Source organism: Amblyomma americanum, chromosome 6 (genome assembly GCF_052857255.1).
Source record: "Amblyomma americanum isolate KBUSLIRL-KWMA chromosome 6, ASM5285725v1, whole genome shotgun sequence".
NCBI classification, from domain to species: Eukaryota; Metazoa; Arthropoda; class Arachnida; order Ixodida; family Ixodidae; genus Amblyomma; species Amblyomma americanum.
Genome location: NC_135502.1, coordinates 110,961,986 through 111,106,164, shown reverse-complemented (window position 1 = coordinate 111,106,164; position 144,179 = coordinate 110,961,986). Strand labels below are relative to the sequence as shown.

The following is a 144,179-nucleotide window of genomic DNA, read 5'->3' as shown; positions in this document are numbered from 1 at the left end:
TGTTGTGTGGAAGTATGTTGAGTCTCCCCAAACGCGCGAATATAGTGCTGAGACTTCGCAGGCCTCGATCTAAATTGCAGGCCGTGAAACATAGCGCGAGCGCTATTCATAATTTGCTGCGACGAACCGCCCCGTAGCCGCTTGTTTGAAAAGCGCGCTCAATTTAATGTGCGTACTTTGCGTTCGAATGGCGAAGCTGGCCTTCAATATCGACGCACATAATTTTGCGCTGATCGTTGCAACGCTGTCAGCCTAATGGATACGGTTCAATGTGGGCGTGAGATTTGTTTTCTATTTCCTCAGGTCTGCGCCTCAGTGCCTGAGGCTTTGCACAGCGGCTACAACGTGTTGATTGAGCTGGTGGGGTTAGCGGTTCTGTACATGTGCATTTTTTTTCTCCACTGTTGATGAACTTGATGATGACCCCACTGTTGACGAACTTATCAGCTTACGGGCCATAGCGCCTAGGGCAGCTCTGAAAGGTAGAACAGCTGTAGTTTCATGTGTGCATGTGTGGTGTATTGCTCTTCAGGAAGGTGTCGCGAATTGCCACGTCTCAGGAGGAAGCAGTTGTGTGCGGTCAGGTGGTAACAGGCCTGAATTCACTTGTGAATTTTGCAGATACACATTTCCGTGTTTTGACTGGAGCACTACTATGAACTACTATGAACTACTATGAAAAAAAAAATCACGTTTGGCCCAAACTACTAGGTGCACTTCTCCAATTAAGCTAATCATTGCGTGTGGCATTTATAGTGAAAAGAGGATGTTTGAAATTTCTCTACTGTTGACATATTATTTAAATACGGTGTTACAACTTTCTCAACAGTGTGTACATAAATTCTCTCCCTGAATGCGATCCATAGAGATGTGTTGGCATGTAGTTAGGGATTTAGGCAGCTGCATATCTTGCTATCAACTAATGCATTATTGTCTGTTCACTGCCTCTCGAGTTGCTTCTCCTGGTCCAGTTTCATGTAAATCTCTTTTCCCGTCTCCTACATTTTCTCTCTCACGGTGGAGAGGATGGGAGAGTAACCCATCAGTTGGCACAATGGTAGCACCAGAGTGCTGGCCCATCTTCTTGGCCCAGTACAGAAGTATGTGTTTATGAACCTCATGTTGTTGAAGAAGCATTCACAATTGAGTTCTATATTACTGAAGATTGTAAAAGCTGCTGGATGCATAAAGATAAAGCAGGCCAGAAGACTAGAATGGCAACAGCAATGCAGTGTAGAAACACCAACACATTGCAAATTAAACAAAATCCAGTTTTTATTCAGCTTACTGATGCCATCATGCTTGCTTGCAAAGAACAGATTTTGTTTGAAGAGGCGCCACATAACGATTAGGACGGCCATAGCAGTCTCATGCTGAAGTCTATCTTGGTGCGACTAGGGGTAGAGCATTCTGGCGGTTGGTCACAGGCATTATTTTGAATTCTCGCTTCCTATGCTACACAGCAAATTGGCAGAAAAAAAAACTGTCTCATTAATTACTGTGCATTCGTCAATGTGGTTGGTTGCATTGAGGCATAATTCTGGAATAAATTCTTTTCACCTTTTGGAAATGGACCAAAGACAAAAGAAACACACACTATGCAGATGACTGATTTGTCGTTGCTGATCCTATCTTCACTCTTATTCTTTGTGCCCATTGTTTACTCCTTAATCTTAATTATTTATGTGTTATTTTTATTGATTGTTATTCTATGCTTAATCTTATTCTTTGCTCCAGGCCTGTGTCCTGAAGGTAGGGTGAATGCAATTCAAATATTAAACAGCCAGCTCACTAACTGCAATGATGGCACTGATGAACTGTGTGTCATTTGTAATGTTACTGTAATGTCATAACTGGCCCAGCTATGCCTACTTCAGAACAAGGGCCTCTCCCAGATCCCTCCATTTAACCCTGTTCTGAGCCACCTGCAGCGACCTTAGCCCCGTAGACTCCCCAATATAGCCTGCTTATTACCTGACTGTCGGTGCCCTCTTGTATGTCTGCATTCGCCTGTGTTACCCAAGGAACTCTCGGGTAATGTCACTGCATGATAGATTGTAATTAGAGCTTGCTCCTCTGTGAATTTTTTGGTGTGAATAACGCACTACACACTAACAAAATGACAAATGGAAGAACGGGAGACACAGGACAAGCGCGCACTAACAACTGAAGTTTATTCTGGTACGAGGGTGCAGAAATACATTCCGTCACATGCTGAAGCAATCAATTCATTGTCAACAGCGTTGTGTTCTTCCAGTTGTCGTTTTGTTAGTGTGTAGCGCGTTATTCGCACCAAATGTATAACCAACTAGCCCACATTGCTGCCTTGCCTCTGTGAATATTGAACAGATCTGGCCGCTCATGCTTTGCTATGCCGTGCTGCGAGTGAGTTGGTACAGTGCAGTAAGTATGCCTTGTAAACATGGGTGCAAAATTATATTGACAGTGAAATATGCAATGGAACCATCTTTTTTAAGTTTTCGCTTTGGACCAAAGTCATCTTTTGTGCTCCTAAAATGGTTTTGCCTTTCTATCATTGACTCAAGGCTGATCTTACAAATTATATCCTGAATAAGGAATAAGTGGGCATCATTTGTAGTGTACGGTGATTGCACTTTTATGTTTGCCCTGTACACCGTGTGTTTTCAGAATTAGAATTCCATTACTCTTTCTGCTAATGTATGGCACCATTCAGTTCGAGCTGAAACTCTTCTCCTTCCTATATCACCGTGTATGCATTGTTCTTTTGTTTTCTGATTCCAACTTGAATTTACTCTTAGCAAGATGAAAAATGGACGCATTTTTAAGCCGGCTCTCTCTATCATCCGTGGCTTTTTTCCTTCCTCCCTGTCTTTGCACTGCTTTTCCGTTTTTCAGTCATGCTGAACCAACTAGCCCAATGCTCAATGTTTGTGAGCAAGCCAAGGGATTTGCCACTGCTCCTGTAGTGTGCAGGTAGGTTGAGAGACCATGGCCCTGAGCATAAATGGGTTGCATCCACCCACCCATGCTCTAACCTGTGTATGGTGTGCATTATGTGCCCTTCTTTCTCTCTTTCCGCTCTTCACCTCCGTCGTCCCTTCCTCCTCCTGGTGTAGTTCAGGCTTGTACACAGTGTGAAGCAATCTACATTGCCTTCACTCTCTCCATAGCTTTCTCCTCACTACAAAGAGGACTGTGTTTCATTAAAAATGCCTGCACTGAGCTGAGGGGTCTCCATCACTCTGATGTTTCTAATTCCTGTTTATCTCTACATTCCTGATGTGATACCTGCGATCTTGTGATCAAGCCCAAAGCACTACAGCATTCTGGCAGATGGAACAGGCTAAGTTGTGAGCTTTGCAGGTTGTGTTAGTGCCTGAAAGAAGATGACTTCTTTGGCTTTCAGCTATGGGTTCTCCCTGTTGATTCAAATTCCTTGTCCTCTGTTTCTCTTGAATAGCTTCTTCACCTTCTGTTCTGTGTGTGACATGCATGCTGCCTTCGAGACCATCAAATGGTGCCTGAAGTGGTTTCTGAAATATTTCCACAGTCATGATGAGTTGAATAATAATAATAATAATTGGTTTTTTGGGGAAAGGAAATGGCGCAGTATCTGTCTCATATATCGTTGGACACCTGAACCGGTAAGGGAAGGGATAAAGGAAGGAGTGAAAGAAGAAAGGAAGAAGAGGTGCCGTAGTGGAAGGCTCCGGAATAATTTCGACCACCTGGGGATCTTTAACGTGCACTGACATCGCACAGCACACGGGCGCCTTAGCGATTTTCCTCCATAAAAATGCAGCCGCCGCGGTCGGGTATGCAGTCAGCTTACTTTGCTGTTCCAGGACCCGACGCTATTATGGATCCATTCATCAGATTAAGTTTGGAGATGGCCTTTGCCTGTTAAAGTTCAGACACAATGGCGTCCAGCACTAGTGGTGAGTGCTTCTCTCACCACAGTGTTTTGTTATGACTCTCTGCATCAAAGCATACTCTGAGCTGATAAGGCTTCTCTCTTATATCTTGTTTTGGTCATGTTCCTTCACCCGGCTCTCCGTGCACTTTCTAGAGCTTTTCCTTTATATCTTTCAGGTGCAGCTTGCTAATTTCGTTTCAGAATGATAATGTTTATTTATTTTATTAAGCTTTCAAGACAGTCGCAGATCTAGAGCAAGTAACATTTTTCTTCTTTGTGAAAAATCTTGAAACAGTCAAGCGTGTGAAGTTCACAGTGGCACCGGCTGCACTCCTGACAGCTTACGCTGTTTTAATGCTGTAGCATTGAAAGTCCCGTGTCGCAGAAAAGCTGGCATCAGTGTCATTGGCCATGGGCGATGGGCCACAGGAAAAATGCCTACCGTGGCAGCTGGCAGATCAATTAATAATTGTTTGCAAGAGGCTGCTTGGGAAGAGCAACGTGGGCTCACCGCCTTGGGGTCGGTGAGCTGGGGTACCTTGTCAACTTGGCTGGTGCCGGAGATCGATTCCTTCTGGTCTTCCCGAGTGGCTACCACGAGCTGGGTGTTACCCGGTGCCTGGACATTGCCGGGCCTGCGGGTGGTGTCAGCTCGGGGCTGACGGTCGCCGAATTCTGTCGTGCTGCGGGAGTTATTTTTTTTGATGGTCCATTGGGTTCTTCGGAAGGGCGCAGACCCTTCCAAACGTTGTTGTTCGGTGGTGATGAAGGGAGATGTGCAGCTTAAGGTCAAAGAGGGAATATATTTACAGGATGTACAAGGGAAAACTGCGTTACAAGTTGAGTCACACAGACAGTGAAGCTTCAACTTAGAAAGACAATTCTCACACAGAGAGACACTCTCTACAAGCCCTTACTCATCGACCCGAGGTTAGAGTCTAGGGTTGTCGAATTACGTGCCACTGCACGGAGCCTTTAGCTCAACTAGACAGGAGTGCTCTCCAATGATTTTACATGCAATTTTAAAGCTTTTGCAAACAAAGAAGTTAGGGCGGTCATATTTCGAGGCCCGCCCTAAGCTTCGATAACCAATGCAGGTAGCCACGGCCCCTGAAGGTTGGACCCAACTTCGAGCCCGGGGCGTGGCTAAAAAGGAAAAGGAACACATACCGAAAACATTCTGAAAACCCTCTCACCTGCGCGTCGCCTCTTGAAGGATGAAAAGATTTTTTTTTTTTCAGCTAATTGGCAGGACCACTAATCCACTAGCTCGCCGCAGGAATGTCAGATGGCGGAGACCCGCGACGCTTCGGTGCCATCGAGAATGCCAAAAAAAATGGGGGCCCATCACGGAATGCGACGCGGTTCACATATTTCCGTAGACGCGCAGTATGGCGATCTGCCGCCGTGGGAGTGCTGCCTAAGACCAAGCGGCACCACGTGCTCGTTGTGTGCGCCTTGCATGCTTTCTTGGGGCGCTTAACAAAGCTAGGAGTCTTCGACCCTCACAGCGGTGCTGTCAAGCGGCAAATGATTCCTGTGCCTTTGCTGCTGTTTGCGGGAGAGGGGCACGCAGGTAGGGGGGAGCTCGGAGCTTCACTGAGAGCTCTCCACGCAGACCGGAGGCTCACAGTGACCGCAAGCTAAGGGGGAAAAAAAATGTATGCGTTGATGAAGCGCGGCGTTACAATAGCCTTAAGGTTTTGTAATATGCACGTGTTGGGTGACAAGGTTTTTTCGTGTTTGCTTTCTAGCTCTTTTTGTTTTTACACTTGAAGGCACGGATCTAGGGCTACTGTACATCTTGTTGCACATGGTTGACATTATGGTCTATTTTTATGCTCATGTCTCTTCCGAAAAATAAACAGTTGCTGGTAGCACTTCGTCGTGTGTGTGTGTGTTTCGTGCCAGTTAGCGCGTTCCAAAACCTTACGATGAAATATCAACCAGCCTCCCTAGTAGGTCTTCAAGTTGGGAGACAGCCACTTTCCCCTCTCTAGGCCTGTGTACTGTGCACAATTTTTATTCTATTTATTTCATTACCATTAGGGCTCAAGGGCATTACAGAAAGGAGTGGGTTACATACGAAAGTGAAACAAAAATACAGCAGTATATAAACATATAAATCAAAATAAATGAGTGTCACAAGAAATGAAGAAAGGTTACATCAAAACAGTAAATAAGAGAGACTAGACAAATAAGATAAGCATAGAAGGCATAACAACAACAACTGGGATGCATCAGCATCCCAGATGGCTGATGCATATTCAATCTTCGGACAAATGACTGTTATGAACTTAACTTTCTTCAGGTGCGAGGGAGCCAGTCTGAGGTTATGCTTTAGCGGGCCGAGTGAGAGGTTGGCGGATGCTAAATTCAGATTAATGTGGTTAAGCCATGTTAAGTCTGAATGCAGGTGACTTCCGAGGTACTTGTAAATAGTTCCAAGTTCGAAAGAATCGTTATTTAAGAAATAAGTTGTGGGAATGCAAGAACTGCAAGTGATAGACATAAGATTAGTTTCAGAAGTATTGAGCGGCATAAGCCAAGATGTGCACCATGAGGTTACTGCATCAAGGTCAGTTTGCAAACATTGTTGATCAGTGATAGAAACAATATTACGGTATATCACATAGTCATCAGCAAAGAGCTGAACTTGAGAAGACACAGAGTTAGGTAAATCATTAACATATATTACAAAGAGGAGTGGACCAAGAACGCTCCCCTGTGGTACCCCAGAACCGACTAGAGTAAGTGGAGTTGTAGCTGTTGATGGAGGTAAAATGAAGTCTAGTGTTTCTTGGGTTTATGACAGCAGCAGGTTAGAGTGAATACAGACTTGGATGCAGAAATATCAGAAATTTCGACGATAGATCCGGGGGCATCATCATCAGCCTGACTACACCCACTGCAGGGCAAAGGCCTCTCGTATGTGTCTCCTATTAACCCTGTCCTTTGCGAGCTGCGCCCACCCTATTCCTGCAGACTTCTTAATCTCATCCGCCCACCTAACCTTCTCCGCCCCCGCTACGCTTGCCTTCTCTTGGAATCCACTCTGTCACCCTTAACGACCAGCGGTTATCTTGCCTTTGCATTATATGCCCTGCCCAAGCCCATTTCTTCCTCTTGATTTCAACTAGGATGTCATTAACACGCGCTTGTTCCCTTACCCACTCTGCCCGCTTCCAGTCTCTTAACGTTACACCTATAATTTTTCTTTACCTGGCTTGCCGTGTTGTCCTTAACTTAAGCTGAACCCTTCTCGTTAGATCCGGGGGCAATTCCAAATAATGTCCGGACCCCGTAGAGTATCTGTTACGGGTTCAGTTGGACTTATTTTTGGAAATGTGGCGGAGAGTTTGAAGGATGCTTCACTCTCGCCATCGGTTGGCCTCGTATTGCACTACCTCAGGGATCCTGTCTTTCTATCCCATCTTTCAACTCTCGGCTCGGCTTGAGCCAGTGAGCAGGCCTGTGCACTTTACTTTTCTTTCTTCCTGGCAACAACAGACAGACGCACTTGGGATGAATGAATTGTTTCATTACCTTTTCTTCCTGTACTGCAGTTTTACACCACGCTTGCATATGTGCAGTACCTGAAAATGATGCATTCTAAATCAACTTCTGACGAGTTACTGTATCCTACATGTTACTACACTACAGTGACTATTTTAGCACGGCACAAATTGTAGTGCACTATTTTTATGCACCGTGCAAAGGCAATAAGTGTTATTATTCTTTGTAAACCAGCGCAATGGCACGAAGCCAAAAAGGAGAAGAGGGGACAAGACACAGTACTGATGTGTTCCCTCACAGCTGAGACCCGCAGGACAGTGGCGTAGCCAGAAATTTTGTTAAGGGGAGGGGGGGGGGGGCTCATGTTGCAGCACGGCCTTCTCATAGAATTTGTGGAAGGCTCAAACGCAACAATAATAACTGCATTTCCATTGCAATGCCATTGTGTATTAGATAACGCTACATACTGTCTAGACAAGTGAAATATGTATTTTTTAAAATAAAAGAATGTATTCGTATGTCTTAAAATCATGGCAGACATGATTACAAAACATAAGACTGAGCAGGGGACAAGACAGCAGGGAAGGAAACAGGACGAGCTCGTCCTGTTTGCTTCTCTTCTGTGTCTTGTCCCCTGCTCAGTTTTATTTCTTGTAAGCAAGTCATACCAACTATGTATCCCCTTATTGTTCACTCGTGGCAGACATAACTGATACCAATGCTTCCATGTTTTTGCGTATTTATTAAGTAAAGAAACTATCCCACGAAGTATAAAACTATATCAGTCTGAAACCAGCAAAGCAGTGCATGCCGCTGATATGAAAAACGTAAAGGCATGAAATTAGCAAGTAGAGGACAAATATTTTAATGAATGTTTGTCGTTCAGGAACCTTTACATGTTTGTACATATGCAACGGCCAGGGAAAAATCTCGATGACGCTGTCCTTCGTGCCATTGTACTGCGCAGCAGCAGCTGTCACCGGACATGTATTGCGAGTAATTGCACCGAAATTTTAGTCGCAACAGCGAGCCATCGATAGGCCCTTGAAAGTTTGTGCTAGGATGGGGCCCCTTGCGTTACATGACCCCAGGTCCATGGGAGTTTCCACAAAATCAAACCAGAGTTAGCAACGTTCGTGCCAAAATGACTTCTCTAGTCTGAAAAAGACACTGTAGGTGGCAAAATCCAGAATGACTTCCAGAACCGGTCATTGTTTTGGTCAGCGGTGCGGGACAGTTTGAAAAAATTTCGGGAGGGGGGGGGGGGCTAAAACACCACAAGCATCCCCCCCCCCCCCCCTCCTGGCTACGCCCCTGCTGCAGGATGCAGACACCTGTAGTGGCCCAGTGGTATGAGCATTTGCCTCAAATGGAAAGTGTGGAGCTTGATCCCTAGAGCTCCCAGCTACCAACCAGTGATAAACGCATACAAGCTTTTCCTTAGCTTGGTGCCCGGATTCACTGGGTGAAAAACTTTGAATTTCTCTCAAGTTGTCTCCACCGTCTGTAGATCAAAAAGATGTTAGCTACTGCACTCTTCGACTGAGCTGCTCTTGCACCATTGAAATTTTGCTTGCAGATGCTTACTGCCCCAGCTTGTGAAAGAAGCCGTCTTGTAGAGGGCTGGTGATACAGTAAAACCTCGTTAATTCGAACTCGAGGGGGACCGGAAAATTGTTCGAATTAAGCGGAGTTTGAATTAACGAGCGGGCGCTAAAAAAAGCGGCCATCACGCCCGGCAGCACGGGCCGAAGGTAAAACAGGCATATCTGAGATCGTTATCTCTTACTACGCACTACTACACATTTGCGGCGGGCGATTGCGCGAATTAAAATCATAGAGCCCGAATGTCGAAGGAAATAAAGTTAATTTGTTTATGCGGTTGGAGCTAACATCAAAATGCATTCGCGTAAGCAGCAAGCTTAATGATTAAATATGACACTATGCTTCAAAAACATGTTTATTAACAGCAGATTGGCAAAGCATATCAAAGAGAAAAATAATCGGTGATGCGCATTTGTTTTCGTTTCCTTTGCCGTGACTCGACAAGCATCGTCTGCAACTTGCCCAACAGCTCCAACGCAGCGTCCGAATTATCATCGGCGGAGAAGTAGCGCGCAGCCAGATCGAGTGCTGACGCTGTTTCACATGCACTCGGGGGTGGCAATGGATCGTCGCCTCCGTCGGACTCGTCGTCGCTGTCAGCTGTGCTCCCCGCGCCCGAGTTGTGCGGCATCTGGTCACCGCAGGCCGCTTCAATAATCTCGGCATCGCTTAACTTCGCTGCTTTGCCAAAAGCAAGCGGCACCGTTCCGTGCCGGTCGCGTTTGCGCACACCAACACCGTCACTCTTCCCTTGCTTCTCTTCCCGCCTGAACACGTGTCGCCTTTGTAACTGACAGTCTTGTTCGGCAGCAACTTAAAATAAAGCGCGGTTTCATCTGCATTGAACACATCGCTGAGCGAGTAATCGGCAAGGTAGTCCTTTAGTTGACCTGCTGCAACGGCTTGCGCCGGAGCCACCGTGGCCGGAGCATAGGCGGCGCCCGCGGTAGGGTGGCGGTTTGGGGACGCCGTTCATGCGTTAAAAGGGGAATGGGAAGCTGGGTTTAATGCACTTAATGCGGACTGGCAGGTCGAACGAGAGGCACGGATTAAGCTGGAAGCCCAGGTCGCCGATTTGATTAAAAAGGAGGAGAATAATGCCGCCCTGTTGAAGCGAATGGTGGGCGAGATTAAAGAAGAGCGGGAAAAGCGGATCCAACTAGAAAAACAGGTTGAAGCGCTCAGGTCGCGGCCGGCTGGGCACCCCAGTTCGGAGAAGTGTCAGGCGGGGGACGAGGCTCGTCAATCGTACAGTGCTGTAGTGCAGCGAGCATCGAGTGAGAAAAATGAGAACGCAATGAAAAAGGTTAAAGCGGGCATGGAAACTCGCGACAATAGCGTACAGCCGCAGGAGAGGCAGCTAGAGCGATCCGGAGGCCAACAGATGGAATTAGGAAGCGAACGTTTGGGGCGCAGGAGAGTTCTTGTGGTCGGGGACTCGAATGTAGCGAGGGTTGAGGGAGGCGTTCTGACGGCAGTGAGGGCAGACAGGCGGGTGCAGGTGGAGGCTCAGTCGGGAAAGTGCATGGTGGATGCAATGGCCAGAGCCCGGGAGGTGGTGGTGGGCAGCATGGATGGCGAACACCTTGTGGTCATCCATGCTGGTCTCAATGATGTACTGCAGGGGAGGAGCCAGAATCTTGAGACGCAGTTGGAGGTGGGGATGCGTAGGCTTAGAGAGGCCTCTGGGAGTGTGCATGTGACCATATGCACAATCCCAGAGGTCCAGAGACAGGCTCGCGAAACGGAAAGGAGGGTCGTGGAGACTAATCGGGTAATTAGGCTATTGAGTCGACGACTAAGATACGAGGTGATGGAGGTGAACAGGGAAGTGTATGAGGTTAGGCCCCACCCTTTTGCACAGGATGGCATCCACTACGGTGGTGCCACTGGCAAGAAGGTGGGTAGTAGGATAGGTCGCCAGGCAACAGCTTTTTTGGGGGGACCCAGAGCTCTGATGGAACCAGTGTAGAGAAGGAAGAATTAAGATCAAACGGACAATGGAACCATAGGGGAAGAAAGAGACGCAAGCGCCAGGGCCAAGTTAATTCAGATATAGGTTTCATTAACATGCAAGGTGGCAGGAATAGACTGAAATGGGAGGAAATAGAAGAACAGTTAAGACAGGAGGAATTAATGGTATATGGTTTAGCGGAAACACATCTTAGAGACATGGAGCAACCACCCTGTAACCCAGACTACGCATGGGAATATTGCAATAGAACAGAGGGCAGCAGAAAGGGAGGTGGAATTGGGGCATTCATTCATAAAAGTATGAATTTTCAAAGGGTTAGACTGGGATGCAGGGAACATTTATGGCTAAAAGGAACAGTGGCAGGCAAGCTAACACTCCTTGGCTTTGTATACCTGTGGACAGGGGTCAATGCCAGAGAGGAAAACAGGAAAATGTTAGAATGTATTGCAAGCGACATTGATGAGCTAGGAGGACAGGGCGAGATAATTATATTAGGTGACATGAATGCACACATAGAAGACCTGGATGGGTACACGGATTCGACAGGAAGCATGCTGCAGGACATGTGTGACAGGCATGATTTAGTTGTATGCAACAGCACCGAGAAGTGTGAAGGGCTCATAACATGGGAGGCGGGGAGTCTGCACTCGACGATAGATTATGCACTAATGTCACAGAGGATGTATAACAGATTAGGGGTAATGAGCATAGATGAAGATGGTTCCAGAAGTCTAGGTAGTGACCACAAGCGTATCAAGTTGAGCTTCAGAGGAAAAAGCAATGTAGGACTGAAGCGAGATGAACAATCAGGGGGAAATTTTTACTCAGAAAAGCAATTGGAAGTAGCAGCCAAAAGAATCGAGAAAGTAATTTTTGAGGATAGTGAAACAGAATGGACTTATACCAAATTAACTCGATTACTGGAGCTAGAGCTAGCTAAGGTGCGAGTAAAGTTAAAAGGGAAAAGACGCAAACCCAAGAGTTGGTGGGATGAGGAGGTCAAGAGGGCAATAGAAAAGCGCAAGGAAGCATCCAGAGAACACAGATATTCCAAGAAGAGGGGGGAACCAAAACCCGAAGTAGACAGAAAATGGGATACCTTCATAAAGTGTAGAAGGGACGCATCCTATTTGATTAATGAGAAAATTAGAAGAAAGGGTGCCCAATGGATGTCAAAAGTAAATAAAAAGGATAGAAAAGCAGCCCAAAAATTCTGGAAACATCTAAATGCAATGAGTAATAAAACTAGGCTAGAACAAAGGTTTATTGTTACAGATGAGGGTATTCGACTAGAAGGGGATGAAGCAATAAAACACATAGGAACAAGGATGACGGAAAAATTTTCAGCAAAGCACGTGGTACATAGTTTATCGAAGGAGGATAGACCGGTTACAGCAATAGCTTCACTTGAGCAAGGAGAGTGGGAAAGGGCAGAGAAGAAGGTTCCTAGTGGCACATCAACCGGACCAGATGGGATCCCGATTATGTTGATAAAGAAGTTAGGACCAAAATCCAAGCAAACATTAATACAGGTAGTGAACAAAATGATAGTGGATGAGAAAGTCCCCGATGAATGGCGATTAAGTAGAATGAACATGATATATAAGGGAAAGGGGGACAAAGCAGACGTAAGTAACTATCGCCCCATAACAGTGACATCTGTGGTTTACAGGGTGGTGATGCAAATTATAAAGGATAGACTGCAGGCTTGGGTGGAGAACGAGGGGGTGTTAGGGGAACTACAGAATGGGTTCCGGAAACAAAGGAGGTTGGAGGACAATCTATTTTCATTGACACAGTGTATAGAAATTGCGGAAAAGGAACATAGGCCCTTATTGCTAGCATTTCTGGATATTAGGGGAGCCTATGACAACGTTACTCAGGAGCATTTGTGGGACATATTGGGCACATTGGATGTGGAAAATGGAGTAATTAATCTTTTAAAAGATATATATAGAGGTAACAGAGTGCTCATAAAATGGGAAAAAAATGTATCAGGGCCTGTAGAGATACAGCGGGGGCTTAGACAAGGATGTCCTCTGTCCCCTTTGTTGTTCATGTTGTACCTGCAAGGTTTGGAAGCCAAGCTAGAGGGGAGTGGACTAGGCTTCAACCTATCTTTTTTCAAGCAAGGGGAATTCATTAAACAGACATTACCGGGACTAATATACGCGGACGATATAGTGATAATGGCTGACAACAAGGAAGACCTGCAGAAGTTGTTAGACATATGCAGTACAGAGGGAGATAGATTAGGCTTCAAGTATAGTAAGGAAAAATCTGCTGTCATGATATTTAATGAAGAGGGCGGCGAGCATAGAATACAGGAGTTCGTGCTAAAAGTAGTGAATGAGTACAAGTATCTTGGGGTGTGGATAAATAACAGTGCTGAGTATCTGACAGAGCATGAAAAATATGTAATGAATAAAGCTAGTAGGAATGCAGCTGTCATGAAAAATAGGGCACTGTGGAATTACAATAGGTATGAGGTGGTAAGAGGGATCTGGAAAGGGGTGACGGTCCCTAGCCTGACCTTCGGGAATGCGGTCCTGTGTATGAGGCCAGATGTTCAAGCAAGGCTGGAAATTAGGCAACGGGGAGTAGGGAGGTTAGCTTTGGGAGCACATGGCAATACACCAAATCAGGGGGTACAGGGGGATATGGGATGGGCGTCTTTCGAGAGCAGAGAGGCTAGCAGTAAGATAGCATTTGAGGTTCGATTGAGAAGGATGGAGGAAAAGCGGTGGGCTAGGAAAGTTTTCAGATACCTGTATATAAAGAATGTTGACACGAAATGGAGAAAGCGAACTAGAAAATTGACAAGCAAATATCTGGACAGAAGTAAGGGGGCAAATCAGCAATTATCGGTTAAGAAAAAGGTTAAAGGAACAGAGAGAGCGTTGTGGAAAACAGGGATGCTGACGAAATCGGCACTGGAAACATACCGGACCTTTAAACAGGAAATTGTCAAGGAAAATATCTATGATAATTGTAGGGGAAGTTCTTTGCTGTTTGAGGCCAGGACTGGAGTTTTGCGGACTAAGACGTATAGAGTCAGGTACCAGGAGATAGACACTTTGTGCATTGCGTGCGGAGAGGAGGAGGAAACGGCTGAACACTTGATACTTTTCTGTAAAGGGCTTCACCCTACAGTGGAAGGCAGCGGGGCTGACTTACCCAAGGCATTGGGGTTTAGGGATAGTGAGGGGAAAGTGGATTTTAAGAGGTTAGAAGTAACCAAGCGAAGGTTATCTGATTGGTGGCTAAAAGCAAGACAGGAGTAAAATTTCACAAGACATGGCTAGGTGGCTTGAGCCACCGCCCGATGTAAAGGGTTCAGCCGTATCCATCCATCCATCCATCCATCCTACCCGCGTGACCGCGCGTCAGCCAAAAATAGACAAGCCAATGCTTCGACGCTCCGGCAGCGAAAACCTGCTACGGCATGCACCGGAGGGTTGGTTCGGGCAACGAAATTCACGTCTCACCTCGTGCGTGCTGACATTCGTGCTGGCTTATTTTTTTTCTCATCATTCTGCATTTTTTTTTAATTTTCAGCGCATTGTATTTGCTACGAGGTGACTTCTATATGCGAGGAGCAATGCCAGCCATCGGCGCCTAGTTCGAATTAACCGACGTGGATACCGGCATATTCGAATTATCGGGAGTTTTGACCCATTGAAATACACAGGGCTTTGCCGGGACCCGGCCGTCAGTTCGAATTAACCGGCAGTTCGAATTAAGCGATTTCGAATTAACGAGGTTTTACTGTAGTGGTGTAATGAAACTGCTTAACAATCGTGTGCAAAGGGACTTGTAGCTTTTCCAGTGAGTGTGCCGCACCTAGAAGCGATTGCTTTGTTTCAGGTGAATTTTGCATCCTTCATGTCGTAAATAATGTGGTTCTTTTAATGCCATATAGTGAACGCTGCAAATATTTCAAGAAACAGTGAGAGGTGTAGCATGTCAGGCACCATTGTCGTGCAGACTTATTTTGCCACCAGTAAAAACAGCAATTTTCTTTCGCATTTTGAAGTGTTATGTGCACCTTCAAAATAGAAATTAAAACTTCCATGGTCATCCAAATGTTTACTTGATAAATCACAGGAATTTGATGGTGCTATTTGCATCAATTATGACACATTTTACGAAATTTTACACATCCCTGCAAAATAAACCACCAGTATTTTGCGCTCAGAAGTTAACAAATTATCTTAATTAAGACGTGGATATACTATTTAGGCAGAAAAACATTTAATTTTGATGGAAACAACAAGTTGAGTGAACGGATTAAGAAAATCCTTTGAAAGGATAAGAAATTTTGCTTCCTTGTATGATGCTTAACAACTACTACAGTATAAAAACCTTCGACCACAGGTTGATTAGAGCCCTTCAAGGAGATTCCAAGGTGAAACAGCGGCAACCAGGACCCAGATGCAGGAAGAAACTACCCTTCTAGCTGCATGGCTTGAAACAGCTCCATCTGTGAACACACAGCTAAACCATCACCTTGAGCATCAAACTTTAGCTGGAAGGTCAGAAATAAAAGCATTTATTGAAAAAGCACAGCTCTGTTGGGGCTGTCAGATAAAATATGCTGCACACACAGCATGTACAGTATTTATGTGCAGGTGGGCTCCCGGCGTATTCTTTCTTCACAGTGTCTTGCACTCTACAGTGGTGTCTGCATTTGTGGTCACCCAGGGGTGACTCAGTACCTCATCAAGGGAAATTCGGTCGGCAGGCCGTGTCTTCAACAACTGTTGAAAAAAAGAAAAAGGAAGACTATGCTGAGCGCAGGCACTCGCACGTGATCAAATGAATAATACCTGTTTCATGCATGGGAAGTGCTTGCAGATCATGGAATCCCCAGAATAATTTAGAGTCCACATTTTTTTTCAAATGTGGTGCCCTCTAGGAAGCATACCAAAATTTGTCCGCTACACAACTGGTGGGAAACAAATGCATGTGGCCACTGCAGTTCCCACTACTGGCACAATCCGCTTCAGCAAGGCACCAACTGCTCATGTGATGCAGCAGGTGCGCACATTTAGCTGTTGACTGCTTTTGTGGCTAATACGAATTGCACATGCGTGGCGTAAGCTGGCAATTTGTTTTCAGCCAGTGGGTTGCCGGCATCTCTAAGAGACTTGGACATTCCGAGTTCATAATTGCATCATATCCTTCGAAGTCCCATTTCTCCAGCATAGCAAAGCATTTTATCAGTATATCGAGTGGAACTATTTTAAAACAGCAAACCGAAACCAATACTATATGGCCAAAGACTGCACTCTCCTCGACTCCATGACGACGTCACAAACATTCCTGAAAAAGAATTGTGCACAGGCTGAAACAGTGATTGAACGGTACCCCATGCACAAAATGCCTCAGATGATTTGACACAAAGTGCGAAAATTTTGTGCAGCGAGTATAAGTCAATGTGTTGGCAATGTCTGCGACATCCCAAATATAGTGTTGCCCGTGGAAATCACACGAAATGACACATTGCTGCTAAACTTTGTGGAAATGACCCATGTGGCGAGGGGAATCTACAGCAATTGTTTTATGTGAATATAGGAACCTTGAGAAGCCCTCGGAGTTGCTCTTTGAGAGGTCCAGTCGGTGCTTGTGCAAGTGACCACCACAATCTTCTTCCAATTCCAGCTTTCAATGCTGTCCAAGAACAAGTCAAATAACAAAATTTTTTTTGCGTGTGTGTGGCTCTAGTGGTCATTAATATTTCGTCCCCAATAACGCACGGCTGCGCAGTCCAACAAAACGTGTACATGGCTCACTCTTGACATCACAGGTTCAACTTAGACGCCTGCGCACGAGGTACAAGAATATGCATCACAGGATGGCAAGAAAGGGCTGCACTTATGGTTCCAAAAATAAAGAGAAGGCCTGGTGTAGCACTGCACGCATCTGAGTGCAGCGCAATGCTATTTTTCTCCTGCAGTACTTTTCCTCATTCAATGTCTTCAAATGCAAAGCTTTGTGCTGTCACAACTTGCAGCTTGTCATAAAAGCTAATAAAATTGCCATCGCCCAGATGAATGAGCCAGGAACATGTAGTCCAAAAAACAAAAAACAAAAACTTCCTTCTGGATTTCTGCTGCTACTGTGCGAATTTTAAATGTTTAAAGGAGACTAAGCTGAGACATTAGGCGTACGGAAAAAGGCGATCTCACACACACACAGCCACCCACATTTGCGCGCGCGCGCACAATTAGAAAGCACATGGGTATTAAATTACCAGACAGAAGAAATGCAAAAGGGCATAGTTCCATCAGTTAAAGCTGAGGCGGCCGTGACTGGCAAAACTTTTCTAGCTTGTTTTGTGAGCAAGCACCATGACAATTTCTAAGCCTTGCTTACCTGTAGTGCTATATGCAAAAAATACGCTTCTATTTTTGTCACTTGCCAGTTGTACAACAGCCTTCATCATCGATGTCACTGGTCTCAGATTCTCTACAATGCGCATATTAGCCGTCTGCCGAGCCACTGTCAAGCTGCCTGTTTACAAATGCAAGATGGCGATTTTTTCATTGCCTCTCATTTACTATGTTAACAGTTGAAAAAAGAAACGGGTATGTTTGGCTCCCATGATGCTGGCAGCATGGGCAAACAAGCACGAATTTACAGACAAATTTTAAAACAAGCGCGATTTTAGGTAGGCAAGCTATAAGCAAACGTCCCCAATGCCGCAACATTAGATAAACTGAGGCGCCCCTTCTAGGTTGTAGAAATCTGCAAAAGACACCAAATTCTGGTTGAGGGTATTCTTTGAAAGGATACATAACACAACAGCATACGTGGCTATTCTCTGTAACATGTGGTATTCTTTTATGACTGTGACTGCTACACAATAACTGAATTTCGTCACATCATGCTTCGGTTTCAACAGTGGAACTATGGCTGCGATGTCAAAGGTCAGTACAGGTCACATGAGGGATAAAAGCATTGATATAATATCTGCTCCATCTTTCTTTGCGATTCCCGCTCTGGAGACAGGCTGGCTTTAACGTTGCAGTGAATTAAAATGAGAGAGCGGAAATTATATCGCAATTTTTTCATGCCTCAGGTGACCTATATTGAACTCCTTCATGACAGCCATAGTTCGGCTGTTAAAACTGAAACCAAAACAAAATAAGAAAAGAAACTCAACTGTAAATTATTTTGCGGTTGTTGCCGAATGCACTGGGATGATCCATGCATACCAATGTCTTATGTGTTCTTAAAAAGAAGAAGATAGGCAACCAAAAATTTTATGTCTACACTCCTTACACACATTAACCTTCCAACTACTTACCGAGACAGCAGAGTCGATTTCGGCACTGCATTAGCCTATAAACTTCAAGTGTCCAAGTGCAGCATGTCACCAGCATGTCACCAGGACGTACTTCCCAGCTAGGTATCGTTATGTGCCAGTTCAGTTTCCCCAAGCAGATAGCGCTGCCATCACGGGAGTGCACTAGATGTCCCCTGTGCAAGTCATCACTTGGCTCAGAGGCAACCTTGCTCACCTTTCCAATGATGTCGCGGGCATCAGCGCTGACGTATGGTGGAAACTGGACCCTTGCGTTACGAATGCGCTGGTACGTCTCCTGTGTGGTCTCCGATTCGAAAGGCGGCTTGCCGACCAGGAATTCGTAGATGAGTATGCCCAGGGCCCAGTGGTCAACCTTCTCATTGTACACAGTGCCCTCGATCATCTCTGGTGGCAGGTAGTCCAGTGTGCCGCACATGGTCGCTCGCCTGCAGACCGGGTTGCAAGAACCACAATTAAAGGCCTATGAACCGCAATTAAATGCATGACAGGATGCTAAAGCAGTCTCTTTGCTTCTGCTGCCAGAGGATAAGTCTTACTGGCCGATTGGCCAGACCACACAAACAGAAGGGCATTCGGAACAGAACAAGAAAAGAGGATGGCATTGCAATTCTGTGGCAATGACAGAAGGCTATTTGCGAAATGTAGATAGAAAAACAAGGGGGTTCTGCACTGTTACTTCCTATGCTCAATATTAACGAAAATGGTGGAAAAACAGGTCGACCATCTGAAATGAGGGCAAGCATTGAAATACAAAACTGTGACATGAGCACACCATGCATATTTCCCTGTGGGAAACTTCTGTGTAGACAATGCGGTTTAGAACATTTTAAAACATTAGGAACAGTCAACTGAATTCCCTCTTCAATTCTGGGTTAAGCAGTGCACCTTCAGAACTATTTGAAACCTTGGAGACCTAATGAATAAATCTTGCACCGTGGAAAAATGCTACCAACATGGCCCGAAGCTATGGTTCAATACAACAGCCGATAATGATCAAGACACTATGCTGCCTTACACAATGGCCAACACAAAAATACTTTGAGGACACTTGCGCTCACCTTACGACTATGACTTGATAGCATTAAAATGTCCCTATGATTGCTTCACAGACATCGACACATTTGCTGCTATAACAAACTGCTTTATTACACATCATTGTCCATATTAACTGGTAATACTAATTCGTGACCCTAATTACCAATTCCGCTTGACCGCCTGTTTTCAGCAAAACTACTTCTCTGTGTCACTACCCTCTTTACCAGGTCAGGATGATCGAGTCACACCGACACAGACACCGGGGTTTTTGTCGAACGGGGCCTTTGAACCTTGCGAGTTAAAAGCTGGCCATAGGAATAGATGCCACCTGTAGCTACTGGTGGCATCAATGATTGATAATAGCCAGCAAACAAAAAAAAAATGCTAAAGAAATTTCAAATTTTTTTTTTTCAAATCAAATCAAATCAAGTTTATTTCGTATTTACAGTATATGGTTTATTGGGTATATACATCAGGAAGCCCAAAAGTCGAGACTGCAAATAGGGCCTCCTATGGCTACATGAACAGAATACATAAACCGGCGCATGCACAACAATTCGAGGCAAATAAAGCGACAAAAAGGAAAGAAGTGTACAGCAAATGAATGTTACATAGTGATTGCAAACACAAAAACGTTATTAAACATCTAAGGATTCAAACAAGTGGTGTTTTAACATTTTTTTGAATTTGTACAATGACATTGGGGTTTTCAGTGAAGGGGGCAAATTATTCCAAGTGGAGATGGTAAAGAACGATGTAGTTTGCTTTCCATAATTAGTCCGTACTTTTGGCAACAATAAATTGTTCGACAAAGCAAAACGCGTGACGTTATTATTTGTAATTATATTTTCAGGGACAAAATTAACACATATGTACTTATTGATGACTTTGAAAACAAAAACTAGGACCTGAAATTTGTGAAGATGGTCAAGGGGCATGACATGTAGTGAATGGAACAAAGGTGCAGACGGCTGGGTAAAAGAAGAGAAAGGGATGATTCTAAGTGCTTGTTTTTGCATAGAAATGAGTATAGAAAGATGAATTCTGTATGTGCTACCCCATGAAGTGATACAGTAATTAATATGGGAGTGTATGAATGCGTAATAGATTGAAAGCAACGTATCTAAGCTAAAGAACGGCCTTGTTCTGATGAGAGCCCTTATTCCGAAACGAATTTTATTAACAACGGAGGCAACATGATGATTAAACTTTAGATTCGAGTCAACTATCACACCTAGAAATGTAGCAGAATGTGTTTGCGGTATTGAAACATTGTTGATAGTTATTGATAAATGTGAAGTAATTTTTCTTTGAGGGGCGTGAAATACCACAAAACTGGTTTTAGACGGATTAATTTTAATACAGTTAGCGTGACTCCAGTTCTCTAAAGAGTGCAGCAACGAGTCAAGATTTGTGGTTAATTCAGAAGGCGTGTTACCAGTTGCCATGATGGTTGTGTCGTCAGCGTACAAGAGACATTGCGTTGTATTTAAGTAAGTCTGAAGGTCATTAATATAGGTTAGAAAAAGGAGGGAACCTAGAATTGAACCTTGGGGCACTCCTTTATTAATTAGTCTAGGAGATGACAATATACCTTCAATGCACACGCTCTGGTACCTGTCGGATAAATAACTTTTGATCAGGGTCAACGCCGGGCCTGTAATACCATAGCTTTCGAGTTTAGAAAAAAGAATGCAGTGATTAATATTATCGAAGGCTTTGGTATAGTCTATGAAGACAGCGCCGGCTATCATACCGCTGTCAAGTTGTGTTTTGATCCAGTCAGAAAAATATAATAGGGCACTTTCCGTTGAATGACCACGTCTAAAACCGAATTGAAAAGGAGACAAGATATTAAATTTGGCGTAATAGGAATGTATTTTTATTTCTAGTAGCTTTTCTACAACCTTGCTTAAGAAGGGAAGTATAGAAATAGGGCGGTAATTCTGCATTTGTGATCGGTCGCCTTTCTTAAATATTGGAACTATCTTAGCCCGTTTTAATTGAGTAGGGAAAACTCCTGTTTCAAAAATGACATTGATAACGTGACAGAGAGGCTCGCAAATTAGGTGCTTGACACTTTTAATATGGGAAGAATGTATATTGTCTAATCCAGCACCTGTGTTATTTAGGTTGCTTATTACACCTAAGACTTCCTCAGGCGTGCATGCTCTTAGAAAGAAGGACTGTGGCTGACGTGATAGAACAGGAACTTCAACGCTTTGAACTGTTTCAGACGAGGAAAAATATTCACAAAACGCATTGGCTATTGGTAAGGGGTCGCGCAGAGCTGAATCATCTTTCTCGATAGTCTTAATAGATTGTTGACTAGGTCTCGTGTTTATGAATTGATTAATCAGTTCCCACTTTCTTTTCGCATTACTACTGCTTTCGATAAGCTTGGTTTCAAAAAACTTTTTTTTTGCATTTTTAAAAGACTGGTTTATTTGTTCAGATAGAATCTTGTAGCGATGTAAAAGACGCGTATTAAATGGTTGTCGTTTTGTTTTTCTATATAAGTTCTCTTTTTTCCTCAATGATTCCAGTATATGTGGGGAAACCCAGGGACAGCGAGGTGCGCGATACCTTTTGGTCGTTATATGTCTTGTACAGGATGTAACTGCAGCTGTTATGAGACTTGAGAACATATCAATGGCCTGTTCAGCGTCTGAGCTTGAAAAAATTGCTGAGAAATCTGCCCGTGTTATTTTATTGTAAGCCTGCATATCTAGTTTCGTCTGAACATAATTAGTTTTGTAGTCATGATGGGAGCTAAAGTAAAAAAACACCGAATAGTGGTCAGTGATGTTGACCTCTGCGACTCCCACATTCGGCGAAAGCTCAACATTAGATAGAATAGTGTCCAACAAAGTATATGGATTATGCGGTACGCATCGGGTCGGTATGTTTACAAGAGACTCAAAGCCAAATCCACTAAAGCAGTTAATGAACTCTTCATAACCTGGGCATGTACCATCAAGTAAATTAATATTGAAGTCACCCAATATTAGCGCGTTCTTGTTTTCGATAGATATTTTATCAAGCGTAGCAGAGAAAGAGTCGCAAAAGTCAACAGTTGAACAGGAAGGGGAGCGATAGACAGTGCCCACGATTATTTTCTTGTTGTTGTACTGAGGCAAAAAATTTTCAATTTCCAGCCACAAGGACTCACACTTATTCACGTTATTCTTTAAATCATCCCGCCTATTGTATGAGAGGGAGGATGAAACAAACATGGCTAAAGCCTCCAATTTCTTGTAGCAGAAAGATTAAATTCCAAGAATGAAAAATAAGGAATCTGCAACATGCTGTGGGAAGCCTCCCGCATGTTAATGAATGTGACCTTTCACGCGGCAGACGTTTCCTCTGCTTCGTTTCTTCGTGCTCTGCACTCCCCAGTTCTTTGCCCATCAGTCCTTTTTCCCTTTCTTACCCCTCGCGGCTTCTTTCAATGCCTTCTCTTTATCAACAACCTGCACCACGTTCTTTCCACATTTGCAGCAACTCTCTTGACAATGTGTGCTGGGTGCTTCACCTCAATGACTCCTGTCGACAAGTTTGCTTTTCCTCACACCTCTCAAATTGGGTGGGAGCTTCTGTGGTTATGAGCAGAGTTGTGCAACTGTTTTCCCCAAACCACTGTTAATGCTGCTTGTGGAGCGCCAATCACATGATCCTGCAGACGTCGAACAAGTCCAAAATTCTAGGACATCAATTTTAATTTTGAGGCAACTGTGATATATTGTATGGTACTGTTATGGAAATGTTGACAAAATGGTCCATTCTTTTCATGCATAGTAAAATTATCTTTTAAGATTGTCCATCGCTTGCATAGAGTAGTTCAGACTGCCACAGAAAACAAATAGGGATCTTTTTTGACGATAGCCAAAACGTTAATATGTAGCAAAAAATACAAGCCTGTAGAGGGGAGATCTACTGGTATACGGCCAGCAGCGCTTTCAGGGAGGATTGGCAGCTGATAGAAGAGCCAACACCGCTGTTTGTTTGGCTGATGCGACTGCCGGCTACGCTTTTCTTGGTGGCTCTGACGGCTTGTGCTTGGCTGTTCGGTCGTGTCTTGCGATGGGATATCACAACTATACGGCAAGTTTCAAACTGCTTGTCAGCGCGGAGCGGCGAAGCCAGCGAGAATAACCGCGTGCGCACAAGTTTGCCCATAGACGACAATCGTTGTGTCGGCAAACTTGTGCGCACGTGGCTATTCTCACTGGCTTCTCAGCTCCGCGCCGTGATAAGGCGCCGACAAGCGGTTTGGTCGACGCTCGTGCGGTACTGTTAAAGAATTGTGAGGTGTGGTAATTGATCCGCGGTTGCTTTCCCGGACGAAATTGCGAAAGCAAACTTATGGAATCCGGAACTACCGAACAATTCGCTGGGCCGCAAGTGATGACGCTGTTTTAGCGTCTTACTCAGCTTCGTGCGTGCACCTTCATGCCATCCTGCAAGGGGGTGGGGGAGGGAGGGGGGGTGCGCGTGGCCTTTCATTTAGAGTGAACTTTTTTCGGGGGCCGACCAGCGTAGGGTGCGGGTCCGGGTGGTGACATATACGCAGCAACATACAATATACCTATATTGCGAGTTATGACCTTTGTGGAGTTTTTTAAGTTGCGCTTGCGAAATCAATGCCTAATTTGCGCACCCCCTTCTTAGAGCCCTAATTTCTGAATAAAAAGTGTGCAAATTATGCACTTAAATACGGTATTGATTATTACAGTGGAATCCTACTATATGAAAAAACTGAGTTCACGAACTTCCCATTGAAAAATGCACTAGTCCAGAATTTCTCGGTATGTGTTCCATTTCACTGTGACACAGATGACTTCACAGCTGCAGTCCTGGCTCTTCACATGCACAGATTGCCAGCATGTGGCACAGTCGCTGCTGGCAAGTGGTCGCAATATACGCCATGCGAAAACTCAATTTAGCATAGAGTTTCCTGTGCTACAACTGCGCATGAGAGATTTACTGGAGGCGACGACGGCAGTGAGACATTTTTTTCTGCAATACCCTAATAGCCAGCACCTTGTTACTACCCGAACATAATTTTGAAAAGCAACTCAGGTGGGTCTTCACAAACATGTTAAGTTGGTAGCCACATCACATTCCTTCGAGTGCTCTCGAAGGCCACCACAAACCATTTTTGAAACTACACAGTGGAATATTTTTAAAACAGCAAATCGAAATTGAAACACAGCCCGCGGCCAGAGACGAGAAAAGCACTCATATGCGTGCTGAATAACTGCAGTTGTGACTGGAAATGACGAGTCTTTTGATAAAATGCTTAAGACGACCTAGTACAAGCCTCAGAATTTTGTTAAATAAGAGAGGAGCACGTATGAATGTGATGAAAATGTTTGAGACGTCGAAAAAGCAGTGTTTCCCACAGATAACAACTGAACCGAGGCTATGGAAATGACAAACTTTAAAAATCGATTTTCCACGAAATGAAATGCCGCATGGCTGCCAAGCTTAACGGAAGTAATCAGGAACAAGAGAAAAACCTACAGTACAAGCTTCATTAGAATAGGGTAACCTTCGAAAACCCACGAAACCCAACTGTTTCAACACATAGCGTCTGAACTACGGTTCGAAGCTGCTACATGTCTAGGTATGGCCACACGTGTTGCATGAACAAGGCGACTACTCCAAGCTTAGCATGGCAGGTTGTCAAAGGGGTGGACAAAAAAAAAGTCTCTTAGGCCCATTTGTGAGATGACAAGCAACTTGAACTTAAGGCTTAAGGAGGTCTAACGTCCCAAAACGACTAAGGCTATAAGGGACGCCATAGTGAAGGGCTCCAGGAATTTCGATCACCTGGGGTTCTTTAACGATCACTAACATCGCACAGTACATGGGCCTCTAGAATTTCGCCTAAATCGAAATTCGACCGCTGTGGCCAGGATCGAACCCGCGTCTTTTGGGTCAGCAGCCGAGCGCCATAACCACTGAGCCACCGCGGCGGCCAGCAACTTGAACTGTAGTTTGCCTTCTAACAACTTTCGTGAGTTTAAGTTGTTGCTATAAATACTCATTTCAGAGTGAATAAATGCGTTCAGATAACCAGAATTGACTATCAATTCACAGGGCACGATCATAAAAAGTTATGGCTTTGTAATTTACCTAATGAGAGTTCCTGTAATAAGGCCAACAAGCAAGCTTTATGCAGAATAAACATGAATTGTGCAGCTGTTGGCTCCTGAAAAGGCCAAAAGAAGAGAAAACATGAATGATGTAGAAACAGCCTCCCATGTCGCAAATATTTACATGCACTGCATGCAAAGTTTTGGTCGAGTGGTCGAGACGCCTTGGGCTGCCGTGCCAAGGATTTCAGGTTTGATGCCTGCACTTGGGCAGATATCCACTTTTTCCTTTTCTGGGCTACTCTTTGTATTAAAGCGAAAGAAACACCTGATAGTAAATGGCTTACTAAAGCCTCCAGCAGCATTGGCCTGCAACAATGGTTGAATTTATTAAAGACCTGCAAAAACAATAAGTGATTGCTCATTTATGGTTTTTCTGGCAGAACCACTGATAAAGCTTTTCCTTAGACCCCTTAGAGCAAATGTAGCTGCCAATGAAATGACTATCATCTGCTTATTTTACTGCCCCGAATGCGTGCCCGAGACGAAGAAGGCGGATTCGCAAACATTCAGTGATGCAAACATTTTAAAATATAATGTTTGCAGAAATATATTTTTTTCTTACCAGTGCTTAGAGAATAAACAGACATAGTTCTTCAGCATGACATGTATATCAGTGAAGTCAATGAAGTTTAAGCCGGCCTCTTGTAAAATCTTACCAGGATTAAAATCTTAATTACTCACCATAACAACGGCGGCCACTATCTGGATGTGGTGCCACATCACAGCACCATGAATAATTGCGACTTCCCAGCAGAGCATTAAGAGTAAAATTTGAGCTCTGCATGAACTAATAATCAATTAATTCTTGAAATTATCAATACCTCTGTGCACATTTTCACCTGGTTCTACGCAAGAGATATATCAGGCGAGTGTGACGTCAACTCTGGTGAGCCCCGCTATCCAGGTTACCCAAGCGATGCTGCCAATAATTCCGAATAATTATGATGTCTAGTTTTTCTAGAAGAGAGACACTGACATAGGAAACAAGTGTGTTGTCTCACTAGTGCAGCACTGCAAACAGAGTGAAATCTTTAGGTTCACAAACTGCAGTCCGCTCCCAGAGCTGGTCATATCATTGCAAGTTTTCCGGCCCTCAATGAGTCAACCTTGCTGTATAGGGGGCTCCAATGCCTTCCCACTTGCCGACTAACCTGGTTAAGCCTGGTTAACGGCTGCTCGCATGGAGCGAAGGGTTGCAATACCATGCATAACACTGAATGGCTGGAAGCCAGTCTTTGCATTAATATGGCACAGCTGCACTTCAGGCTGTGGGTTCATGGCAGGGTGCCAGTGAGTGCTGTCCCAACAGAATCAAGTTGCTTGGCGGGCTTGGTCACAGAGGTGGTTAGCATGAGTTGCATCGCCGACTGGCTAGTAGTTGACTGTTCATCCTCACTCGGTTTTAAGTTTACGATTTAGTACAATGTCCATAGACCCTGGCACCATCAGGTTAGTACAATGTCCATAGACCCTGGCACCATCAGGCATACCATTAAGGCTATACAGACCATCTGGCTAAAACCGAGTTGACCTTTGGGCGACCTCATACACTTTTATGTCCTTTGTATAGCAGCTGATTCACTGGACCAACATTACCCAGCATGCCAGCTGCACCAAATTTATGTCATTGCATGTTGAACATGGAGTGCATTAGGCCACGTAGCAAATGGTTACAGCCCAGCAACCTGCACTGTTAAACTACTACTGTTAAACTACAGCCTGTGTTGTAACAAAACATGGCAAACTGCTGTAGTTCAACAGAGCTGTACAGTCTGTAAATTAGCTACAGTTCATGCAGCAGAGAGGCCTCCATGTCACCAGCTGAACAGTGCAACTGTCACGCCACAGCAAAAGATGTGAATGGCCCCTGAGCAGCAACTCACCTCCACCTTCAATTTAGCATCGAATCCCAATATCTTCTGGGCCACTATGGCATATATCTGCCGGAGAGACTGTGCTAAATGTATGTTGTTGCCTACCAAGCACTGCACATGTACAGCACCAAGAATGTGCATGCACATACCACATTTTTCTATTTTCGTGTGTGTAAGTCACGCTTTTTTTCTGAATTTTCCATCCGTGAGTCATATAGCTTGAAAAATCATGCACTGCCACACGCCATCTTTTGGCATGACCAGCAACTAACATGAAGAGGAAACCAGTGCCTCTCAGCCCACTACACCTCTGCCCTCGACATCTAGACATAGACACGATGGCCTCCAGTGACGGCACCAAGCGCAAGCTCAGTGCCTTGCTGGACATTGTTTCAGAGTCTGGCGTCCTAACCCTTTCGGCATCAAATTGCTCACTCATTCACTCACTGTTCTTTCTTACTGAATGTGATGGCACCTTGCGGTGGCCCACGGGTTAGGACGTTCAGCTACCGAGCCGGAGTACCTGTGTTTGAACCCAACTGCGGTGGCCGCGTTTCGATGGAGGCGAAACACAAATGGTGCCCGTGTGCTATGCGATGTCAGAGGACACACTAAAGATTCCCAGCTGGTCGAAATTATTCTGAAGTACTCCACTGCAGCACCCATTTCCCTTCTTTCACTCCAACCCTCCTTCCCTCATGGCGCAACTGAGGTATCCAACTTGAAGCAGGACAGTTACTGCACCATTTCCTTTTCACGCCGCCTGAGAGGAGAAGGAGTTACGATGCAAAATTCAAGTTCTCTGCCATTGAATGCGTGCTGGAGAATGGGATCAGGGAAGCAGGGAGACTGTTTGACGAGAGCAATATTACCCAGGACTGGCGTAATTCAAACCTTGCAGGTGCAAACCTGCAAGAGCACCCCAGCTGACAAAGCTAAAAAAAAGAAAAAGCACTCCATAGGAAGAAAGCACCCTGGCCAGTGCTCGAAGATCGTCTGCACATGGCAGCTGCCGCAAGAGTAGGTATCTTCATCACACTTTCCGACGAAGGGATCCTCAGTATGTTTATAGCACTCACAGAATGAGCAGGTGTGTATTATCAAAGTTGTTGAGCAGCACACCATTCTTGGAGTTACGTTCTCTTATTTAATCTGGGATTTACTTGCCGAGAATATACCGTAAAAACCGGACTATAGGTCGGACCGGAATATAGGTTGACCCCCTAACTAACCAATTCTAAAAATGAAAAAGATCTTTTTCAATGGGAAAAGTACCGAAAGACATCCTTACTTTGACACAAATGCGACTCGAGAGGTTGCACAATGGTGACAGTATTTAATTTCATTTAAATGCTGCTTGTATGTACACCTGGCAAATGTTTTAACAATATCGCGCACCAATCGGCCCGCGTGTTTGTTTCTGGCACAGGCAAGTACGGCGCCGTAGAGCAAAGCCCTCCTCTTCATGAATCGCCGCAACCAGGATGGCGAGCCTTTGAATTGCGCCCTCGTGAGTCTAGAGGCACGCGCGATCTCTGCCGCTTTCACGCGGATGCATTCAGCAGTCACTGGCAGCGATCTTGCTCGCAGCGCAACGTTTCCTTCCTATTCTCGATACACTACGGTCTGCCCACGAAATGATGTTTTCTTCTGGTTGCTGCAAGTTGTAATACGCAGCCTCTGCCTCCGCCAGTACTGAATGCTCTTTTCGGATACTCCAAATTCGCGCTGTGCCGCCAGGTTCCCGTGAGCTTCCTCGTACTCAATCGTGTTTTTCTTGAAGGCGATGGTAAATTGCCGTTACCTTCCGCTTTGCATCTACTGAAACGCAAAATGGCGGCACTGCTGCTGATGGCGATGGTGATGGAGGCTGTTGACTTCAGCCACCCATTGTAGCAAGACTTCCGTATTTTTTCCGCCAATGACCGGTATATAAGACGGGGGTCGACTTTTCACCATGGTTTTTTGAAAAAAAGTTCGACCTATACTCCGGTTTTTACGGTATATCCGAAGCTCTTTCGTAACTGGAGCAATATCGCTAACCCGCACTCTTCTTCCACAAAATAAACAAATATATCCCACATTGTTTGCCTAGAAGTTATTACAGTCTTGTGTGGCTGACCATTAATTTAAACAAAATTCTAGTTTTAGAGAAAAAGGCTAGCCATCACATATTGAAACGAAAGCTCCACTTTCCAGCCAGGCTTCACATGCCTGATGTCATACCATGTGACTGGCCACAGCTGAAGCCGAACTTCGCTCGCGCCGAGCCTCCACCGTACCACATGACATTAATACGTGATTAGCCGTATATAGCGAGCGCCTCGCCGCGCTCGCTTCAGTCGGAGCTGTTGGGGGCTTGACTTTGCGGAGGGATGGAGGCCTGTCTTTTACTCGTCTCATTAGGTAGAACCAAATTAAACCCGAGCCATTTTCCGATGGGTAAACCCCGATCAAGATCTAGCTATGTTCGTAGGTAGGTGCCAAGAGCATAGAATAATAAATAAATTATAAAGTGAACATTGCCACGACCAGGATTCGAACACATGGCGCCACGAACAGATCAGCTTCGCTGACCAGTGCATGATAGCATTATGCTATCATCGCAGCCTATCACGCCTCCTGTTAAACTGCACCACACTCGCACGCTGTGCATCACACATCCTCGTCTTCATCAACTTCCATCTGCGGCGCGAACAGATCAGATCAGCTTAACCTCGATCAAAGATTTACCTGGTTCTAATTTTGTTGCCAGACGTGCCAACGACCCAGCAAAGGAAAACCATGAGCCAGTCAGGCGAAACACATGCTTTCGCATTTTAGCTGCATTAAAACCCTGAAATTTTTTTGTTTTGCTGCTGATCTCCTACTGTACTTTCTTCAGCTGTATAAAATTCTTCAAATAAATCATATTTGTGACAACAGAATTTTGCACCCAATCATTCATCTGCTTTAAACAAGCCTTACGGTTTTATGGGGTTTAACAGCCCGAAGAGACTCTGGCTGCGAGCTACCGTAGTGGAGGGTAGTACACGAGCATGTAGCATTACGCCTCTATTGAAATGTGACTGCTGCTGTCAGGATCGAATCCGTGTCTCTTTGGTCAGTAGCCGAGCGCCATAACCACTGTGCCATGCCAAATTTTCACATTTGTACCAGCAAAGAATGCGTAGGATCCTTCCGAGACAACGTTGCTCTTGATGGAAATGCAATGCATGATATTGTCATGTAGTGGTGAAGGCAGTCCAGGCAGTGAGGAAGACAGTAAAAGAAAGCTTCCAAAAGAAACTGTTATTGGGCTGACCTGTGCCCACAATGAACCGAATGACTCGGCGGTGGCGAAAGCAGCAAATATGCTCAGTGGTCGTTGGTGTGCCCGCAGCTCTTGGTCGTGCTGTATTTAAATCTGATAGCGCATTCGGAGATATGACGCGCAAAGTTACCACAACAGTTTGGAACAACGCAGAATTGGCTCTGCCTGGATGCGATCAATCGAGATGAATCTGGTCACGTCTTGCATCACAAAGTGATAAAGCCATGTGCTGCCAGATTTGAAGAACAAACAAATAACGAGTAAAAAGATTAGTGGCAATACTATAGGCATGCGTGGCTGTCAGCAAAGTAGAGTATCACCATACACCCTGAACCCAGCTTTAAAAACCTATTCCATAATCAGCCTCATTTATTTTCCATCTTGTAATTAAGATGTTCAACTGGGTTATCATAATACACTGAAATTCAGAGACATCACTTGCGTAGCTCACTGATGAAGCATGGCGTGAAAGTAGATTAATGTGTTTTAACTTTTACGTGCCAAAAAACTGCCATTTGCTATGACATAGTACAGCAAAAGGCCCCAGATTGATTTCAAACACTGGGATTTCTTTAGAGAGCACCACAACTCAGTACAAAGGTGGTTTTGCATTTTACATCTGTTGAAATGGAGCAGCAATGGCTGGAGATGAACAAAGAGCTTGTGTGCTCAGAAGCCAAATGCTATGGCCACTGCGCTGCTGTGCCAGGTGCACAACAGGAGAAGCAATGATTCACACAAAACAAGGCTGGAATAGAGTCTCCTTCACCGTTACCGACCCCCTAGGTACAAAGAAAAGAGACTGCAAGTAGAAAAAAAATTGGTTGATACACTTACTTAGAAGAGGGCGCGTGTACGGACCAGCCAAAGTCTGCAATCTTGACATCGCCATTGATTCCCAGGAGCAGGTTTTCGGGCTTGATGTCCCGGTGGATGACCTTCTGGCTGTGGCAGACCTTGAGAGCGTTGCACAGTTGGTAGATGTACTGCACAAGAGGAACGGGCCCCTAAGAACCTCAAGAGCAAGGCAACCTTGCGATGTTTTGCACAGCACTGCCAAGTATGTCGTGGTGGCTTTTACCTCATACTGCACAGCATGGACTAGTCTATCAGGGTCATGATGAGTACCTAAAAAAGTCCCTACACACTACAGTGTAAGAAAAACAATGCACAAAGAGCTGTCTAAACCATGCTCCCTGTTAACATTTAGCAAAAGCACTGTTTGCGAAGTTGCTGCCAAAACACTGGAAGAGAAACAGGCAGCATGTGCACATTATTCAAGTGATTCTTTTCCACAGAAAGTGGCCGCAAAGCCAAGGTATGCCTGTGCTCATCAGACAGGTGCCTGGTGGCAGTGCAGTTGAAACCAAGAATCTCCCACAGATGAGGCAGGGTGTTGCATGTGCTTGCATGAGGAGGCAAATACGCACCGCACCCTGCCTATTTTCATTTCTGGCTGGCCTTTGCCCTGGTCCTACGTTTTGTAGTCACTCCCTGATCTCACGGCCTTCCTACGTTTGTCATCCGTCAGTATTGAAGTTGGGGCTCATTTGCCCTCATAGTTATGACTGTTGTCCACAACAATAAGGCTATGGAAACTAATTATGGCGCACAGTCCACAAGCTCAGATAATATACACAAGCTATGCAACAGGAGACTATAAAGGGCTCAAGAACAATTCGAACCACAGTCGCCTCCAATGTATATCAAAATCTCTGCGTATAGCCGTTTCCACGTCAAGCCTCAACCATCGTCGGAAAGCTAATTTCTATTTATATTTTTAGAACTGATAACACTCTGTGGCGATGCAAGCCAGTGCAAGTGGTTAACACAAAGCAGAGCATCGTTCGTTGTGGGTGCAGCATACAGCTCCAAACAGAGAGGGCACCATACAAACGACCAAGCTAGGCTGAGCTCTGGCAAGACCGAAACCGTCGAATCTGAAACAAGAGGCAAATGAAACAACAGACAGCGAACAACAATACTGAGCCTGTATGGAAGTATGTATTCCAAGTAAACCAGTTCAGTGTAACAGCACTTTGTCTCATTGGGATCACCTAGAAGGCATCACAGTGGCGCAGAAGCAGGCAGGGTGCTTACTGTCGCAGCTCTCTGGTCGGTGAATCTCTTTGCTCTGGTGAGGTGGCGGTACAGCTCCCCCTGGGGTGCATACTCCAGGATGAGGTAGACACGTGTCTCATCATGGAACCAGTTGTACAAGCACAGGATGTTTGGGTGCCTGCATCAGGGACGCCATTTTCCACCAGTTCTTTACCTCTGCAGCTAGCATACAGTTACAGCTAAGGAACCTGGGTGTAGCCATTCCAAGCGCTAAATTCAGTTTGGCAGCAGAAATGAACCATTTTTGCAGAAAAACTCCAATTTGCAGCAACATGCAGCAGGTTTAATACAATGGTGCAGTTTGGTGCGAACAGCATGGCATTCCCATGACTGGCCTAATGAGTAATACTAATGAGGAAATTTCAGATACCTTTCAAAAACAAAGCACCACACTTACCAAATAAATTAAAAGGCCAAACGCATTCATCGAAAAATAGCAAATGCCCAAGGGCATACAATACAAGAATCTTTGTGCACTCAAAGCACAAGTGCACTCTCAACACGAATACTCCTGTATGGGAGTAAAAAAGAAGTAAGCTGTCCTCTAGCATGCTCCCTTTTTACTCCTTTCTGTTTAGAGTGTGGTGACCATACCACTAAGCAATGCACTCGCAAAAGAACTCATGACACCAAATTCAAACGCTTCTTTGAACACAAAAGCAGCAAGCATGAATGCCCCTGTGTGTGTGGGAGTCAATGCCAAAATAGCTCAGGAAACAAGTGTGGCGTGACGTCAGAAGGAAGACTCCGGCTTCACAGGGTTTAATGTCGCAAAAAGACTCCGGCAACGGGGGATGTTGTGATGAAGGGCTCCAGTATTTTTAACCACTTGGCATCCTTTAACATGCACTGACATCGCACAATACACAGGCCTCTAGCATTTCGCCTCCATTGAAAGGTGACTGCCATGGCCGGGATCGAACGCGTGCATTTCATGTCAGCAGCCGAGCACCATAACCACTTAGCTACTGCGGCGGCTTATGAAGGAAGACTCGGAACTAAAGCTCACTCAAGAATGCCGTTAGGAATAAGCTAGTGACATACTATTGTTCACCTTGCTTTACTTTGACAGCTTTCACAAACCTTGAATGCGTTACACATACTACTAGAACAGCAATGTTCTGTAGCCCCGAGCTACTGTTCTAAAAAAATGATTTATTCTCAACAGCAGTGAAAGGAAATAAAAATTGGCGGTGGTTTAACTCTGGTTAAACCTGGAGTGACGCGATACCTACAGCTGGCCGAGTGCAACTTGGTCATGTGACCAACCCTGTGACGAACCATGTGATCAGCCATGTGATGAACCATGTGGTCAGCCACGGCGCCACTCCGCCGACACCTGCTCTGCACCACCTGACCAACCACGTGACAGTGTGGCGGTGCCGCCACGTTGAAGGCTCGAAATGCTACCATAATGTAGCTATCGCTACAAAACTCTGTAGCAACAAACCCACTTAACACCAGCAAGATCTAATGCTTCAATACCTATTCATGCTTCTCCATTCTGTGAAATATGATCGGTCCTGACTCCCGCCATTCCAAGCTGTTGATGCCTGTGTCGGCTGTCTTGCTTGTGTTCAGTTTCAGTTATTGTTCTGAATGCAGCAAGCGGTGCAACAACCTTCATGCATCAAGTGCCATGCAGTGCAATATGAAACAGCAGCCTCACCTGAGGTGAGACTGAATCTCGATCTCCCTCCGCAGCTGGTGCTCCACGTTGTTCTTCTGCAGCTGTGACTTAAACATCACCTGCGTGGACATTTTTCGCAGTTCTTTCACGGGGACTCTTTGTGGGCTATGTGTGTTTTCAGAGCAAGTCATAACAAAGAGGTTGCGGTCTCTGCCAGCTACCAGCAGCTCTTGCTTTGCTTTGCATTGGTGGTGAATACTCTAATGTAGTGACACCAGAACACCCATTCTCCTGCTGGCTAAAGGAGTTACCCGGTAGACCAGAGTCGTAACAAACGCGCATGTCAGAGAGGGTGCTCTTGAGAACCTGCTACTTGTCATGCGATGTAGGTGGAACCTGGAAAAGGCGTGCTTATGCGAGTGGAGTGGGAGCACAAGAGCACACAGCTATCACTGCCCCTTCTTTGTTGTCTGGGAGTTGGCCATTGCCTTTGAGCACACAATGGAATGAACTGAACGAACTAAGTAGCAAGTAAGATAACTTCACCTCTGGCTGTAAATTTGGTCCGTCGTGACATGAACCGTTGAGGCCGTCTGGCATTTTGGATGGTGCAAGGCAAGTGGCAACTACTACACCAGCTTGTAATTACATAAGAATGAAATAGACACATGTGCCAGCAGTTTGTCCTGGCTAAATAAGGAGTAGCACCGTAGTAACCAGTTCAGAGACTTAAATGAGTTGTAACAAACCAACAGGAATGCCGCAATAGGTACGTTCAGTTGCCAAGCCAAAGCTGGCCTACAGCTACATCACAGACCCTACAAGCAGCAATCAACAATGTGGAGAGGTCATGTAAATGGTAGAACAGGGACTACTGTAACCTCAGGAAGGTACAAGCCGCAGTTCTTGCAAATGGATAGAAAACAGGAAAGTGAAGCTTAAACTTAGCTTAATGAAGACAGCTGTTGCTCAAAATCTTTAGGTGCCACTGGGCACTTCTACTACAGATGAAGCCTTCCATAAATTATCTATGTGGACCAAAAAAAAAAAAGCAAACTGTTTGTGTACATGCCTGCAACAGAGCAGCACACAGTTGTGTACAAAGCGTCCCGGTGGTCGCAACATCACAAGGTGCTTCAGGTAAGGTAGGACCACAGACGCTGCCGACTTTCGACCTGCAAGCAGGCGAAGCTCCGAGAACCACCATACTTGCTCTAGTGAATTTAAAATTTGGGATCAGTAGCTTACACTCTCATGGCATATGTTAGCGTCAGGCTGGGGCAGATGCAGCTTCTTTTCTTGAACAGGTACACACTAGGAGATTGTCCTAGTCATGCAGCATTATCGTCCTTTCAAGACGGTGCACCAATGCACTCATGGCTTACACAGCCAGCTGAAAATGCTCATTCCTTTCTTACAGTGTTCACCGTTGTAGTTAGCACATGCTCTGTACTGTGCCTTACAGGTTGTAGTTAGCACATGCTCTATACTGTGCCCTACAGCCTAGCACCTTGGATATATTTGCTTTGCAGTTAAATGTAGCCAGGAAGTATGCCAAAAATAAGGCGAGAAAAAAAATTTTTTAAAATTGGTTTTGAGAGAAGGAAAGGGCGCACTGACTTTTCAGTGGGCATCAAAACCATGCCAAGAGGGAAGGTATGAAAAATGGAGTAAAATAAGAGAAAGAGATGGTGTAGAGGAGAAGTCCAAATAAATTTCCACCACATGGCGATCTAATGTGCACAGACTTTCTAAAGCAAACGAACACCTTTTCCTTTTCACCTAGATTAAAACGGGAATGGCTGCTGGGTCTGGATTGAATCCAGGATCAAGTGAGGGGCAATGGAAGTGTTATGCTGCAGGACTTTTCTCTGCATGCAATGTCAGCATGGGAATAGCAGACATCATCCTAGCCATTGAAAATTGTTTACTGTATTCCCCATGGGACCACTGAAAATATCCCTTCTTTCACTTTTGAAGCCTCATCTTCAAAGCTGCCGAAAGTGTTATAGTCACTTTTTAATCGTTACCTTCAATTTCCATGTGGCTTGGCTTCCAAACCAATTTCAGATGTCTGTCAAGCATACACTTCCATCATACCATGAAACTTCTACCAAAATAAAAAACAATGCACCACAGAAAATTGTTAGCTCTAAATACCAGGGATTAATTTGCAAAAAAAGTGTGCATTGCTCAGCACTATTCAATGTGCCACTTGGCAAACAGCGTACATATGTGTTTCATTACATTAGTTTGTGCACAGCTGTAACCACGCATAAATTGAAGTGACAAAAAGTGCTGCTTGCTTTCAGTCATTACAATCTCTCAAACTGACAAAAGATTGAGAAATCAATTATTTTTTTCAAACCTGCACATAGCATCATAAAAATATGTGCAGCCGTAGCACAGTCTTTATGTAAAAAAGCCGCAGTTTCGCTATCTATGAAACGGTATGTAGTGAGCCGAATGCACAATCCAAATGTTGCTGTGAACACTTCTGTACTGAATGTCAGAACCTGTTAATCAGAACTGCCTTTAACTCTGAATGCTTCCATGTGACCAAAGATAGTTCTTTAGCAGAGATAAGAAAGGCTGCTATCACCTACTGGTTAGCAGAGCAAAATGCATTTCAAGACAGCTGCCCATGGAGAAGATATGATAAATTACCTATGGAGCTACGGGTCATGCTGCTGTATGTGCAATACAACTTATACATGTTTGAAGTTTGCACGCTCAGGAATGCATAACCCCCTATCAGACTATTTTTTTTACGAAATTGGTGCTGAACTGATCATTTAGTACCCATGCAGCAATCTGTTTGCAAACATATATATATCCTTTGGGCAAGCTCTGCTTGCCTTAAACCATTTGTTGGTTTGCAGACAGATTGCATTATGGGTGCTTAATGATAATTTTGGAAAAAAGCATGTCTTCTAGGGGGTTAAAAGCTCAGGTCTCGAACTACTTGATGCACCAATAGTATTGTTACGTTTCGCCTACGACGCGCGGTATAGCCGGCGCGGATGCAACGGACGCCGGGGCTTCGTTCAAAGTGGCGGTCATTTTGGCTCGTTTAGTGCTGCCGCAACGCCTCCCGCCAAGCGCGTCCAGGCAGGTTTCAATGCCACGTTTCTTCGTGTGTGCGTGTGCGTGTGTGCATGTTGGTGCCCACGCTTGTCAAAGCGCGGCAGCCGGGGAGAGGAGCTCCCCAACTGGGAGGCGAGGAGGTCTGACCGGCGCCGGCCCGGCGGACGCGCCACGTCACGTCTCAACATGTCCGTGCGTCGCCGTCTCGTGCGCCTCATCCCGAGCCGTTCCTTCTTGCCCTCGACTCCGAGGGTATAAAGGCAGCTGCCCCGGACGCCAAAGAGGGGCTTCGATTTCTTCCGTCGAGTAACGTGGTCGCCCTGACCGGCTGCTCTTTTGCGATGCTAGAATAAACAAGTTGTTCTGTTGGCAGTTGACTCATCCTTTGCCAGGACCTTCGGATGTTTCCAGCTGTGCCCCAGGCCGCCAGGCCAACGCTACCCTTGGGGCTTGCAACCCATTTGCAACAGTATGTAAATAGGATTTAGTGAAGGCAATGTCCAGGCAAATTCGGTGGAGGCAATTTTGATCACGTCTAGCTATACTGCGTGGCATGCGGAAGTCACAAGTGGGGTCGTTATAAAGAAGGGGTCTATATTGATGCTGCGGATCACACCACACAGAGTGTTGCATCTGCAAGATTTTGTAGTTAGAAGCCTTGCGCCATCACTGCGAGAAAATGGTATAGACCTCCTGCATGTTTGTAAACAAACGAGGTGGCGCTGCAGTCGCTAGCGAGCTCGTGGTAGGCAAAAGGTCGGGGAGTGGCGTCGCGCATAGGTCTTGAGCGCGGGTTTTCAAGGCTTGTAGGCGCGTTTCCAGTTTCTGTGAATCATAGCTAATCGATGCTTCCAACTTAGTAATTCGTCGAAGTACACGAGCTCGCGTTGACCACGTGCGGCCTATAAAGAGAAATAGTTTGCCACTGTGTATTGTATATATGGTTAGTAGTAAACATGTAGAAAGCGTTCCTGCCATTTATTTATGCGCTAGGCATTGAATAAAACAAGTTTTGACACTCTGCACTAGCCAGAATGATTTTACTTCTGGACAATATTGAGGGGAAGTGCTGGCCTTGTTTCGTCGGAGCAGACATGCGCTCATCGTCTGCTGACATACGTAAATGTCGCGCTGTGCGAAAAGTGGGGACAGCGTCGTGTCCCTGATCTGTCTCGCTTAGCGCTGTTTTTAGCCGCATGGCCACATACCAGCCAGGCCGACTTGTCCTCTTGTTAAGCTGGTTGATTTGGTGAAAATTTTTGATTTCTAGAATTATTTTCTTTCCTAGCCCTGAAGTCTAGTTTTGTGACGAAAAATTATAGCAAAATATTGAGTACAAATTTATAAATTACACTTTTTAGAAGTGTGGTCGTCAAAAATTGTGAGGTAATTTCTTTTATTTCAGTGCCGCATTTCTTTGACCAAAGCGAAAGCGAAGATGCCATAAATGAGGGAATAAACTTTAAGGTTCGTTGTCTGACCTCTCACATTTTCTGCGACTGGATCACTCACCTTCGTAATTCGCATGAAAATCAAATGATTCCATTTGTCGCAAACTATTCCCGAGACGTTGAGGAGCGTAATAAATCTCTCGATTTTTTTCCATACACGTGCAGTACTGTGTTAGTTAATTTTTGTAAGAAACGTTTTCATGTAACTATGCATGCATAAGTACTGATCATATAGAAAAAGAACTAATCGCGTCATCGTACAGAACAGGGCTTTATGTACATGCTGGCATAAAAAAACTGCGCACTATCTACTCAATTATTTGAGACCTTGGGGGGACTTGACGACGGTGTTAATTATATTTACCCAGAACTGCACCAGGTATACCTATAAATAAAAGGAATTACTGAAATTAACGTAGGTATTTAATATTTGCATTAAGTTTAGTTACATATCGCATGCATGAATAACGAAAACACTTTTCATTGCCGCGTCCCCTCTCAATCTCGCCACGTGTCTGTTAGTAGCACGCCTGCGGCTGCTTCTTTCCAAACAAGCTTGGCGATCATGTACTACTTCATGAAACATGACACATGCATGATGCAATGAAAAAGCATATGGCGTTTAGCACACTTAAGGTACGCTATTCTAAGCACACCAACGCGACCGCGCAAGATTGACACAACTTAACAGACTTCTTTCTACTCGAATGAAATAATTACGTCGTCATATCAAGAAACAGTTTCAAGTAAATATTGTCATAAAACGCGCCATTTACACATGGTGTGCTATTAACAAAAAAACGCATTCCTTGGGGGCGAGTGAACTTGTCGGCGCCCCGTGCACTCCGGCTCAAGGTGATAAGTACGTGTGCAGCTACATATGTCTTTTTTTTTCCTTGAGCAATTATCAGCCTACTATCCTGAAGTTCAGGTGAATGAACGTAGTAACTTGCATGCTATTAAGTGCATTGAGTGGCAGTGCCAATCGACTCCCAGACTTCGCGCTTTACTACCGTGGCCCAATGCCTGTTAGCTAGTTTCCGAATGCGGCATTTATGCGCGAGAAGCCTATAGAGGCTAATTTAATATTTTTTATGCTACTACGCGGATCCAGCAGTGACGCAGCTGGTCAATACATGCTGCTTCTGCAGTGCACAGGCTTGAAGCAGCCGCCGGTAGCTGCGGCAGCTGCGGTAGGCACGGGCAAGCGGAACCTGTTTTGCCTACCATGCGAAAGTCGCTGCTAACATCAGCGCCACCGCATCTTCGTGACGTCGCGGGGTGAAGGAGGTCCATAGGTAGGAGCAAGGTGGTGTCGCCATGCGCCGACCTCGCTGCACCGTCAGCGTGATCGTTGCCTGCAAGGCCACAGTGAGCGGGTAACCACTGCAACACAACACGGTGGCCAAGCTCACAGACCTCCGAGTGGAATCTGTTTAGGTCATCGACGATTGGCTTCTGAAGGCTTACTGATGACTTTATATAGATTGTAATCAAGCCCGAGAGTCACTGAAAATAACCCACGCTGTTGGCAGTTGTTGGAGAATGTAAGTAAATGCTGCTCTCGGAGCAGCCAGCTCGGTAGTAGTAGTCGGGGTGCGTGACTGAGTAACGCCGAAATTGTGGTGCGCGTTGATGGAACCCAGACGCCACTCACTGATGAGACGCATGAGACAGAGCCATCAGTCACATCAGACAGTACACACTGTAGCATCGATAAATGTGTTCAAGAGCAAAATATTTAAGTGCAGGACCGGGGGCATTTGTTTTTATTTTGATGCCAGGAACTATTGTCTCATTTGCCATGCTGTGTACCTTCAAGGTGAGGAGGAGGTCGTGTCCAGCATGCAAGATCGGCATCAATTTCATCACTCAGGATGAAGTGGCTTATCTGTTTGTTAAATAGGTTCTTGATGTCTTCTTGGTTCATCTTTTTTGCCAAGCATGAGACCATGCGTGCATGTGAGGACAGGCAGGCGCAGGCTCAACATTGTGACTAAAGAAGAAATTCACCAAAGCGAGTACCTGTCCCATTTCTTTTCCATTACTGCCCGTATGCCTTTCGCAACGCTCTTCCATCGCAGCTTGTCATCTCAACAACATTGAACATAAAATTTTCATTGAAAGTCTGAAGACAGGTGGCACTTAGCAGCTGTTGCATGCAGGCCAGAGGGTGCAATATTTTATGCCCAATGCCCTTGCACAACATCAAAATGAAAAAAAAAAAAAGATAGTCGATTTGCGTAGTTAGGCCAGATGCAAATGAGGTGTGCCAGTAGTTGTTTTCACATTGGTTTCAGTGTTTAGATCGAGATAGCAGTTGGACGGAGTTAATGTTCATATATGTGGAACTGGTCATAGCGGTAGCAGACACCTAGGCTTGTATACAACACCTCGTAGACAACATACATGATGGGAAATACCTGTAACATGGTACATAAAAATCAGCAAGCATCCTGCAGTCATGGGTGTGCCATCCACTGCAGTCAGACACAAGGAGTCCTTACTTCTTGAAAACAGTGCCATATGCCTTAAAGAAACCATGAAATGATATTTACCGAGGTTACGAAAAGCGCACAAGCGATCGGTATTCCATCACTCATCACCACACCGCAAAAATATTTAAGCTAGCTGGCTTCATTAATACTAAAGATATCAGATTAAAAATGATGCTCGCCTTTCAACCCATACATGATGGTCTGCCAAAACAAAAAATAAAACAGGTCTGCACTGCACCTTGCTACACCCCATCCCACCTACAGCACATCAACACACCCAACAGGAAGGCTCGCCCAGATTCCCCACCATTTCACGTGGGTAGGGGCAGCTAAGAATGTGTGCCAAAGTGTTGCCCTAATCAATTCCAAGCAGTAATATTTAAGAATTATTTGTAAATTATACGTTCCACCGAGAGCTTTTAAACTTGACTGGAATACTCACGAAAACCACCTATATAGGTTTGTTGCTTTAAAATATTCCTATGGCAATCATTGCACGGCCCATTTAAATGATACCAGTAAATGATAAATGAGAGCAATGGAAGAAGACACAGCAAGGTAACTGGAAAAAGCCATCATTGCACTGGAGGGTTGACTGCGCCAGAAACGTGCAAGCTTTCATTTGTTCTTGTACCACCATTGCTGTACTAAACTGACAGCTTCTATTTGCGCATCAGTTTTCTTTTCATATTGTTTTCTTGTGTCCATATTCGTCATATGTCCTGAACTGGTGCAAAAACTTACTATGAACCCTGCAACCCACCTTAAGAGCCACAATGAATTTTGTCTTCTTTTCTCTGGCGAGGTACACGTTGCCAAACTTGCCCTTCCCCAGTGGTCGGCCAATCTCGAAGTCTTTGAGGCACCACTCCTTGACAGACCTGCAAGAAAAAGAACACGCAGGGCTGAAAGTACTACTCCAGTAATGCCACATTCTGAGCATTACACCGACCAAGAAACACATGCCACTACCCTGGAATTTCAATGACAGCACTACACTGCACTGCTCCAATTAAAGATCAACCATCACATGTACAGATGCAAACACAAGCAAAAAAAGCACACTATTTTGTTTGTGAATGATGCCTGCCCTAGCAGAAATCAAGAACTATAGTGTCTTCAGGAGAAACTACAGGTTCGACCACTATTAGTATGCACATGCCAAGCCTCCGAACTTCTATTAGGGCATGCGTAAACAGGGGTACAAGACTACTGTATCCGTTTACTTCCGTTTACTCTTGTGCTTATTGGATAGTTATACATTTTTGCTCCACGAAGAAATAGCTCATTGCTTATAGTTTGGTCAAGCATCAACAGGAATGACTTCCTGACAAGTTGGTGACACATTCTGAATTGACAGCGTGAAAGATGAGACAAACAGAAGAAAAAAGACCGCAAGACAAGCCATGGGCGGATTTATAAAGAGGTGGGGGCAATGGGAGCGGATGGCCCTTCCCACAAATACAGACATTTTACAGGCGAAAATTATGTTGGACCTCACTGTTTTGACGAAAGAAGTCGCGGGTGACTGATGGGTCACTCCGAGAGACCATAAATCCCCCCCCCCCCCCCCCCCCCGAGAAAAGCGCTCCTTGCAGTTTTGTTTGTTTTTCATCATTTGCACTATTTCAGTGTTGACAAGCATGTCCAAGCAGCCAGAGCCTGCACAGCCACCTTCCTTAACACTCTGCCACTGCACAGAACGCTAGTGCACGCACAATATGGCGCACAAACACTGCGCACACAAAATGGGGCAGAGAAGGCCTAAATATTAACATGACAGGCGAACAAGCCCAGGGACCACTGCGGTTTGTTGATAACTTGGCATAGCCGTGGTGTCATGCAACTGCAAACACAATTTTCTTTGTGCCGGTTATATATCATTGTAACGTAGTTCACGGCAGTGCTTGTGAAAAAAACGTTCCATTTGGGTATGGTCAGACGCCCAAGAAAAAGCAATACCGCGCCAAGTCCTGTGAACGATACTCACATGACGATGTTTCCGACAACCGTAAAGAATATCAAATTGACCTTGGCAAATCCTCGACAGCCGCAGCAACAAACTTCAAAGTCTCACAACACACGTAGGTGTCACGGCGACGGTGTTCAGCTCTGTTCAGTGCCACAACCTCGAAGTTTTTCACAGGACGCTGACTGCTGACCGCAACTACCGCAACTGCCGCGCCGCGGAAATTAAATTCGCGGACATGCGGACGGCTGGCGCAGTGCATGAGGGCGCCGCTTGGGTACGCGTTCATCAGCGGAGTCTTGATACACTTGATACTTTTCTGTAAAGGGCTTCACCCTACAGTGGAAGGCAGCGGGGCTGACTTACCCAAGGCATTGGGGTTTAGGGATAGTGAAGGGAAAGTGGATTTTAAGAGGTTAGAAGTAACCAAGCGAAGGTTATCTGATTGGTGGCTAAAAGCAAGACAGGAGTAAAATTTCACAAGACATGGCTAGGTGGCTTGAGCCACCGGCCGATGTAAAGGGTTCAGCCGTATCCATCCATCCATCCATCCATCCATGCATACATCCATCCATCTTCGAGTAAATCGAACCAATTATAAGTGTAGCACACAAGTTAACAACAAAAAAGAACCTTTTTATTGTTATTAAATATTAGAAATAATCTACACATTTTAGCGTGCGACTTCAGCAGTTTCGGTTTTATTCATTTCTTAATTGAGACAGAGTAAGAATGGGTCCTCCCATCCTTGCGCTGTTTCAGGTATGATCGGTGACCTGCAAGGTGACCTAAACGTGCTCACTTTTTTTTTTGCGCTCGTAGTGCAAACTGCTAATAACTCTATGCTGCTAAGTGCTACTGGTGTTATTCACTAATGATTTCAAATTTGTTGTCGAGCTTTTTCGATGTGCATGTGAAGAGAGAGAATTAGGTTTTCGCGAAGGGAAATGGAGCAGCACCTGTCTCGCATCTCGGCTGACACCAGAGCCGCACCGTAAGGGAAGGGTAAACGGAGGGAGTGAAAGAAGAAAGGAAGAAAGGGGCCGTAGTGGAGGTTTCCGGAATAATTTTGACCACCCGGAGGGGGAAGGAGAGAGGAGCGGACGCTGAGCGGACGTGTTCCGCATGAGCTCCCGCCTTGAGACCGTTTTTCGGTGGAACGCGCTGTGCCTTGGTCTTGCTTTTTGTGGAATCGTCTGCAGGAAGTTGCCCTGTACCTGTGGACACCATATTTTGGCAAGTGTTCCACCTTTTAGGGGTTTTCTTCACGATTTGTACTCGACCACGGTGCGGCAAAATTAGGCCTACTCTGTAGGCCGAGCCGACGCCTACGGCGCCGGGCTCCAGGGCCGTGCCTTGTGGTACTGGGCCTTTGCGAGGCTAAAGATGATGGAGTACTCCGTTGAGGGAGAATCTATAACGCCCGAAGAATTCGAGGCGGGAGAATGGGCCTGGGTTTTGAAGGCGCAAGATCGCTTCAAGAAGATTGGTACGGGGACCACACCGAGAGTAGGCCTACCGAGAAACAGGCGGGCAGCGTCGGGCGCCAGACGCACGGAGCAGCCCAAGTCAAGCGGGGGAAAGCGCCGGTGTGGAAGAAACGGGGACCGTTTCTTCAGATGCCAGCCAAGGATTTCAAGGTTGTGTGCCGGCCCAAGAATTGGGACTTGAGCATAGTGACGCCGAGGGAGCTCGGATGTGCCCTGAGAGCGGCAGCGAAGCTGACGAACGCGACTGCGGTGGAAGACCTGGTGCAGGTCAATGAGAGAAACAACACGATGACGGTGAGCACGCCGTGTATGAATCGTAGTGGGGCATATGCGAATGTCAAGACGCTCCAGCTGGGCGGTCGTGACCTTGCGGTTTCGGCGTACGTGGCGGCGCCGGAGAATTCTGTGCGCGGAGTAATTTACAATGCGTACAACGGATGCCCACTGGCAGAAATTCGCGCAGGATTCTTGAAGAGGAATGAAGACATGGAAATTTTGGATGCCAGACCTTTGGGCAAGTCAAAGGCGATTCAGATCACGTTCGGGTGGAAGCGCGTTCCCCGGCAAGTCATCCATTGGAACTGTCTGTACGCTGTGATCCCATATAGAGAGTTAGTCGAGACCTGCTATAACTGCAGACGGGTGGGACATCGGGCGGACGTTTGCTATCGTCCGAAGACTAATTTGTGTCGCCGCTGCGGGAAAGAACATCCTGCACCACCGGAGGGAGAGTCGCTGACCTGCACGCCGGACTGCATCGTGTGTCATGGGGCGCACAGCACGGGAAGTCGGAACTGCAAGTTTCGCCTAGCCCGTCAGCAGCCGACGGGTCTGCAGCAGAGCAACGAGGACAAGAGCCAAACGGGCAAGGAGGAGCGGCGTTCGAGGCCCAGGAAGCGGTCATCTAGCGGTGCGAGAGGCGATAGCAAGAGCAGGGACTGGTCGGCTTCCTTCCCGCCACTGCCCGGACCCGAGCCTGGCAAAGGAGGAGGGCAAGGTTCCGGTCATGGAAGAAGCCCAAGTGCCACGAGGAAAAAAGTGAGCTGGCCCAACGCGGGCTCCCAAAATGAGACTGCTCGAGAGAAGGAGCTACAAAGGCAGGTGCTGCAGCAAGCCGAAACTATCAAAAAGATGGAAGCTAGGATAGCAGAGATGGAACGCGCGCTTAAAACCGGCAGAGTATACAGGGTACAGACGCCGTTGGCCCAAGCCCCACAGCAAGCGGCGGAGGCGAACGCTTCTCGCGTGGACGATAACACAGCTATGGAAGTGGAGAAAGTGGAGAATCGGGGGACGGTCAAAAGGCCACCTCCGGCAGATGAGGGAGCTCGTGCAAAGAGAGTAGCAGAAACTTCGGCGGCGGACACGCCGCAGCCCGTATTTACAGTCACTTGTCTTAAGAGAGACATGCTTACCCTTGCGGAGAGAGTAGGAAAACTGGAAGAAAGACAGGATAGGCTGGATCGCCGGGTCGACAGGATAGAAGCTAGACTAGGCAACATTGAGGAGCGTCTTGACGCCTTCACCAATGACATGCGGGGTTTCCAGACCCAGGTAATGGACATGTTTAAACAGCTAAATGCTATGCTAGAGGTTGGATTGCCTCCCGTAGTCGGCCAAGAGCCGATGTTAGTGAACCTAGGGCTTCACCATGGCCCCTCGCCAGCAAATTGAGGTTTGGCAGTGGAACTGCAGGGGCTTCCGTCGCAAGCGGGGGAACCTGCAGTTGCACATACAAAATCTGGATAGTAAGCCGGACATTATAGCTTTGCAGGAGGCTAGCGGCTCGGTGAAATTACCGGGATTTAAGACATTTACACCACCAGAGATTGATCGAGGGGGCGTATTGAGCGTCTTCACGGTCGTGTTAGTCCATCGCAACACCACAGTGATTCAGCATACCATAGATAGCAGCAGGGAGGACTACGTCCTGCTGGAGATTTTGCCCAAAAGAAAGGACGATAAGAGTCTATTTGTTCTTAATGTATACTCTTCTCCAAAAGATAAGGGGGTGGGCCTGCCAGACCTTCTGATAAAGACGCAACGGCTAGCGGCTAGGTCTCAACTCATCGTGGTGGGAGATTTCAATGCGCCTCATCCGGAGTGGGGCTACATTCGAGCCAGCCCGAAGGGAAATAAGCTTTGGCAGGTTGCCCAGGACCTGCGATGGACGATCTTAAACAACCCGCTAGATCATACCAGGATAGGCAACAGCGTAAGCATGGACACCTCTCCAGACCTCACATTTTTTTTTTATTCAGATACCCTAAAGGCCCTTATGGGCATTACATAGGGGGGGGGGGGGGGGTTAACAACAGGATATTTCAAACACAATTAGGGGGGGGGGGGCAAGGCAATATAGAACATCGCGGTAAGGATCACCGAATACAACAAGAAAATATAAAAAGAAAAAAAGGAGAGAGAATTGCATACATGCATACAAAAAAAAAAGAACAACAACAACACTCCGTACAAAGCATGTAGATACACTTACAATGCGTCAAAGGCATAAAATTCTGCTTTTACCCAACATGCGTAAAACTGCGTTTCAAATTACTTACAAATGAGTCATGATCACGTATAGAAGCAATTTCTTTTGGCAGCTTATTCCAGTGATGAATAGCTAGAAAGAGCGGTGATTGTCGCAGGAGATTCGTACGCGCAAACATGGGACGCACTTTGAAGGGATGGTCGAGGCGGGGGAAAATTTTTTGTGGGGGTTTGATATGGGATGCTGTAAAGGATGACGGGGCATGATACAATCTGTGGAAGTGGGAAAGTAGTGCTAACAGTCGTCGTGTTTCTAGAGACGGTAATTGGAGGGACTTTTTGATAGCCGTGATGCTGGATGTTCTAGAGTATGTTTTAGTGATGAAGCGTGCTGCTTTATTTTGTAAAGATTCCAGCTTGTTTATTAGGTAAGTCTGATTTGGATTCCATATTATGGAAGCGTATTCAATCTTTGAGCGAACTAGAGCTGTGTAAGCTAATAATTTAGTTGACTGATTTGCTAAATATAAATTTCGCCTAATGAAACCAAGTGTTTTATTTGCTTTCGAAATTATTTCATCAATGTGATCATTCCATGTAAGGTTAGAAGTTAAATGGACTCCCAAATATTTTAATGTATACACATTCTCTATGCATATGCTGTTCATAAAATATGAACTTAAGTGAACGTTACTGGCTCTGGTAAATGTCATAGTTTTTGTTTTAGAAACATTAATTTCCATTTGCCATTGCTCGCACCAAAGTGAAATTTTGTTTAGGTCGGCCTGTAAAATATTAGCGTCTTCAGAGGTAATAATTTGTCTGTAAAGCACGCAGTCATCTGCAAACAATCGAACTGTTGAGGTCAGGTTGTTATTGATGTCATTAATGTAAATTAAGAATAAGATTGGGCCAAGTACGGATCCCTGGGGAACGCCAGATTTAACTTGTGCTAAAGCGGAAAAGTGATCATTTACGGAAACAAATTGGTAGCGATCGGTTAAAAAACTTGAGATCCAATTAACAATTTTTTCATGTATGTTAAGCCGGCTAAGTTTCGTCATTAAGCGAGAATGGGGAACTTTATCGAATGCTTTCTTGAAGTCAATAAATATGGCATCGATTATTATGGAATCGTGAACAGCTTGATGAAGATCAGTTATAAGTTCAAAAAGCTGTGTTTCACAAGAGCGTCCTTTCTGAAATCCATGTTGATTGTTAGAAAAGAAGTTATGTTCAGATAAATATTTCATAACTGCGGAAGATATGATATGCTCAAGTAATTTACATGGAATACTAGTTAAGGATATAGGTCTATAGTTTGAGGGCACTGAACGGTCACCTGATTTGTAAATGGGAGTGATACGACCGACCTTCCAGTCATCTGGTACGATTCCTGTATCTATTGATTGCTGGAAAAGGGTGGCTAATACGGGAGATAATATAGGTTTAGTCATTTTAAGCATCTTTGTGCAGATGCCGTCTGGACCTGGCGCTGAGTTATTAGAAAGTCGATCGATGGCCGATTCTATTCCCTCTGGTGTAATTATGAGATCATTCATAGATGAGTCAATTGAAGGAAACATAAGGTCAGGTGGAATTGGATTTTCGTTTGTGAATACAGAGCTGAAAAACGAGTTTAATTCAGTCGCAGCTTCAGATGTTGAGAGTAGCACACCGTTATTAACGATTGGTATAGTGGATTGAGAAGAGTGTTTAGGGTTAATTACTTTCCAAAACTTTTTCGGATTGTTCATTATCATGCTGACGATGTCACCGTTAAAAAACTTGTCTTTAGATGCTTCAATTTCAGCTTTACATTTATTTGATTGTTCTTGGTATCGCTGCCAATCACCATCTGAGTGGGACAACTTAGCTTTAGAGTAAAGGCGTTTCTTTTTATTTATTGCTCTCTTCACTTGGGACGTGAACCATGTGCTCTGTGTTGATGACGTTATTCTAATTTTGGGAACGTGCTTTTGTTTCAGTTCAATAAGCTTCCTTCGGATAGCGAGCCAGTTATCATTTGTATTGCGATAAGCCATGGTTTCCAAGAACCACACAGAAAAATATGACAGCTCTGTAAGAATCGCGTCGATATTTGCACGGGAGTAATCGTAAATTGATTTCGTTGCCTTTTCTGGTTTACTACTTTGTAATTGGTATTCACAGTGTACTACGTTGTGGTCGCTAATACATTCAAGGACGTGAACAAGCATATTTTCCGGATTGGTTGTGAGGACTAGATCTAGAATAGCTTTTCCACGTGTTGGTTTGCAAACTATTTGATGCAGATCAAATGAACAAAGAACATCGAGAAATTCCTTGCATTCGCTCTTCTTTGCGCAACCTAGGGGCGTACACCTCTGCCAATTTATTGTGGGGTAGTTAAAATCGCCAGCAAGTATTATAGGTGAAGTTGGATGCTTGTCTTGGATTAAAGTTAGGGAATGATTAAGACTCTCGATGAATTCAGAAGTAGCATCAGGCGGACGGTAACAGACTCCGACTGCGCATGTCACAGAGGGACAGACCTGAAGTGAAATCCACAAAATTTCAATATTTGACTGTGTGTCAACAACGCGAGCACATAGATTAGATTGCACAGCAACTACAACACCGCCTCCCCGTGCGCCCACCCTATCATTTCTAAATATAGTAAAATTTCTAGAGAGCGACAGCTCGTTGTCCCCAATATCGGGTGTAAGCCAAGTTTCTGTCCCAAGAACAATATCTACAGAACAAGCCTCAATAAATGCACATAGCTGGTCTTGTTTGTGAAACATGCTTCGAAAGTTGCACAACAGGAGTGACAAGGAATCACCTTGATTAGCATGACTGTGTCAATCATTCTGGTTTGTTTCGTCCCCTCGTGCGCCAACAGTAGGTTGCGCACTCAGGCGACATACTTCGGCTTCATTGCGCGTTGAAAGACAGGTTACTTTGTTTTGTGATGAATCAAGGGTGTAACATTTGCTTCCAAGAAGGAGTTTATCGTAGACCACAGTATATTTTTCGTTAGGCTTACGTGCTTCGCGAGCGAAATCTCTGAGTTTTTTCCTGATGAGCTGTATACGGGCCGAGAAATCTTCAATCCACACGCGTGGCTTCTGCAGGTCCTTCAATTTGGAAGCATTTCTTAAAATGATGCTCTTGTCTTTAAAATTCAGAAATTTCACGACAATTGGTCGGATGTGACCTGTTTTAGGTCGACCTATTCTGTGGGCTCGCTCTATTTCGCCTGCATTGAAGCCTAGCTTAGTTAACACGAACTGGTTGATGATGCGTTCAGTGTCAACCCATGTTTCTTTTGGCTCTTCCGGGATTCCCTTAAATATTAGGTTATTTCTGCGCATACGGTTATTTAGGTCATCAACAACCAGATTGGCCTGCTCCAACTGTTTAGTTTCTATGGTCTTCAGCTGCTCTTGCGATTCCTGAACGACTGAGTTAACGGTGGTGACGTCATGACACAGGTTATCAACTGCTTTTAGTCGCTCTTCGACACCACTGAGTCGCCTTTTGATGTCAGTGACGCTCGTTTGAATATCCTTTAGTTTGTTTGAAGCGTCTTTCTGAAATTTTTCATTTGACAACGTTAACTCTTTAAGAAGCGCGAGAACTTGGTCCACCTTATCCGGGCCTGGGTTGGTCTCTACGTCGCCAGCGCAGAGTATCAAATGAGCAATACAAAACAAGACCAAGGAACAGCGTCCACCCATGCGCCAGCAACTAGTAGCCAAGGCAGGCCTAAGCCATATTGGCGAACAACCACTGGCAAAATGGCCATGCGCTACAAAGCGGCCTATCCGCGCACGGTAAGTACACAGATCAATGCCCATGGTGAATCAAACGACACTCGGGATTTGCAGCCTAAACAGTACCGAAGTTGAAGAAGCTGTTGTCACAACCCACTCACCTATGAAAATGAAACAACAATGCGTGAGCTGCGAAAAGTCGGCTGCAAATCCCGTTCGGTGCTTGTGGACGATCCCTTTTGTAGGCGACTGAGTGGAGGGCGCTGCGTGCGATGTCAGCCGCTTCTGCCTGGGTAGGGGCGCAGATCGCCTGCGCGATGGAAGGCGATCAGGCTGTAGCCACGAGGCAGCTCGGCAGGTGGTCCGATGACCAGCTATCAGCTTGGAGCGCCACAATCTTCGTGTCGTCGCTTGGTCGCTTGCTTCTCGAAATTATCAGAGCCTATGAAAATGAAACAACAATGCGTGAGCTGCGAACAGTCGGCTGCAAATGGTATCAGGTATCAGGGATGCACAGTGGTATCAGGGATGCACAGTGGGTAAACACGGGACAGCCACTGGGAAGTGATCACTATATCCTTTCCACGATATTTAATGCTGCTAAGCACAAAGACACGGTGAAAGGAACTCGAGTGACGGACTGGGACCGATTTCGGCAATACAGGAGTGACATAGTGAACGGGGAAATCGAGGACTTAGGAGCCTGGATTGACACGCTCAAGCAGGCCGTGAAGAGTACCACAGAAGAGGTTCCGACGGAGGAGGAGGGCTTTACGGCTGACTCTAGATTGTTACACATGTGGGAAGCACATGCGAGTCTCCTTCGGAGGTGGAGGAAACAAAGGCATAATGGTGTCCTCCGTAGGAAGATGGCCAAGCTAGAACGAGAAATCGAAGCCTACACATTGGAGTTGCAGTGTCAACAGTGGGGGCAGATTTGTGACCGGATGAATGGGCAATTCGGATGCAAAAAAACATGGCAGTTGTTGAGGCACCTTTTAGACCCGGCCGCAACCAAATCTGCGCAAAAGGGGCAAATGGCTAGGTTAGTGCATCGGTATCAAGGCACGATTGGGGAATTTATACACGAACTCCGAAGTCGTTACATAAACAGAGAGGCGGGCGGTTGCTTGCCGGATTACTCGGGAGAGGAAAACCTTGAATTGGATGCAGACTTTACGGTGGCGGAAGTGGAGTTTGCAATGGGCCAGCTTCGTACCACGTCAGCAGCGGGTCCGGACGGGGTTACTAATAAAATGCTGAGGAACCTGGATTTCAAGTCAGTGGGGGCACTCACGAATTTGATGAATAAATATTGGGCGGCCGGGGAGATTCCGCCAGAGTGGAAACATGCTAGGATTACATTTATTCCTAAACCAGGGAAGAAGCTCTGCATTGAGAATCTGCGTCCCATTTCGCTAACGTCGTGCTTGGCCAAATTGATGGAGCATGTGGTCTTGAACAGGCTTCAGGGTTATGTAGAGGACAATGAGTTGATACCTGAAACAATGATTGGCTTCAGGGCTAATTTATCGACGCAGGACGTCATGTTACAGCTCAAAAAAGACGTGGTTGATCCTGGGTACGGCACGGGCACCAAGGCTATCTTGGGGCTCGACCTCACTAAGGCCTTTGACAATGTTACCCATGAGGCAATATTGAGGAACCTATCAGACATAGGACCGGGGGGTAGAACCTTCCGGTACATCAGATCGTTTCTGGAGGGTAGGACTGCGGAGATTGTAGTCGGAGAAATGAAATCGGATCCCTTCCCATTGGGGGGCAGGGGAACACCGCAAGGGTCGGTATTATCGCCCTTCCTATTTAATCTCGCCTTGATCAAGATACCACCCAGGCTGCAAGGGATATCGGGACTTAAACATACATTTTATGCGGATGACATTACTCTATGGGTAACAAGAGGCAGTGACGCACAGTTGGAAGAAACTCTACAACAGGCGGTGGATATTGTGGAGGAGCTAGCAGGGGAAGCAGGACTCTCGTGCTCTCAGCCCAAGTCCGAGCTTTTTGTTCTGAGGGATAAACCAAGAGGGATACATGCGAGGCACTATACGCCGCCACCACATTTAGAGGTGAAAGGGGGGGGAGTACCGGTCGCTGAGGTCCAAACGATCAGGATCCTGGGTATGTATCTGCAGACTAACAGGAAGAATAGCGAGTCCTTGCAAAGGCTTAAAAATACGGTCAATGCTACCGTGCGGCTAATCAGGAGAATCGCCAATCGTAAGAGAGGTGTTAAGGAAAAAGACTTGTGTAAGCTAGTGCAGGCATTTGTGCTCAGTAGAATAGTGTATGCGACGCCTTATTTGAAGTTGGACGCGGCGGAAAAAGGAAAGGTGGAGGCTATGGTTAGGCAGGCGTATAAAGCGGCTCTTGGGTTGCCTCAAAATGCGTCTACCGAAAGGCTGCTGGGATTAGGGGTGCACAACACGCTAGAAGAACTACCGGAGGCGCACTTGGTGATGCAGCTCGGTAGGCTTTCAAAAACAAAAGCAGGAAGGGACATATTGGAAAGGATCGGCATTGGAGTTGACGTTCCAGCCGGTGACACGAAAATTCAGATGAGGCGGGAAATGCACAAGGGCTTGTACATAAAACCTTTGCCCAAGAACATGCATCCAATACATCATGAGGACCGCAGGAAGGCAAGAGCCAAAGCTTTACATGCTAAGTACGGGAAGTACAACGGGGCAGTCTATGTAGATGTCGCCGAGTATAAGGACAAGGATGCATTTGCAATTGCGGTGGTGGACGGGCGAGGACGCTTGATCGCCTCTGGATCAGTCAAAACCCGCTCCCCAGAAACTGCAGAGGAAGCGGCGATAGCACTAGCTATGACAAGTAGTAATGCTGACCTGATCTTCAGCGATTCAAAAACAGCCATCCGAAATTTGGCGAGGGGCAGAATATCTGTCACAGCGGCGCGGTTGCTGAATCGGGCCACGGAGCGAGGGATTACGGAGACGGAAATTGTCTGGGTACCTGCACACTCTGGGAACCCTGGGAACGAGACGGCTCACATGAATGCTCGAGGTTTCGTCAGCCGAGTAGGTGAGCTGGACGTCCCGGGAAGGTCCACGAGAGATGGGCTGGTATCCTTTCATGACATTACTAATCATTTCAGACTTGAGCGGAGGATTTACCCACCCCCGGACAAGCAATTGGTGAAGGCGCAGGAATGCGTCTGGCGACGATTGCAGACTAGATGTTTCTTCAACCCATACGTATTGAGCAAAATCTACCCGGACATTCCACCGGAGTGCAAATGGTGTCACGAATTGGCAACCTATGACCACATATTATGGAGCTGTAGCATAGCACCGCCACCGGCGGACATTATGCGTGATCCTTCCCTCGAGCAGTGGGAGGCCGTGTTGGCCAGCTCAGACCCGGTCGTCCAGACCAGGGCCGTGGAGTGGGCCACCCAGGTCGCCGTCAGCCATGGGTTGATGGCCATCTGACACGGAATCGTCCACACATGCTCTCTGACGAAAATAAAGTTTTTCCATCCATGACCACCCGGAGATCTTTAACGTGCACTGACATTGCACATCACATAGGTTGTTGTTATTGTTAGTGGCTATTTATTAATAAAATAACGATGGAAGGAAAAGATGTTGCTAGCCGCGGCATCTGCGTTCGAAACCTGAATCCCCTAAATTGCGGCTAGCGGGAATAAAACGACAGAGAGAGGACAGTAAGAAGAAAGGGTGGAGTGATAGAAAGGATAGCTGTAGGGGGTAATATACGCAATGCATGTACAAATACTGAATAAGAAATAAATGTGGGGGGCAGCACCGCGCTTCATAGGAGCACTCAGCACATGGGAGCCCTTTTTTTTCGCGTTTCGCCTCCATCGAAACGCAGCCGTCGTGGCCGGATTCGAACCCGGGTACTCCGGCCCAGTAGACAAGCGCCTTTACAATTGAGCAACCGAGGTGTTTTTTTTAATAGTCACTGGAAAAAAGCTTCCAGTGACTCTAGAATATTAGCAGGGCCTCGAGGAGGAAAAGAGAGGTGGGACGGGAAGGGATTAGAAGGACCGTAGTAGTACTAAACAGTTATTGACGCGAAAACATTATATGGCTCAGTTGTGCCCACAAAATGTGTCTACACGATGACGTCACTCCAGGTGTATTAATGTGTAAAAGTAATTAGTGGGTCACGTGGCAAGATAACTTAAGAAATGAATCGCGTGTCAAGGTAATGACGTCACTCCAAAGTGGGTTACGGGATGACGCAAACTTAGAGGGATGACGTCGCACCAAAGTGATGACGTCGCATCCGAGCTGAGTAACAATTGCTACCACGTGCAGACAGGAGAAATTATGTGAAAAATGTAATGTAGTAGCGTGCGGCAGCCGAGCGGCCGCACCAAAGAACCAGCGAAGACCGGTGCAGGACAAGGAATCAGCGTTTATTTGTCTGACGCTTCTTTTATACGCAGCGGTTGCTTATCCGCTGCTGCTATCAGTGCGCGTCATGGCAAAGCGACGCGTCATGCACTTGACGCTATCACATTCCTTCCCTCCAAGATCTTCGCCTCCACTCATTAGCTGCAGTGGCGGAAATCGTGGGAGGTATATCGGTCTGGTGGTTTCCGGGCGCGCTGGCTTCTGCGCAGTGTTGTTGGTGGAGAGTCGGAAGGCGCTTCAGCTTGCGCCTCAGGACGTGCGTTGTGAGCAGCTGGCAGCTGCAATTCTTGCCCGTCTTGTGGTGGCGGGGTCGGGGTTGGTGCATCATCGCGAAGAGGGGGTACTGCCGGGTCCGCGTCATGCTGCGCCTCTTGTGGTGGGGAGGGGAGCGTCTCCTGATGACGCTCAAGGTCGTCGGTGTCGGGTCGTCTCGGGGCTTCCGCCCCGGTGTCCAGTCCTGCATACTGGAAAGAGCTGCGCGATCGCAAATGATCAACATGAACGTACCGAACTGCGTTCTGAGTCTCTACGAGATAGGTCACAGGGCTGACTAGCCGCACTATACGCCCTTCCGTCCATGACACCTTCTCTTGCCGGACAGTCTTCACGTACACCCAGTCTCCTTCCTTAAACGAACGGAAAGTTGATCTCCGTTGGTCATGCTGCTGCTTTAGCCCTTCTTGCCTCCTCTGCATGTCATCCCGAAATGATGGTCTTAGTAATGACAGTTTAGTGCGTGGAGTTCGTTTCAGAAACAGTTCAGCCGGACACTTGCCAGTTGCCGTGGTAGGGGTTGTCCTATACGCCAGCAGGAAGTCGTCCAATCTCTCCCGCATCGATCTGTTGTTACCTCCCTTGTTGTCGTGCAGAAGCTGCTTACGAAGACTCCTTTTTACAGTTTGCACCGACCTTTCGGCAGCCCCGTTGGACTGCGGATGGTATGGCGGGCTGTACGTGCGTCGGATGCCACAGGCATCGAGGAAGTCCTGGAACTCCTGCGCTGAAAACTGGGGGCCGTTATCAGAAACCAGTTGTTCAGGGTATCCGTAAGCAGCAAACAGACTTCGCAAGCGCTCGATAGTTTTCGCGGCTGTAGTAGAGCGCATAGGAAACACTTCGATCCACTTTGAAAACGAGTCCACGCACAAAAGAAATGTCGTTTTTTCAAAGTCAAAAAAGTCCACATGCACTCGCTGCCAGCAGCGGGCTGGAAACGGCCATGGCTCGAGTGGAGAACGGGGAGCGCTATTTTGCATTTGTTGGCAAATGCTACACGTTTTTACTGTGTTTTCTATCTCTGCGTCTAGCCCTGGCCACCAGAGCAAGCTACGTGCGAGCATCTTCATGCGTGAAGCACCGGGGTGTTCCGTGTGCAACAGACTCAACACTGCATTTCTCATCTTTGTTGGCACAACAACACGACTGCCCCATGTGACGCATCCCGCTTCCAGCGACAGCTCCGCACGTCTGTTATAGTACGGTACAAGTTGAGCATCATTGATTTGTGCTGGCCAACCTTCAAGCGTATATCTGTAGACTTTGCTGAGAATGCCGTCATACTTGCTAGCTTTGGCAACGTCTTTAGCCGTCAGTGGCGTAGTTTCAAAAACAGCGAGCGTATGTGTCTCATCAACGCTGTTTTCGGTTGCAACAGGCAGTCTGGACAGCGCGTCCGCCACTTCCATTTTAGATCCTTTCCGATATCTCAAGTCGTAGCGATAAGAAGCCAGGATTAACGCCCACCGTTGCATTCGAGCAGCCGCCAAAGATGGGACCTGCTTCCGTGGCCCTAAGATGCCTAGTAAGGGTTGATGATCCGTGAACAACGTGAATGCCCTTCCATATAGGTAACGATGAAACTTCTTGAGAGCAAAGATTATTGCCAGCGCTTCTCGCTCGATCTGGGCATAGCCGCGCTCAGCTTGCGATAACGTCCTGGAAGCAAAAGCGACAGGCTTTTCTTGCCCACTGGGAAGTATGTGAAAAAGAACCGCGCCGAGCCCATACTGCGACGCATCACAGCTTAGAGCCAAGGGCTGCTTCGGATTGTAGTAAGCAAGTACCGGACTGGTCGTGAGCAAGTTCTTTGTTTTTCGAAACGCGCGAGAACACTCGCTTGTCCATTTCCAACTCGTGCCCTTCTTCAGGAGCTCGTAGAGCGGCGCAGCCACAGTCGCCAAGTTCGACAGGAACTTGGAGTAGAATGTTACCATTCCCAGGAAAGACTTCAGTTCAGTACCATTTGTAGGCTCCGGTGCACGCTCTATTGCCCTTGTTTTCGATTCCAGCGGCTTTATTCCATCCGCTGAAATTATGTGGCCCAGATAGCGGACTTCACTGCAAAAGAGCTTGCATTTTTCCAAGCGCAGCGTCACATTGTGCTCCTGCAATCGTGTCAAAACTTCTTCCAGCCTTTTCCGACATTCATTCTCATTTGAACCTCCAATGATGACATCATCAATATAACACCCTACTTGAGGGATACCCTTGAGAAGCCCGTCCATGAGCGACTGGAATATGGCAGGAGCACTGGCAATGCCGTAAGGGAGCCGCTGGTACTGGTAAAGGCCTTGGTGGGTGTTTATAGTTAAAATCGCCTTTGCATCGCCGGCAAGTTCTACTTGCTGGTAAGCGGCAGCAAGGTCTAGTACGCAGAATACTTTTGAGCCTGCCAATGTTGTGAACAAATCTTCTGGCAAGGGAAGAGGGTAGTGCTCAGTCAGCAGCACAGGGTTCACCGTGACCTTGTAGTCACCGCACAACCGCACTTTTGCTCCTCCGTCTTTCGGTACCACTACCAGAGGAGTCGCCCAATCGCTTCTGGTGACCCTTTTCAGTACCCCCGCCCGTTCCAAGGCGTCTAGCTCTTCGGACACAGCTTGCTTCAATGCAAAAGGCACGGGACGGGCCTTGCAAAATACTGGCTTGCTGTCTGGCTTCAAGAGGACCTGTGCTTTGTAGCCCGTTATCAGCCCCATCTGCGGTAAAAACAAAGCCTGAAACTTCTTCTTAAGTTCCTCCACGGCGTCGTCTTGCTGTATAGCATGGACTTCCTGCCAGTTTAATTTCAGCTTCCTCAGCCAGTTGCGGCCGAGCAGACACGGCAACACTTTCCCACCGTCATCTACTATCAGAACAGGTAGAACGTCAGTTTGATTAGCGTGCTCAACACGCACATCAGCCGACCCTACGACCGGCACTAGTTCTCCTGTGTACGTTCGTAAAGGAACCGTAGCCGTCGTTACTGTCAGATGGGGAAACTTACGAAGAAAAACTGACTTCGGCATGACGGTGACGGACGCCCCTGTGTCGATTTGCATCCTTAAGGCCTGTCCTTCCACCAGAACTGTGACATAGTATGCAGACTTATTTGTTGTTATACTGTATATTTCTTGCTCTTCTTCAGACTCATCGGCCGAGTTATCGATCGCATTCAGCGCGTTCGGTTTGCCTGTGCGCTGCCTGCACTTTGATTTCAAGTGACCTTGCTCTCCGCAGTTATGACACTTGTACTTGCGATATCGGCAATTATTGGCCGCATGGCGTTTACCGCAACGGAAGCACTCTACGGGCTCAGTCTTGCTTCGATAATTGTCCTTAGCACGGTAGCCTTGACTCAGAACATCAACTTCTAGCCCTGAGCGCCTTTGTGGTATACTTTTCAGCTCTTCTAGCTTTACTTGTTGAGTCTGGGTGGTGGCTAGTTCACGATTTAACGCAATTTTGCACGCCTCTTCGAACGTCAGCTTTTCAGCGGCAACCAGCTCACGCTGAGTGTTGACGCAGCGTAGCCCGGCGACTAGCCTGTCTCTAAGCGCTTCGTCGAGAAACTTGCCAAACTCGCAAGTTCTGGCCAGGTGCTTCAGCTGCACAATGAATTCGGCTACAGTCTCTTGCTCAAGTTGCAATCTTCGGTTAAATCGGCACCTTTCCGCAATCACGGCCTTTCGGGGACTGTAGTGTGTTTTCAGTAGCGCCGTGACCTCGTCATACGTTTTGCTGGCAGGGGAATTCGGAACTAGCAGGTTCTTCAATACTTCATACACTCGAGGTCCTACTACAGTCAGGAATACAGCTAGCTTCTTGCCTTCAGCCACATCATTTGCCAAGACGTAAAGCTCAAATCTTTCCAAGTAGGACTCGAAGCTGTCGCTCCTTTCGTCAAAAGTATCAATTTTTCCCACCTTCGCCATTGCAGCATCCGCCAGGCAGTCGTCTTCAGCAGCAACCGAAGAAAGCAGCCAGCCGCCTTGATCCCATCCTCGTCGCCAGTGTAATGTAGTAGCGTGCGGCAGCCGAGCGGCCGCACCAAAGAACCAGCGAAGACCGGTGCAGGACAAGGAATCAGCGTTTATTTGTCTGACGCTTCTTTTATACGCAGCGGTTGCTTATCCGCTGCTGCTATCAGTGCGCGTCATGGCAAAGCGACGCGTCATGCACTTGACGCTATCACAAAAAAGACATGCGACGCAAAACCGTGTAGGCCGAAGTGACGACGCTGGTTTGAACAATAAGTATCGCAGGTGCAGACGAAATCCCAGCGACATCACTTTTTGACCTCACTGTGGTGGCAGTATTCCCGAACAAATTAACCAAAATTCTAAGCAACCGTTCGTCTTACAACATCTGGGTGGTGTCATAGCATTTCTCCTTGCATGCAGCTTTCATGTTTTAGTCAATTTGGAGGCAAGCTCTCGACAGGGGTTCGGACCAATGACATATGCACCTTCAATTGCATGCTTTCTGAGACTTGCGACAGAGGTTCGGACCGTACGCTATCCCCACTATACGAGACGCTTTCTCCTGTGTGCTCTGCCAGATACTTCATGGCGTTGGATCTGGCGGCGGGATTTTGGCAAATAGCAATGGACTTGACAGATGCCAATAAAACGCATTCAATATATATATATATATATATATATATATATATATATATATATATATATATATATATATATATATATATATATATATATATATACATATATATATATATATATATACATACATATATATATATATATATATATATATATATATATATATATATATATATATATATATATATACATATACATACATATATCTCGGAATTTCTATCCCCGTCTATCAAATGTACACCAGGTCCGGCAGTTACTCGGCCTGATTGGTTACTACCGAAGGCACACAAGTCTAGGAATTTGCCAAGCTAGCTAAGCCGCTGACCGCCTTATCCTCCGAGAATGTCGCTTTTCGCTGGTCGAAGGATGCGGCGGATGCTTTTGGAGCTCAAAAGAGAAAGTTTATCAGTGCACCACTGTTGCGCCAGCCAGATTTCAATTTGCCTTTCGTTATGGCCACAGATGTTAAATTTCGCGGTTGGTGCCGTGCTTTTCGCAGGTTGTCGATGGTAGGGAACATCCTGTAACTTTTGCTAGCCGACAGACGAGCCCCACAGAGCAGAAGTATAGAGCCACGTACAGCGAGTGCCTCTCGGTTGTATGGGCATGTAGTAAAGCACTTCACCTGTCACATTTGCGGCCGCCAGTTCAAGCTAGTCACGTACCATGCTCTGAAATGAGTGATGAGTGTCAAAGACCCGAGCCCCCGGCTGGCTAGATGGAATTTACAGTTGCAAGAATATTAAGGCGAAAGCCTTTAATTGCTCATACTGGCGGTGTCCTTCCGTCCGTCCGTGACACTCTTCAACTCGATAAAAAAAATTATTTGCGCACGTTGGGAATCGAACCATCATCCTTCCGTTCTGCAGCTCAGTGTGCTAACGGCTATGCTACTTCCTTTTTTTTCTTTATTGCCGGTAAACAATACATACGCAGAAATAAAAATCTCTAGCCACACTTTGGCCGAGACAATGGGTTAAAACATTTTCATGTTAATCAGTTCATCCATAACTGCCACCCAGTCCGGCGGCTGGGGTTGACTGCGGAGAACATCTCTCAGGAAAACTGCACTTTCTATAAAGTTTTCTCTCACTGGTCGCATATTTGCGTCGGCGTGCCTGGCCGCCATTCTCGTTTTCCAGATGCTGTGGAGGCCCAGTAGCATAAACATGTCGTAAGGAACTTCCTCACTTTCTATAGGTAAAAACCGGATGCCAGGCTATGCTACTTCCTGCCAACGCGCATGTAGTTCTCTTTGTCTATAAGACGCTGGAGAGTATTTGCAGAAAGGCGTAGGATCAGATGGATGCCTCCCAAATGCCCTCTAGTGTCTCCAGCATTTAAGATTCACAAACAATTGTGTACTTAACATCTTAACCACACATCATGAGTGACACAAGCAGCAACACCGCGCTAAAGGCTTTCGCCTCACCGCACTTTAGGTCAACAAAGTGCCCCTTGAATTTTTTCTTTGAGATTCGAGCATAAGTCAGGCAGAGCACACGTGAACTCTGACGCGTTAAGCCGCCAAGCCAACGTCTCAAGTTTGTCTCTGTAATTGACCCAGCCGAGCTGTGCGAGGAGCAGCGCAAAGACCCCGACCTCAAGTGAATCATCGAAAGCCTAGAGGGAAAACCATCTGACCCGGAACAATTAGGCCACTTTGGAAAGGACAGTACCCTGTGCCGGCGGACAAGCCAACGAGGAAAGGGAGACCAGAACCAACCACTTGGGGGGAAGGTCGTCGTGCCTATAGGTCGTGGACAGAAAGGGTTCTTCGTGCGTTTCACGACGCGCCCTGCGAAAGCCATTTTGGCGTAGAGAAGACGCGCAAGCGAGAGGAACGGTTCTTCTTCAGGAGTGGCTTGTCATGGAACGTTTGGGAATACAGAGCAAAGCGCCATTCCTGTCTAGAGAGAAAAACACCCAAGGGTTGCAGGTCAGAATCAATTCGGACGTTCCGTGAGGTTTCGTCTCCCTTCGAGTGTACAGGTATAAACGTAGTTGGGCCATTGCCCACAACCACTTCTGTAAACAGATACATACTAATATCTGTAGATCACCTTTGGAAATTAGTGGAAGCGGTGGCACTCCAAGATCAAAAGGTAGATACGGTTGCGTGAGCCTTTGTCAAACAGTTCGTGCTCTGACATGGACCTCCAGGGAAACATTTAACGGACCGAGGAACACACTTCGTGTCGCAACTAGTGAGGAGAGTATGCGAGCTACTTAAGATAAATAAGAAGCAGACAACACGATACCATCCTGCTAGCAACGGCGCGGTGGAGCGGCTAAACCGAACCGTGACCGGGTTCCTGTCGCATCTTGTCTCGCGCGACCAGCGTGACTGGGACTTGTGGCTTCCGTATGCAATGTTTGCATATAATTCCGCAGCGCACGAAAGTACGGGCGACATGCCATTCTTCCTCCTGTACGGCAGAGACCCAGACCAGCCCAGTAAGGTGCCAGAGGGTCCCCGTCGCGTCCCTTACGCCTCACTGGACGACTGTAAGATGGAGCTGGAATCGTGATTACAGGCTGCAAGGGACATATCAAGGGAGAACTTATTGAATGCGGTGAAGAGAAGGAAAGGGGCGCACGATCGCGGTGACAGAGGCACCGTTCCACGTTCCATGTGGGGGAAAGCGTGAACATCGTGAACTGCCTAGGGCAGACAGTGTTGGCTAGAAAGCTCCAGAAAAGGTGGAGACGACGCTGTCAGGTTGTAGAGAAGCTTTATCCAGGAACCTCCAAGATCCGACACCTGAACCGACGCATGATCACGATGCATGCAAATCGCCTCAAGTTTGCACCAGCTCAGTATTCACGAAATTAACGAGGTGAAAGCCTACATTGAGATGACGACGGCACTCGGACGGAGAGCGCAGATCGTGCGCAGGAATCGCCCTCCACTGCATTTGTCCGGCAGGCGTCAGGGGTTAGGCAGGAACACCACCTGACCTATTTCGTGCACTGTTGTAAGACGAAGCGCTCAACGCTGCCGCGCAGGTAACACATGGGGATGCCCCTGTCATGAGCAGCGCCAAGTCCCAACTTTAAAGTACACAAAGGGGTACACACCTACCCGGTACGACTTCCGGATGCCGATACCAGCGAAGAAGGTACAGAGCTTGTAGCGGCGCCGCTGATGAAGAAGATCTCGCTCGCGCAAGACAGAACGCTGTCGACAACCAGACTCTCGCGCAGCTCAGCGCCACGCCGGCTCGGGTCGAACAGCTGTCTTCGTCACCTCCTACCTGCTTCGTTTCATGGTCGTTTCTTTTGGTGACGCCGTTCCACGTTCGGGGGGCATTTGCCAGGGTTCAGGGTAGCTCTGCTGACTTGGGTGATGTAAGGTTGTTGTTGCCTTCGTGACATGGCACATACCCACGTCGGGGGATTGGCCGGCCTTCAGTGGGGAGACCACATAGAATAGAGTAAATAAACGGGCGCCAAGCTAATGATTGTGCCTTAGGTGAAATTTCTGAGTAATTAAAAAGAAAAGGAAACAACAAAATATCAGGAGGGAATATCTGAGAATTTAATATAAGAAAATACCCAAACGCTCTTTTAAATGCGGAAATTTTGGAAACAATTAGCAAGGGAATCTGCCGGTAGCTGTTACATAATTGTGCAGGTATTCGCAAACTGGATGCGATGCAAAACCCCTGGCGCTCGCGTCGAAAGAGAGGGTGAGGGGAACCGACAAAGTAGGACCCAACTTTGTAATGGGAATTTCTAGGTGTGCTCTCCTCTGATGTGCAAACCTCCGGCAAGAGAGTAGGAAATGCTCCAATGTCTCGACTTCATACCACAAGCCGCACAAAGGTTTGTGGGACTGAACCCGCATCTACTTAAGTAAAGTTTTAAACGGGGAATCCTGCACCGCATGAGTGTCATCGCTACCTCACACTGCCGGGTTACACGCACGAGTCTTCCATGGGTACATGAGATGTTGGTCGTCAACAGTAGAGAATAAGGGATCGTTGCACGTGGCGGCTATAAACTGAAAACGCTGAAATCGAGTCATTCCGAAAAGAACAAGATTTGGGGACGCTACAGGCAACAGGTGCATTTAAAGCTGATATTGCCAAAAAGTCTCCTGCTTCTATTTGTAAAATATATACCGCAGTGACCTGGTATCCAAACGAAGCGCACCTCTTTCACCCTTCTACGAATAAAAAAACTTTACTGAGCGTTTCAAAAAAGCGTTTCGTGTGGACTCCAGCGCCAACAAATCATAGAGACAATCTGAGAGGAATATGACCTGAGAAACAGTTTTGGGAATTTTCAAAGCGGCCAGGCCAAGAGCCATAAACTCTGCTAGAAATATGATTGTGTAAACCGGGCTCTAATCGAAAAGCTCCACGAGATAGACTAGAAAAATATCAACCGCTGCCTTCTGGCCGGCCCCAGACGCATATGTAGCAATCACAGTATGGTGCGGGAAATGGGCAAGGTGATCAAAGAGGAGTACAGCTAGTGTCCTTGCAGGCAGTTGCTTCGCATTAGGTGGGTAAATATAATCAAAGGCAATATCCACAAGGGACGCTAGCTGCCCAACCATAACTCTGCATACAAACTTGAGATCCACACCAATGTTGGATAAAAGGTTCTGAGTAAAAACAACTTGAGTGAGGCGGAACCTTGGTCAATGAGGAGTGAGAAAGAGGGCTGGGTGCGAGACGAAAATAGGTGTAGCCACGCAGGAGCCGACTCAAATGCCCGCAAAAAAGTCCTGACAGTTAAAAGGTGAAAACGGGAATTAAGGTCGGGAATACGAACCTCCAGGTACAGAACTGCGGTGGCAACTGATTGAGGGAGACCTATAGGCAAAGGCGCAGTTCGCGCCTAACAGCAGCAACGGATGAGGCTTATATTTAGAGGAGCCAGAAAAAAGTATGCAGCCAAATTCCAGAATGGGTCTGACATAGGCTTTGTAAAGAAGTGCAAGCGTGTCCCGGCGCATGCCAAATTTCCTATTACTTATTCGTAGTAGCCTACCTCGTGCGCGCTCACCTTTCTCAACGAAGGTTGTAAGGCTGTCTGAGCGCTGTGTGTAGGCATGTCTTTCACTTCCCCGGGAGTAGGCCCGGCAGCCTGGTTCGCCAGCCTGCCGGCCGAAAGCTTGCCTTTGAATTCAGTTCTAAAAACTGGTGTCAATTCCATTCCCGTTGCGCTTGTAGCGATAGGAGATTGAGTTCTCAAAACGAACGATTCGAAAATAATGCAGCATCAACTAAAAAGTCTAACGAGTCACTATATCGACATCTCTGAAGTGCGACCTCTCGGCAGGCGTGGCACTGTTTGTAAGTCAGCAGACAGTGAGTGTGGGTTGGACCTGCTCCGGTGTAATACCTTCATTTCTCTGCCTGTTAAAGGCTTCATTCCTGAGCAGCTTGCATGCACTGAGGGCATTGTACGTGGAGTGGACCCGTCATCTTCAATTCAATAAATTTTGGAGGAGTTCCAGCTAGGATGCCGGGGCGGGAATTATTTCTGTATACTGCTGTTCTCGCGAGATGGCTGTAGTGCGTGTTGCAACGGAGTCAGTCATCGCAACTTTTGCTGGTCGCACATGCTCCTCGGAGCGTAAAATTTGGCCAATTGTCTCCCGCGTGGACCCGCTGCATCATCGACCCCTGCAATCCACCAACGGTTGGAGATTTGGACATAGCGGTAGAGCCTGTAAGTCGGCGACCAGATGCTGGGTGTGTGGTGAAGGTCACTCTTCCGACAGCTGCACCGCTGAACAACCAAGCTGTTGTCTATGCAGTAACAGTCACAGCGCCGATGATGCCACTTGTGAAAGTCGGTCACAGGAGCAAAGTTTGTTGGAATTAATTGCGCAGAATCGCTGCTCACGAGCAGACGCTTATGCACTCCTTAACCGCAAAAAAACATTCATACGCTAGCCTTGTGCGTTCCGCTACTCCTGACCTCGAGGCCACATTGTCTGCCTTAATATTGTCAACCGTCGAAAAAGCACTCTCAGTTGTATTCGAGCGCGCTCAGCAGCTTCACGCATGCGTTGTCTGATATTGCTGCAAATCAGGCTATTTCTCGACCTCAGCCTGTAGTTCCACAAGCATCAACATCACAGGAAGCCTTTGCTCAAAGTTTCGTTGCCACGTCATCACCCAAGGTGCCGTCTCACGTGCCGCCTCTCGACAGCATCCCTGTAAGTCTTTCTCGCAACACTGTTTGCACTAATGATGTAGAAATGGCTTGTCCTACGCAGAATCGTCGTGCTTCAACCTCTGCTTCTATGTCCCCCGTTCCCCAGGTCAAGAAAAAAAAAAAGGGCCTTCTAGAGTGTCTTCCAAGTCAGATATGCTACAAGAGGCTGTTTCAGCCTCTGTTCCCGAATAAGCATCATGGCGGGTGTAAAGGTTCCCCAATGGAATTGCCGCTCTATTGCATCTTCTCTTCTTGATTTAAAATCCTTCTACCTTCTCGTAACCCAGATATCGTGCTCTTGCAAGAATCTTGGCTCTCCGCTGTAAAGTCATTTTCTTTAAACAGATTTCGTGCTTTCCGAGCGGACCGCATTAATGGTAGGGGCGGCGGGTTGGTGACCCTAATTTCGTCAAAATTGTGTCATCGGGCATTAATAACTAAAAAAGTAATGAATTCTGAACGCGAGCTTCTAACTATAGATCTCACTTTGCCGCACTGCTCTACTGTCACGGTCGCAAACGTCTATTTTCTAAATGGAGTATGCAGAACAGACCACCTAGACAGCTTACTTGCAAAATCTAGCAGGGTAATCATTGCAGAAGAGTGCAACTCGCATCGCGTCGTCTTGGGTTCCTATACTGATTCACATGGACGTATGTTATGGGTATGGACGTCAGCAAATGATGGGCGGTGCTGCAATTTTCGGGCCATAACCTTTATCCGCAGACACTCGCGCTCAGTTCTAGATTTGTCCTTAGCAGCAAGAGGAGTAGGTATAGGGGCATGGTGCACAATTGACTACGCCACATCTAGTGACCACCTGCGAATTACTTTCGCCATATTGGTGAGCCCCCTCCGAGATCATGGTTCTGCCCGAAAATTAGTTAATCCTGCAGCCTACAAATAATCTTTGCGCGCCTCCCTTACATCCCATCCTTGTTCATGTAGGACCGACAGGACTCAGCGAGTGTTTTCTTCAGTTTTGAAGGCTACGGAGCGCTCCCTGTACACTGTGCGTTCTGCTATTTGCAATAAATCACCATCCCCATGGTGAAAAGACGCGTGTGAGACAGCTTTCCGTCGTAGAAAAGCAGCGGGGAGGAGCCTTTCGCATAATCAGAGCCCGGCAAATTGGATCAAGTACAAAGTTTTCTCGGCCTCGTTTAAACAATCCATAGCAAAGGCAAAGGATGACTAGAATCAAAATTTGAATACACATTTGTCAACCCCCGCAAAATAGGAAAGCTTTGTATCGTTTTATGGAACGGAATGTGAACTCCTCAGCCATGCAGTTAACCAGCTCGGTGGTGCTCTCTTCACATGAGGCGAAAGATGAGTTAGAGCGAGTTGCTCAAGGGATTGCTTCACGTTTTCAGGAGCAGCGTAGAGTCGCTCTGTTCGCCCTCTACCCCTGCACATACTATGTTGTGGTTGACAAATCAGAGTTAACAACTGCAGATTTTTTAAATGCAATCCTCAGCTCCGGGCTGGGATGGTGTTACGGTCGGTAAGTTGAAAGTCGTAGCGCAAGACTTCACTTAGGGCCTCCTCGATCTGGTCAATTCATCACTGGAAACTGCATGGTTGCCGCTCTCCTAGAAGGTGGCGAAAATAATATTGCTCTTAAAAGATACAAAGAAAGGCTTTCATATTGATAACATTCGGCCGATAGCCCTAACATCCAATTTTGTAAAGCTTATTGAATGAATTGTGCACAGCCGCCTATCCGCGCATGTTTCAGAAGTCAGCGCATTGAGCTCTGCCCAGATTGGCATTCGCCGCGGATGCTCCATTTGGTCTGCCCATGTCGATTTAGAGAGCAGAGTCCGCCTTGCTATGCGCAAGAATGAAGTATCAGCATTAGCGACGCTTGACATTGCTAAAGCGTACGACAGTGTTGAATATTCGATCCTTCTCTCTAAACTGGCATTACTACACCCGCCGTACTACATTAATGTATGGATCCGCGAATTTTTAACAGGACGGCGGTTCTCTTGCTCTGACGGTTCCTTGACCTCAGACGCCTATGCCCAGACCAGAGGCCTGCCAGAGGGTTCTGTACTTTCGCCACTTATATTCAATCTGCTGATGTGCGACATTCCAGTACACTCTGATGTTACAGTATATGTTTACGCAGATGACAGAGCCTTCCTTGCTTCTGCAGCAGACATTCATGCCCCATATCGTTCTCTCCAGGATTACCTCAAAGCGCACGAGGTTTGGCTGGATATAATAAATTTGGTATTAAATGTGCATAAAAGCAGCATGCTAGTTTTTAAAACCAACATGCCTTTATATATATCGTTACACTATCGCTCGGACTGCATACCTCAGGTGGAATCTTCGAGGTATCTAGGCGTCATTTATGATGCCAGTATCGATTGGCGGCCCCACATCAAGACTAACGTTGATAAAGGTGAGCGTGCACAAGGTAGGCTATTACGAATAATAGAAAATTTGGCGTGCGCCGGGACATGTTTGTACTTCTTTACATACCCTATGTCAGACCCATTTTGGAATTTGGCTGCATACTTTTTTCTGGATCCCCTAAATATAAGCTTCATCCGTTGCTGCTGTTAGGCGCGCACTGCGTCTCTGCCTAGGTCTCCCTGAATCAGTTTCCACCGTAAATCTGTACCTGGGGGCTCGTATTCCCGACCTTAATTCCCGTTTTCACCTTTTAATTGTCGGGATTTTGTTGCGGGCATTTGAGTCGGCTCTTGCGTGGCTACACCTATTTTCGTCTCGCACCCAGCCCTCTTTCTCGCTCGTCATTGGCCAAAGTTCCGCCTCACTCAAGTTGTTTTTACTCAGAACCTTTTATCCAATATTGGTGTGGATCTCAAGTTTGTATGCAGAGTTATGGTTGGGCAGCTAGCATCCCTTGTGGATATTGCCTTTGATTATATTTACCCACCTAATGCGAAGCAACTGCCTGCAAGGACACTAACTGTACTCCTCTTTGATCACCTTGCCCATTTCCCGCACCATACTTTGATTGCTACATATGTGTCTGGGGCCGGCCAGAAGGCAGCGGTTGATATTTTTCCAGTCTATCTCGTGGAGCTTTTCGTTTAGAGCCCCGGTTTACACAACCATATTTCTAGCAGAGTTTATGGCTCTTGGCCTGGCCGCTTTGAAAATTCCCACAACTGTTTCTCAGGTGATATTCCTCTCAGATTGCCTCTATGACTTGTTGGCGCTGGAGTCCACACGAAACGCTTTTTTGAGCGCCAGGGGTTTCGTATTGCATCAAGTTTGCGAATACTTCCACAATTATATAACAGCTACCGGCAGATTTCCTTGCTAACTGTTTCCAAAATTTGCGCATTTAAAAGAGCCTTTGGGAATTTTCATATATTTAATTCTCATATATTCTCTCCGGATATTTTGTTTTTTTTTTCCTTTTCTTTGTAATTGCTCAGAAATTTCACCCAAGGCACAATCATGAGCTTGACACCAGTTTACCTCATTCTATGGGGTCTCCCCACTGAACCCTGGCCAATCCCCCGTCGTGGGTATGTATCATGTCACGAAGGCAGCAACAACAACAACCAGCCTGGCCAGCAACATCGACAACCCGCTCCGCCGGCTTACCAGCCGCGGCTACCGGGACTTCAATAAATGTGGTTCACCCTACCAGAAGGTAAATCGGACTAATCACATCTGCCGAGTGGAGTTTGGAAATGGTTAGCTAGCTCTGTATTATATTGTAACTAATAACAGTGTTCACGTTGATGAGTTAAGGCACTGAAAGTGCCAGTTAAGTCTTTGTTTTCACGAAGTAGTATACTTCACAGGAGAGTATTCACTGTTCTATAACATACTTGGCTTCCTTTCACTATGACCCCACCCCCGCACCCTTTTTTTGTTGTGTCGTGATCGCGCTGAAAGTGGGAGCTCCTTTGGTAAATATGGTAATGTTTATGTCGTCCAGTTTGGACTGAAGGGAGAGGCTTGGGTGCTGTGTTTCATGGGCTTATCTGTGCTAGAAGTTGTGAATTACAGGGCATGCTGTTGTGCGACAGTGCTACGTGGAGTGAACGTGTGCTTTTAGACCCATCGTACTGCTGCGAGGCTACTCAAAGCGGCTTTATTATGTGAACCTCAAATATTGGAAAAATTTTTTTTTGGGAGGGTAGACTAGTGTGAAAGTGCGTTATGCGTCTCCGGAGGGCCGCTGTCTCCTGGGACATCTTCCCTTTGTGGGACCCAGGAGGCGCAGGTGCAAGGGAGTGTATGGCACCAGGAATAGTCTGTATAGGGGGCCAAGGCTCATTAGAGGTCCGAAGGCCGACAGCCTGGCCGTCAGCTTTATTCGTACGCCGACAAGCATTCAACTGGTCACCTCGCAAAAATGACAGGGGCGCCAGCGCTGAGAGGAGAACGGGGGAGACGCTCCAGCCTGGAAAGGAAGATCGCCCGAATGGACGGCAAAAGAAAGGAGAAAAAATTGGCAGTGGCTTAGCTTGGCTATGCCAGGATGTACGTAGCGAGAGGTACGTTTCCCTGGCTGAGCTTGTTGTGGTCACTGTATGCTTTGCAACGAGAGAGATTGGGTGCACTCATCTTTTATTCATTTTGCTTGACAGAGACGAAGACTGCCCGATGATCTGTGAAGTAGCATGCGACGGTCTCAATTTTGTCTGTACAGCATTTTGATTTGGTAGAGTTTCTTTGGTATATTGTACAAAGGCTTTAGTACTTCCCCATTATTCTCCGCGATCGAAGCGAGATGTCTGACGGCGGTGATACCTTGTTTCACATGCACACAGACTCCAGCGTTCGTATTTGGTTCAAGCCAACTGCCAAGCTACAACCTCAGGATCGGAAGAGTTAATATTCTCTTGTCTATACCGCCGTTTAGCAGCGGCCGACGGAAGAAGAAGGCATTATTGCATCATAATATATTCAGAAAGATGAAATAGGTGCTTTAAATTTGTGATACTTTGAATTTATACGAAAAAAATTGAAAATACCGCAACTTTTTGTTCACGACTGTGTAGCTGCCCCTGGCTCACTGGCAGGCGTATACGGATGCCTCCAATCGCCTCGATATCTCATGTCGTACGCCTCAGCTGATTCAGTTCCTGCTGTCGCTAATGTCGGATGCAACTCAAGAAACGAAGCCGCAAATTCGCTTCAATGGACTGTAAATTGTAGAGCTTAAAGCCCAGAAGTGACGCATGGCGTACAAGAAATGCGCAGAGAGTCTAAGGAAACGCTGAATAGACAAGTTGGTATCCAGACTCGCATCTCGAAATTCCGCTGTCTCTCCGCTCCGGCCGCTAGCACCATCTCAATGCTGGGCCGTCTAGACGTGAAAACAGCACTTTTCGTTAAAACTTCATGCGCTCATTCGTTCACGTTCGTGAAATTTGTGAGTGTGAGAGAAATTGTTGCGTACGCTATATCGGGGTTATTTAGCGCGCATTGAGCATAACGGAAACTGTCATCCGTAATGTTCTGCATTAGGCGCTGGTTTAAGGCGGCGCCGTGTTTCTTACTTTCTGTTACCTTATTTTTTACTGTCAGTAACGCGCTGTGCTGATGAAATCATTGTTTCTTCGTTTTTCGAAGAAGAAGACGAAGACCTAGTGGGTGGATACGTGTCTGCTTCTAGGTCTGTGTTTTCGCTTTTCGCTGTCTTCTCGTGTGGGGCGTGGGTCGGACAGTGCCCTCCGTGCGACCGAATGCTGACGACGCCCCTACGGAGAAATTCCCGGCACGGCGGGCGCATTCTCAAGTGAGAAAACCCAACCGGAACCCTCAGGGGCAAGCTAGGCTTAGCTCGGCGCTGCCGAGCGAGGCCGCGCTACGCGTCTGCATGGATTCTGCGTTGTCGACGACGGCTACGCGGATGCCCGCTGTGTTGCCACCTGACGCAGCCTCCACGTCCACGCAATCGTCAGCGCCTCTAGGCCTCCAGCCTGCGCCGTCTTCCGATGCTACGACTTTGGCCTGTGACATGGACTGCTCTACCGCCTCCGTGCCCGTGGCACTCCCTCAAGAAACTGTGCCCGTCGCGCCAGTTCAGTATTCCCACCAAGGGCCGTCACCAGCGTCTGAGCCTCCTCCACAGATGCCTCCCGTGAGTCAAGGCTCTCTTTCGCCTGCTGCGAACTCGTTCCGCGTTACCATCAAGCCTACATTGCGCTTTGATATGACTGCCATCCCTGCCCGGAATGTTCAAGCCACAATTGACCATGCCCTTGGCTCTTCGAACTACTGCGGGCTTGTCGTCCATCGCCCATCGAACACCATCACGGTAAACTTGTCATCCTTGATGGACGCCCAGAAACTTTGCGCAGTTACGCGGATCCCCCTGGATGACAGCAAGCATGTCCCGGTGCAAATATATTTTGCATCTGGTCCTGACACACTCCGCTGCATGGTTTATCATGTCGACAGCACGAGCCCTCCCGAGGAGGTGCGCGCAAATATTCGCTGCTCAACTCATGTTGTACTGCAAGCACGGCCTATGGGTCGCCGGGGCACATACCTGCTCATCCTGCAAGGCCCGTTGACTCTCCCGAAATACCTTACCTACTACGGTGCGATCGTCAAACCACAGCCCTTCCGACCTCGTCGTATTTTTTGCTATCACTGCCACAAAGAAGGACATATGCAAAATACCTGCCCTAATCCAGCAGCTGTGGCCGACATGAATGAACCAACAGCTCATTGTGCCCTGTGCAAATCGCCGGACCATGACATTCGCTCCCCCGCTTGTCCAAAGAAGAAGCAAGCGAAGAAGTTTCACAAGTCGCCTGCAAAAATGGATGTCCCTACAAGTAATCGCTTTGCAGCTCTCGCATGTGACGACGACTTCCCTGAACTTCCTTTATCTGAGCCTGCTGCTCACCATACGTCTCCTCGCCAGCGTACATATGCACAAGCGGCTCACCTTCCCGGATCAAATGGTACGCCCAAACGTCCAGTGCATCCATCACATGTGGATACTACAGATGAAGACACAGCTTTAGACAATGCAATCGCGGAGGCTCGCCGCCGACTAGACGAACTCACCCAGCGCCGGGAACAGCGTCGTTCTCAATCCTCTCGAAGAATTCTCATAACTCGGGAGCAATCATCAGAGGAATCACCTAGGGTAAGCACTGGCCCACAATCAGGTGCCGACCACCTGTTAGCCGTGACTACCCCGACAGTGGACAAGATATTAGCGCTGATGAAGCAGGTGACATCCCTCATCGTGGAAGCTCTTCGGCCTCGTCATGGATAGCGCATCATCATCGGTGGTGGTGCAGTGGAACTGTCGAGGTTTCGCTAATAAGGCCTCTGAAGTGAACATCCGCCTTCGCGACGGAAAGCTGAGGGCATGGGCGTTCCTACTGCAAGAGCATAATGCACTCCCACGCCTTTCAGGTTTCTGCGCATACCATTCACCATCTATCCCTGATCGCCGTTGCACCGCCTCCTCCCTCAGCCCAGGTAAATCTGCAATTTATATTCACAGTTCAGTTCCGCACACACCGCTCGACCTTTCACGGTGGTGCAACACACGTCAAGAGGTTGTCGCCCTTCTCGTAAAACCTGCACGCACACCCCTTATTCTAGTTTCTTTTTATAGTCGTCCTGGCTCCGCATCTCCCAATTTGGGATGGGTTCGTTTTCTACGTTCTACCAACTCGGGTATCCCTATTCTAGTTGGCGGTGACTTCAACGGCGCACACACTGCGTGGGGTTACCCATCGGATTCCTCAAGGGGTTCACACATCCAAGGGAGCTTTTCAGATCATTCCTTTCAACTTTTAAACCACCCGAATACTTCTACCCGCCCACGAGGTGGCCCGTATTCACCTGATTTGACTTGGTGGTTAGGCCCCGGTAACCCTCGTTGGGCTGTTGATTCTGATACTTGGGGTAGCGATCACAGCCCTATTTTTATCTCCCTCACGCCTACGCGTCTACGGAAAATACGCCGCACTGTACGAATAACATCATGGTATTCTGTACGCGCAGACATTCATTTATCTACATTCAACCCCTCTTCAGCATTGTCTACTCTATCTGATGTTCTCGCTACTCACACTATTACCACTACTGTAAATGAAGATGACCCAAACCCGGACATACATCTCTTGAATCTGTGGGCTCTTCGTCGCCAGGCGGATCTTTACGCTACTCGTCACCCCGATGACCCTTCGGCTCTTCCTACTCTTCACCGCGCTACCGCACGGGCGCGGCGCTATGCAAAGCGGCTAGGCAGGCAACGCTGGGCTGCATGGTTTGCCCGCCTCTCCTCTACGCAGGGCAATCGACATCTTTGGAGAGTGTTTCACGCCATGGAGCGCCCTTCTCAGGTTGCAGATTACACAGAGAGCATTCGCCTCGCGCTAAATGTGGATGAGGACACATTTGCACAACAAGCGGCCCGTCAATTTTTTCCAAACCATGACTGCACCGCTACGTCTCCACCTGACTTATCGGTAACAGAGCCCCCCGATGGGATTACTTCTGACCTCACCATGGCAGAGCTGCTGGCCTCCATTGACCGTTTAAAAACTACTACTACTCCCGGGCACGACGGCATACCTAACTCCTTATTCCGTAACTTGGAAGGGAGGGCTTTGGAAACCCTACTTGATACTTTTAACGAAGTGTGGCTTTCTGGCATCATGCCGGGAGACTGGAAGCATTCTATTGTGGTTCCAATCCCCAAGTCAGGTCAGCCTCCAGTATCTCTCTCGGCCCTTCGTCCAATTTCCCTTACCCCTACCATCTGCAAGCTTTATGAAAACATTCTAGCCGCACGCTTATCATGGTGGCTGGAATCCCATGATTGTTACCCAGATTCCCAAATTGGTTTCCGCCCACATATTGGAACGGAGGACGGCCTTGCTACTTTGGCTGCTGACGTGCTTGACCACTCTCCACAGAGTCACCTTGTACGAACCGTAATCGCTACAGACATAACAAAGGCATATGATAACATCCTTCACTCTGCCATTCTTGCCTCCCTTCAAACTCTTGGTCTCCCTCACCGGTTCCTCCTCTCCATTCACGCCTTTTTAGCAAATCGAACCTTCAGCGTGCGTGTCCACGGAAAGCCCTTTGGTAACTTCACTTCCAATAGAGGAGTGCCGCAGGGCTCCGTTCTCGCCCCCACATTATTTAATGTGGCTTTAATTCCTCTGGTTCGAGCCCTAGAGACCATCCCTTCTATCCGCGTGCTTGCATATGCCGATGATATCACCTTGTGGTGCTGTCATCCAGATGCGTCTATTCATCAGTCGGTCCTTCAACATGCGCTGGATGTATTGACATCTCGCCTCCCACCTTTGGGTCTAACACTCTCTCCTACTAAATCATGTTTCATTCGAATTGGAAATAAAGCCGCCTTACGGAAAGCTCCCCCTTTAAATTTTACGGTACATAATTCTCTGATTCCTCAGGTAGAAACTGTTCGTATTCTTGGTCTTCTCCTCCATACATCTGGGACTGGCACCCCGTGGCTGACAGCCATCCGTAAATCGGCTCACGCTACTCTAGGTCTGATTCGTCGCATAGCTATGCGCTCTGGTGGCGCACGTGCTCATACGGCCCGCCAGCTTGTGCGCTCTATCCTTCAGCCACGGATAGTATATCAGGCTCAATTTCAACGTCTCACCCGCAGACAGTGGGACTCCCTTGAAGCTATCAATCGTGAGGCTATGCGCGTCATAACATATCTGCCTCGTTTAACACCCATACCTGTGCTACAGGAGTTCGCCCAACTTAATACACTCAGTGAGATCATCGACCAACGGGTGGCAAATAGAGCTCGAAAACAGTCTCTCAAACTTCATCGTTTAAAGACACTTCCACCGTGGTCCTATTGCCAGCTCACTGACAATCGCCCCACTGTTTCCCCGTCGGTATCAGCAGCGTATCTGCCTGAAGGGTGCATATTATACACGGATGCATCTCATTCTGCAGAGAGGGGAGTTACTGCTGTGTATAGTCCATCTCATCCGCATCTCAACTCTCGCGCGACGTATACTGCGGATACGTGCACTCCCCTGGCATTGGAACTTCAAGCCATTTACAATGCCATTGCTTCCCTTCCGCTCGTTCCAACATTCAATACAGTTCACATTTACACCGACTCCCGCGCCGCCCTTAAACAGCTGAAGGCTGTTCGACGAACGTTCCAGATTTCACAATCTATTCATGTGCTCTGCGCAAAGTATCCATGTCCTGTGCGCATACACTGGATTCGCGGCCATGCCCAGGATCCACATAACATTCAAGCGGATGCTATGACTCATCTTCATACATTAGACGATCCGCCACCTTCCCCTCTTCCCCCAGATCCGTTCCTGTCCCACGTTTCCGATTCCGAAGTTCTGCGCCAGCGAACACGCGCTCTAATTCCTCCGTGTTCGCACCCTCTCCCCCGTAGTCTTACTCGGCAGGAGGAGGTATCCGTGCGCCGGATTCGGGCAGGGGCGGCTCTGACACCATCTGTCCGTCATCGGTGGCGTGCCAAAGATCTGCCACTACCTGACAGGTGCCCTCACTGTGGCGCTGCACCGGACATATGTGATGTGCGGCACTTGTTGTGGACGTGCCCAGCGACGGCTGCTATCAGAAAACGGCTCCTCAGGGAGGTGGGCCTGCGGTGGAACCGCGAAAGTGACTTCGTGAAGTGAACAATGGACAACCGTTTCATTAACAACCTCTGCGACTACCTCAGCGCAACGGTTCTTCACTCCTTCTTTTAACTTTCAATCCCGTGCATTCCTTCCCCCCTTTCCTTTTTCAACTTATGCCTCATGGCACACTTCTCGAATAAAAAAAAAATCATTGTTTTGATCAATAATGCATTATACTGAGCATTTATTTAATGAAGCGAAAGAGTATGACGTTGCGCAGCTAGGGGCGAATGGCGGTTGTAATTAGTACACAACTGCGAACTGTCGCAGGAATGTGAGCTGGGACTATTATATCTTTCAATGCATCATCGTAGGCCGACTGTTGCAGCTCGTTAGCAAGGAGCTGTAACCATGTCGCATCAGCGGTACCCGTGCGAAGTAGCCCACCACCAGGCGACCAGCGCTAGCTCTGAACAAATGATGGAGTCATTTGTATGACGCACGTATAATGCAGTCACCGGTTATCGTTTTGTGTACAGTTTCCGTTTGGCTTTATAAACTAGCCAATGCTCATTAAACTTCGTTTTGAAAAAAAGCTATATATATATTTAGCTATTACCCATTATCGCTTATGTCCGCTTTTATTTAAATTCATTACGGTAGCCTCCCTTCAGGCGGCGCATTTCGCAGTATCGGCCGCAGAGGCAGCGTATCACATTCCACCACTGTCGCCATACCCTGCTTCAAAAGTGACCCTCCTTCTTCTTGTTCCACTTTAAACCTCCTCCTCTTCTGTGGTAAATACCATTCGGGTGGTTGCCGTGGCAGCCACACTCCGCGGTTGCGCATTTCTCCCCGTACCCTCCTTTTACCACCGAAACCTTCTCCTCTTCATACCGCCTCAACCCTACTCCTTTTCTACGGCAGCCACCCTCCCGATGCGCATTCCTCCGCTTTACCCATTCTCACCTCTTTCAATGGTAACCCTCCTCCTCCTCCCAGCGGTTGCTACCCTCGGGTTACGCCGACTACTACTACTACCACTACTACTACTACTACTACGACAACGACGTTAAAGCCAGGGAAGGGGCCTTTACAGCTGTCACTGCAAAAAGCGAACGGTACAGCGTATACTGTAACATCGCTTCTTCAGGCGTAACCTGCCCGAAGAAGCCGTGCGCCACTCCAATGCTGCCAGTTTCAGGACTGCCATTGAACACGCCTTCATTCACTGAAGATGCCCACCCCTCATGTAAAATCCCAACCTAGGAGCATTTGAGGAATAATAAATAAATAAATAAATAAATAAATAAATAAATAAATAAATAAATAAATAAATAAATAAGTGACGACCCGCCGCGGTGGCTGGGCGGTTAGCGCGCTCGGCTGGTGAGCATGAAAACGCGGGATCATCATGCAATCTTGGCCTCGGCAGCCGCGTTTCGAATGCCGGTAAAACGCATAAATGTGCCCTTGTGTTGTGCGATGTCAGTGCACATTAAAGAACCTCAGGAGGTGGAAATTATTCCGAAGCCCTCTAATACGGCACCTGTTTCTTAATCTTTTCTTTCTTTACCTCCTTCATTCATTCCCTCAAAGCGTGGTCGAGAAGTCTAGCGACAGGTGACAAATTTACTGCGTCTTTCTTTTCCTCAATGCCATTTTTTCTCAACAGACGGCAAAATATAGTGCCACATTTAGACGTTTCACAACCAAAGATAAAAACGAAAGATACTGTGTAGTCTTTAAAAGGTACATTGTACACTGTACCTTCCAAAAATAGCAGTGCACAAACATTTTAAAATACCCGCCTTTATTAAGGGTTATCAGAGTTATAGTGTAAGAAGCACACCTTTAACACCGATAACTTTGACGACAGCCCTTGGACCGTGGTTAATCCGAATAAGTCGTTGTTAACCATCTCCTGCGATGTCACGCTAGAAGGTCCGATTGGATCAACCACGACGTCATGAGAGTCCGTCGACGCCATTGGCTTGACAGCCTCCTTTAAGGCCCTTTGCCACTTTGTTCTTGAGTTGCATACTACTATAGATACCTCTTTGAGCAATACAAATGTTGAATGGTGCGTACGTTCGTTCAGCCACATTCGCTAGAATGGGCGTTATTGTACTCGCAGAAGTAATTTTGTTCATCACATTTTTTTAAAAGAAGGGAATTGATACCGCAGGAAAGAGTGAGAAAAAACAAAACAAAGAGGAATACGTAAAATACACGATCGTACGTTTTGTCTATCGAACCTTCAGCGATCTTGTTTCTAAACTTTCATATGTTTATTCTTGCAATCAATTGAAACACCGATTGCTCGGAGCGCTCGTGTAATTAGATAAGCTTATCATCCTCCATGCCTCTTTCACATTTTATCTTTCACAGTGTCGTCAGCTAGAGCATGACTACAGGCGCCGTGATAGCGGCTAAACAGTGCCGACCTATTGTGTCTTCGATTGCTGTCTGTGCGACATCCAGAGAGCAGGGACGCCTCTTTTTTCCTCGGGACTACATTTCCTCAACAGAATTTCAACGTGACGAACTGGCTTTCAGAAGCAGGGCAAAATTTATGGCGCTGTGGTAAGTACTACACTACATTATTTCGCATGCTACCCTGTGTTGTTTTGACTCGGACATGCGCTGTGCTTACCAAGGATGGGAGGGTTTTGGGAAAGGGCACTTGGCCGAAGACCACATTTATATCATAAATAAGGCCATATAGAAATGTGCAGATGTGTTTCCCTATATGTGTCTTCCGCATAGATTACGAAAAGGAAGAATATGATTCCATCGGAACATGAGCCGTCATGTAGGGATCACGGACTAGGCCATCGAGAAGGCATAGGCAAAGGGGCTAAAAACGTCGTCAGGAAGCGTAGTTCGCCATAGGAAAAGTGATAGAATACCGATAAGAAATGAGATCAGCAGGAGGGCCTTGTGACCTATTAACTGCATATTTTGATAATGTATTCAGATGATTTGACTGGGAAGCGCTAGAGGTATGTGTTAAAGTGTAAAAATTTAGGAACGTCCGATTTAATGATGACATTACCCTGCTGCATGCGGTTGTTTTCTTCTGTTTTCTAATCGATTATCTTTAAATAACTGCTCTATTAATCTCCTGTTTCCGAACACTACGAGTTAAAAAAAAAATCCCCTATGCCCTTTGCTTTCCTTGAGTGTTGGCTTCCTTCATGTATGTCATAACATAACAGACCCCTCCGTTCCCTTCCATTGTCTGCTCATTTGTCGTGCTAACTCAGAGCTGTAACTGCATGGCATGACTGAGGTCGTTCAGAGGCAAAGCACGAAGGGAGGACAGAATGTTGATGTGAGGAAAACTAACGTTCACCGGTATTGGAAGGGAACGATAGTTAAGATAGGCAGCGGGGTGCTGAAAATGGTGAGGACTCGTTTATGCCAAAGGTGACAACATTTCTGGACGATAGGAAAGCAATGACCAAGGGAGTACATAATGGGACGAGTGCATTCGGCAAGCAATCTCAGGTCCTGGAAAAAAAGCTTACCAATACTCCCCAAGAGGAAAGTTTATTATAGCCGCTTTTTTGCCAGTGCTCATCTATAGAGATCACAACGAGGCAAACGGAAAAGCCTTGTAATAAAACTGAGAAGAGCGCAGCCAGTTGTGGAAAGAAAATTGATAGGGGCAACGTTAGGGGACGCGAAGAAAGCAGGGTGGGTTAGGCATGCAACGGAACGCGAGTTGGTGATATCTTGGCTGAAAATCAGAAACATGCACGGGCGGGGTAGGTGCAGTATGCGGATAACGGATAATTGATTACCGATTAGGGATGCAGTGTAGGTTCCGAGCAGGACACGGTACAGAGATTAATTAAGAGATGCCGTAGCCGGCGTTGGACGGGGCTAATTTCAGATCATCGGGAGATTGCTTTACCTGGCAGTGAACATAACCGGGCTGACGATAACGATAAACGGTGATGCCTCTTTTCCGTATATATAATACTCTAAAACCCTGTGACCATGCTATAGTTTACTGCTCTGGGTCGTCTTTAACTCCAAGATTATCTTGGACAGCAAGAAGTACTTACTCAGATAAAAAATTGCGAAAATGAACTGAAGGCCGTCCGACAACCGGAATAAATTTTCTGGCGCTGAAACGCTTACTCTCTCTATTCCGCTGTAAACTCCGATTATTATTTGAACCCACTGACGCTTATATTGCGTGCAGTGACTGGTAGCTGGTTGTCGAGGCACGCACCCCCGTCCCCCGTTTGATTTTAGTCCCTGAGAAGTACCGCTCATCCACGGAGACACAAGCCGGTATGCTGTTTGAGGATTGAGCGGGACAAATATTGCTACGCCACGCTAACGAATGACGCAAGCAATAAATTGATACCAGTGAATCACTAGCGAATACAGTAGTATGAATGATCATTATTTCGATTAGTCAACTGGCGCACATGTCCAGCAGAATTTAACTTTCTGATACCCACACCCAACAATTCTGTACAAAAAGAATTTTGAGCGCGAAACCATTCATGAACTAAATTTTTTCACATAATGTAATATTTCACCATAGCAGTCAATATATCCGCTGATCAGCCGACGCCAGTCTTGAATTTTTTCTATTACCGTTTTTATTAATGATGCATTAAATGAACTAGCAAGTTTGCAAAAAAATTCCACCACCTACAACGTACGTTATTTGCAACCCTGGGACATCATTAAATGCCGAACAAACTACAGGAAACAGGAGATAAAATATTCATTGCGGACGGTTTTACATCACATTTTTATGAAAACAAATGCTGACATAGCCACAATTTTGTTTAAGAAGTTGCGCGTCATGTTTGCATATTAATGTTCTCTGTTGTTTTCTTTTTTCTTCCCTGCCTTTTTGCTTGCGTTTTTGCTGCAGTGGATGGAAATCTCGCGCACTCAACAAACATGCCCCAATAAGGGGGCACCCTTTCTGGTCCAGGTTTGTTGTGTGCGCAAGATTTCCATCCACTATGAACAACCAACTCTCCCAAAACGCAACGATGCTGAACTCCATTTGTGATGCAGTCCGTACCAACGCTTGTATAAATACGTGTATCGCCTTCGCCGCACTCTGCTGCGCTGCTGTGTACGTTGGGAGGTCAGGACTCCTCAAGCTGTTTTTGCAGACTTTCCCTGCCCTCCTCCCAGCATTCCTTTTTGTTGCGGAATGAAATTACAATTACAATAACGAAAGTTCCCCACTGGTTTTCCATGGCAGTCGTTAACAGTTCGATGCGATTGGAGAAAATAGTTTAAGAGAAAGACTTTGCTATATGTCAGAACAATGCACCATTACCTTCAATATTTCCATAACAGTATCTCACGATTTTCCAATCTTCAAAACTTTTGTACGAGAACATTGGCCGTGGCGGGGCCAGTTAAATCACTCTAGATGGCCAAAATTAGTCCGGAGCCGTTCGCTTTGGCGCTATTTTTTTTTTGTGCGTTGGAGAAGAGAGTGAAGAATAGAGTTCAAGAATTACGTCTTGCTTTTTTTGGTACGTTCATAGTATGGGTGACGTCATAGACTGTTAGATTGATTTCTGTGATTAAACTTGGCTTTTCCACTTGCAGTCTTTGGTAGTCAAGTTTGACGCCACCTGGCACCGCGGGAACTTTTATACATGCCGATTGCGCAAATCAATCGTAATCGCCTGCAAAAACATATGAAGGGTGTTTCACCTAAGACTTTCCACATTTTTAAAAAAATAGGCTTCTTAAAAGAGCGCTTTTTTCGGCACAGCATCGTCTGCGGCCACAGGCTCCTTAATTATTGAAAGGCATGTAGCACACCGTAAGTAATATATGAGTTTTTAGAATTTCGAAAACGCGATTACCCTCGGCGCTGTGGCCCAACAAATTTTGGTTATTTCGCCGAGTTACGTGCACTGGAGAGGTGTTGCTTTGCCTGCAAGCTTCTCTAAAACTCATCTATTTTGGCACGATGTAGCCAAAATTTGTTGGGCCAGAGCGCCGAGGGTAATCGCGTTTTCGAAATTCTAAAAACTCATATATTACTTACGGTGTGCTACATGCCTTTCAATAATTAAGGAGCCTAACAATAACACTTCAGAAGTTAACAATTAAGTATTAGTTAACCAGCCTGTTAGTTAGCGCATTTTAGCTGTATTCTGATATACTACACTGCTGACGATGCTTTCGGCATAGCATCTGGAGTCCTTTAATTGGCACCTCCATGTCCAACATTCTCGGACAAAAATTATGAAAATCGGAAAATCGAAACATACTGTTCAGAAAATATTTAAAGTAATGGTCCATTCTTCTAGCTCAAGAAGCCTATTTTTAAATATTGTGTAAAGTCTTAGGTGAGACACCCTGTGCGTCACAGGAAGTTTCCAGACTGAAGAGACGATTTCATGTTCTTCCACGTGCAGTTTCGGTGAAATCAGTAGATTTTGAGCGTCATGAAAAATATCCCGTGTTCTTTCTGTTTGTTTTTACGCGATATATTTCATCAAGGAGGTGACAAGCAATTAAAATCTGACTGACAGAAAAGTGGTACTCAGCATCGCCCGTTTAATCACGCTTATTCACTCTAATTACGTCTCAATAGCTAGCCACAGCGTGATGTGGTTTGCACGAATAAATGCCAAGTGATTACTTACGACGCCCTCGGTTGCCCTCGGCTGTCACAGCACCTGCGGTCTCTGGAATATTGAAAAGACAGAAAAAAAAGGCAACAAAATCCTCGCGTTCCCGCGCTTCTCGACATTTGAGCGCGGTTGAGGTAATTTTCCACAAAGGTGAAGAAACGCCATTGCATTGTATTTCAGACAGTCGTGAGCACGAGTGAGAAGTGACAACGGACAAACGTGTGGCTTCTCTTTCGAGCCAGTGTTCTCGGTGTGGAAAGTGGGACACGTAGTCATTCCAGGGCTAGAACGACGGGTGCGCAGCAATAATGTTTTGGTAAGTACAGTGTGTGCCATTGCAGCAAGCGCCGCGAAGAGCCTTTTTTTCCATCTATTTATTTTTAAAGTATATCTATCAACTCCCTTCTGTCTGCATGCACACAGCAGTGACAGTACCGCAGTTAAAGATAATCATTTTCTCGTGTTGTGGGTGGACGGATGGACCTACGGACGAAAATATGCGGACAAGGAAAGGCAAAAACGTAGCTGTTAAATGCATCCCTTAATTAGGGAAAAGAGAAAGCACCTAAACACCCAAGTGCTCGATTAGTTCTCCCACTCTCCCACTCTTGCGTTTACCGTTCCAAAGCGAGTCATATTTTGAAGGACGCCGTAATGAAAGAAATTTCGTCCACCTGGGGTTCTTCGAGGTGCACCGACATCGCACAGTACACGGGCCTATAGAATTTCGCCTCCATGGAAATTCGACCGCCGCGGCCGGGATCGAACCCGCGTCTTTCGGATCAGCAGCCTAGCGCCATAACCACTGAGCCACCGCGGCGGTCCGGGACTGTTGAAATGAACTCTGATTCGCTGAAGCAAACTTAGTGGGGTTGTGCTGCACGTCCGCTCGTCCACGTCCTTGTCCGGGCTCGTCTGCGGGTGACATCTGGCATGTATATGAAATGGGTTCTCCGTGATGGCTGCATCTAGATGGACGTACTCATTTTCCCCTAAGCCGCACCCTTTCCGCTTCTTGCTACAGCGGTAGAAATCAGCAGATACCGGGGAAAAAAAACAACGATATATTACAGCCGCAAACGCCAGCCATCCTCGTAGCGAAGCATGGGCGAAGGCCAGAGCATATTTTCGAAAGTGACCACTAGGCAATTTTCTATGGCGTCCCTATTAGGAGCCTCCACGTAGGCTGCCTAGCCACAACAGGTATTGCAAAGGACATTTTGGACGCTCTGCCCTTTCACTGCAAGTGCGTATTGGGCATGAAAGCTAGCAGATGAAAGAGCTGAATGAAGAGTCTTAGGACAGGGCGCGATTTGCCAAAACCGACACGTCTTGTTGGATAAAGTATTGGGGCTGGTAACGGCTGTGACTAGTACTGTGGAGGGTGTGACCAGAGTACGTCTGGTCAGGCAAAAAACTGAAAAAATTGGCAGTAACTAATCATGTCAAGGTAAAAAATGTGAGATGTTTCGGACCTGCCTACGGGTTCGTTTTTCACTGAGCTGACAAAGATTGTTGATTTTCAACTACGTAGTACATAAAGTCATGCATTACGCAGTAGTTAACTGTTGAGCATTGTACTTACGTACGTGCTAATTACGTAAAATGGCTCGTACTCCAGACAATTTGATCTTCACACGGAGCTTCAGAGGGTGGGAAGTCATCTTGATCGACGCCATCTTTTGCAAAAGTTGCTCTATGTCATTTATTGGAAATACCTGCAGCGCCCGAAGGCATTATTGCAGGGGGGATGAGGATACATAACAGAAGAATAGGCCAGAAAAAAAGAGGAAGAAAAAAAAAAGCAATACAACAAGGCATGACACAGCAAGTACAAAATGAATGAAATATGAAACAACAAAAAGACATGACGTGAAAAAAGCCAACTGACCAAATGATGCTGGACCAACAAGAACGAAGACCGCGTGATTAAAAAAGCCAAAAGAAAGCCAACTGCGCACTCATACATCCGACAGTAACGCGCGGAACATAGACTCGGAACGGCACTCAACAATTTCATGGGGCAGGCGATTCCAGTCATGAATGCTAGATCGGAAAAATGCGTTTTGATAAGTGTTAGTTTTGCATTTAATTTCTCTAATCTTCCACCCATGGTCAAGTCTGTTTGACCTGAAATGCGGTGGAAGCAAATAATTTTCTTTATCTATTTTTATTTTTCGGTGAAAGATTCTGTACAGCATTTCTAACTGCGGGTTGGTACGGCGTTTTCGTAACAGCTCCCATCCCAGCGTTAGTTTAATGTTAGTAACACTGCTGTTAAAATCATAATTACTTGAGACAAACCGAGCGGCAAAGTTCTGAATACGCCCAAGCATGTCTGTTAAATTTAAAGTAGGGGGGTGCCAAACAACACAAGCATACTCCAATATTGGCCGAATATAGGTGAAATATAGAAGCTCTTTAACTTTTAGTGGTGCCATTTTAAAATTTCTTCTTAGAAAATTTAGCATGCCATAAGCTTTAGCAGAAACGTGCTCGACGTGCTCATTCCAGGTGAGATTAGACGAAAAGTAAACGCCGAGGTATTTATAGTGAGTAACTCTAGAAAGTCGGGTAGAATCTAGTTTGTATTCAGCCAAGAAAGGGTGATGCTTGCGCGTGAAAGAAATAAACTGACATTTTATTGGGTTCAGAAACATCTGCCACTTCAAACACCATTGCTGTATGCGGTCCAAGTTGCACTGCAAATGACAAGAATCTGAAGAACTGTTAATAACATGGTAGATAACACAATCGTCAGCATATAAACGTATTTTACAGGTCATATATTTAGAAATGTCATTAATATAAACTAGAAACAGCAGAGGTCCTAAAACAGACCCCTGCGGTACCCCCGAAGATACAGGAACATAATCAGACTGGGACCCATTAATCAATACACGTTGTTTGCGTCCCTGCAGTTAACATTGAAGCCAGTTTAGAAGGGAAGTTGGAATCTTGATCAAAGATAATTTATACAGTACCAAATCATGAGGTACCAAATCAAACGCTTTCTTGAAATCTAAAAAAATGCAATTCGTTTGTAGACCCTTGTCAAATGATGAAAAAATATCATGGCTAAATTCTAAGAGCTGCGTCGTACACGAGTAACCTGATCTGAAACCATGCTGAGCTTGAGTGAAAAATTTATTTTGTTCCAAATGCTTCATCAACGCGCTATATATTATGTGTTCAAGCGTTTTGCAACTAATACTTGTAAGCGAAATCGGCCTGTAATTAGCAACTATGTTTTTAGGACCACCCTTATGAATGGGCACCACGTTAGCGTTTTTCCATTGCTGGGGTATTATTCCTGTATCTAACTATTTCGAGTATAGAATAACTAAGTAATGAGCAATGATTTCAGCACAGACCTTCAAGACATTACCGGGAACATCTTCGGGCCCGCTTGCCGAAGACACCTTTATGTTATTCAGCAGGTTTAACACAGCGTTGTATGTAATTGTTAGCTCAGGCATTGTCTCTTGCACATGGGCATCCATGACTGGCATTTCATGATGCGAGTTCGCTGCGAAAACAGACTTAAAATAATCATTGAAACAGCATGCCTTATCAAAATCATCAGTTATAGGTTCAGCGCCGTTATTCAGTGCCGGAATACCGACTGATTCACGGCCATTAACTTTAAGAAATTTCCACAGTTCTTTTGGATTACTCTGAATTTCAGCACCTAACTCCTTCATGTATCTTTTTTGCGCAGCTTTATTTTTAACTTTTATGTCTGTTCCAAGAGCACGTACCTTTTCAAGAACTTTTGCGTCCCGGTATTTTTTGTACGTGTTTAGGAGACGACGCTTTTTCTTAATCAATAGTTTAGTTTCCTGAGTTACCCACGGCTTGTCCTTGCGCCGCTTAGCTGATATGTTTTTGAAAGGAACATATTTGTCAATGAGCACATCAAGCTTCTGCTTAAATATGTCCCAATGCGCTTTAAATGAAATTTTTTTTGCGGGTAACAATTTGGTGTCTCACGAGGGAATAAATAATAGCTAAAAATGCGCCGCAACTGCCTTCCTCAACTGGATAAGAATATCTCTGGCCACAAGGTGAACGGAGAAGTTTCTCCTTATGACGCACTACGGATGGTGACAGCGACGCCTTCTACCGAAAAAAAAAATTCTAACCAAAGTTCTTCCTCTAAAGAATTTCACCACCCCAGAGAACTCCATTGCAGTTGCCCAAGCCTGCCGCTCCCCCATAAATATGAGCACCCTCAGGGTGCGCATTCATCAGGGCTCCAGCATCATAATCACCAGCACCTTCGATTTTGATACGGCAAATCAAGTCCGACAAATTGACAGCCTTAAGCTCGCCTTCGAGGCCTACGTCGCCGCTGCCTACGTTGCAACCCCGGAGAGCGTCTCCAAGGGCGTCATTCATGGCCTCAACCCCAACACCTCGGAAACCGAGCTTGTGGATGGCCTCAGGGCCCCATTTTCACTTAGGACCCAGGAAGACTTCCGGGCTCGCATGCTGGGCGCCAATAGAACGGCCGTCCTTACCTTCAACACCCGTAATGCTCCGCTGTCGGTCATCTGCTGTGGACGTGAACTGCCCTGCTACCCATTCAAGCCGACCAAACAAGTATGTCAAGTCTGTCACCAAGTGTTTCACCGTTCCGAAGTCTGCCCCGCACCGGACGTCTCTATCTGCCACATCTGTGGCACTCTCAACCCAACCTCTGGACATACCTCCACCACGAGGTGTGCATCCTGCGGGGAAGCTCACCTTACTGGCGCCCGGGAATGCCGCCAACGCCTGGTTTAAAACACGACCCTGAAAACTTCAACCTCAACACCCAAGACTCGAGTGGGTCGCCCAAAGTGGTTCAGCTCCGAAAGGGACTCCTCAGAAAACCTCTCTGAAAACAGATCCCCTCCCCAATATGCACGAAGACAAGTAAAACACCGGTCAGCAAACAATCCGGGACGACCAAGGGTCCACAGATGGAAGCGCCGGCCTCAAGACCGCGGGCGAGCCGGTCAGTTGTTGCCTCCTCTTCACCAAAAACTCAATCAAACAAATCAACAAAATCAAGGCATAAATATCACGCCTGGACACACAGCTAGATCAACAAACCACCAAGCCTACAACAAAAATTCTGGGAGACGAGTCGCATAACCCTTCCGCGCCTGCTTCAGTAACGCCCCCACCAAACAATTCGACATTCGACAGCAACGTAACCCCCCCCCCCCCCCCAAACATCCGGGCCCTTCACTCCTGCCCAGTTAGAATACTTGGACCGTATGAAGAACGATATCTTGCTTACCGTGCCACAGCAACTCGCACAATACCAGCACCAAATGCAGCAGCAAATGGCCACCTTTAAGCAACAGCTATTTACTCTGCAACCACAAGTCCAGCTGCAGATGCAGGAGATGTACACCTCCCTCACAACTTGCAGAGACCGCCTATCGCTTGAAGAAATCCCATCTGCCGGCCCCCCTTGTGGGCCCCACCAACGCCGCATGTGTCTGCCGTCGGAAGTCAGTGATTCGGAAAATCGGGACAGCATCCCGGCACTAGACAGCCATCATAGCGCCCACTAACGCATCGACACCGTCGCTCCACCACCTTGAAATATGGCAGTGGAACTGCCGTTATTTTCGTCCTAAAGCAGCATCTCTTCTCCAATATATACATTCCGCCCTAGTCCCTCCAGACGTCATTTGTCTTCAAGTAGTGGGAAAAGGGCCCATCCGCTTACAATGCTATTACACGCTTCAGACTTACCTCGCATCCCGGGTAGCCATCCCGATTTCGAAAACTATAGATGCTACCGCACATGCCCTCAACTCGTCTGAAATCGATCATCAATTCATCGAAATTATTCCCCAAAAGGCCCGCAAGCAAGTACGTTAATCTTCCATGTGTGCTGTCCCCCTCAACAAAAACACGCTCCATTTGGCCTCCTGCTTTCGGAATGCCGCCGCATAGCCCAACGTAATCGTCTCGTGGTCCTTGGCGACTTTAATGCTCCCCGCACCTCCTGGGCTAACCGAGTCGATACAGCCAAGGAGACCACTCCTAGATGCCGTGAACGCCGCACACCTTACGTTAATAACCGATCTCTGAGTCCCTACAAGGCTAGGTAATAGTGTCTCCAGTGACACCTCTCCGGATCTCGCTTTTTCTAAGATTGTCACCCGCCCTACCTGGACTAACCTAGTGCAAACCCTAGCAAGCGACCATTACATACCCTCAATCAGCATACTGTCCCCTCAGCACCAGATCCTCGGTATCATAAAGATCACCAATAGGGAAGCCTACAGAGCCGCGGCTCCACATTCCAGCTCTAATACGGATATCGCGGCATGGACCCCGGCATTCTGTGTCACCCATCAATCGCACACGCAAACCCTCCAACAGACCTCTGAAAATCTCGCAGTCGACCCCCATCTCCTTCACCTCTGCGAGGCCCATCATGGCCTGCTGAAGTGATGGCGCCGACAACGACATAACAGCACCCTCAAAAGGCGCATAGCGAAGCTTACCTTACAAGCTCGGGACTACGCAGCGCAACTCTCCTTCCAAAGCTGGCATCATTTTTGCGACTCCCTCCGTGGCACCCTGTGTACTTCCAGAACATGGGTCATACTGCGCAGCTTTCTACATCCTGAAACAACAAAGGCGTCTACCAATAGAACCTTGCAAGCAGTAGCCCATCAATTAATTGGCACTGACCAAGAGCTTCTGGACACCCTCCGCTCCAAATATTTCGGCGCTCGACAGCCACTTACCTCATCTACCACTTACACCGGCCACATAAACCCGGAACTCGAGGCGCCAAGCACTTATGAATAGGTCTTCGCAGCTGCTCGCGCTTGTAGCCGCTCTAGTGCCCCAGGTGCCGACAAAATCACTAACGGAATGCTACGCAACCTCTACAATGATTCTCTTCAAGCACTTATACAATACATCAATGATGAACTGTGGACTCAAGGCAAAATGCCCCCTCACTGGAAACACGCAGAAGTTATACTCATCCCTAAGCAAAACAAGGCACCGTCCCTCTATGCTGTCAGGCCCATATCGCTCATCTCCTGCTTGGGCAAGCTATACGAGCGAATGATCCAGACACGCCTGCAAAACTGTATTGAAGATAATCTCTTTCCCCCTTTTATGCTCGTGTTTCGACCAGGCCTTTCTGCACAAGACGACTTCTTATCAAACACGAAGTCCTCACGGGGATACCTCCTGGCGGAGAGCACCTTCTTCTAACACTTGAAATTATGGGCACCTTCGACATTTCCCATTCTGCAATTCTGGAAGGTCTAAATCATATACACTGTGAATCTCGCATCTTCCAATATATCGCCACCTTCCTCACTGCCCGCAAAGCCACGATAGGTATCGGATCTACTAGATAGTCTCCCTTCCAAGCACCTTAGAAGGGCACTTCACAAGGAGCTGTCCTATCGCCACTGCTATTCAATATAGGCATGGCCTCTCTCGTCCACAAGCTCTTTACACTCTCCGACATCGGATATACCATCTATGCGGATGACATCACCATCTGGTCAACCTGAGGATTCCTCGCCGCCAAAGAGCAAGCCTTACAAACAGCCACCAGTGTGGTCGAGCATTTTTTTCAGAGCAGCGGTATGCAGTATGCACCGGAGAAATCGGAAATCATCCGTGTTCATGGTCCCCGCTATCGTTCCCCTGGCCCAATCATAATCAAATTCACAACCGCCCTATCCATGCCCTATCCAACCCTAGCCATGAGTCGAATCCAGTATAGTCTCCCATACCACGATATTGATCGCACCGCCCAGAGTAGGATCGATATCCTTATTAGTACCCTCTTTAAAACAGCTCTAGGCCTTCCCATGTGTAAATAAACCACTAGACTTCTTGCACTTTGGATTCACAACACGTCTGTGGAAATCCAGGAGGCTGTTCTGAACTCCCAACAGACTCGTCTCCTCACCACCTCGGCGGGTAGGGCCATCCTTTCAAGGTGATGTGACCCGCAAGCCACCAGGACCATGGCCCTGACCGGAGTTATTCCGAATGCTGTCCGCTCACCCCTTTACATGGATCCTATCCCTCGCCATATGAACCAAGGATCACAGGCCCCGCGCCGTCAGGCCCGTATTCGCAGCCTCCGTAGGCAATAAGGCCAAGACACCTCGGCTATGTAATATGGATGTGGCTTCCTATGCACAGCCCCAAAGATCTGCTTGCGCTGCTGTCAATCACGCCAACACCCCCCCCCCCCTTTTTTTGGAGCATCCTTCACGGCACAGGATCCGGCGGCCGAGTCTATAGCAGAGAACCTATCCCGCGCGCGGCTCTCCGCGTATTAGGCGGCCATCTCCAGTATGATCACGTCATCACCTGGGTCCCAGGACATGCAGGTCTCGATGGCAATATTAGGGCAGATGCCCGAGCTCGACATTACTCCAGCCGAGTGGGGCACCCTGACTCTACTCTCTACCCTCTCTCAACCCATTTTTCGACCCGCCTAGAGACTCTCCGCCTAAATAGGCGTTTCTACCCCCCCCCGCCAGGTAAGAAACTTTCCCTGGAGGACTCCTACCACCTACGGCGCATCCAAACACTTACTTTCCCCAATCTCCACCACCTAACCCGCATTCACCCAACATTATACGCAGATACATGTCCCTAGTGTGGCGATATATTGCCACATTGACGGACATTACATCGATCTGCTCAGTTAAACCGAACCACTTAAAGTCGCACAACGTGGCGCTGGAGCAGTGGGAGGCAATGCTGGCCAGCGGCAACCTGGTAGACCAAGAGGCGCTAGTCACCATCGCCAAAGCGTCGGCGGAAGCCTCTGGAGTCCTGAACTGAGCAGTCCGCCCACAATCCGCTCCGGTCTCCTTTTTACAAATAAATGTTTATTCTCTCTTTCTATCATTAACATCACTGTCGTTGCTGCCATTGAGGCGGAAGGTAATGTGAACGCATCTGGTTAACACGCAGTAAAAGATGAAAGATGGTTCAGAGATCGCTGCGTTGAAAGCACGTCAGTGGCATATGTTTAGGACTCCAAGTCGGTGAGGCCTAAATGTTACTGGAATCTGTATTTAAAATACCGATTAATTTCAAGACAGCACTTCTTAATGTCAGGAAAAAAGTTGAAAAAAAAAGAAATTGCGGAGACACTTAAGTTCTAAAATTATGAGGCGATAGCGTTAAGGGGTCCGTTCAGCGGCCTAAGGTTCTCTTTGCGTATTACTTCGCAGACAAGGCAGCTGTTCTTTCTTCGAGCATCGCGTAAAGCTTAAACTACCCTTGAGAGTACAATGCGATAGGATTAGAGATCGCGCTCGCGTAAGTTATCTGTCCTCTCGTGCTGACCCGAAAGACGCGGGTTCGATCCCGGCCGTGGCGGTCGAATTTCGATGGAGGCCCGTGTACTGTGCAAAGTCAGTCCACGTTAAAGAACCATGGTAGGAATTTCCGGAGCCCTTCACTACGGGGCCTGAATAGCCTGAGTCGCTTTGGGACCTTAAATTTCACAAACCAAATCCCTGTCCTCTCGGTTCTGTCTACAAGCCCATATATGCGAAGTTGGTAATTATCTACCTCACATTCATAGATGCCTGGGACTCCCGATACCACTCCTGGATCAATGTTGCAGCGGTCAAACGGAGTGTCACTGCCCCGGCTGGCAGGTGGCTGTTTCAAATACAGCCACCGGTGGGACTTGAGAGACCCAGGTTGACCTTCTCGGCCAAGAAACCACTTACGACCAATCATTAACTGCCACGTGCCGCGGGGTGTAGTTTTCTCCAAAACCGGTTTGGCAGGTTATGATGACATCACACGGTCACATGCGCGACGTAGGTGACAGTTGGGCCACCTGCTTATCTCGACACGTCCACGACGCGAGCCTGCCGCTGAACGGGACCCTTAACGATACCCCGTTGAAGGGAAGGGGGAAATAAAAATTGGAGGGTCCACTTAAGCTCCGCCTTAAAATATGACGAAATGAAGTTAATGCCCATATGTGCGGAATTGGTCATTCTCTACTTCAAATTCATAGTTCCCTGGGAGCTTTACTACCACTTCTGGCGCAATGGCATAGCCGTTAAGCGATAAGTCACCCCTGGATGGCAGCTGCTGCCACCAGTCCGCCTTGTGTGACCCAGTTTGCTCTTCGCTAGTGACCAATCGGCAACGCTGGGCCACCTGCAACGGTGGGTAGTTTTCTCACATGCCCATGGGTAGGTTTTGATGACACCGCAAGCTCACGTGACCTAGGTGTCCCACTTGCCTCCTAGGTTGCACTCTGTGGACGATGTGCCAGAGCCACGCCCGTTATTCTTCACTCTCGACGACGACGTCGACAACGCGACACAGAATTCTCTGGTGAATGTGGCCCTCAACGCTATGAAGTTAAAATCATTTCGTTCCCGCTTGCCACGGCTTCCTTGCTGCAAAAGCTGCAAAAGGACGGCAGCTTCAGTTTTACAGCCACACGTGCGATGCAGCTGTGGAATAGGGAAGTCAGCGCCAGCCCTCCGCCGGGCGTCGGATGACCGAGGATAACTGCCGTTACCCCCGGCGTTCCTTCGGGTCAAACGACCACTGGGCCGGTTGCCCAAGGCATTCGGCACACGACTGAGGTCCGTCCACAAGGCGGTCCCAGCCAGGAACTATGGCTGAGATGGCTCGACCTCCACCCGTGCAAATTCCGCGAGAGGCGCCCAGACCAGCTGGGCCACCGCGCGTCCTCCCGGCGGCGATGGGTTCCCGTCCTCAGAGCGTAACCTCCCATTGAAACAGGATTCCCACCAGGAAGACATCCCTAGCCGCCTCCCATCTCCCTGGTAACCGGAGCATCGCTGCTCTCGTCCACGGATATGGTGATGACATCTCGGCTTCAGGTAGCATATATACAAGACACGTTGCGGGAATCTTGAAGCAAAAGTAAAGGCCTCTCAGGCTCCTTGCCCTCTCTATGGGGAAGGCCTTCGCCCTTGAGAAAGCCTTCGAGTGCTTCCTCTACTGCATTTTTCGTCCCAACTTTTCTCCAAGAATGACCCCTCTCCCTTTCTAACATGGGTCGCATTAACAAAAAGGTGCTTTTTGAGGAATGTCCACTCTCCTGCCCAAACCTAGGCAGCGCCTCCATTCGGCCAGAATAAGGCGGGAGACTTGGGTCACGAAAGAATAGTGCAGTAGTGAACTTCCAGTGAACTACTGTTCCCCATGAATCCCCCGTCTCCCAAGGCAACCTGGGTCGCATTAACACAAAGGGAGCTTTCTGGGCAACGCCACTCTTCGAGCCTAACCGAGGCAGCGCCACAATACAGCCGAAAGGAGAAGGGAGCCTTCGGTTACGAAAAACTACGGCAGTGCTGAACTGTCCATGTAAATCCTTTTTCCATGAATGCCCTGTCTCCCAAGGAAATTCGAGTTGTGTTTACAAGAAGGGCGCTTTTTAGGGGATGTCCACTCTTCGCCTCTTAACTAAGCAGCGCCCCAATCCGACCACATAAGGAGGACTTCGGTTACGAAAGACTATGCCAATGTTGAGTTTCCTGTGTATTCGGTTTCCTCATGTCCGGCGGGTGCAGAAGCCATAGCAATAGCCATTATCATCAAAATGGGCGACACTCAAAACCACGGCAGCCCCATTTTACAGACACCCAAGCCGCCTGCGGTGCCTATACGAGTGGACGTGTCTCACGCACAGCTCTCCGCAATCTGGGCGGCCTTCTCCAGTATGACCATGTCATCACCTGGGTCCCAGGACATGCAGGTCTCGATGGCAATATTAGGGCAGTTGCCCTAGCTCGAGATTATACCAAACGAGCGGGGCACACTGGCTCTACTCTCTACCGCCTCTCATCCCATTTTTCAACCCTCCTAGAGACCCTCCGCCGTAATAGGCGTCTGTATCCCTTGCCACATAAGAAATTTTCCTCGGTGGATTCCTGCCACCTAAGACGCACTTGAACACTTACTTTCCCCAATCTTACATTATACATCACATTAAACATTATACGCAGATTTATGTCCCTGGTGTGGCGATATTACCACATTCACGGACATTACATGGATCTGCTTAAAGCCGCACAACGCGGCGCTGGAGCAGTGGGAGGTGACGCTAGCCAGGGGCACCCTGGAAGACCAGGAGACGCTAGTCGTCATCACCAAAGCGTCGGCGGAAGCCACTCGAGTCTTGAACTGATGATTCCACCCACAATCCGCTCCGAACTTCTTTTTACAAATAAATGTTTATTCCCTCTTTCTCTCTCTAACCAAAATGGGAAATTAGTTTTGAAGTTATCGCTGCAAAGGAAGTTCTTACTTTTCCCACACACCCCTAGAAATGTTGCATCATTATCGTTTCCTCAAAAGACGTCAGTTTTTGTCAATATTTTGATATCTTAATTACCTGATGAACAATGCAGATAAGCGGTAGGAGGGTGCGGTGCAAGGGAGAACCAAGAAATAAAACTGTAAGGGCATTCTTGAGCTGCTGTGTCTCATGTCTTCAGCTGCTTTTTTCATCTTGCTTCATTTTATTACGCAGGATAAGGTGCCTGATGCTGGGCGAGGCACTCCTGCTGGCGCATTGCTACATCCAATACTCCGACAAGCGTTGTACGATTGACCATGAGGATCCGTACGCCTACACTTATGATGGTAATAAGGATTTATTTTCGCTTGCGGTGGCACTCGAGCTTATATGTCAAACACAGCACTGATGCTAACGTTCAACATTTTGAAGGCTTACGTTGTATCGTGTATCTCAAGGGAAAAAAAATATTGAGCGTTTCGTGGTAAGATTCAATATTCTCAAAGCAAATCCCTGGTGGTATTGAGCCGATCTGCAGAAAACAATCATAATTCATCATTGTCTCGGGTGTCCTGGAATTGTTACGTATGCTTAGCAACAAAAACATCCTTCGACTATCGTTTCTTTTTGTGTTTGACACGTGTAGCAATGCTCAATGCTTCACAAGAACTTTACAAGTGCCCTTGACTAATCTGTAACTTGCCATGCAAATTGTCTTGAGTGCGCATCGTACCCGTCTATGTATGAAAAAGCGGCATAAGTGGAGTATATCAAGATCCATCGCCGCTTGCGCTTAGGTGTTGCACCGTTCCCACCAAAAAAAGGTAGTTTTTGTCATTACGTTGTCGCTTATTTAATCCCAACTTCTTCGAGAAACTATCTCCAAAAACGAAAAGTATCTTAAAAAACTTATTTGAGAGTAGCCTCGTCAACGTAGCATTTTTCTTTGAGTAAGGGCAGAGAAGGCGAGGACTGCGCAGAGGGACAGCCCTGGTAAACACATTCCATAGACAGTCTATAGACTTCTTATAGACTGTATTGCCTTACTATAGATATTTCTTTTTGTTTATTCATGTTCTATAGGCTGTTTACAGACAAAAGTCTACTAAAAGTGTATGGCCATAAACGTATAGATTGTGTATAGACCATCTATATCATTTGTATTGCCTATAGATTGTTCTCTTGGATTTGTCTACAGAGTAGAGAGAATATAGAGTTTGTAGACAGAGAGAGAGAGAGACTCTTTAATGAAGAAACAGAGAATTTAGCCGGCGTTTCAATATCGCTGGCATGCTACTCTGCGTAGGGAGGGGAATTTGGGAGATAAAGACTGAAGGAGAGCAGCGTGGAAGAGGTGGGACAAAAAGAAAAAAAACGAAGATTAAATGCAGCCATGAAATGGGTACTAAGGATGTAGTGGCGAGTATTGATGTAACCTATGGAATGATGGAGTGCATAGTCCGACGAATGGGCTGACGAAGTTCACTGCAAGAAGAATGCATGAAGGTAACCTGCAAGTGAATTTAGAGCTTATCGAGATGTCCAATGTCTTTTAAATATGTAAAAAGAAAGTTCATTGCAAGTCTCTGTTGCCTGAAGCAGGCTAAGTGGCCTAAAACTTTGTCCATTGTTAAGGGCACTGGGCAGAGCTTCTGCATGCAATGTTCGTAGTACGCACGCTCGTTAGCATACGCAGGGCACTCAAGCAGGATATGCTCCACAGTTTCTATCGCAGCACAGTTGTCACAATGCGGACTGTTCATTTGTCCAAAACGGTATCGCAGGCCATTTGTATATGCAGCATTCAGACGAAGTCGGTGATAAAGTGTTTCGAGTTGTCGAGGAATTCTGGTTGAGAGTCTTGATCTAAGATGTGGGTCGATTGAGTGAAGAAATTGGTACTGATGTGTCGGCAAACTCCAAAGCCGATACGTTTCTTCGTACGCAAAACTTTTAGCCATTTGGGACTCATCAGATTTCGTGAGAAAACTTCGAATGTATCTCTGATGTTGATGGCCCTTACGGGCCGCTTCATCTGCTTTTTCATTAGCCATAATGCCACAGTGAGCAGGTACCCACTTAAATGTTATGCAGTGGCCTGCGGCAATAGCTAAATGATGGATATACCCAATGTCCAGGGAAACTGGCTGGTGATTCGTTTTCTTCAGCAGGTCGGCCAGTATCTGCAGAGATGCTTTTGAATCGGTGAAGATAACCGAACGGCCGGCGGTTCGGCGCAGGATGTAAGAAACAGCTTCCTTAATGCCGTGAAGCTCAGCTGTTGTAGAGGAGGTCCTCCACTGCAGCCGGTAAGAAAGGGCATGGCCTGTTGAGGGCACATAAAGGCCACAAGAAGAAGTTTCTTTAGTAGTTGAACCATCGGTGAAGATATGGGTGTACTGCGTATATTCTTCGATTAAGTAGGCGAGAGTAGCTTGCAGAAGTGCTGCCTGTGGCATGCGGCTCTTTGCATTCCCACCTGGAACAGACTTCTTCACCTTTAGAGGAGAGAGTGTCCATGGAGGAAAGGCCAGAGGTAGTAGTTTCTGAGGCTGATTAATAGTAGGAAGGGGCAGGAGCTGCACTGCCTGGCCAAAGCTAGAGTTGCTGTGAGTTAGGTGGACACGGTGTAGGAAGTGCTTCTTCCCTTGCAGGACATGGCGGAGATGGGTACGCATAGTTTCCTGGGCGGCAATTACCTCTAGTGGGAGACACCCTGCCTCCGCTACTGTTCCTGATGCAGAGGAACCCTTTGGGAGGCCAAGACATATTCGCAGGCAGTTGTTCCGTGCGGCATTGAGAGTCTTATTGCTTGATGTAGATAATCTTTGAAGCACTGGTAGACAGTAGCGCAAGGTTCCTTCAACGTAGGCTTTTTCAAGCAGAAGCATTGATCGGCAGTTGCTACCCCACCTTGTCCCCGCCATGAACCTGAACACTTGCGATGCTGCAGTAATCCTCGCACGGAGTTTTTTTGATCTGAGGTGACCATGACAGATTATAGTCGATTACAACACCCAGGAATCGCTGAGATCGTACATATGGCAGCGATCGTCCGCCTAGGAGCAGCGGATATCGGGTCATCGTTTTTCTTGTAAACGCCATTGCAACACTCTTTTCTGGCGAGAGACGAAGACCTCTGGAAGCCAGGTACATCGAAATGTGCAATAGTGCTCTCTGAAGACGTTGCTGGGTAATATAGCGCGAACGTGACGCGGTCCAGATGCAGATATCATCAGCATAAATTGTTATAGGGACCCCTCGCGGAAGGTGTCTTCTTATGTGAATAAGGACAATATTGAACAGGAGAGGGCTGAGCACCGCTCCCTGTGGTACGCCCCTCTCCACTGCGTGAAAGCGTGTTGGGCCGTTTGGAGTGGTAATAAAAATTTGTCGTTCTTTTAAATAATGCCCAATCCACTTGTATAGCCTTCCTCCAAGGCCAAGACTGCCAAAGGCTGCGAGAATTGCATGGTGAAAGACGGAGTCAAAAGCGGCCTTGATGTCTAGGAAAACGGCAGTTGGGATGTACCCAGCATGAAGGTACTCCTCAATTGATGAGACGAGGGTGATGATATTGTCAGTCGCAGACCTGTTTTGACGGAACCCGTTCATTTCTTGGGGGAACTCATTTCGGCTTTCTAGGAACCAAGTTATGCGCTTGCAGATCATGCGCTCCATGAGCTTACCTACGCAGCTCAGTAGGGCAATGGGCCGGAATGATGCGTAGCTTGTTGGCTGCTTACATGGTTTCAAAACGGGCACGATTTTCGCCAGCTTCCATTCCGTGGGGACCTCACCAGCCATACAGGAAGAATTGTAATACTCCAGGAGTCGAAGGCGGGAGGTGTGGGGTAGCTTTGCAATGGTGTCATAGGTCACCTCATCATGACCCGGAGACGTGTGCCTGTTTGTCTCCGCGATAGCTGTGGATAGTTCTTCCATTGTGAAAGGCAGGTCTAACGCTGGCACTGCCGCCTTTGGGATGCCTGTTTGACCATCTGCGGAGAGTGTCGAATGCCCTGACCCTGCCGACAGCAGCTTGCCGTATTCTTCTGAGACTTCTTTTATAGATTTTTGTTCGTGAAGGGAGAGTGCAGCGAAGGGGTGGAGTTGTTGAAGTGGCGTGCGCATACCTCTAACTATCCGCCAAATATTGGTTACTGGTTTGCGCACATCCAGCGTAGAACAAAAGTCACGCCACTTTTGCCGACTGAGTTTATCCATGTAGCGTCGAATGTGACGTTGTGCCCGTCGGCATGCACGTAGGTCATCGAGGCTTTTTGTGCGCAGAGCTTTCCTTTCAGCTCGCCTGCGTATAGCGCAAAGCCTTTGGAATGTGTCATCATTTGAAGGTAGGTTATCATTTTTAGCTGTAAGTTGTGTACTCGCCCTCAGGCAATACGCAATTGTCGATGCTAATTCCTCATTGCGAGTTGCCGCAGTAACTCCTCTGCTTACAGCGTCCTTGTATGCGTCCCAGTCTGTAGATTTTAGGAGGAATTTCTTTGGGTTCCTCTGCGCATGGAAAGCCGATATGAGGATTGGGTAATGGTCGCTTCCACGTGTCTCCAAATTAGTGCACCAGCCAAAGTTGTGGGCGACAAAGATGTGTAGACAGAAGTATATGGGCAGTCTATAGACTGTCTAAAAACTTTTGTAAGGGAGCACATTCAAAACGGGGAACACGCGGGCAGTTAGAAGCAGTCACTAATGTCGGGTTAAATACATCATTAGGGTCAACTCTGCCAGGTGCGGCTCCTAGCGCATTACCAGCCTCGCTTCCCCCCCCCCCCCCCTTCCCTGCCGTTCTCTTTCAAGTCTAGAGTATGGGGGAGCTTGCTCCATACTATATGGTCAATAATTAAGTGCAACGATCACATGAAAAGTTTACTTAATAAATACATTTGCATGCTCATTTTACAAGAACCCGAAAAAAGGCTTTTTTGAACTTAATAGCATTAATGACGATGTAACCACAACAGTGTTCTGCCATGAATAAATGTGGCGATTTATTGTGCAAACATTACGAGATAAAATAAATATTCAAGGATTGCAAATAGTCTTTTAGCATTTAGAAAGTTTGCCCCGTTATGAGTAGAATAGGTAGTAGGAGTTACCATGATTCCTGGGCAATCACTTATTCACAATGTATAGCAAAGCTGAACTGATATCCGCAGGAACGACTAGATCCAAAACAATAATCAGCTGATGCAAAAACTGTCTCAATATGGGAAAACGAGTGTAATGATTGCACAGGAACCTACATCCGTAACAATGACCAAGGAAATGAGCAACCTATCAAGACTGCACAAATATCGTAACACATCTATATTACATTTGAAAGGATGACAACGCAAAATATTTATAACACAAATTGTTTCACAGCGTATCTTGACATATATACGAGGGATGTTCAGTAAGTTGGCTACACTAGTAGGTTGAGCCAATATTAAAGAGCGGAGACTGTCTGTGCAGATTTAGACATGTCAGGATATGAACAGTTTAGCAGTTCGGTTCGATTAAAGTACAGGAAGTGAAGGGTAAGATAAGTGAAATATAAGTTCCAGGCGGGTGCCCTGAACACTGACAGACGTACGTCCTAGCAGGACGAGCAATATAGGCGAAAAAATTAATCGTGCTTAGAAAAAATACAGGAGACTTCTTGAATTTTTACGGATGAAGAAACATGGGTCCATCACAACGATCCAGCGTCCAAACAAGAAATGAAACTCCGAAGAGTGGAGAGTTGGACTGGGTTTACGATTATTTTGAGAACAGCGTTAACACAGGACGGAGCGAGAACACAACAGATTTTTATGATACAGGAGGCATTTTGTTACTAAAATTCATGCCGCAGAAGATGCTGACTGCAGGCATCTAATATTCAATAATGAAGATATTACGTGAGCAATCAGTGTCCTAAGGGTTCGTAAAAATCCGCCAAATCACAAATATTGCAAAACACAAGCAGCTATCTGGGAATGCGGCTTCGTAGCCTGAAGAACGATCTGCATGGGAAGCGACTTCCTGATGATAATCCATTCAAAGACGCGGAAGCAGGGTTCCTGCAGCCGCAAAAAGTCTATTTTCTTGTGTTTTTCTGAAGGCAGTTATAGAAAGTGAACTGAATGCAGTGTGCTGTTGGCCAGGGGAATTAAACTGACATTAACAAGCTCAATTTTTTCCAAACATTTTCATATCCATGTAGACAACAAATTGAATATCCCTGGTATCACCCTATACAGGATCTAAAGGATGTGCAGCCCCCGTCAAAAGCATACAGTCCAAGGGATTTGCTTCCATGCTGCTTAGCGCGGCTCCCTAGCACAGGTATCAGTCCAAAGCTCGAGAGGATTGAGGACGTGAAGCCATTCCTCTTTCGATAGATTACGGTCGCTGAGGATGCATAACCAGTCACCCTGAAGACATCGTATGCAAACCCCTTGGGCTGCATACTTTTGACAGGGTCTATACAAGCTGTGGAGACACGAACTTGGAGAACGAATCACTCACTAGGAGTGTGCATGAGTAAAAAAAAACAACAAATTAAAACTTTCCTTTTGTGACCATTAGGACCGTGAAGGTATTGTCTGTTTCGTCAACGTATATGATTTCTGTCAGTTCATTTACAACACATTACACTGTAAGGACTGAGAACCTAGACGTTCCTCTTGTCGATGTCAAGCAGTCTTTAATACGTCTACAATTCTAGCCCCCTCCCCCCTCCTTTGATGATGTCCCATACAGGGATATCCTCAGGAATATTTGCAGGGAAGGGTTGTGTGGGACAATAAAATCCCACAGAATGGTAATTGCAAGGAAGTTAAATGCTGAACAATGCTTGGCATCTTCGAGGTCTATACCTGCCGCTTTGATGTCTCTCCATAGCCAAGGTATTTCGACGTAGAGTTTAGTCGCAGACTAGTGAGAGATGGCTGTGAGATTCGAAATGAAAACATTCAGCTCATTCCGAGTTGAATAACGCTCTTTTTGGGGAACTTTTACCTCGTCAGTATTCATTAACCGCCTTTTGTCACAGTTCCCTCTTTTAATCTTGCAAGAAATAAAATCTCAACCTCAGTCCTTTCAACAAGCGCAGCGCCACCACCGCGGTTACTGCGTTACCTCCTTTCCCGCAGCTGCACCGCCTTGAGCTCTGCACCCGGTGCGTACATCACCCCCCACACCCCCTAGTGACATTAGCAGTAACGAATTTTCTTCAAGGCTTCCCGCAAGGAGGACTCAACGGCACGCTTATTCCAAGCCCATGCTGTCTTTAAAAACACCACTTGGCGGCAGCTTTAAGTAACTGCTGCTCAGTTGCATGCTTATTCCGGTTTACGCGGGATATCCCTTAGACACTGTCGCGGTGCATTTTTCACCGTATTCGTTTCTGATTACTGCAAGTGGGCGCATAGGTAGGAACACTAACTAATGAGTGCACTCATATCGCCTCAATCACACTCTCGCACTCACGTTTGTGAATGCGAGTGTGAGTGGGTGGATGTGAGTATGGGTGTCCATGAGTGTGAATTTGACTTAGTGAATATGAGTGTGGGTGGTCATGAGCTTGAGCGCGAGTGAGTGGTTATGAGTTGGGTGCTCATGAGTGAGTCGAGATGAGTGGATGTGAGTGTGAGTGGAAATGAGCGTTAGTGAGTGAGTGGATGTGAGTGCGAGTGGCCGTGAGCGTGAGTGTGATTGAGCCACCCCTCATGGTGCCGAGGTATGAGTGCGCATGACATCGAAGCGAGGAAGCGGAAGTGAAAAGCGTTTCAGCTGATGCCCTGACGGCCTCATCTCCGGAGACCACGGTCGTTTTGCGGCCCTTACTGTTCGACTGCATTTTCCACACGTGACAATATGCATTTTTTTTGTTCTCTCACTGTATCACGTCGTATGCGATAAATTAGGTCTTATGCGCTTCGTCCTTTGTGCAAGCAATGGCAGGATTGTTCTTCTGCCTCGAGAGGATTCTCGGTGTTATACGAGTAAAAAAAGCACGAAGCATGCCGTTGAGCCTGTATACAGTTCCATGTACTGCGCGAACAAGAGAATTGAAGTACCAAAAAAAAGACATCAACATATTAAGTCCTGCAGAGGAAAAGAAGTAAGGTTGATTAACACTTCTAAACGACTGTCTACGTGTCATCAAAGTGAAATTACGCTCCGCTACTATTAAGGTTCCCTACGCTAAGAGCTTCTAATTTTGTTGTCCGTGGTTAAATTGTCTTATTTGCTTTTCACTTGTAGCCGATGGTGCAGACAAGACACGGCAAGACATTTCGTCTTACACAGGTGGTAGTTCTACAGCTGTACGTCAAATCTTCATTCATTCGGAGAATGAACGACGGACAGAAAAATCTTTATTACGTGCCCTTCACAGTATATGTGCACTGCAGAGGTTTCCTGCACGTTTGGAGACATTAGTTCTGACACTTGACTTTTCTGTGACCCTCGTGCCCGTCAGTGCGGTTAAGCCGAAATGTGACAACTGCGAAAGCCCAAGGTTGGCAAAACAAAGACTGGTTTTGGCGTCGTGCTGTTCCCTGCTGTCTTCGCCTTTTCGTGAGACAGCTCTGGCACCTCTGTTGCTGCAATTAAAGTAAATGCAGCAGCATATATTGCTTTAGCTTGGGACTTGAGATATGCGCGACGATTTCTTGAAGTAGCTATATTTACGTCGAATAAGTTTTGTTTCCAGTAGATCACTTTGGGGGCTTAGAACTAAACACAGTATAGGCATTTAAATACTTGAGACATAAGGGAAAAAAGTTTCAGGTCACTTGGGGAGCAGGAAAGTGAAGACGCTCTGTAGTGGAAAAGAAGAGCACTGGACTCGCAGCGGTCGCCTAGTCGTTTGAGCATCCGCTTCGCATGCGGGAGGTGCTGGGTTCGATCCCCAGTGCCGCTGGGTACCCGTCGGTGATACAATAGGTGCAAGCTTTCCCCTGGCCTGGTGCTCAGCTGGTTTTTGGTGAAACGCCTGGCAAATTGATCATTGACCCCACCTTGAGTAGAGAAAAAACACCTTATGTCATGGAGCGCTCTGTGACCACAAATGCCCATAAAAATTATTCATCATGCCCTTTCGGTACTCTTTCTTTAATTCTTTTCATTGCTTTTGTCTCTTTCACTTCTCTTAGTGCACAACTCTAAAATGCCTATGGCTGTTACTGGGTACATCACAATAAATGAATAAAATAAACACGCAAAAGCACTGGAGAAGCGTAATTTCAGCGGATCATAAAATGTACTTCATGCATTGTTTCTTAGCAAAGCAAAGAAGAAAAAGTAATTGCATTTAACACGCGTTTGCAATACTGCTTTTTTTTTTAATTTACTGCTAGAGCTTGATTTCGTTTGCGAAGTTTTCGGAAAGACGAAAACAGGAGATTTCTGCACTGCTGAAGACAAATTTATCCACCGCTTGTAGTCTTGAGCTTAGGAACGACCATTTTCGGGAATGCTGACAGCATGCACAAGTGGGACGTGAGCCGTGAAGAGGTGCGCACTTAATGCGCTATATATTCTCGATCTCGCGAAACCCTATGGCGGAATTCGCTATTCGCCGAACGAGCTCCTTCCACCATTTCACTGTCCAGATCTTTGGAGGCTGACTGAAAAGGGTGCAGTGTTGGTACTAGATTTGCAGTCAGACGGTGAGCTTCAGTAATCTCGCTAGCAATAAAACAATTCAGTGCTGTGTTATCGCAGACGCTGACAAATCTATGACATACGGTCTTGTAGACTGACTGCATTGGCGAATTAGCACAGGCTTTCCGAAATATGGGGGGCTCGCAAAGCTTCCTGTAGGTTTCCCTGTCGAAGTCTAGATTGATGCGTATATATCAGTTCACATGACTCTGTATAGACTTCAGCATGATTTTATAAGTTGCAGTGCATGACCGGACAACTAGAAGAGGGCTGGCATCAATTTTTGCGGCAGATGATCCTAGGATAAAATGACACGGAATGTGCGCGCCGCCGTAGTTGCACATCAGCACTCCACCTGGTCCAGGGACAAATTTTTTTTAACTGCGAAATTTCTGTGAAAGCTGTATAGCCTTCCTTGATAGCCGTATAGCTGCGCTTTGGTGGATTCCAATAAGTAATTACCCTTATTGCAAATTTACTTAACCTTGGTGGATTCCCCTAGACATTCAACCAACACTATTCGCACTTCGAGTTATTGATCAATTCGCTCTCGCCCTACCATAAGCTTGCCGGCCCGGTTAGCTCAATTGGTAGACTGCTCCGGTAAAGCGGTGGTCCCGGCTTCAAACCCCGGACCAGGACGAATTTTTCTTTTTCTTTAACTGCGAAGTTTATGAGAAAGCTGCATAGCTTTCCTTTGTAGCCGTTTGGCTGCGCTTGGGTGGATGCCAGAGAGTAATTATTCCCTTATTACAAATCTACTCCACATTGGGAGTTTCCCCTAATCCCCTAAACATTTAACCATAACAATACATCAGGTAAAAAAAGTCCTGGAACCATCTGTGGCGCACTATGTCTGGAAGGCATTCTTATCAGTTGCATAAGCACCCAAAAGCAAAACCTCTATTGGCTTTATCGTCACTATTTTTCGTTGAGTTAAGCATCCCGAAAATATTTGGAAATCTGGTAAGCTTGTCTCTGTAATACGCAATTCCCCCGTGGGAAAATGATGCCTTACACAGATCCTTGTGACACTTGTGGTCTTTAAGGATACGACCTGAACTCGCTTGTCTCCATCATGATTTTTTATCATATGACGAAACGTTGAAGGTCATCGTAAACGCCGCACACATATGGCACTGAGATGGGGGAGCCAGTCACATCTTGTACATCCACGTTGGAGTCGAAAGAGAATCCGTTTTAATAGGATTTAATAGTATGGCGTCCACCGCCTTTCACTCCTCGGTCACACAGGGCCCATTCGGCTTTGTCACTTTTTTCTTGGAAATTATTATTGGCATCCTGAAGGGATTTTTTGTCTTGGCTCATAGCGCATTGCAAAGGATGCACTCAGTCCCTTCACTACTGCGGAAGCCCACGTGAAAAGGCGGTAATTAAAAGTGTAGAGAGTAAACCATCAGCTGTGTTGCTGTATTAATTGACATCTCAGTCGTGGCCTTTCCACAAGAAACCGTTCTATGTTAGCCGAACGGATGAACTCGGGTCGTTCAGTATTAGCTCGGGTTGGGCGGTGTGGTATCCAAGTTACCTTAACGCCGCCTGAGTGGCAGTTCTTAGAGGACGATACACTTATGAAGAGAGCAGCTCAGCAGGCGGTGTTTAAAGCTGACATACAATAGGCCACTGCGCTTGTTCGCCATTTTTTTTTCAGTATACATGAAAAGCTGCGGCTGACCTTTAAACTGGTTTACAGCGAGATCCGTTATTGGCGAGGAAGCCCAGAGGACGTGTGCTGGCTTGACTGCATCCGTGACATGGGAAGCAGAGAGAGGAAAAACAGAAGACGTTCGATCTGCAATTTCCCGAAGCTCCGATACTTTTCCGTCTTGTATTTAGTTAACCAGCTCTTGAGTACCTGTCTCGCCTAGTATCTGGCTCCATTAAGCGTATCCAGTATCTCTCTCTCCTAAGAGACCAGTCATCCTTTGTAGGCGCTGTGAAGCGAGGAGGTGGCGGACGGTATTCGGATGAAATGTTTAGTTTGAAGCTGTTTTCGGTGCACCCACAGCTCTCCTTAAGGTTTTTTAGTACATATCTTCAAGACAGGCAATTTGAAACCCAGAGGGCCGACGGCAAGGCTGTTGGCACATTAGGCAACGGAGTAGGAGAGTAAGTTTTAGAATCTGGAATGGATGATTTCTTCATTGTGGCCCTGCGATTCTTCAGAACACATCTAGGCGGGGCTGTTATTGATGACGCAGTTTAATCTACGAGCCGTTGGAATTCAGGTTACTTAAATACTTAAATAAAAATAAAATTTGTCCTCTCTTTATTATGGAAAGTCGGAGTAATGGTCCTAACGTTCTTCGATCTGATCGATCCCTATAATTTAAACCCTTTCTTTGTCTGCCCCCGTGTCATGGTTGGAGACTGGTTTATCTTGGCGTCCGCAAGAAAACCTGCTTCAGAGTCGCACTGATATCATGTCTGCGCGTGTCGAAGGCCGCGACAGATCCATTACTTTAATTCAGGGCTGAAAGGTGCAGCACACGCTGATTTGTCTCCAGCGTGGTTAATAGTGTAATTTAGCGCAACGTGGATTCTTTCCGATCGCGGATCCCACAAATTCGAACTCCGCACAGTTCGAATAAATCTGGAGTCCGAATTCTCAAGATTCGAATGCACACCAGAAAACCGTTGCATCTTTGCTCTGCCATAGATTAGAACACAATAGAATTACTCCGATTACGAACAAACTGCGCAAACATAAAATATGGCTACAGAAGAACAGGCAGATGGGGCAAACGGACTCCCAGCAACTAGCCCATAACAAGTACCAACAAGAATTCTATACTATTTGTTGCTGCGTTACGCTTACACATATCTACTCGCAAAAAAGGAAGAATATAAAATTAGAGCGTGCAGTACGCCAGGAACAGTAATTCGTGAATCTTTTTCATCCAGATGAAGAAGAGGAGGACCTGCCCAAGCCACCTGAAATCGGCCACAGTTACATAGCAAAGTATGAAATGAACAGTTTCCATGCCAAGCACTCGGCTTGGGTTGAAGAGTACTTCGACTTCCAGGGAAAGAGAGCAAAGATCTCCGCTTCTGTCCTTGGCATGGAGTTCGTTGACATTTACGATTATGGCAGAGGCACAGTGACTTCGTATCGACTGCAGAGACCTGGTGCGAGACTCTTATTGTGCTTTTTTTAAATATCAGAAGGCATGATATGATTATTTTTGTTTCAGTTTTAGCTCACGCAAAACATTTGACTTGTTCTTTTGCATAAACCACTCGTGTATCATCAGGTGGGGGACAAAAACAAGCGGCCAGCTGCTTCAGAAAGCAGCTCGCCCAGGTTGATTCTTGTCTTTAAACATTGTACCTTTTAATTTTGCAGAAAAAAGTGGCTGGAGTTCGAAGATTGAAGACACGTGCAAAACTGTTGAAATGGCTGATTTCAAGCCAGCGTTTCAGGTTTTATCTTACCCAGTCACAAGGGGGACAAAGCGCGGCCCACATACTATGGTCACATCGAATCGTGCCTTCAAATACGGTCCTCCGTACAATTACACCTTCAAAGACGACCATATAGGTGTAGAGACTCGAAACATCCCCTCTGACGTTTTCAGAGGCTGCGTAGACGACCAGTACTCGAACTACTCTCTTCGTTCTGATTTCTACTGGGGACGCGGTAAGTATATGTTATTTGTTATATCCAGTCTACACCACAGTTTTGGCTTTAGATATGTGATATGAGGCGAGAGAGCAGACGCAGGGAAGGAAGGAAGCCTTGCTTAGGCACTCTATCTACGATCACTGTCTGTAATGCGGCGTTTTTGCAACTGATCTCTTCCAAAGCGAGAACATGAAAAGCGAGATAGATAGCGTCGACGAAAATGATTCGAAAACTTTCTTCAGATATATTACTGAGGCGTCAGTTTCTGCTCTGTGCACATCCTCCCATTATTAGGGAAATTGAGGCAGCACCTTGACATTGCTGAAACGCTATAATACCGCGAGGAGCGAAGCAACGGCGTTCATTTGCATGTCCTCTCGCATTCTTAAATTGCGTCTTGTGTAATTAATGTCCCGAGCTGTATGACCTTTTACGAGGTCTGCGCACCCATGCGTAGGTAAGATTAGATATCACGTGCGCGACGTTGACCAGAAGAAATATACTGACCACAGCACCTCTGACATATTGCACTGCATCTTCTGCAAACAGTGGCTCGAGCCTTTTTGCTTTTAACTTAGTACTGAGTCTACGCACCAAGAGCAGGAGTTACAAGACGTCAAATGAGAGCCATATTTCTTTGCGTTTTTTATTAGCACAAAAATGGCAATGAGTAGACCAGAAAACCGCCAATATATCAATATAGCTAGATTTCAGTAAAGCTTGACGATATAGATTTCAGTCAAAGCTTGACGTCCAAAAATGCCCATAGGTACTCCATCACGCTCGTAAATCGGTACGCTCGAGCGTGAAAGGCCTGCTCGTGAAGTTCCATCGTAGTTTATGCCCAACCCTTATTTACTTTCAGTTACAGTGAGAAGGAGGACAGGTTGGCGAAAAATGTGAAGTAAAGGCATCGTGAATATCCAGCTTCACTTCTTTTTTTCCTTGAAAAGTAATCCAGTGCTACACTTTAAGACGAGGACACAGCAATAATATCTACTCTGCTGTCCTTAATCTACTAAGGTTTTTGCTTTTTTACTGTAGTCGTGATTAAGCATGTGCTGAACACCTACATTCTTTATAAATTTCACACTTGTCTGCTTCAATAAAAGTAGTTGGAGTTTAGCGCCCGTCCTGTCAAGTTCTTCCTATGTCCTCGTCTTGAAGTGTAGCGCTGTATTACTTGTGGAGCAAAAACGCTTAACCGACTAGCTCTGCGACGTGTTGTCAAACTTGCTACGATACACAAGTTACCATATACCATAGTACTCAAGCTCTGTGTGCAGTTTCACCGCAAGCGAGCCAGCGGTTGAGGCGGGGAGATTTTTGAATGTCTTCACGATAAAAATGCACAATATTGTACATGAATGAATGAATGAATGATTGAATGAATGAATGAATGAACGAATGAATGAATGAATGAATGAATGAATGAATGAATGAATGAATGAATGAATGAGCTCCCGCTGGAGTTCTTCCAGTCTGCTGTCGAATGCATTTCCTCGCCGTGAACGAAGCGAGCGAGGAGGGGAGGGGAGAAGGATGCGAGGAGGAGGAGGACAGCAAAAGAGGAGAAAACAAGCGCACCGCAGTTCTTGAAAACGTCCGATACGCAGCTAATACGCTGCGCGCCTGCAGCGCCTCCTAAGCAAACTATTGAGGAGACCCCAAATAATTAAATATAGAGAGGACGGAAAGGGTGGAAAGAGGAAGGGTGCCGCATCTTTTTGCTCCTGCCAACTCGCCTTAATGATCCTGTCGAAACTGCATAATTGGGCGGCGATAAAAATGAACATACAGATGGAACAACTGCAGCTTCCTAAGTTCATGCTTTCTATTCCCCATTTGGATTCAAATTGCTGACTGGTCTCAATAATGTGTGGTTGTATACCAGCGAGAAAGAAACTTCGGTAAGCAGCCCTTCGACGCAGTTTGCAGAGATAAATAATGGACATGTGCTACGAAATGGCAAGTGCAGCAGCTAAATTTGTCACGCGCAATTCACGGCATTTGTTTGTGGAATATGCCGCCTGCACATTCATTGTGGCCGGCTACATTTGAAGCTTAGCTACAAATCTGATGAGCGTAGCTTCCTCGCATGCTTGGTTTTTTGCCTTGCCGGCCGGTGGTTGTAATGTGCAATAGACTTATGTATTTCGGTTCCCATTTATGACTTACAAATTAGACCTCAAACAACAGATGGTATTGGAGATTATGCCACTTTTCTCTCGTCGTGAATATATCGCTTACAGCGGCCGTAACAGGGCGTCGCGAGTTCTCGCCCCTCTCGTGCCGTGAAGCTCATACGGATCTGAGATTCTGAAAAACAGATAGATACGCAGAAGACTGTGGCTCTACGTTTTCCTCTAGGTGTACTAGCACAGAAGGAAGCCTTATAATTAGAGCGCTTGTCTAATCTATTTTTTTCGTGGATGAAGGACCATAGGCCTCAACTCTAGTGCACACTCTCACAGAACTCCTTTTTGATCTGTGATTTTTTTAGCGCTATCATTTTCTTATCCAAGTGGAGAAGAGCGGATTCCAGTTTTCATAGAAATGCGCGGACCGGACGTGCATAACACAGGGAAGGAAGTATACATAAAGAAGTATGTGCCATGGTTTCAAAATAACCCTGAATTTGCGCCTGAAATGTTCGAGGTAAGTGCTTTAGCTGCTTCCTACATTTTTTCAAGAAACAAAAGTTGCCTTCGGGGCACTCAAAAGATTTTTTCGGAAATGTATTGGCAATATAGTGCGTGAAAAATTGTCGCGAAAAGTAATTTCCAAGGTCTGTTTTTAATACTTGTAGAGACCATAGGCGGAAGGTGCTTAATAATGCATCAGCAGTACAATAAGGGGTTTTTTTTTCTTCCTGCATGTATTTCACTGAAATCGGTGGGAGTGGTGCTTGTTGTTTGCAAGGAATGTTTTTGCTGAGAGGTAAGGTTCATAAAAATGTGAATGCGCCTCTTGGATTACTTGAATGAATGCTTGAATGAGTTGCTTGAAGGCAGCCCGAGGGAATTTTACATATTGTTGTATTTCTCGGTGGCCTTTGTTGAACCGAAGGGAACAACTTAACACAAACACCATTAAGAAGCTGGCCGTCAGCAGTTTTTATGCTTCCTATATTCGTGGTCAAAAATTGCAATTAAATGGCAAAGAGGAGTTGGCGCGTGATTTTGGCTCAAGGATTTGCGAGAGCTGGCATAACTCCTCCCTTATCTTCTAGTTTGCTCTCTCACAATGACTAAGCCCATATTTGGGGTTTCTCACGCTGTTATTTTTCAGATTCCTAAAGGACTGCACTGCGAGTACTTGCCAAGGAGGGCACGACTTCCAAACATACCTGATTCCTTTAGTTACAGCGTTGAAGAGACGGAATTTCTACTCGATGAGAGTGGCTTTCTCAAAGAGGGATTTAGATCAAGTTCCTACAAGGAGGTTGGTTTTTGCATTATACGTTTATTTGCTTATACTTTTTTTTAACCGTCTCGATGGCTTCGTTGCTTTCGCGTTTGGATACTGATCTCAAGGTCGCGGCGGACGCATTTCGACGGAGGTGAAACAAATAACACCCGCGATTTCAGCGCAAGAACCCCTGATTGTAGAAATTCATCCGTTGCCCTTCATTACTGCATCCCTCATAGCCTATGACTGATTGATTTATCACTACCACTTACTTCCATTTTCGTCGGTAAGGTGAAATTGCAAATTTTCAGTGCATCAATGTGACATTTAGAAATTTTTGTGTAAAATAGCCTTGGAAAGTTCTGTTCCGGAGTTTCTTTCAGTACTACCAAACAATAAACGAACCAAACAATGTTGCGGGCTTTTAAGTTAACTGCGCTTACTTATACATGCATGCCTTAAAAGCAGGGCACTATGGCGGACTGTGGGGGGGGGGGGGGGGGGAAGCAGTATGTAAGTTTTCATTCATATGAAGAACATACACAAGAGGCAAGAAAACAAAATTTTAAATATAATAAAGGATCCAGTCAATATTTAGGGTGTACTAAAATTAATCCCATAGCAATGAGTGAGCACAAGTGTAGCGAAAATGACTGCAGAACGGCATCTTACGGTAAAATCGGTGGCGTCGCTGTATGCACACCATGCAGGTACCAGTTGATCATTCTACATGGCTCGCGCTGTCGTGCGTAAAAACATTCCGGAACACGTAACTATATCATGCAGGCTCTCTGCGGAAGCTGGTCTTAGTAACGTGAGGATAACCGAAGCTGGAAAGGTTGAAGTGGGGTCTTCGGCAGGAGGTACCTTTGTGTATATGTTCTGCTGATCGCTGTAGGGCTTAAAATTTGCTACAGCTATCATACAGGAAGGAAGAAATATGTGACAAAGACAGAGATTGATCCGCTTTCGTTGTATGTTTATGAACTGTTCAAGCGGCGACCATCTAGGAAATTGCAGTGTCATGAAATTACCAATAGACAGCGTTGCCTAAATTGTCGCAGTGAATGCACCATTTCAAATTAAATAGGACTTCGCAGTGTGTGCACTCTCTTACTGATAGCCCAATGAGTTCGTTCCTTAAAGTGCATGTCGACAAGCGAATGCTATGATGACTTATCAGTCTGAAAAATGTTTAGGTTTGGTACGATCGTGAGTCGGAACTAGCAAGGATCGATATGAGACCGACAGCGCAAGACCTGAAGGCATTGGACGTGGAAGACACGTACGAATATATCTCTCTATTATTCGACTTGAAATCAGGTGAGAAACTTTTCGAATTTTATAACACTCACGTGAACTTCGCCTTCGTTATTCCGAGCACTCTCGTCCATCAATGCACCTTTCTCAGGATAGAGCTTACCACTGAATATAAGGCAAAAAAAAAAAATGGTGCTTAAATTTCCTAGTTAGAATGCACGATTCTAGAGGTGGGAAGTGTCTTTATTATCTGGAGCGCTACGCGGGTTTGACAACGGATCAGGTACGCATGATTGGTCGGGAGCGGCAACTTTATGCAGCTGTACTTGATGGCAGCCAAGGCGGCCGAAAGCGTCGCTAAGGTCGAAGAACTTAAACCGGGTGGACGCCGCCAGTAAACAAGCGTAAACAGCGTCCATGATTCGCCCTAAAATGATTTCGCTAGTAGAGAGGCAGCCTTCAAAATTTTTCTGAGTGCTGGAAACTTATTCCGTTTGTTCGCAATTAGATCTAAAGGGAGGATTTTGCTGGGAAATGTTTTCGCGTCGAAGGCCGTTATTTTGAAGTCCGTTCAACGACGGTGATCGGCTTATTAGATTTATATTCTTTACCGCGTCACCGGGTCAAAGCCTGTCCCACAGCGACATCAGTGCGCTTGTCGTGTTAGCTTCGTTGACGGCCCACTGTAGCAGGCCGAAGTGAAAATGAGATGAGCTGGATGGTGAGTAGACAACTAGACGGGCGATGGTCGCTCTCGCCATTGCGTTGCCGTCGATATCTTAAAGCCTGGACTCCACGTACGCGAAAACTCATGCGAACGCGAAGGCGACGGCGGCAAGCGACGAGCGACGCCGTCGCGCGAAGCAAAATGCATGTGTCGCTTGCCGTGTCGCTCGGATCTGCACCCACAGAAAATTTCGCTCGTCGCCCGGAAGTCCCCCACGCGACTGGCCAACCAGAGCCCCCCAAAGCCGTTTCCGGTTTGTCCACGGTTTCTCACGGGCACATCTCACGAAACCAGCCCGTCGTCTTGGTCATCGCCACCGTCGAGAAAATATTTGGTTTTCTAGCTGAGATGCAGACCCGCACGATTTAAGAAGAAGAAAGGGAATTATAATGAAAGAAAGGCGGAGAGGTCGGCCGGTGGTAACAGGGCCCTGGCCTGCTACTCCACACAGGGGAAAGGGAAGAGGAGGAAAAGGAAAGTGTGAATGAAGGCTGATGATGGCATAATACAATGAGTTTCACGGGTGATGTCTATGCACACGCACACATACACACACACAACACTGGCTGGCGCTCGCATCGCGGTTACTGGACACACATAAAACTCAAAACTGGTGTCTGCAACACAACACCGACACATGTCATTAACCATGTAGGTTGTGCACAGGCGGTCACAAACGAGTATCCAGGCCTGTTTCACACAAAAAGTTGAGCAGGGCTTTTGTCACACGCCACCAATCAGAACGTCTCGTCCTTGCGCCCAGAAGAGTTTCCTCAGAGAGAGGGCGAGAGTCCAGGTTTTTCACGGTCGCCTCCAATGTTGTTCTTTCAGAAGTATACTTCGGGCACGCGCAAAGAAGGTGTCCAATAGTCTCTGGTGTGTTGCACTGTGCGCAATTTGGGTTACTTTCGATGCCGATCTTGTGAAGATAGTGTTTGGTGTAGGCAACGCCAAGCCGTAGCCGGTGGAGTAAAGTCCCATGACGTCGCACCACCACAGATGGGAAATGTAATCGTGAGCCAGCGTCAAGCTTACACACGCGGTCCTGTTGATGACTCGGATCATGCCAGTGCGACTGCATTGCCGCCTGCATTAAATGCGCCAACAAGGCTCCAATGTCTGATCTTGAAAAGGCTATCTCAATGAAAGCACCATCACTATGTGCCATCCGAGCCTCGGCGTCAGCACGCTCGTTTCCCGCTATGCCGCAATGGCTCGGTATCCATTGAAACTTTATGATATGGCCGCGGTGGAAAGCCTCGGCTAACAAAAGCACAATCTGTTGAACCAGCTGCTCGCATGCTCTTGGTTTTAGATAAGTTTGTACGACCTGTAATGCCGATCTCGAGTCGCAGAATATAGTCCATTGCTGCGCTGGCTGGTGACCAATATAAAGGACGGCTTCTCGTATGGCTGCCAATTCGGTTGCCGTAGAGGACGTTTTGTGCATGAGCCTGAAACGGTGACATGAGGCATTTCCTGGCACTATCACCGCTGCAGCTGAAGAAGTGGTCGTAACGGATCCGTCCACGAAAACATGCTGGGTGTTAGTATACATAGATGTAATGTATGACAGCGCCAGCTGTTTCAGTCCGACTGTTGGAATGTGCGTTTTCTTTGTTATCCCTGGGATTGTTGTCCGTATAGATGGTTTTGGTACTGCCCAAAGTGGCACCTCCGCAATCTGGTGTGGCGCGTAGTTCGAAGGCAGCGCATTGCGCTGCATCCAAAGGGCTCTGGAAAAGGCTGCATCTGGACGCACCGCACTAATGTTAGTCAGGGGGTGATGACGATGCCTGGTCAGATGCCGCAAATGCACACGAAGTGGCTCCTGTTGAAAATAAATTCGTGCTGGGCAGGCGCGGGCCTCATAAAATGTGCCCCATGTAGAAGTTTTACATGGTAAACCCAAGCATACTCTTAAAGCACGAGCCTGCGCGCTTTCAAGCACACGCAGGCCTGATAGTCTGACCCCCGAGAGAACGGGTGCACTGTATCTGAGAAGGCCGACTACCAGCGCCTGGTACACGTGTAGTAAAGATCGCTCAGAGGGACCCCAACATTTTCCTGCCATACACCGCACAATGCTTGCAAAGCTGTCGAGCTTTTTCTTGAGCACAGAAATGTGCTTCGTCCAGGACAGGTCACGGTCTATCGTAACACCTAAGAATTTGTGATGTGTTACGTATGGAACAATTTGCCCGTCGATTGTGACCGGATACCACGCCATTATCTTGCGTGTGAAAGCCAATGTTACGCTTTTAGTTGGCGAAAGTTCAAGCCCCTGACGGCGCAAGTACGCAGACGTAATGGACACCGAACGCTGCAATCTTGCTTGCACTTGGGGACGCGTGACACTTGATGTCCAGATGCAAATATCGTCTGCGTAGGCGGATATTGAAACAGTCTTCGGTAGTTGTTTGAAAAGGCCAATGAGCACGAGATTGAACAACGTTGGACTGAGCACTCCTCCCTGAGGAACACCACAAGCAACATGATGATCTGCTGTGTCACCTTCAAGAGTCTCCATGTAGACTGTCCGGTTTGTCAAATAGCTTGCAATCCAATTGTGTAGACGTCCGCCTATACCACATTCTTCGAGTGCATTTAGTACTGCATCATGCTGAACATTATCGAATGCGCCCTTTATGTCGAGGAAAAGAGCAGCAGTCAACCTGTGACGGCGTTTTTCATGTTCTACCGTTGACACGAGATAAATTACACTGTCGATGGCAGACCGGCCTTTGCGGAAACCCGTCATTGTGGAAGGGTATAGCCCATGTTTTTCAAGGAACCATTCTAGACGGGTTAGCACCATACGCTCCATCGTCTTGCCAATACAACTTGCCAGAGCTACTGGTCTGTAGGATGTTAATGTGAGTGGCGATTTCCCTGGTTTGAGCAAGGCCACAATGCGGCTTCTTTTCCACTGCTGTGGTACAGTGGCAGAGGCCCAAGAGTGGTTGAACAATGTTAAGAGGGCTTCCATTACCTGTGGGCCTAGATGACGAAGCGCATTGTATGTTATTCCATCAGGTCCTGGGGATGAAGGATGCGTGCAAGCAGAAAGAGCTGCTTTCAGTTCTTGAATTGTGAAGGGGATGTCCAGTCGATCGTCCATCGTGGGGGGAGCACATCGATGCTGCCGAGGTAAAGAAGCGCTTCCGGCAATTCTCGAGCAGAAATCCTCCGCCACCGCTAGTTCTTGCCGTCTATCATGAAGTGCCAATGCACGGAAAGGGTGTTTCTGCTGGGGAAATGTCGGCAGTGCTCGAACAACGTGCCAGATTGTGGCGAGTGGTTTGCGGGGATCCAATCTGCTGCAAAATGACCGCCACCGTTGTTTGCCTAGGTTCTCCAAATAGCGCTGTATTTGCTTCTGGGCACGTCGAGAGGCCCGGAGATCCGAGACATCCTTTGTCCTCCGGTATTTTCTTTCTGCGCGCCGACGAATCGCCCGAAGCTGCGCGTAGATCACATCCACTGGTGCTGTGGAATTTGGCGCTGAGATATTGCGTGTTGCATCGTGCATGGCCGAAATAATACGCTGTTCCACATCTGTTGGATCAGCGAGTTTCCCACAGGTTTTTCTAGAACAATGCGGAAAGCACTCCAGTCGGTGCAACGTATTTTGGCATTTGGAAGACGGTGAAACCACCGTAGCTGCACATACGTCGGTATGTGGTCACTTCCATAACTTTCAATATCAGCACACCACGTTGCGAACGATGACAGGCGCCTGGATACAAATGCAAGGTCCAGGCAGCTGCTGTAGGTAGTCCCGCGTAGAAATGTCGGCGTGCCATCATTGAGCAAAACGAGACCTGCATTGTTCATGAACGTGGCGATATCCCGTCCTCGAACGTTCGTAACGGCGCTTCCCCAGCCGTGGTGATGCGCATTGAAATCTCCTACTATTATATGGGGTTCCGAAACGCTGTCAAGGAGCGATCGTAGTCGTAGGGCATCAAATCGACCCCTTGGTGGTATGTAGCCACCTATAATAGAGATTGTGCGCCCATTCAAAGTCACAGTGATTGCTACATACTCGTTGCTACTGCCCCCAGGAATTTGATGCCGAACGTAAGTGAGGTCACGACGGACGCATAGTAGTACCTTGCTCAAATGCCCAGCCGCTTCAGAGAGGAAACTTTCATAATCGGACAGTCGAAAAGGAGATGCGATATTAGGCTCACATATTACAAGCACCGGAAATCGGTATTTGAAGATCCTCTGCCTGAGATCTGCTAGGCGGCCTCGCAGACCTCGAGCATTCCATTGTAATACTGCCGATCGAGAGATTCTCTCCTGCAGTGAGGGTGCTGACGACGGTAGAGCCATAATTTTGACTGCTATTAAAGGGTGGCAAGCACCGGTTCAATAGCGTCTAAAATTTGGACAGCAGCCTTAGCAATTGGCGTGTCCACTCCAGCAATTATCAGCCGTAAGGTGCCTATCAGCTGTTTCAGCATCGCCCTGATTTGATCATCTGTTGTCGACACAGCCGGCGGACGCACAGGCGGACGTGTCACAGAGCTTACAGTACGCGATGGTAGAAGTGGCCACTCTGCGGGGTACTCCTGGGGGGTTGTCAGTCTTGGCTCTTGCGGAGCTGGAGGCAGTGGCTTTTGCGCGGCAGAGCGGTCGCGGTCCTCCTGATGTGTTGACACGTCATGTACTGAGCTCAATTTCTTCTGCCGACTTCGTGTCCTCCTCCTGGAGCGACGTACTGCGATTGCTGCTTCTCGGTGAGTAGAATGGTCTCTCACCATTTTCTTCAAGATCTTCATCTCTGTTTTCACCGTCGGACATTCCCTAGATGTTGCCTCATGAGGACCTTTGCAGTTGGCACAAACTGGAGACTCAATCGTACATGTAGGTCCATCGTGCACGCCACCACAACGCGGACATGTTTTCGTGCTCGTACACGCAGCACTTACATGTCCAATCTTCTGGCATTTTCGGCACTGCACCGGTTGGGGCACATAAGGACGCACTGGGTGCCTCACAAAACCCACTTTCACATGCGATGGTAAAGTAGTACCCTCAAACACTAGTTTGACACACCGTGATTTGCCGAAACGATGGATGTCAGTTATGCGAACAGAACTTGATAGCAGTTGCACCAAGTCCATATCCTTGATCTCTATGTCCACGTCAGAAATCACACCAGCAGTAGTGTTAAGTCCATGAGCGAAGAACGAGCGGACTCGTATGTTGCCAAGGACAGACACGGTCTTCAACTTATCCAGGGTTGCCCGGCTAGAGACATCAACAGAGAGGATATTCCTTCTTGCGTTAATACGCACTTCTTTGACTTGGCCCGGAACCAGTCGTTCAAGAAGAAGAGTCAAAGTCTGCCTGTTGATGGAGTTGAGATTCTCTTCCTCAACAGGCATGTATGAAATTGTGTAAGAGAGAGATTGCTCACTTACATTGGCCTCGTTGGTTGTTTTCTTGCTCACACTGGATTGGTGAGGCATCTTCGCTGGCACAATGGACTTGTTAGCCCGCTTCGTACACACACTGGGCCCACACTCAGTCGGGGTTTTGGAAAGCTTCCTCTTCAGGCGCCGACTCACAATCTCGGTGTAGCCTCCGTCGAACTCCATGTCATCCGAGTCAGAGAAACTGGACGATCCCGGGAGCTCTGAGGGGAGATCCATACTGCATCCAGGCTGATCTGTGCAGTTCACACTGCTAGCCACAGAAGGCAGCAGAGGCGGCGGGTCATCCGCCATCGCCTTGGACGGCGAGGTTGCCTTGAAGGCTACAGAAGCACAAAGTATTTCAAAAAAACAGGAGCTCGATCAAGAGATGCTGCCGTTCGCAGCGCTCTTCTTCTTCACCTTCCCGCACGATTTAAATAATTAAAACAATCTACTTGTTGGGTGCGGAGGGCTAACAGCATTTGGAGCGGGCTACGCGAGCGAGCGTACTGCAGGGAGAGATGCGTGTCGAGCCGCGGGTACCGGCGCTCAATCCACCGTGCCGCTGCGCTCCAACTGTGCAGAAACACTCGCGGCGCGCATTCTCAGTGGTATATTATAGCTTGCTCACTTACAGTCAGGTTGCGGTGACAGTTTATGGGAGTGTTTTTACTAAGCCGGAGTGCACAGGCACCGAACGAAAGCACACCTCCCCCGTGAACCCGTGATGTGACTTCGTCTCCGCAAGCACGCCTTTGGCTATCTCCACTGCCGCTACACCGCTGCCGTAGAGGAAATATTCCTTTGGCCCTGACTATGAGGCACACTCACAAAATTTTAAGAGAGAGAACAGGTTACGGGCGTGTTTCTAAGCTTGAGTGCGCAAAGCACGGAGTCCGCTGCGCACGTCGCGGGTTCGCGTCGCCTGCTGCCTTCGCTTGCTGGAGGTTGCCCACAAGCGACAGAGCGAACGCCAGCCGTCGCCGCCGCCGTCGCCTTCGCGTTCGCGTGAGTTTTCGCGTACATGGAGTCCAGGCTTAATGCGGGCGCACCTTCGTAATGGACTCAAGACAAAATGTAATAGATTATGTATTACACTTCCCATAGCATCTGCATGTTACCTGTAGAGAGCATGTTTAGTTATTAACGAGAGGAAACAAGCTCCATGAAATTATTATGCAATGGACTCATTATGAACATTTGCAGTTCATACAGTACACAGTCTATAAATGCATATCACACCTGTATCAAGCGAATTTATGCAGTGAAGGTACGAAACAAGCTCTATAAAATTTTACTAATTATGAAGCCTAATTGCACCAATTCCACAGAATCCATTTTGACTGCGAACAGAGCTTGTTTATATACTGAAGTCTGTAAACAAGCTCTAATATTTGGTGCATTCTGAAGTTTTGCCAAGCGAATTTCTTAACATCTGTTCTGTATACGAACAGAGCGAGTTCATATATTGAAGGCACGAATAGGCTCATTATGAAGTTTTATGGTGCCAATTCTATTGAATTTCTTTTGCCTGTGAAAAGAGATAAATTGTCTATCAGGTCTCGTTCAAGAATAAATCGACTTTGTAATGGGCTGTCTAGATAATCAGAGAGTTCCTAAAGAAATCATTACAATCATTGGGCTCCCTATACATGTTCGAAAGAAACCGGACACCCGTTTTCGTAAGAGTTACACTGGTCCTGCAAAACAATTCCAGCGGACACGTACTCACAGAGGCGAGATTTAATATTTTTAATATAGGATCGTGATGATCTTGCTGGCTCTGTGAGATATCCACGCCTGCTAGAAAAGAACTCCTGTAACTTACGTTGTAATAAAGATACGGGCACACAGATTGAGTGAAGTTAGATAGGTAAATTGAAAGGCACCAAATTTCATGTTTTCCAGAATAAAGCAGCAGAGTTGTAAAACAGCAGAGTTGTAAAAAAAAAAAGCCGCAGGGACGCCTAATTGCCGTATGTGTTGAAAGTGCGATAACATTAAAGCTGTTGATGCTTTTACAAAAAATGACGTCATTTCCAACATGGTGGCGTCATTTCCCTCCAGCCAATGTGCAGATTCTATGAACGACGACACATCTTGTTACCGATGAGGTTTTTAATCTTGTAGTATTAAAACAATCGTAAATTCTAGTTCGCTACCCGCTTTTAGCGGTATTAAAATATTACCAGTACGAATTACGCGCAAAATATACTCGGTTTCTTCAATTACGGCCTTTTCAATTAATGTGTTATGATGACCGTTGGCGGACAGGAGCTCTTGCATCCTGTCGTTATGTTGCCAGTTCTTCCGCCTGACAGCATGTTCACGAACGATATTAGCGCCTTCAAACAAATTTGTTGGGATCGCATGCCTCACTAGCGAAGACCATATTTTGTATCGTCCTCACCCAGACAGCCTCGACAGCCTCACACGGCGCTCGGATTTGCGGTTGCAGACGCGCGTAGTGCGAATGAGCGAAAACACACACACACACACACACACACACACACACACACACACACACACACACACACACACACACACACACACACACACACACACACACACACACACACACACACACACACACACACACACACACACACACACACACACACACACACACACACACACACACACACACACACACACACACACACACACACACACACACACACACACACACACACACACACACACACACACACACACACACACACACACACACACACACTCACACACTCACACACACACACACACACACACACACACACACACACACACGCACGCACGCGCACGCGCACGCGCACACACACACACACACACACACACACACACACACACACACACACACACACACACACACACACACACACACACACACACACACACACACACACACACACACACACACACACACACACACACACACACACACACAAAGCTCCGATGCGATGCATGCCTGAGACCAGGTCTCATGGTCGCGCAAGGCCCGGGGCCGGACGCCAATGGAGAGGGGGGACGAACGCTGCCTACCGCGTACGCTTTGAACCACGCCATCCGGGAGCAAATTTAACTTGTCAGCTTTTTTGAAATATGTTTTTGCTTGGTAACATCGACAACGTTTCAGAGACGGAACAGTATAGTTTATTCTGTATACCAGGGTTAGCACGCGACAGAGCGTGCTGAAGAAATATTGGTCTTCGAAGTTTTGGGTAGTTGAATATGTTACGTTGCGAGTGAGCATTGTGAAAAAACAGTTTATTTAGAGAAGAAGCCTGGCGTGGGGCCTTGGCAGATAAAAAAGGAGTAAACAGTGTAAACGCAACTGAAATATCTTCAGCGGTTTATTGTTTTTTAAAATTCTTTTTCGAGGCGAAATCAATAGGTTGAAACACCCACAATCAACACTTGAAACAATATCTTTTTCTCCAGGCCTCACTTATCTATCAGACATGGCTACTTCTGAGTGTCTATTAACGAAAAACGATACGACTTACTTCTGGAAGTACGGAAATGGCACAATTAAGTCTTCCGAAGAACTTTTCGGCATCAGCTCGAGCCTACAATACAAAGGAAAGGTAAGCCCAGTCAAAGCTGCTGGTAGTTTTTGTATGAAACAACGGGCTGTATGAAACAGAGCACAACAAACTTCTAAGTTGGTAGCATTAATATACAGACCTCAAATTATTTAAAAGGACTTTCGGCGATCGGGCTGCTCACAGTCTAAGAATAAATCAATGATCTGTGGCAGCAGCATTCAAAGAAAGGGGGATCTTAACCTAGGTTGCCTTTTAGCATTCGTTAAGCCTCAATGAATGTATAGAAGACCGGAAGCCGTTTGTTGGAAATGTGGGATGAGGGGTGGGAATCTTGGCTGTGTGTTGGCCACAGAGGCGTCCCGTCCCGTCTTTTCTTCGTCCCTGTCTGAAAGTTGTGCGGTTTCCATTTTAAGCTGTCATAAATTACCAACTACACCGATCAGCCATACCTGTATGTTGCTTGGGTCGGCCCTGGTCTTGTCTGGTCTAGATGGCTCTGTAGAGCCTGAATACGTACGCTAATTTTCACAGGCCCGTGAGTGTGTGGGCGGGACCTTTCGAAAGGATGACCCATGCTTTGAAGGAGGGGACGTGCTTAGGTCTTCTCACGTCTCGTTGTGCGGAAAAGTCGGAACAGTGCCGCACTGTGTGCGATGTATGGCGCTGCTTGAATGCAATGCGAGAACCATGCTATTAGTGGTCAGGGTGGAGTTGCACTTCAACGCTTTGTTGAAGTGCACCCACTAACCGCCAACTTCGTTGAGGTGCACACACGCCGTTGAACTGAGCTTAGAAGGCGTCAGGACCTCGATCTTGCCGGGTCGTACGCGCATGGCTGTTTTTTTTTTTCAGCCTTCCGTAGCTTGCGAGGAGTGCTCAGGTTGCAGTGTGTATGGAACGGAATTCGGCTGGGAGGCTGATGCTAGTCCCCTTTGAGGCAAACCTGCAGGAGGCGGCGAACATAGTGGAACGTTATGCTTGTCGCTGCGGCCTCCGATGCTCCCCCCAAAAGTCTGAACACCTCACCAAAGTGCACAGCCAAAATTTCATTCTCTCTTGAGACAGGTCCAATATCTGAACATATCAAAGTACGTGTACTGGGGCTCTTATTACATTAACACAGACGGTCAGAAACGGCATTGGCTAAACTCCATAAGGTGGGAAACCAGGTGGGCCGCATGGTCCGCCGGTTTTCTAACAAGCGCAGGGGGTTACGATGCAAGGACGCCTTGCGACTGGCGCATACACTTGTAACCAGTCGAATTCTATATTCGACTCCATACCTCCAACTGCGGAGGCAAGACGAGGATGCACTCAAAGTCATCCTCCGCAGAATGATTAAGCGGGCTCTGGACCTCCCAGCGAACGCCTCCAACCAGCGCCTCATGGCGCTGGGCATGGTGAACACATTTCGGGAGCTCCAGGAAGCCAATTTTACCAGCCGATACACACGTCTCTCGAAGACATCGTCAGGTCGCCGTCTCCTAGCTTGCGCGACTACACATCCAACACACCACTCTCATGGAAAAGCGCGTATGTATTCCACCCCAGTGAAGATGCGTCTTCCATGTGCGCCCTCTTCCCGCGAACATGAACCGTGAGGACCATAATGGCGGGCGTCTGGCGCGGGCGGAAGCCTTGACCCTCCACTAGGGATCGAAACCAGGCGTATTCTACGTGGATGTCTCCGGCCCCCATTATGGGAGATGATACACGGCCGCAGTCGTCCATGAATCCAGAACAGTGAGCGGCCTTACTTGCGGAGCCCGTGACTGAACACACGCGGACGAGGTCGCCACTGCGTTGGCTGCATCTCATCCCACTTCCAAGACAATTATTTCCGACTCGCGAGGGGCGTGTCGGAATGTCGAGCAGGGCTGGTTACCGTACCTCGCCTTCCACCTTCTCCAAAACAGCGTCCACACCGGGGACCCCGCTCACCGGAATATCGCTTGGGCTCCTGCTCACTTGGGCCTTGAGGGAAATGAGGCAGCGGACACCGCCGCCCGCGCGCTCTCTCATCGGGCATTCCCCTCCGACCCCGACGATCAAGAATTCTAATTCACTCCGGCTTACTCCTTCAAAGACATTGTTTTAGACTATCAATCTGGCCGCGGCCTGTATCCCCGCCCTTGTAAAGGTCTCTCAAAGGCGAAGGAGCGGCTTCTGCTCCGTCTGTATACTAATACCTTCCTGTGCCAGGCAGCTCTCAAACACTTCGACCCTTCTTTCTCGGGCAGCTGTGCGCATTGTGCGGAGGTCTTCGGACATCTGCCACATGGTGTGGGCCTGCCCCTTCAACTCTGCTTTCCCCCCTAATCAAAACCCCATCCGGGAGGACTGGGAGGCGACCCTGCTCGGCTGCTCTGACCTACAGGCCCAAAATGCCCTGGTTGAGCGCGCCCGGGCAGCGGCCGACGCCACTGGGGTCCCGTACTAGGGACCTCTACCTAGTGTTTGTGAGGGCTGGCCTCTTAAAAGTCGGTCCAATCATACCTCCCTGCGCTTTTTTCCGAGGCAATAAAAGTCTTTCACCACCGTCACCCGCTAAGTTAGCATAACGCCCTGATTCCTAGACTGTGTGCATGTTCGTTCCCATGTGCGCCCTTATCACCAAGGCACTGATGTCTACCAATTTTCCGCCAGTCAGAAGTCTTGAAGGAGCAAGGCGGGTATCTCGGGAATGTTTTGGGTCGTCAGCTGACGGGACGAGTGTGAATGCTTCCATCGAACCAAGTCTTGAGATGATCTTGCGCTTCTCATATATGGCCACATTTTGCGAGCAGATAAGTATTGATGTCGGCAACAGCCGACACTTTGGCATGAATATCGGCAGTCGCAGTATCCGCTCTTGCAAGGATGTTGGTTTTCTCTCGCAGGAAGTTAAGGTAGGACGCTTCGTGAATATCTGGTGTTATTTTTGCTAGAGCTCCATGATACTCTGGGCGATGGGCTCTCTTACGTGACGTAGCTTTCGGTATGTGCGCTTTGGAAGTGGTTTGGTCAATACCATTGCTGCCAAGGTCACGGAACATCGAAGAATTCTCCGATCAACGTCAGCGCAGCGTTCATAGCTTTATGTGTGTCGAATGTATGAAGTGTTTTCCTTTAACCTGTGAGGTGCCGCGATCGTCTTGAACTGCTTTCGTTTCTTCAAGGATATCATTAAGCTTTAAATTCTGACTGAAGCCTCTCGAGCATTTCGTACTGGATTGACACCGTAGTTCTGTTACCGCTCTGAGAAGCTGGTAGAATAGCACCTACAGCTTTTAAGCCTATTCCTTAATGATCTCATAGTTGTAAGCCCCGTAAGTTATGTTACAGATGAGCACCGTTGTGCTCAGAGTTCTGATGTTGCATGCCAAGACAACACGCATCCTGTCGCCTACTCTCTTCAGCTTTAGCAGAGGATTCAACCGCTGCTTCACCGCCTTTATCCAGGTCTCAACGTTTCTCCCAGTGTTGAATTCCTCCCAGAATACGTGCGGATTCGTACATTGGGGCGCAATAATCATGTTATGTCCAATATGTTTGGACAAAAATTTTGAATATTGAAAAATTGTGAGGCACTGGTATGGAAATATTGAAATTAATTGTCTAATATTACGATGTGTAGCAATATATTTCTTTTAAAGTTTTCCCATCGCTCTCATGGTGCAGATAATATTGGCAAAGAAAACCAACGGGGAACGCTTTTGACCATCGCAAAAACATTAATTGCAAAAAATACAAGCCTGTCGATGGGAGATATGCGGGTATCACCATCATCAGCCTGACTACGCCCACTGCAGGACAAAGGCCTTTCCCATGTCTCTCCAATTAACTCAGTCCTTCCCCGGCTGCGCTCACCCTATGCCCGCAAACTTCTTAATCTCATCCGCCCACCTAACTTTCTTCCGCCCCCTGCTACGCTTGCCTTCTCTTGGCATCCACTCCGTTACCCTGAAGGACCAGCGGTTATCTTGCCTTCAACACGTTTTGGCAGGCTGGTTGGTTAAGCATCTTGAATAAACAGCGCGAACAAAGACGAGCATTACATGGCCTGCCCAAGCCCATTTCTTCCTTTCGATTTCGAATTGGACGTCATTAACCCGCGTTTGTTTCCTCACCCACTCTGCCCTCTTCCGGTCTATTAACGTTGCACCTACCATTTTATTTCCATAGCTCACTGCGTTGTCCTAGCTTGAGCTGAACCCTTTTCCTTAGCCTTCACGTTTCTGCCTCGTAAGTGAGTACTGGTATATTGAAATCTTACAACATAAAAAAATGCGTTCGTAAACTTTTTACCGTTCAAAAATGCCTTTGTCCAGAATCGCTGGGTATGATTGTTGGCGGATTTAAATAGGCATTACTTATCGTCTCAGATTAGGAATGCATGTGAATAGCTGTACTTCAGGAGCATGGAAAGTGTTAGCAATTTTTGTGCTTCTGTTTTAGTTCTCTGCTAGATTTACGGTAATTTCTTGACGCCAGACTCCTTAGATTAGGACTTAAATACAAGGAAAATTGAAGGCCCGAACGCAGATGGCGCTTGTGTCACTGGAATGCGAGGAAATATAAGGCTGAGTATAAGGTCAGGGAGCTACGTCGCTAGCCGTTCTCCTCCAGAGAAAAAGCCAACTGACGACAAACAAAACAAAAATTTAAAAACTGAAAATAAATAAATACTATTAATGGCTCGAAAGACTCAAAGTAATAAACAGAAAATTGGATGCTTAGTGCGGTTGACCAGGCCTCAGAATTGACAGGTGAGATGTGGCTGCTTTCTTGCTTGAAAATGATCTATTTCATAAATGAAACTTGTTACGTAGGATTTAGCAGCGCATTGCCTCATTTAAATGACAACCGCTTCATTTCTGTTTGTACTTCAAATGGCATCTGTTGCACTTGTTGAACCGATTATTTTGTTCATGTGCTTTAAGGTCTTCATTGCATCTATTTAGACTATCATCATGGGCGTTGAGGCAGAAACATGGACGGATTTGATGAAGGATCCCGACCAGTGTACGATAACAAAAAGAGAGCTGTCTTTTTCTTCAGTAAGTATTCCCTGAGGCGAAACTCGTTAATAGAAACTTTTGTGCCAAAGCCTACCAAACACAACTGTTGAGAAAATTTCTTGATGTTCTAGCTTACATTTATTGCCATCGCCATCCTCGTTCTCATAAAGGTTTGGGCTAATGGCTTACAAAGGCCTCGCCCAATGATATACAGCCTTCGTCGAAAGTAAAGAGTCCAAGCGGTTTCCTTCCGGGCTGTCTTCTGTGGCTGGTTATGAATCGTCAACGTTCCGAATATCTTGAAGGTGAAAGGTACTCTAGTTCTCATTCCCCCTGAAGTTACACTTCCACGGATGCTGTCAGATCCACACTGCATGGCTTAGAAGCAAACCTCTTGGGCTCTTTCCTTAGGATACAGGTTGTATAGTCTTTGTCAAAAGTGTACAACCCAAGGTGTCTGCTTCCGAGCTCTGCAGTGCGGCTCCCCTTGCATACTCAGAGACCCTAACCTCACGAATGAGGGAGGAACTTAAGTCCTCGACCCTCCCAAGCTTAGGACGGTCAAATATGCCTAACAGCCCCGCTACACGGCTTGGAAGCAAACCCCTTGGGGTGCATATTTTTGTCAAAGACTCTACAACACGCCTGTCCTGTGCCGCCCTCGGCTGCCCTGTCTTCACAGATTTTCGAACGTCATTACTACGCTTGAGCCTCTGCCCCATCCAGCTAAGCCCGGAAGCTCTGGTGACGATAGCATAACCTTTACTCAAAAACGGCTATCTATTCCAAATATTTTCAGTTGACAATAACCACCTAAAGCAAATTTGTACGGTGGATAAACAAACTGACTAGTTCAGATAAAAAGGGGTATATTAATATATTTTGTGCTCATGCCCAGTTCAATGCACTTAGGCAAACTTACAACACTGAGCAGTGCCACATATGTGCACTATCGTCGCTTCGTTATTAGTTTCACTTCCTCCGCCGTTAGCTTGACGGAGGCGGTGCCTGCACGCTTATCTTCGCCAGCCTCTAAAATCTCAAAAGGCTTCTGTCATCTCTCTTTCCTTTTTGTCTCGCGCTCTAGCAACGACTGTGGTTTCTTGAAAGCAAGGTGCGCCTTTGTGCCTTGCGCAGTGGGCGGCAAGGTGGCCAGGCTTCGTGATGCGGTCAAGGTTATTGAGATGCTCCCTCAATCTGGTATTCAAGCACCTGCCAGATTGGCCAATGTAACTTTTGCAGCATGATATACAATATACCATTATTTATTGACAATTAATACGGTATTTTGGTCAAAACGTTTTAACTGATTCGCAATTTGGCTTCAGGTTCGGCAGGTTATCAGCGAGACACACTGCGGAACTTGCAGAAAAAAAAAACTTACTGTTGCGGTTTTCCTTTATTTCAGAGAGGCGTTTGGCTGTTTGGACCACAATATTATAATTAACAAATTATATTCACGTGGGATCCGCGGGAAGCCATCCCTATTACTTGAAAGTTATCTCAGTATCAGAACTCAGTGTAACCGTACACTATGTAAATTCTGGATTTCGACCAATACGCTTTAGTATAACGCAAGCAAGTGCACTTGGGCACTTGTTGTTTAATGCATTCTTTTTCGATATCATTAAAAGATACAACACGGTTCAATTTATTATAAACCACACCACACTCCGAATTGTAACGCCGCTCCAGATAAGTTATCAGTCTGGTGTCACTTAAGCCAAATCAAACCAAATGCAACCAAACCACTGCGATAATAGTTCGGGCCATTAATAAAGGCCTTCACCACAATTCCGAGTTAAATTTTGAAGGGCAGGTCACTCCTAGTGTTGAAGAACATAAAACACTAGGAGTGTCACGATATCGTAGCCCTACGTCTTTAAAATGCTAAGTTCGAATTTATAGGAAGTGTTGCATTCAGAATCTAAATTATCGCAGTTTTGTGTGAGCTAAAACAACAACAACAAAAAAACTAGCACGAATAAAGTGCTCATGCCAGAGAAAAGAATAGTTCGTCACGTTCCCAATACTGAAATATGTACAACTACAGCCGCATTCCGAGCACATAGAGTTATCCGCGTAGAAAATCTATATAAATTTCGTTTTTTTTTGTAAGCAGTGAATTTTATTCCGTCCTTGTCACTAATTATTTATCAGCTTCGGCATTTTTAGAATTAGGCCAGACATCAGTGCACACAAGAAATCGGGATATATAGACAGTACCATTTCTCGCCCAGCAACTAAAAATTCGCCCAACTCATAAGGCTCCCCTTTACTTTAAATACGTTTGAAAACACTGCTGGCTAGAAAGAACTCCGGAGCTATTTTGTTCAATTGTGAATAAGTATTTAAGCTTTGGTTACCTATGCGCTATTTCCTAATGTATTTCCATATCTTTGTTTCGAATGACTATGATGTTCTTTTATTTCCTCTTAATTGCATTATTGTTACATCTGAGTATAGTCGCGATGCTTTTATGTTCCTTGTTTCTTGATTTAATGTGCCTTTTATGAGTTTATGTTTGTGTACAATTATGATTGTTCTTAGTTTTTGCCACACTTGCTGCACGCTGTGCCTAGTGGCGGTTTCCTTGAACTAGTAAGACTTCCCTTTTATCCAACCCCCCCTCCCCAAAAATATCTGGTACAAGGAAATTGAACTGAATTGAGTAGTATGTGCGAAAATCATGGTTAACGATAAAAACTATTTTACTGTTGCAGACTAATTTGTTTTTCTCCTTACAGCACAAGAAAAGAAAAGACCCGTACACCAATAAGTATTTATTTTCCTTTCTTCAAGAATCAACCTACAAGGAAAAATGCAAGCAGGTGTGGACACTTCACTGAACAAATCAGATTCGCTTCTCTTGGTAAAACACGCAATTAACTAACGCAACGGGCACACTCTGTTTTCACAGGAACAGGCCGCTCGCGAATTTACGATTCAAGATGTAATTGTCAAAAATTATTTGGAATTTAATTCGCATGCGCCAGAGCAACACGTATTTGGGCAGCATGCTTGCATACCGGAGGAACCAACTGGCTCATACTACATCAATTTCAAACGTAAGCCTAAATTGCCTTTATCGTTTTCGTGATGTGCTGGTATTCTTCTGTACAAGGGTTCTCATGCAAATTGCTTAAAGGATCGGGCTTCCTGTTTTTCTTACCAAGCTACATAACTACAAAGATGACGGAAGCCACCAGGCACCGAAACCAAGGAGCATACAAGATGTATTTTTTAGTTTTTTTTTAATTTGTGGTTTTCATCAATGGGAGATCCACCGGCGGCATGTGGTTGTTTTTTCATCTGCTTTTTTAAATGTCCTATTAATGAAAACATGTATGCCATAAGGAGTACCCCTTTCCATTCCCTTGTCTGCTGAATAATTACAAATTTTCAAATCTGATGGCTATCCACAATTGCCTTTCAAACGCCAGTAAGGCATCATTTTTCGGCGTTTAACGTAATCAGTCTGAATGAAATCGGGGCTGCAGCTACCCAATGTCACGAGTTTTTCTCTTTCAGGACATAGCAACAGAAAAGCCGAATTTCAGCTCGAATTGTGGCTTCTTTTTAAGAGCGCTGAAAAATACATGCAGCTGACTTGCGTACGCTATGAAGCGAAGTAAAGGATCGTCAATAGGTTCATTTCGATCTTTCGGAAAACGAAACTTTTTCCCCTGGAAAGCGCATAAAGCGCCGCAGAAGTTCTGCGGATTTCCAGTCACCCAGTTCCTCTGCAATTAGTAACTGCTTGACCGCTCGCTGTCTAGACTGTCTAGCTCCAGCTTGGGATAGTCGTAATGGGGGTCATCCGGTGGGTAGAGAGGGATGTCGATGGCGATAGCTGGCATAGCAGGTGGGAGTGAACCGACCATGTAGTCATACTCGGCTGCTTGAGATGTCATGCGACACCAGTGAAAGAGGATACGCAATTCTAAGCTACGCAATTGATTGTCTTCGACTGCTGGCCAGAACTGGGAAATATTGAGGTCGGAAGCGCTGCAGACAGGATGTGAAGGAGGCATCCTGGCATCTTAGGTCGGCGGCACCATGACTTGCGGGGTAGTCGAGCGACTACTTCTTGGGCAGTAAGGGCGTTTTTACCTTCGTGTAGGTCCAGGCTGAAGCCGGTTCGTCGCAATGGTGCGCTCCACCAGGTCCGTGTAACCAAATGAAGAAGCGAAGCGTTAGCGGTCTTTAAGTAGTAGCATGTATTTACGGCACCGTTGTTAAACGATTAAGGGAACGCAGCTTCGCACCGTGGTGTCGCACAATCGAACGCGCGTGCAGTCTAGCGGTATGCGGGGTGTGCCCAAGGACAGGCATCGGCGTCGTCCGCCTGAACGGATCTAGCTTGCGATAATTATGCGTGATTGCATGATTTCCTTTACAAGGTTGCTGGAAGTTAGCGAAGTGATAGAAAGATAATTCCAAGGCAGATTACGATACTCCCTAATGCGAAATTTTAGCCAGCTCTGTGTGCTTCGGCGGCGCCAACGGCAGGGTCCTCTCGACGGCGCGATTATGCCTCTGCTTGGGCATCTTGTTTAGCAGCAGAGGACGACAAAGCTTTTCCATATATTGCATCGCTCATTCCTCAGAGAGAACTACCCGAGATTATTAACGCAAAAGCATTACTAGGCTGCGTCGACAGGGATCGTGTCCGCAAAACATGTCTGCAGCAGTTGTGAGGAACTAAAACAGATAGCGCCGAACGAATGGTTGTGATCTATAGACTACGACGTGAGGTTGATGTCGAAAAAAAATTTTTTCAAAATGGGATGAGTTGCTATATAATTAGAGCCAAAATGTACAAAAAGTGGGCGGGGCCAGAGCAAAACAGGCGCGAAATTTGAAAATGCCAGAATTAGGCGGAGCTACAGCGTAGCGCCAGATTTGAAAAACCCGAAGCGTGGACGGAGCCAAAGCGTGGCGCCAAGCTTGAAAACTCGAAATGGGCAATCACGTCACCAGTGATAAGTTATCGATACGTAACCAAAGTAATTCATGATCAATAAGTTATCGAGGTAAAGAGAAAAAAAAGGAGCAAAGAAAGGCGTCGAGTGCCGAGGAGGCGTCAATGCTTTCGCATTACTCCAATGCGGGTTACCGCAGTGAACGTCAACGTTTTTTTGTATTGTGTTATATAAGCAGACGATTTATACTACAGACCTCCCCTCCCTTAACCACTCTGCCCTCGTTCATGCAGTGGCGATGGACGACGGCATGTACGGTGCGCTTAAAATCACTAGGCGCGCCTGCGCCACCAATCTGGCGCCATCTATGAGCGAGCAGCGGTACTCTAGTTCGCCCGGTTACGCCGACGGCGTCACGGCTCAACCCATGAACGGGCGCTTAAAAAGCTGCGCTCTAAAATGACAGCTGATTTGGATAGTTAATCAAATGCGAAGTAGGTGCGCTAGCACTGCTTACTCCTGCTATACTTTGCTATGCATTATTACACTTTGTTATGGATCAGCACAGCAGATTTTCTAGAGTTTTGGCATCGCCACATCTTGAGCAGTGAGAGCAAAGGGGATAATCCAAGTGCAAGGAAGTGCGCTTGAAGGCGAGCGCTTGTTAAGGCGCGGAGGTGAGCGCAAGCTGCTTCACGATGCAGCTAATGTGCAGCACGGAGCACCCGATGTATAGGGAGCACTTCGCGTACATGCCAGCTGCTCGTGGAGGCTGACGGCCGACTGACTCATGGAGAGAGATGCCGAAGTTGAGGGAGCGCGAGCGACTCACGTCCACGGCGTCCGAAGTCCCCAGTGAGAATCTCCCACATTGGCTGCAGCGGTGTCACTGCGCCGTCTCCGCATTGCTTAAGCCGCGTGACGCGCGCGTCGCCACGTGCTGCCCTTTCGCGCTTCAAGGTCACCGCGTGGCTTCGGACAGACCCTGGGGAAATGGTGGACTGTGGCCGCGATTGTATCCTCTAGGGCTTGCGCGGTACAAAGTATTGTGTTATCTTGCACAGAAGGGGGACGTAACGATGAAAGAAAGACGTTGTAGCTCTTACCGTTGGTGGATACACAGATCCATCTCCGCAAGGAAAGGGAAGAAGAGAAAGAAAAGCTCACGAGAAAAATCACGCTATTGAAAGTGCAGGTGATCCATGTAGCAGCCATAAAACTGCCAAAGCATTAGGCGGTCACGTAAAGCTAGCAGGTATATTTGCCTTTCTTTTATAATATGTCAGAGATAGGAAGAGAGCTTAGCGGGTCAGGGAACAAACGCGAGCTAATGATATCGCAGGAGCCGATATGGTTCGCGAACAAACGTGAATTAATGATATTATAGGAGCAGAGTTGATCAGGAAGCAAACGCGAGCTAATGATATCCCACTGGAAATCAAAAACAAACAAGCATGGGTAGGATATGTAATGCGAAGGCAAGATAATCGGTGGTCGTTAAATGTAACGCAGTGTGTTCCAAAAAGAGAGGACAAGCGTAGCACGGCGTATCTGAAAGTCAGGTGGCTGGATGAGATTAGTAAGTTCGCTGGAATAAGGTGCTCGCTGCGTGCACCTGGCTCAGCGATGCGCAGAGGTAGAACATCCGCCTCGCGTGCGAGGACCGGGGTTTGAATCCCGGTGTCGCGCAATTCTCCACCGGGTTAAAAGAATAGATCTGCGCGTTGATGGAATTGAAAAACCAGGTCTGGAGTGCGGCCAAATCTCGGTGACCGGAACCGAAAACACACTCCCTCGCAAGAACACGATTTAGCCACCATGGTGTAGTACTTGGTCCCAGCCTCCTATATGGGAGAGGGCGTTGCCCTGCAGTGCGCGTAATCGGGCTGATGATGATGAGATGAGCTTACATAAGGTTAAATGCAGTGATATGGGAGAGGCCTTTAACCTGCAGTGGACCTAGTTAGGCTGATTATGGTGATGGTGACAAAACAATTAAGTTAATATTATTTTAAAAAATTGCTTGGGTTACATGATTGTAGTGCAGCTGAAGAAACCACAAATGGCACTGCGCCCAGAAAGATGATGCAATAGCACTAAGTTTTGAATAAGTTGGCAGTGATCCGTGCAGTAGAATGGTATCAGTGCGCAAAAGACGAAGACAAACCGGAAGAAAGTTTTGCAGCGCCTGTCTTGTCGTGTATGTTCCTTCGGGTTCGTCTTCATCTCTTGCGCGCTGCGATCATTCTTCACCACAGAAAGACGGAAGTGGTGTTACTTATAAACGTATTTTGCACGCCTAAAACTAACACTGCGAAATAGCGTGTTGATATGCTTGGGGTATCGGGACCGAGGTCTTCACCGCATGACGATGAACTCTGCAGACGACGGAGGGAAGCCTTCAGGAGGGTTGGTAAACTTGAAGGTTTATTTATATATTTACAAGAGAAGCACGGAGACCAAAAGTCAGAGATGAAGGGCTACATATTTACAACAGAACCAGGGAGACCCAAAATTCAGAGATGGAGTCCCGTGAAACCAGCCAAATCGCGGCTTAAATACAGTGGATATTCCCTAGGCACCTAGCTAGGGAAACCGGTGGCTGATCAAGCGTCCAATTTGCAGACACACTCTTCATAGTCTCTTCCCTAACCCTGTGACCGCTCCGCCCCCACAAACACGTGCACAGGCGATAGATAAGGAATCCTGGCGCCTTGAGGTCCTGGAATCCTGTTTCCGACCGGTTGAGCAGGTGCATAAGGTCGTTGGCTTAGCAGGCGGTGATCCTCTCCGTGTAAAGATGCGTCCTGACGCCCCCGGGCATTCCAGAGGGTAAGATGAATCAGCCGTGTCCGCCCCCGCTTTGTCTGGCTGCGCAAGCGCAAGCGAGCGAGGCGGGTCCGGTGCCTTTGTTCGGGTCTTTCTGCTGGTCCACGTGAGGGCGCAGTTCGGGAGAAACGCCGCATTCCATACTCCGGACGAAGGGATGAGAGGCCTTTCGTCACAGCTCACCGTCGCCAGAAGCCGTTCCTAATCCTCTTCTAAGGACGACAGCACCTTTGGGTCAAACATAGTTCGATGGCGCCTGCCGGGCTCGTCTGTTCCCGCTGTCGGGGCCTCCGATCACAACAGTGTTCATTTTGCGAGAAACATCACTTTGGCCAAGTGGAATGTGTTTCGAATAGTCGCCTCCGTGCTCTTAAACACTATTTGTAACTACGCCTGCACTCAATCTGTCTCGACACGGTACAACTTAGTTGTGCCTCCTGCTACTGTCAGTCGCATTTAGAAATGCCTAGCCATGTTCAATTCCTTTGTTAGGTGGCCCGACGTGAGACACTTTTGGATGCTAGGAAAGCGCCATGGTCATCATTTGCCTTTGTCCTCGTATAGATGTCCTACGCTTTGCCTTGAAGGCAGTCTTAAACCTGCCCAACATCAGGCCTCTTCCGGATGTGGAAATGTGTGGTTCATAATCTCACGGTTCTCTGCCTCACAAAGCTATTCGACTGCTGCTAGGATACCTTTGGTCAAAAGGCCTCGTCGGTCACTCCTCGCAGTCCTCTTAATCTCTGCAGTTTCCACACCTTTGTTCTTTTTTTCCGTTTTCGCCAAGTGCCAAACGGAAAAACTCGAACCTTGCCTTTTTTTTTGTCCCCTTTAAATTTCTCGCCTCTCATTCCACACACTGAAGGAAATGAATGCCTTCTGAGGGACCAGGAGATCATGAACATTCTCGAGCGCTGTGCCTCAACCTGAGCAAGGGCAAGGGCGCAGTGAGATAATCAAAGAGTGGGCAGTTCTGCTAGCAGCAACGTCGTCATCGGCGCCATAGTATTGTGCTTAGTACTCATCTCCTTCAACCGCTACAGCTGATTACAACCGTGACCGCGCAGTCCCGGCCACGCGACGTCAACGGCCAACTCGGAGGCGTTACTATGCGAGGGATATTCGAAACAGGACATTTCAGATTTGACGTTCTTAATATACGGCATGAAAACTTCAATAATTAATGGCATAGTTAGAAAATCTGCATCACTCTTAGTTTCCCTTGATGCTCAGCAATTTTCTAGCTGGTTCTTTCTCTGTGTTTTCAGTGTTTGTCACTCAAAACAGTTAGCTATAGCTAATAAGTTTAGATATTCTGAACAAGAATACACCAACTGCAGTAAGAGACTTGCTGTAGGCGCCCCTGCTTCAATTTGTGCCCACAGTGCGTTGCAATTTACTGATATACGTCTTGGCTTGAGTTAGGCTTCACACAACACGTGGAGCACAGAAGTAAAAGTGGGGCGGGAGTAGCGTGCATATCCCCGATCATAAGCTGTACTGTATAGTTACCGCGACTTCACAGTCAAGGCGCGGCTCCGTTGTGATCGGAACCCGCGCTGCCCGCGGCAATTCGTATTATCCTTTACAAAAAGGAAACTCACTCGAAAATGGCTACATTGGGGAGTCTAGTCACTTCCCAGGTTTAAAATTGTCCAAAATGTTTAGACGAGGCGTATTTTGGTTGAATGCCTAGTGCAAATGCAATCTGCGAACATATAACCATAGCTACATGCCTCTCAAAAGCATATTCATTTAACACAAAGGACCCCATAAAAATTGCCCAACAAAATCCCAGACATGAATACTAAACTGCTCCAGGTCATCCCACAACAAGGCCTATTTCTCGGCGGTGGCATTATTTATTCATCGTTGAAGCTTCCATCCACTGTAACTGACGATTTCGAGCATCTTTTTTTTTTCAGCTGTAAAAAAGTGTGCCCTGGATGCTGGCAACAAGACCCGATTCTTGACAGTTTTTCGTAAGAATCTGTCCGGCGCTGTTGGTTTAAGCACCATTCTATCGCTGCAAACTTTTCACGTGAGTTTAAGCCTACGTGCACTCAAGCACTTGATACAGCATAAATTTAAATAGTGATTTTTGTATGCATCCTTGTTTCTGCTTTATAAATGTTTTCAGTTTAGGTGGATCAAGCAGGACGAACTATCGGTAGGATTCTCTTTCCATGGAGGAATCACTGGAGAGAAGACAAATGAGACATCCTTTACTGCTTTAGCTAAGCAGGAGGCTGCAAGTCCCAAAAAACCAATAATGGTTAGCTTCCGCCTTAGGGCAGCGTCGGAATCAGATGTAAGTTTTCTCTAGCTGCTGTTCACGTGCTAGTTCTTAGACATATAACTAAGCAGAGTAAAATGTACGTCAAACGGTTTTTGGCAGTGTTTTTGTCTCTTGTGCTCCCTGTTATTGCTCCTCACTTACTGCTTTCGACTGTATTCGTCTTTGCTTTCGTGCCTCACAACCTGTTCTATGCCATGTTCATATACATTCATTTAATGCACGTGCGCCTTCTGTTTGCCTGAGCTCTTGGGCTGCTGCATCTCCAGTTTCTCTGACTTTGTATGAGATCCTAAAACATGCCGAACTAAGAAATAAATATCGCCTTGGCTCGTGCGTGATTGGGAGATGGTTTTTTTTTAGGCTGCTGATAAAACAGTTGATTGGTGATTGGACAAATCTAGGACTTCATGGCCATAATAAAAAAAAGAATAGACGATCAGTGCGATTGGACGGCTGATTATACCTCAGCATTAGCGTCTCCCCATTTGAAGCAGCCGCTATAGCTAATATGTTCAGACCGGGCGAGCGGGGGGCGTTGCCCACTCCCTTAATCACAATTTAACGCCGTACCGTCTCTCCACTATCCCGATCCTGTCCACCAAACACAGTGCGACACCCCCTGCCACCTTTCCGCTCTTCCCCATCCATCGCCCCCCACTCTCTCTTCTTCGTCCTTCCCCCAATTTACCTCTCCTATCCTCTGGAAATGGAGAGAGAGATTTCCTTATCTTTACTTTGCCAACTGCTATCCGAGGCTTCAGGTTGAGCACGGACGGACGGACACATTTTTCCAACAAGGAGATTCTATTCCTTACGCATTAGAAAATGTGGACGCTTATTTTCCAAGCACCGATTAGCCTGAGGCTGGCCGAGCAAGAATTCTTTTTTCCTGGTATTTAGTCAAACATTGCGGTTACTGAGCACTCATTCTATAGCTTTAGTTGGACACCGAGTGAAACCCTCAGCTACAATACGGTGATATGTTTAGTGATTTAAGCGGAAACACAATGCGACAAAATGAGAGCGTCGTGATTCTATTCGAGTGTTTAGAACCGCAATCTCAACACTACATGATCGTCTGGAATAAAATTACAGCCGGTTAAAACGAAGTAAGTGCAATGGATTAACGTGATTAACGGGTACTACCATTACTTTACACAGTTGACTGCCTTTTTCTCCGTCAAAATAGTCTTTCTTACTATTTAAATCTGTACAGTTGGCAGCCACTTAGGACGCGGAGAGCCGAACGCTTCTTTGTCGCCTTATTAGCTCTTTTATGAGTGCGAGAAGCCTCCAGAAATAATAGCCACGAGTTATGAGGCCCACATGAAAGATTCGTTCGAGCCTTTCAGTGACACAACGAAAAAAATAATTACTCTACCCTGTTTTGTGCTTTACGCTGATTCATTATTGTGGAAAGTTGTGAAAAGTGAAAAAGTTATCTTCAACGAAGGGTTATAACGTACGCCCTGGCTTATTAGACAGATATGAAACGTTATTGTAGGCAACTGTTTTCAAGCACTTGTTTCTGCCCGTATGACCATATAGAAGTTTTGACTTATTTATTTCCATGAAATTAAGTATACGGAATCTTGAACACGCGTTTTATATCTGCGCGCACCCCTTCAACAAGGTTCTCCTCTTGCCAATGGAACCAAAGATGTAGTCGAAGTTCTGCACATTGTGCTAAAGGGACCCTGTGGATAACCCACTACAATTTTTGTTCTCGGTAAAAATTATTTCTTTGGCCCTCATTGGCTGTGTTGATGTTTGCTCCTTAACAAAATACTCAATCACTGCTGAGAAAATCGAGTTCAGAAATTATGCATTTTTTTCCTTCACTCGATTCAAACTCACGACGCCGGACAGAAACGGACTCTGTGATCACTGTTTGAAAACTAATGGCGGTGCATCCTAGACTCAGAGATGAACGTTACAAATTGGTGAAAACTGATGGCTGTGGCTGTGCCTATGCATTTATCCTTTAGTCTTGTTAAACGCTAAAAAAAACATAGTTTTATGATAGCCTCTTTGTCTTTATAACGCAGTGATCTATCTACACAGGCCAGATTAAAATTGCCTTAGAGTTCGTTCAGTGGATATGTTCTGAAGAACTTGACTAAAATATTTATTTCTGGCGTTTGCAGGACTGCAGTTGGCGGTCACATCTATTTCACAAGATGCGGCTGACTGAAACCCAGCCGAGTACAACCTCAACGGTGAAAAAATGTCAGGATTGAAACGTGTGTTTCACGCCCACTGCACATGGTGAGTATGATAGTTGTCAAATGCGTGGGTGAGCCCACAGGGGGTCGGCATAAACACCAGATGATTTTGCAAGAGTGCTTGAGGGCCATTGACTGTATACGCACGTGTGGAAGGGCCAGTAAATGAACGTGGGAAAACACGAATATACAAATTCGAAAGGAAGCTTGTAAGTAAGCCTGCGAACGATAACAGTTTTTGACGTCACTAATTACAGGGGCCAAAATTATGAGATTGTTTTCTCATGTAAGCTTTCTATCGGGTGCAATATCGTCATCAGAAATACGAAGGCAATATACTGTCATATTTCGTCTTGCTTGCAAGCTGGCTTTGGCATAACAGCAGACAGCAGCAGAAATTGCCGCTGGGTTTCATTAAACTGATCGCACATTCTGGGACACTACAAATTAATTACATGGATGTCTTTGGCAATTTAGCGCCTTCAACAGTGCTATTCCACGTAGTTTGCTACCAAATTATGCACCTAAAATTGGAGACCAAATCAGTCGTCTTTCTAGTTGGAAGCAGCATATATGCACACATCTCGAATAGGAATCCTGCATTGGGTAGGAAGCTGGCGGTCGTCTACCACAGATGACAGAGCAGCGCATGCCGCAAGCTGGAGGATAACAGAAGTAGTGAACGATTTTTCCCCTGCCGACTCGCTGTGTTGCGAAAACCATTTTTTCTTGCCGACTTATTGATGGCGAAAACACACTTCGTATCCCGTCTCGAATCAAGGCTGCCTTGCTAGTTTATTTTACCCGCAAAATTTATTTTTCAGCATGCCTCACAGGTGGTTCAAGCGAATGGCACGAAGTGAGGAAAAACAAGGAAACATGTTTCGCCCTCCATTGCCCTTCACTGAGCAAGTGATGACGGGAAAGACTCAATGTTAAATACAAGCTTTTTCTAGGTAACGAATAAATACCAAAATTTCACAGCGGGAGAATGAATTCATTTATTATGTGCACTTCTTTGAAGTGCTACTGGCAGAATTTTTCACGTAATAAAAGTACTGGTGAAGAATTGTGTCCAGGATGGCAAGCATAATATAGGGAACCGGCTGATAATAAACTGACCGGTCAGTCGATCGGCGGCGACTCGGTCGTTCGTCGGCATATATGTGGGTCGATCGATCGAATCAAAGCAAGCTTTATTTCTGCCCGAGAAAGTATTTCAAGGCTTCCCTACGAGGAAAGCTCAAGTGTACAAATGGTACTGCTTCCCGTTTTCTGTCGGTTCTGAGAAGTATCCTGTTGTGAGCGAGATGAACGGAGGCGCGTGCACGGTAAGGCCACGAAGGTATACGCGGGAAGTATGCGTTCAAACTCTGGCTGCAGAGGCTGCATAGGCATGATCCTGTAAGTGTTCCGCTACATAGTGGAAACTTTCTGTTCCCGTGCTTTCTCTGCATTTCTGGCACCAGAGAACTCACGCAGTGACGCTTAGCGTGACGCTTATCATCACTGCGTCACTTCTATTACGCTAAGCGTTACAAGAACATAGCGACTCTTCTATAGCATTAGCACGCAAAACTCCACGTAATAGCACTCGGAAAGCATATTGCTACAGCAAAATCCAGACAACGCCGCCTGAATATGCCGGTGAATCGCCCAGGCGGCGGAGCAAGCGACGCTGTTCGGCGCGCCCTGATACTTCTTGAAGTACAACTGCTTGGACTCCGCAGTTGCACAACAAATACATTAAATTAAATTAAGAATTAAAATTGAAAACTGAGATATTAAAGTTAATTAGTGAATCTCAGTTAGCAAAATGGAATTGCGTGATAATGCTCACCTTGCCGTGAAGTCTACCTGCGTAGACCGCACGTTCGCATTTTTTACTGCTTGAAAAAAAAAAATATCTCTATGACAAAACAATAACCTGGTTTGGGACTTAAAATACCTGCCACGTTTTGAAGATAGTGCTTCACCTTAATGGGATCGAACACAGCGGATCAGCAGACGTTCATAACCAAAGAACTAGGAGTACTGGAAACGACTGACCATTTTCTTGGACCAGAAGGCAAGAACACACTTTCTTCAATAAGGATAAGTTTCAATGGATAGAGTGGTCGGTAGGAACTCCAGATGGCCGAAATACACGAGCCGGTTTTGCATCTAGGTTATACCGCAATGTCAATACAAAGTGGGATGATTGTAATGATCAATAATTTAATTAACTAAAATCACTTAGCCATTTTTCTGTTCACTGGAATTACCCGCCGCGGTGGTTCAGTGGTTAGCGCGCTCGGCTGAGTCAGAGGACCAGAGTTAAATCTGCAGGCCATCTCAATAGAAGCGAAACGCAAAAGGCAGCAGTGTGCTGTGCGATGTCACTGCACATTAAAGAACTCCAGGTGGTCGAAATGAATCTGGAGCTGTTCACTACGGCACCTCTCATGTGTTGGTTTGGGAAGTTAAACCCGACATTTTCACAGTTCCCTACAGTTAGCATCCACATTAGTAATGAAAACTTTGACGCCGCAGTAATGATCTGAGCCCTTGTTTCGATATATCAGCCCAAGGAACCCGCTGCAGTGTCTCTGTGGTTTTGGCATTTACGGCTGCTAATTACAAGGTGCTGGGACCAAATCGTGTCCAACATTCTTGCGAAAAAATTTTGAGTATCGAAGAACTCTAAGCTACTGGTATAGAAATATTGAAGATAATGGTCCATTCTTTTGACATGTAGCAAAATCTTTCTTTTATAGCGCTTCCATTGTTCGCATGGAAAAGTTAGGACTGTCATAGAAAACCAATGTGGAAAGCTGTTGACGATAGCGATCACGATAATAGCAAAAAAATGCAAGCCTGCCAGCTGGAGATTTGCGGATTTATTGATTGTTATAGTAAAATCTTACAATATATGGGAAAATTACGCTCACAAACTCTTTTCCGTCCAAAAATGCTTCTTTCCACAAATGTG

The 144,179-nt window shown here is 46.7% G+C and overlaps 2 protein-coding genes across 6 annotated transcripts; one reads left to right on the top strand and one right to left on the bottom strand.

The window, feature by feature from the left end:
- Positions 1-15,530: 15,530 nt before the first annotated feature.
- Positions 15,531-43,736, bottom strand: LOC144093994 (aurora kinase A-B-like). 5 transcript variants are annotated; one of them, XM_077627813.1, is made up of 8 exons: positions 43,491-43,736; positions 42,264-42,381; positions 40,230-40,388; positions 34,504-34,583; positions 32,814-32,952; positions 31,551-31,699; positions 18,521-18,752; positions 15,531-15,754 (listed from the first exon to the last, which is right to left on the bottom strand). In XM_077627813.1, coding segments are annotated over exons 1-8 (984 nt in total). In that variant the 5' UTR covers positions 43,493-43,736; the 3' UTR covers positions 15,531-15,649. The 5 variants fall into 5 exon arrangements, with proteins under 5 accessions (XP_077483939.1, XP_077483941.1, XP_077483943.1 ...); XM_077627815.1 differs by lacking the exon at positions 43,491-43,736 and adding an exon at positions 43,463-43,486 and having other exon boundaries at positions 40,230-40,360; XM_077627817.1 differs by lacking the exon at positions 43,491-43,736 and adding an exon at positions 43,463-43,480.
- Positions 43,737-84,124: 40,388 nt separating this feature from the next.
- LOC144093993 (uncharacterized) lies at positions 84,125-142,192 on the top strand. The gene is made up of 15 exons (XM_077627812.1): positions 84,125-84,261; positions 96,487-96,599; positions 108,838-109,062; positions 109,280-109,573; positions 112,062-112,216; positions 112,850-113,002; positions 114,169-114,292; positions 123,824-123,969; positions 128,874-128,969; positions 131,678-131,761; positions 131,851-131,998; positions 138,610-138,725; positions 138,825-138,995; positions 141,131-141,251; positions 142,033-142,192. Exons 1-14 carry the CDS (start codon positions 84,254-84,256, stop codon positions 141,221-141,223), a joined length of 1,926 nt encoding a protein of 641 aa, XP_077483938.1. The 5' UTR covers positions 84,125-84,253; the 3' UTR covers positions 141,224-141,251; positions 142,033-142,192.
- Positions 142,193-144,179: the final 1,987 nt, after the last annotated feature.

Excerpts from the sequence above, each read along its gene's own strand:
- LOC144093994 (XM_077627813.1), bottom strand. Across the intron at positions 32,953-34,503 it reads GAGATTCAGTCTCACCTCAG|GCACCCAAACATCCTGTGCT; the intron begins GTGAGGCTGCTG and ends TCCCTGATGCAG. Across the intron at positions 15,755-18,520 it reads CCCGCGACATCATTGGAAAG|TTGTTGAAGACACGGCCTGC; the intron begins GTGAGCAAGGTT and ends TTTTTTCAACAG.
- LOC144093993 (XM_077627812.1), top strand. Across the intron at positions 138,726-138,824 it reads TATCGCTGCAAACTTTTCAC|TTTAGGTGGATCAAGCAGGA; the intron begins GTGAGTTTAAGC and ends AAATGTTTTCAG. Across the intron at positions 138,996-141,130 it reads GGGCAGCGTCGGAATCAGAT|GACTGCAGTTGGCGGTCACA; the intron begins GTAAGTTTTCTC and ends TGGCGTTTGCAG.